Source organism: Danio aesculapii, chromosome 13 (assembly GCF_903798145.1).
Source record: "Danio aesculapii chromosome 13, fDanAes4.1, whole genome shotgun sequence".
Classification (NCBI taxonomy): Eukaryota; Metazoa; Chordata; class Actinopteri; order Cypriniformes; family Danionidae; genus Danio; species Danio aesculapii.
Genome location: NC_079447.1, coordinates 44,375,232 through 44,519,410, shown reverse-complemented (window position 1 = coordinate 44,519,410; position 144,179 = coordinate 44,375,232). Strand labels below are relative to the sequence as shown.

General features: G+C 37.8%; 2 protein-coding genes across 2 annotated transcripts in view; one reads left to right on the top strand and one right to left on the bottom strand.

Annotated features, from left to right (window-relative positions):
* The window catches only part of LOC130239796 (cGMP-dependent protein kinase 2), a 56,230-nt gene extending 2,011 nt beyond the window's left edge, over positions 1 to 54,219 (top strand). The window contains exons 2-19 of the mRNA XM_056471121.1: positions 6,052 to 6,581; positions 15,735 to 15,901; positions 16,016 to 16,129; positions 19,827 to 19,932; positions 24,080 to 24,143; positions 24,259 to 24,336; positions 26,439 to 26,533; positions 27,533 to 27,601; positions 29,736 to 29,834; positions 29,924 to 30,074; positions 33,681 to 33,820; positions 36,733 to 36,822; positions 36,994 to 37,135; positions 40,622 to 40,785; positions 41,569 to 41,691; positions 45,508 to 45,570; positions 53,757 to 53,823; positions 53,924 to 54,219. Coding sequence (XP_056327096.1) covers positions 6,094 to 6,581; positions 15,735 to 15,901; positions 16,016 to 16,129; positions 19,827 to 19,932; positions 24,080 to 24,143; positions 24,259 to 24,336; positions 26,439 to 26,533; positions 27,533 to 27,601; positions 29,736 to 29,834; positions 29,924 to 30,074; positions 33,681 to 33,820; positions 36,733 to 36,822; positions 36,994 to 37,135; positions 40,622 to 40,785; positions 41,569 to 41,691; positions 45,508 to 45,570; positions 53,757 to 53,823; positions 53,924 to 54,019 — 2,316 coding nt within the window. The 5' untranslated portion in view covers positions 6,052 to 6,093 and the 3' untranslated portion in view covers positions 54,020 to 54,219. The remainder of the gene's footprint in view (positions 1 to 6,051; positions 6,582 to 15,734; positions 15,902 to 16,015; positions 16,130 to 19,826; positions 19,933 to 24,079; positions 24,144 to 24,258; positions 24,337 to 26,438; positions 26,534 to 27,532; positions 27,602 to 29,735; positions 29,835 to 29,923; positions 30,075 to 33,680; positions 33,821 to 36,732; positions 36,823 to 36,993; positions 37,136 to 40,621; positions 40,786 to 41,568; positions 41,692 to 45,507; positions 45,571 to 53,756; positions 53,824 to 53,923) is intronic.
* Positions 54,220 to 68,570: 14,351 nt separating this feature from the next.
* si:ch211-250c4.3 (uncharacterized protein LOC100535981 homolog) lies at positions 68,571 to 124,043 on the bottom strand. Its single transcript, XM_056471300.1, has 8 exons — positions 123,702 to 124,043; positions 108,778 to 109,568; positions 96,419 to 96,583; positions 85,727 to 85,895; positions 82,581 to 82,705; positions 78,524 to 78,645; positions 74,555 to 74,658; positions 68,571 to 70,935 (listed from the first exon to the last, which is right to left on the bottom strand). The coding sequence occupies exons 1-7, from the start codon at positions 123,778 to 123,780 to the stop codon at positions 74,565 to 74,567; spliced, it is 1,545 nt and encodes a 514-aa protein (XP_056327275.1). The 5' UTR covers positions 123,781 to 124,043; the 3' UTR covers positions 68,571 to 70,935; positions 74,555 to 74,564.
* Between the last annotated feature and the right edge of the window lie 20,136 nt (positions 124,044 to 144,179).

Below are 144,179 nucleotides of genomic sequence, written 5' to 3'. Positions count from 1 at the left end.
GTTACATTTATTTTATAATCATATTACAAAACGCCGTTACATGTTACTCGTTACTCCACAACACTTATTTATATTATATTATATTATTATATTATATTATATTATATCATATTATATTATATTATATTATATTATATCATTCATTCGTTTTCTTTTCGGCTTAGTCCCTTTATTAATCTGGGGTCGCCACAGCGGAATGAACCACCAACTTATCCAGCACATGTTTTACGCAGCGGATGCCCTTCCAGCTGCAACCCATCTCTGGGAAACATCCATCCATACTCATACACCACGGACAATTTAGCTTACCTAATTCACCTGTACCGCACCTGAAACCTATGCGAACGCAGGGAGAACATGCAAACTCCACATAGAAACGGCAACTGACCCAGCCGAGACTCGAACCAGGGACCTTCTTGTTGTGTTTGCATGGGTTTCCTCCAGGTGCTCTGATTTCCCCCACAAGCCCAATATCATGTGGTATAGGTGAATTTGTTAAGCTAAATTGTCCGTAGTGTGTGTGTGAATGTTATGAAGCGGACAGGAGACAGAGGTAAGGAAACGTTAGGGTGTTTATTAAATGACAACAAGGAGCACATGAAGGATAGCCAGGAGGATCAGGAATGATGTTGGGGTCTTTTCCTCCGTGGCTGGGTAACAGGAATACACGAGGATGGACAGCACACACCAGATACAGCTGACAGAGGATGACACAGACTTGGAAGGACTGGAAGACAGGACGATTCGGGAGGACCAGGAAGACTAGGAGGAATACAAAGAGAACAGGTAAGTGAATCGTTTGTTTTAGCTGAGGATGACTACGCTGAGTGGTCGCTCAGTTGTCCGCTTTCGTCGAGACGAGCCCGGACAATGAGCGACTGGAGTGCTGTGCTTTTATCTGGTGCTCGTGAATGTGATGCAGCTGTGTGCTCATTAGAAGTCAGGTGATGGTGATCTTCGTGAGTGGGGGTCGTGAGAGCCTGACCAATCCATGACAGTACCCCCCTCCCCAGGGCCCGCTCCTGAGGGCCGACACCTCCGACGCCGTGGTGGTCTCCCTCTGCCTCTAGGCGCTGGGAACTCAGGGTGGCTCTCATGAAACTCCACCATGAGACTAGGATCGAGAATATCAGCTCTGGGAACCCATGTCCTTTCTTCGGGGCCGTACCCTTCCCAGTCCACCAGGTACTCCAACTGGCCACCACGACGTCGGGAACGCAAGATCTCCTTCACTGCGTAGACGGCTCCTTCTTCTAGGAGCAGTGGAGGAGGGGGTTCCTCTTCGTGGTCAGGCTCTGTGGAGGGAAGAACAGGATCGTGATAGGGTTTCAGGAGTGATACGTGGAATGTAGGGTGAATACGGTAGTGAGAGGGTAATTGTAGTTTGTAGGTGACGGGGTTAACCTGTTCCACGATGGTGAAGGGACCAACAAATCGGGGACTTAACTTGCGAGAGGGCAGTCGCATGCGTATGTCCCGGGTGGATAGCCACACCTTTTGTCCGGGTGTGTATCTGGGTTCTTCAGACCTTCTCCTATCGGCGGTTACCTTGCTTCGACGGACTGCCCTCTGCAGATGTTGATGAGCCTCGTCCCAGACTCTCTCGCTCTCCCGGAACCAGTGATCCACTGCGGGGACATCAGATGGTTCGCCATCCCAGGGAAAAGAGCGGTGGTTGGAAGCCCAGGACGCACTGGAATGGCGTGAGTCCGGTGGAGGGTTGCCGCAGTGAATTTTGGGCATATTCTGCCCAGCCCAAATACTGGCTCCAGGAGTTCTGGTGACCACTGCAGAAGGTCCTCAGGAACCGTCCCACCTCCTGAATCTTCCTCTCTGTCTGCCCGTTGGTTTGGGGATGATATCCAGAAGAGAGGCTGACGGCCACACCTAGGAGCTTGAAGAAGGCTTTCCATAGACGTGAGATGAACTGTGGACCTCTGTCCGACACAATATCTTCTGGAATACCAAATGACCTGAAGACTTGATTAAAGATATTGTCGGCAGTTTCAAAGGCTGTGGGAAGACCTTTCAGAGGGATTAGTTTGACAAACTTTGAGAATCTATCTACTATGACTAGAATACAGGTATTACCTTCTGACGAAGGGAGGTCAGTGATAAAGTCCACTCCTAGGTGTGACCAGGGACGGTTCGGAATCGGCAAGGGATGGAGCTTTCCAGCGGGTAGATGACGTGGGCTCTTGGATTGGGCACAGTCCTTACAGCCCTGAACATATTGCCTCACATCCCTTGCCATGTTTGGCCACCAGAATCGTTGGGATACTAGCGAGAGAGTATTGTTGATCCCTGGATGTCCAGTGCCTAGCGAGGTATGTAAGGAGTGGATCAGATCTACCCGGTGTTCAGGTGGTATGAACTGCCGATGAGGAGGGCATCCCGGCGGAGCAGGGGCTTCCGGAGTGGCAACGACTGGAGGAGCGTTCCAGGTGATCGGACAAATGGAGATGTGTTCGGGAAGAATCTTCGTTGGGAGTTCTTCATGATCGTGATGCTCGTGTAAACGAGAGAGAGCGTCTGCTCTTAGATTCTTGGGTCCTGGACGATAGGAAATGGAGAAATCAAAACGTGAGAAGAAAAGTGACCATCTGGCTTGACGTGGACATAGTCTCTTGGCCTCTTTGATGTATTGGAGGTTTTTGTGATCTGTGATCACCTGGAACGGATGTTTGGCTCCCTCCAACCAGTGACGCCACTCCTCCAAGGCTAGCTTGATTGCTAGAAGCTCCCTGTCTCCTATGCTGTAATTCTGCTCCGCCGGGCTCAACTTCCGAGAGAAATAGGCACAGGGATGCAGTCGGGGCGGTGTATCATGATGTTGAGATAATACTGCCCCGACGCCGGTGGTGGATGCGTCCACTTCCACCACGAAAGGAAGATTTGGGTCAGGATGAGTCAGGAGTGGGGCCCTTGTGAACTCCTTCTTAAGAAGGCGGAAGGCTGCGGCTGCTTCTTTGGTCCACTCCAGTCCTTTGGGTTTACCCTTGAGGAGATTAGTGAGAGGTGATGTAATCCTGCTGTAGTCCTTGATAAACCGTCTATAAAAGTTAGCAAACCCAAGAAACCTCTGGAGCTCCTTAATGGAAGTGGGTTCTGACCAGGATAGAACAGCCTCAATTTTCTTCCCATCCATACGTATACCGGTTTGGTCAATGATGTATCCCAAGAAATGAATCGACTTCTGGTGGAATGAGCATTTCTCCGCTTTGAGGTAGAGGTGATGTTCTCTCAATGTGTGTAGGACCTCCGCAACGTGTTGGCGATGTTCGGCCTCACTCCGGGAGTAAATGAGGATGTCATCTATGTACACTATTACACAGTGGTGAAGAAACTCCCGGAGGACTTCATGAATGAAGTTTTGGAATACGGAGGGGGCGTTGACCAGACCGTAAGGCATGACCTCATATTCATAGTGGCCAGTAGGGGTCACGAATGCTGTCTTCCATTGGTCCCCCTCACGTATTCTTATCAGATTATACGCGCTGCGGAGGTCCAATTTAGTGAAGACTTTAGCTTCTCGGAGCTGTTCCAAGGCGGCTGGTACCAGAGGAAGGGGATATCGGTATTTTACTGTACCGTTATTTAGGACCCTGTAGTCGATGCATGGACGCAGCCCTCCGTCCTTCTTGGCCACAAAGAAGAAGCTTGAGGCGGCTGGTGATTTTGAGTGACGTATGTACCCCTGACTCAGAGCCTCCCTTATGTAATCTTCCATTGCCTGATTCTCTGGAAGCGAGAGCGGGTAGATCCTACCTCTTGGCAACTGGGCATCTGGAACTAGGTCGATCGCGCAGTCCCATGGCCGATGCGGCGGTAGCTGGGAAGCTCTCTTGGGGCAGAAGACATCATGAAAGGAGCTGTACTCCTTAGGAATGTGGATAGACTGCTTCTCAGGAGGGCTCTCGACCGATGTTGCAAACAAAGAAATGGGGTTCCGACCTTGAAGAGGGAGATTTGGAAAACAGGCAGGTGTACATCCAGATCCCCATTTCTTTATCTCTCCTGTGCCCCAAGAGATGATGGGATCGTGCTTCACCAGCCACGGGCGCCCTAGAATGATGTCCATATTTGCACCCTCCAGAACCAGAAATTGAATCCTCTCTTGATGTAACAACCCCACTTGAAGAAGGATGTCTTCGCATTGTCGATGGATACGGGTCGAAGATCGAGTGCACTGGGTTATCGGTTGTATCTGGTATATATGCGAGGACGCCTCAGTACGGAGGTGGAGTTGACGACAGAGGGATTGGGAGATGAAGTTCCCTGCTGACCCGGAGTCGATGAGGGCTGTGACAAGGAGAGAAATAGAGGCAGTAGTTATTTGTACGGTGGTAGTAAGTGGTTTACATTGTTCAATATTCGTACTGAATACACTCACTGAAGTCCGAATGGGACGAAGGGGACACTCCATACGGGTGTGTCCACTGACACCGCAGTATAGACACAGACCCCGGGTCAGCCTCCTCTGTCGTTCCGCTGATGTCAGTCTTCCAGACTCTATTATCATGGGTTCTGGTTCTGGAGAGGCTGTTGACTCAGGCGATTGGAGGAGTGCAGACGAGGGGGTGATGGTGTCCTGTTGATAGGAACGGAGACGATCGGAACATCGGAGAGAATGTTGGATGAATCTCTCCAGACCCATTGTATCATCTAATGTGGCCAGTTGGATTCGGAGAGTGGGTTCCAAGCCGAGCCGGTACGTGGTCAACAACGATCTCTCATTCCATCCACTTGCAGCTGCTAGAGTGCGAAACCGGAGAGCATATTCCTGTGTAGATAGAGTACCTTGCTTTAGATGATACAGCTGCTCTCCAGCGGCTACTTCCCCATCAGAACGTCCAAACACCTCTTTGAAATACTCCGTGAAGGTAGTGATGGAATTCATGACCGGCCCGGCTTGGTTCCAGATCGTCTCAGCCCATTTAAGTGCAGGTCCAGAGAGTAGAGATACGATGTAGGCGATCTTCGACTTATCTGTGGGATATAGAGAAGGTTGCATTTCGAATATGAGGGAACATTGTAACAGAAAACCATTGCACTCCCCCGCTCCGCCTGAGTAGGGCGCTGGTCGGGCCATGGGACTGGAAGGAAGGGCCGAAGAAGAAACTGTGGAGGCGGAAGTGCTCGGTGCTGGTGGTGCGTTGGAAAGTGGAGCTGGTGGCTGTAGAATCCGCTTCAACTGGTCCACCAGCTCTTGAAGGTGATCGGGGGTGCTCATGTTGTCGTCGTTATGGGTCCGGGCTTCTGTTATGAAGCGGACAGGAGACAGAGGTAAGGAAACGTTAGGGTGTTTATTAAATGACAACAAGGAGCACATGAAGGATAGCCAGGAGGATCAGGAATGATGTTGGGGTCTTTTCCTCCGTGGCTGGGTAACAGGAATACACGAGGATGGACAGCACACACCAGATACAGCTGACAGAGGATGACACAGACTTGGAAGGACTGGAAGACAGGACGATTCGGGAGGACCAGGAAGACTAGGAGGAATACAAAGAGAACAGGTAAGTGAATCGTTTGTTTTAGCTGAGGATGACTACGCTGAGTGGTCGCTCAGTTGTCCGCTTTCGTCGAGACGAGCCCGGACAATGAGCGACTGGAGTGCTGTGCTTTTATCTGGTGCTCGTGAATGTGATGCAGCTGTGTGCTCATTAGAAGTCAGGTGATGGTGATCTTCGTGAGTGGGGGTCGTGAGAGCCTGACCAATCCATGACAGTGAATGAGTGTGTATGAATATTTCCCAGTGATGGGTTGCAGCTGGAAGGGCATCCGCTGAGTAAAACATATGCTGGATAAGTTGGCGATTCATTCTTCTGTGGCGATCCCAGATTAATAAAGGGACTAAGCTGAAAAGAAAATTAATGAATGATTAAATATTATTTTAAGCCCTTAAATTTCACTGCATTTTTTGAGTTCTCACATGTATATTTATATGAAACTAAAAATACTAAAAAACATCCCAAATATGGTGACAGTTAAAGTGTAACAGCATGGAACTTAAGAAAGTAAATTATTTGCTTCATCTTTTGACTACAGTGTCCAACAAGTGAACAACTTGAAAAGCCAAAAGGCCTCTCTATGGTTCCAAGTCACTCTCTTATCATGGGGAATGGTTCGATCAAAGGCCATCGGCTACAGGAGACATGTCTGGCCTCCAGCATTAAAGAGACCCCTGTATGGGAGTCTGTGGAACCCCTGAAGATGCGGATTGCCCATCTTGAGGAGGAGCTGGCACGGAGGGACCGGGAGCTCCGTGCACAGGAGAATCAATTACAGAGCCTTCAAAGGGAATTAGAGGCAAAGGTGTCCCAGATTGATAAGCTCCAAGATGCCATCGGGTATAACAGCCTCGGCCGCTCTCCACCAGCACCACTGAGACACAGCCGTAGACTACTGAGTGTGATCAACCAGGGATCCATGCGCTTCCACAGAGTTGCTGTGGAGGTGCATCGAAGGCTAAAAGCCAAAGAGGGCGTTTCAGCAGAACCCACAACAAGGCACTTCTGTCATGACCACAGGGCCCATCGCAGGTCGACTGAGAGACAACACATCCGCAAAGACTCAGGGTGAGTGTTAATGGTGGACAGGAATTGTTTTTTTTTTCAGCACTACTGTACTCAAGTACATTTTTATATATTTTACTTAAAGGTATTGCATGTAATATGTTTTTTTTTAATTATCCATAAACCACTAGAACCATGTTATATAAAATGCTGACTAAAAGAGAATAACTAAATAGAAAAATTAAAAAACAGTGCACGTGTGATAAATATGTATATACACGGGGTCTTTACCTAGTCATTTGTGGCCCACGCTCGCGACAGCATTTTATTTCTCATGTGCGTTCTGTGTTCACTCGTTCCGAGTTCGTTATTCAAAGATAACCTGCAGGGCAATGGGATGGAAAAAAATATTTTTTAAACTGTGTAAACGCAAGGCACATAAGCAGTGCACAAAACTCTCACTGGTATCCGTAGAGACAGAATCAGCATGAACTGGAACCGCGTCTTTTTTTAAAAGAAGATGAGTGGTAAATCCGGAATTCACCATTTCCAGATTCGAAAAGCTCTCAGGTAAAAAATGTTCCTTACATATCATATTTGTGGTGTGTTAGCAGATAATTGTAATCCACATATGTGGGTCCACACGTCAGCTGTGCTCTTATCGCGGGGAAATTGAAACAAAACCTTTGTTGCGGCACATTTTTAAACGCAAAACTAACAACCCATGTCTCCCAGCAATTCTTCTACTACTTGTTAGAACTATGTTTCAAGAGTTCACACTTAGCTGATGATTAATTATAAGCTTGTTTGGCATGCTGTCCCGGGAGAGAGCCCTGAGCTCTTAAGATCCTCGAGCCCGGGGCTCCCTCCCGTTGCAAGGCGAGAAGGGAGTTTGAGCTCAGGTAGATCTCGAGAACTCCCCCGCTGTAATAACCAATGAACAGCCAGTGATTGCTCTTGAGAGATAACCATTTACTAGGAGCATGTCTATAGTGCCGGTTTGGATTAGTCAATTAACTTATGTTGCATGTTTTTTGGACGGTGGGAGGAAACCGGGAAACCCGGGGGAAACCCGGGGGAAACCCACGTGAGCACGGGGAGAAAATGCAAACTCCGCACAGAAATGTCTGCTGGTTTGGTAAAGCCTAGAACCAGAGACATTCTTGCTGTGAGGCAACAGTGCTAAGCACTGGGCCACCGTGTCACACATCTAGGAAGAAGGAGGAGTAGGGGTGGATGGGGGGATTCGTCAAAACGAAGATAGCGGTGGTATGTAACCCAGGGTATTTGTAGTAGCTTAGGAGTCGTCTGATTGGTGCATTGAGAATTGGATAATGCGGATCCAGCCGCTAGCAATCATAAGCACGTGATCCTCTCAAAATTTGTTTATAACTAAACTTCACTAAGAAACACAACGTTTTGTATATCTGAACACTGTAACAGGTAAAAAGTCTCTTCAAAGCTAAAACATGTATATTAATGAAGTTGCATCTCAATCACAAAAGAACACTGATTGGTTCGAACCAAGCCTTTCTCATGAATTAATGCTAAAAACTCAATGACGTCACTTTGTACCAGCTGGTGCATACATGCAATCTCCACAATGGAATTTACACAATGATCTCACCACCGTGACCTAATTTATTTTTAAACCTGAAGAACGAATTTGCTCAAAACAATGCAAAACAACCAATTTTCACTTTTTAGTGAAATATATGTCTCCCAATAGTGTTTTTAGCAACGTGGGACATATATATGACATATATAAAAATGTGTTTGGGTGTTTTGTAATGCTTTAAGGTACTGTACCAATAGGCTTTTACTCAAGTGTTTGGTTTGTGTACCTAGTCCACCTCTTAAGACTGTGCTGAAACTAATTACACCACTGGATTGTTAGTTTTATTATGGAGTCACTGGAATACTGACTCTCCAGGAAGGTGGAGACAGTAATAAGGTTTAGCCAAGCTTTTGTAGCATCTCCATCCCCAGAGTGGACTTGAAAGCCTAAATTACCATACCACACTCTGAAGGGGATGGAGTGGCTCAAGAGAATACAAAGGCTGGGCCATTTGTATGCATGGACAGGAATCATTACTGTTTTAATTAAACACGCTCTTGATGGCAGTCTACAAATGTTCATCAGAAATTCATTCATAAGACCCATTTTAAGTCAGTAGACAGCCCTTCCTGTTTCAGATATGATAATGAGATGTGTACATATACATATAAACTGTGTAGCACTGTAGATGTGTTTTGACGTGCGATCTGTCATACAGTTCCATATTTACATTTTTTTTTGTTAATGTATGAAATAAGTGAAATAAGTGCACGTGCCCCAGTAAAAATCACCAGTGCCCCAGTAAATTCTTTGAGATAGGATTTACTATATATGCAAAGTGTGTTTATTAAGACTGGTAATCCCGGAATAAAGACGTAATTCTCTGCAACCAAACCAACGCTGGTGAAAGTAATGTGTTTAATCAAAAAGCAAACTCACGCATCTCTGCATGTGCGCAGAGAACCATACTCGCGCGCCTCACACAATGCTCTTGCTGGACCCTGACGCGATGGTCTTCTCCTGGTGCGAGTCCCGGTTGTTAACATGCACGCGGAAAAAAGTCCTTGCTGCTCACGCGCGGCCAAACCAGTGTAACAGCCTTTTATGCAGAAGCGATGGCATGCAGTGAGTTTTGCAAGTCGACAAAACTAAGGTTTTAATGATAGGGTGATCTTACTAAGCATCCTGATAGATTTTTGTATAAAGTAAAAAGGAGGGATGACGAGTCAGGGAGGTAAAGACTTAATAAACCTAATTCTCTGGCATGTGTCCAAGTCTAAAGCAGGGTGCACACCAGAAGTGCCCCTCAGCGGCGCGCCGCGTAGCGCCATGCAGCGCCACGCAGCGCCATACATTTCAGAATTCTAAACATAGGTTTCTATCAGGGTACACACACCGGCGCCACAAGTCGGCGGCTGTCCATGGCGCCCAGCCACGACTCAGGACACTGTTCATTTCTCTGCCGTGCCACAGAGCGCCATCTGATTAGTTTCATGTTAGATATCATGCGAATGTCCGCGTCTGGTGTGTGATACTTTTAACTGTCATGTGCGCGCCGTGTCGCAGCGCCGAGCGGCGCTTCCGGTGTGCGACCTGCTTAAGACAACAGATTATTCTATAAAACATCTTTTTTTGTATTCTTTTTTGTAGAACTGTCTATAGAATTTCATTCAAATTAAATTAATATTCATGCAAAAGATTTCTTAAATGATCTTAGCAGGGCCGCTGCTGGCCAAAATGGTGCCCTAAGCAGAATTTTGCAGTGGTGCCCCCACCAAAACCACAAAAACACATACACAAAAATATGCATTGAAACATGTATTTATTTATGTGTATTATATATATATATATATATATATATATATATATATATATATATATATATATATATATATATATATATATATATATATATATATATATGATAAAATGTTTGGAATGGAGTTTTCCTTATTTTCAACCATTTACAAAAGGTCATCAATAAAACAAAAATTATACTTAAACATTAAATAAAATCTTTACATTAGAAGATAATGCTTAACATAAATAAACAGACATGTCTTCTGAAACTAAGCTGTAGGTTGTGTGATTCCTTCAAAAGGCTAAAATTAATTCTATATTATTTATCCATTATTCATTCATTCTTTTTCTTTTCAGTTTAGTCCCTTTATTAATCTGGTGTCAAACCAACACTGGAAAATATTTATCCATTATGTGTAACAATATGATATACATTTTGTTGATGTGAATTTTCCTGAATTCAGCAGCTATATTCATTTCATGTTGTAAGGGTGCCCTCATGGGGTGTACAAGGGAACTGCAGACATATGTATTGTACATAGAAATATGTCTATGGTATCAAAGATGAGGCAACACAGTGGTTGCTATGATACATGATGCACACTGTGGATTATTAACAGGAAAAAACTCTCAGAATTCTGACTTTTTATATTAAACAATTGCAACATTATATATCAGAATTGCATGACAGAATCTAAATTCTGACTTTATGACTCGGAATTGTGAATTTATAACTCAGAATTTGAGTTTTAGAACTCTGAATTTTTAGTTTTTCTCACGCAATTCTATGAAAAAAGGTTGTAATGAATGAATGAATAATGGATAAATAGAATTAATTGTATCCTTTTGAAGGAATCACACAACCTACAGCTTAGTTTCAGATGGTCTGTTTAGTGCTTTATAATTCCCAATGCCTTAGTTAAAAAGAATTATAGTCTCCATAACCCACTCAAACATCTTTTTTTCTCTTTTTTTATTCAAAGTTGGGAACTGGCTTCTATAGAAAACGGATTGGTTTATTGTGGAAAAAAAGTATTTTAACAAAAATAAATTAATGCCTTACCATAGCTCAAAAACAATGAATGGCAGCAAAGCACGAAATTAATTCACATAAACTGAGTTTACACTGCGAATCAGGCAGATTGGTTGGAGTTGTGGCGATGTTTAGGGTTAATTAATTCGCCTCGCTAATTTAATGTTACTTCAAATAAAATATGATTTTCAGATTCACAGACAAATGAACATACCTGAAAGGGATGCACGGGATTCATCTTGTGGTTTTTTTTTCTTTTTCTCTTCTCAGCCCCAGACTGTTGTTGTCTTTTCCCGAGCATTGTATTGCATTTATCTATCTGCTAGCAGCCGCAAAGGCGCGAGCACAGGTGGACCGGGCCGCGTGAATGCGCGTACGCGCGCATGCACGCAAAAAATGTCTTGACACGTGTCACATGTTTTTTTGCGTTCATCATGAAATGCATTTAAAATATAAATATTTATTATTTTGTATGTATATTAATTCTTTTGTTAATATTAATATACAAGGAAGAGATTTTATTTGTTTTTTGAGCACCGGAGATGGTGCCCCCCTTCGGAGGTGAGGCCCTACGCAGCCTGCGTACTCTGCGTATAGGGAGCGGCGGTACTGGATCTTAGCATCACTCCAGTTGTTACTTTACGTTGTTTTCCAGTTACATTTAGGATTAAATTCTGTTATTTATTTAGAATAATAATTGTATAATAATACAATAATAATAAACAATAATACTTTTTATTTATAATATATATATATATATATATATATATATATATATATATATATATATATATATATATATATATATATATATATATATATATATATATATTTTTTTTTTTTTTTTTTTTTTTTTTTTTTTTTTTTGAGGGGGTGGGGGGCGTGCCCCATAGAGCTTTATGTCTAGCAACACCCCTGAGTGAAACATATTTCATATATATGATTTAATGAAAATGTTTTACTCATCTTCAAGTGGTTCCAGACCTTTAAGAGTTTCCTTATTCTGTTAAACACAAAAGAAGATATTTTGAAGAAAATAGAAAAACTATAACCATTGGCTTCCATGATATAGGAACAACAAAACTCTACAGAAGTCTGTGGTTACAGGTTTCAATATTTCTTCAAAATATAATATTAAACAGAAGAAAGTCAGTCAAACAGGTTCTGAACATGTAGGGGTGAGTAAATGATGACAGATTTTTTTGTTTTGTTTTAAGTGAACTCTTCCTTTAAATCACAATCTCTTTATTTGGTTAATAATTGGTAAATGAGCATCAGTTGTTGTTGTCAGGTCCTGTGTTCCATGTTTTCGTCATGTGATCCTCCCCCATGCTTTCATTCTCCATGTGCGTTTGTTTTCATCATGTGACCCTTTCTAGTTCTCGCAATTTGTTAATGTTCATCAGTTTCACCTGAGTCTCACCCCTGTTAGTTTCCATCATGTCATGTGTATTTATATCCCTGTGTTTAGTCAGTCCTTTGTCCAGTATTCTCAGCTGTGCGTTGTCGTCACTCCATGTCATTCCTTGAATGCTTACTTTCAAGGGTGTATTATAAAGACGATTTGAAATCTTTAATTCAACAGTGTATTAAATTAAAGGCAGTGTGAATGGTTCTGACAGGAGAAACATTCATTATTCATCTCCTCCACTTAAGTCAGCAATGATGTACCATGCCTTGAAGAAAGGTTCATCTAATTAAAGTGTGCCTTACAAAAGGAGATTTTCAGAGCCAGTTGTTTAAACTGAAAAAATAAACATTTACCACCTTATTTCAATAATTTATGTATAGTGGAGAATGTTAGAGCAGCTTACAATGTGTTATGATTATCAGGGATCTAGCGGTTGCAGATCGCTAACGGACTGCAAATCTGCCATTATGGATTACAAGATCCATTCATGCACCACACACACTCACAATCGGTTCCTGATCAAGACTGATTGCATACACACAGCCGGAGGATCATTACGAACTGATTACATGGACTTTAAATACAGCACACACACACACACACACACACACACACTTCATGGCCGAGTCTTGTTTATCTGTATCTGTGAATTAAAATTTTCCTTGCCTTGCCTTCCGTGTCTGACCTTTGCTTTGTTTTGTTTGTTTTACGTTGCCTACTGCCTACCTTCTGACCACTTGCCTGTTACTTTGACTACGATTCTGGATTGCCTGTATACATCTGTTTGCTCCTGTGTTGACTGTTGCTATCCTTCCCTGTTCAATAAACCTGTGTTTAGATCCGCACTCTCTTGTCCAGCGTCACTTCACGTCACACAATGATAAAGAGTGTATGTGGCTGAGCATTTCCCGAGAGCTGCGGGCAGGTAGATCAAAAATGGCAGGTAGATCAAAAATGACCAGGCAGACCACAATACAGGCAACATCGCTCTCTCATGCGGCTCTCTCTTTCAGTTGGAGAGAGGCGAGTTCTACCCCATGGGCTCTAAAACATCTTGGGGAGCTTGTAACATTTGAGGGGATGTTGGAGTGAGAAACGGTGTGGGGACTGAGGAACAGTTCAGCTTTCTTTTCCTCAGATGATTATCGAGGCAAATAGCTTGGTCCATCAAAGTCTCGAGGTCCAAAGCAAGCTCTCTGGTAGCTTGGTCATCTTTAATTACCTCCGACAGCCCATTTTGGAAGCAGACCATAAGTGCTTCATTATTCCAGCCACTTCCTGCTGAGACAGGTTGGAAATGGATGGTGTATACGGCCACACTACCACTACCTCGTTGAAGCGTGGGGAGTCTCTTAGAGGCTTGCCAGTCACTGTGAGAGTAATCGAAGACCCGCTTAAACTTCTCTTTAAAGGCCGTAAAACTGGAACAGAATAGAATCTTACCTTTCCACATTGCAGTGGCCCATGAAAGAGCATTACCAGACAGCAGGGTGATCACATATGCAATCTTGGCCAGATCTGAGGGGAAGGTAGATGGCTGTAATTCAAAAGTGAGAGCACGTTGTTTATTGAGATTATGTGGTCTGTTAAAGTGTTTTTAAACTTTTTTCCGTAAGGCATGGCTTTCGAAGATGATGGCATGAGACTCTGCCAGGTTGTTGCGCTGATGCTTGTAGATGGTCCCAGTTTACTAACACTTGTTTGGGTCTGTTATTTCTTAGCATCTTCATAAGGGTGGTATTGTTTTAAATGATGAAACAGGTTTGTGGTGTTGCCTGTTATGATGGCACGAGTCGTCTGCACAGTTTGCAGTGCACGTTGCTCTGTATTGTGTCGGATTGCAAAAAACTATGTAGCTCCAGACTATTGAAGTTTAGTGACATTCATTGTCAACAATGTCTGTGACTGTGACCTTAATTTTTTCTTACTCCTCCAAGTGCAACTAACACTGTATGACTGTAAACTTGTACTATGTGCCACATCCAAAAGTGCAGGCTGCAAAATGCTTGCGCAGCGTTACGCATAGTGCATAAACATTATCAAACACTTATTGAACTGTCATTATCGTGTTATCGTAAAAATATATATTGTGATAATTGATATCGATTATCGTTATCGAATTATCGCCCAGCCCTGAGTTAGGTAATGTACTTTCTGTTTTTTGTACTTTTTAAACAACTGTACACAATACAAGAAAATGTCATCAAGTTTGTAGGTTCCCCCACTTAAAAATATATATTTTACAATTACTATTATTATAAACCAACCTCAGTATTATGCAGTTAAGGTTTATGCATCAGTCTGCTAAACTCCTAAACTGACCAGTCACCACTTACAGTCAGAAACTACCTTCCCATCCATTGTTTGACTTTCCAGCTCCACGAATAAAAGCCTCCACTGTGACATCATAGTCATATGGCATTCTGACATATATAGCTGCTGGAGTGTACATACGAAGCAAACTCGCTCCCTCTGTCAGAATCGAGGGGTCAAGGGTATGTAAGCTTCCCCCGTTTACTTGATGAAGTGGAACACTCTTTAAAATCTTGCACTGAGGACAGGGGACTGAGTTTCCCCATGACAGGAAGTGTGTAGAGAAACTTGTTCATGGAAAAGTGGAGTGGAATGGAGAATGGAGAGTGATGTGCTGTGAGAGACTAGGGATGTCTGTGAGAGACTAATCTTGTGCTGTGAGAGACTAGTGGTGTCTGTAAGAGCCTGGTGATGTCCTGTAAGAGACTATTGATGTGTTTAAGACCAGTTATGTCCCAAAAGAGACTAGTGGTGGCTGTGAGAGACTAGTAATGTCCTCTGAGAGAATAGTTATGTCTGTGGGAGACTAAAGATGTACTGTGCAAAACTATTAGTAGCAACAGCAGTTATGTCTGTGAGACATAACCACAAAAGCCACTCTCCCAATCTCTCTCTTTTAGACACAATCTGCACTTTTTTTAATCCACTTTTCCTCCAGTTACATCCTCTCTTCAATCACAAACCCAGTTCTCACTTTTTACTCTTAATAGTTCACATATTTTGCAGTATGGAAAAGTGACCGAAATGGCAGAATCCTGAAAGATGTCTCTCTGAAAAATTATCTATGGCTGGTGTTGGTTCAAACGAATTTTATTATGTTAATCTTAAATAACTCTGTTATTTCTGTGTTTTAAAATGAAAAGACTTTTGATAACACAATGTAATCAAGCTGTTAGTTAGGTTGCTTTTAATTAGTGATAATTACTTCAGTGAGAACCATTTTAGGAATAAAAAGTGTTATTTTATTTTGATCTCCACTGTGCATAAATAAATTCACATAATAAATTATCAATTTTACTTACACATTTATACAATCAGAATCTCCACTGTATATAAAAATAGATTTTAAAAGTTGATTCTTTCTTTTTCCTCTTCTTGTAGCACTAAGAAACTGATCAATGAAGCCCTCATGAAGAATGACTTCCTGAAGAAGCTGGAACCTCAGCACACTAGAGAGATGGTGGACTGTATGTATGAGAAAATCTATGGGGCTGAGCAGCTGGTTATCCAGGAGGGAGAGCCAGGGAACTTTCTCTATGTGCTTGCTGGTACGGTACAGGCACTTTGTGCTTTCATATGTTTATATCAACATATTTTAGTAAGGAATGTGTTCTTTAAATGTCATTTTGCCCATTTTTGTATATTGAATTGTCTTTGTTCAGAGGGCTTATTAGAGGTCATTCAAAATGGAAAGTTCCTGGGTCAGATGCGTCCTGGAACAGCCTTTGGAGAGCTGGCCATTCTCTATAACTGTAAAAGAACAGCCACGGTCAAAGGTAGATTTTATTGTGCTGGAATATTCTTGTGTTTAACCAAAATGTCTAAAGGGATGGTTTACCCAAAATTTAAATTCTGCCAATATTTAAAAACACAGGAGGGAGAACATTTTGGGTGAACTATTTTCATTTTCAAAACTGTTCATGCAGATTCAATTAATAACACGACTCTTGACCAGCACAAACAGTTCAGCTCACCTCCAAAACTCACTCAGCACAACAGTTCATAAATGTCTCAAAATAAGTTTTTTATCAAACCACAGACAACAATTTTCATTCAGAAATCATGCTAAAACCACAAACAACAGAAAGTAATTAACAACATAATTAGTTAACTTTTATTTTTGATGTTTTTGAACATTTAATGTACATTTGTAAGTAATTATACATTTTCCACCTTTTCACAGTCTTAAATGTGCTAAAAAATGTGTGATAAGAAATAATAAAAATTTGTAGCAGAGACTTTAAAAGCTTCAGAAAATATTTCAAATTCGCTAAACTGCAAGTTAGAGAGGCCAGCTTTGGATCTATCAACAAATCAATTCCTATTATGTAATCCACTTTAAAATATTGATACATATGAAAATATTGACAACATGCTGTACTTACAATACATACTGTGCATCTGGAAAGTCTTCATAGCGCTTCACTTTTTCAAAATATTTTATGTTACAGCCTTATTCCAAAATGGATTAAATTCATTTATTTCCTCAGAATTCTACACACAATACCCCATAATGACAATGTGAAAAAAAATATTTTGAAATTGTTGCAAATTTAATCAAAATAAAAAACCTGAAAAATCACATGTACATAAGTATTTACAGCTTTTGCTGTGAAGCTCTCAGTTGAGTTCAGGTACATTCTGTTTACACTTATAATTCTTGAGATGTTTCAGCAACTTAATTAGAGTTCACCTGTGATAAATTCAGGTGATGAATGATTTGAAAAGGCATACACCTGTTTATATAACGTCCCAGGGTTGACATTGCATGTCAAAGCACAAACCAAGCATGAAGACAAAGAAATTGTCTGTAGACCTCCGAGACAGAATTGTCTCAAGACTCAAGGCTGGAGAAGGTTACAGAGAAATTTCTGCTGCTCTGAAAGTTCCAATGAGCACAGTGGCCTCCATCATCCGTCAATGGAATCACCAGGTCTCTTCCTAGAGCTGGCCAGCCATCTAAGCTGGGTGATCGGGGGAGAAGGGCTGTAATCAGGAAGGTGATCAATAACTCAATGGTCACTCTGTCTGAGCTCCGGAGTTCTTCTGTGGAGAGAGGAGAACCTTACAGAAGGACAACCATCTGTGCAGCAATCCACCAATCAGGCCTGTATGGTAGAGTGGCCAGATGGAAGCCATTCCCGCTTGGAATTTGCCAAAAGGCATCTGAAGGACTCTCAGACCTTAAGAAACCAAATTCTCTGGTCTGATAGCACTAAAATTTAACTCTTTGGAGTGAATGCCAGGCGCTACGTTTAGAGAAAACCAGGCACCGCTCAACCCTAGGCTAATATCATCCCTACAGTGAAGCATGGTGGTGGCAGCATCAAGCTGTGGGGATGTTTTTCAGCAGCAGGAACTGGAAGACTAGTCAGGATAGAAGGAAAGATTAATGCAGCAATGTACAGAGACATCTTGAATAAAAACCTGCTTCAGAGTGCTTTTGACCTCAGACTGGGATGACGGTTCATCTTCCAGCAGGACAATGACCCAAAGCACACCACCAAAATATTAATGGAGTGGCTTCACAATAACTCGGTGAATGTCCTTGAGTGGCCCAGCCAGAGCCCAGACCTAAATCCTATTGAACATCTCTGGAGAGATCTAAAAAATGGCTGTACACCATAGCATCCCATCCAACCTGATAGAGCTTGAGAGGTACTACAAAGAGGAATGGGCTAAAATTCCCAAAGACAGGTGTGCCAAGCTTGTGGCATCATATTCAAAAAGACTTGAGGCTGTAATTGCTGCCAAAGGTGCATCAACAAAGTATTGAGCAAAGGCTGTGAATACTTATGTACATGTGATTACTTATGTACATGTGAATTTTTTTCACATTGTCATTATGGGGTATTGTGTGTAGAATTTTGAGGAAATAAATTAATTGAATCTATTTTGGAATAAGGCTGTAACATGTGGAAAAAGTGAAGTGCTATGAACATGTTCCAGATGCACTGTAGTTCTGTTATCATCAAAATATGGTGATCTCATCTATTCATGGTTTACAACATGGTCAAAAAAAACAAATGGCTGAAAGTAAGAATATGTTTTTTGCCGGTTGTGTTTTTTGCCGGTTGTATGAATGAGAAAGTGTTTGGGAATTTTTTTTAAAAATAGTTAATTGCATGCATTTTGTGTGATATCAATGAAAAATTATTCACAGTTTGCTCTTCATAGACTTCTTTTTGGCTGCTCGAGTGAACAGTTTTAAAAATGTAGCTTCAGAACTGCACAATGCCTATTAGCAGTTGGAAAAAACTGTATGTATATATGCGTGGGTTGGACAATAAAACTCAAACACTTACCAATTTAGTGTTTCATGGCTAAATTTGGCCAGTTAACTCACCAACTCAAGAGCAGAGTGTGAAGGTTTAATTAGCAGAGTAATAGCACAGTTTTACTTAAAATATGCATTGCATTATAACATTATCTGTGACATATCAAAGTTCAAAAAGAGACAAATTGCTGGTACACGTCTCGCTGGCAGATCTGTGACCAAGACAGCAAGTCTTTGCGATGTATTAAGAGCGATGTATCACCTCAACTTCCCTGTTTCTACTGAAACTGATAATTGGGAACTCCACAGAGTCAATATACATGGCTGGGCTGCTATAGACAATCCTTTGGAGACTCGTGCCAATGCCTAATGTTCTCTGATGAGTCCAGCTTCACTGTCTTTTCCCACATCCGGGAGAGTTATGGTGTGGAGAAGCCCCAAAGAAATGTCCACCCAGACTGTTGCATACTCAGAATGAAGCATCGGAACGAATCACTAATGGTTTTTGCTGTGATATCATGGCATTCCCTATGCCTAATTCTTGTGCTAGATGGTCCATCACTGCCAAGAACAAGAAACATTCTGGAGGACCATGTGCAGCCAATGGTTCAAACATTGAAGGTGGTGCCGTGTATTAGGATGGTAATGCACCAATACACACAGCAAGACTGGTGACAGAGTGGTTTGATGAACATGAAAGTGAAGTTGAATATCTCCCATGGCCTGCACAGTCACCATAAATAAATATTATTGAGCCACTTTGGCGTGTTTTTTGAGGAGCGATTCAGGAAATGGTTTCCTCCACCAGCATCATGTTGTGATGTGGCCTCTATTCTGCAAGAAGAATGCCTCAAAATCCCTCTGGCCACTTTGCAGGACTTGTATCTGTGATTCCTAAGATGAACTGATGCTGTATTGGCTGCAAAGGGAGGCCCTACAGCATATTAGTGAATTATTGTGGTCTTAAACCAGGCGTTTTAGTTTCACTGTCCAACCCCTAAGGATGGGTGCTAAATCTGGGGGTGATGGGTGCAGAACAGATTGTTTAATTGTATTGGAGTCCACTAAATACTGTGTTGTAGATGATATATGGTCGTTTTTCTTTTATTGTGTGACCTACTTTTATCGCAGATATTGAATTAGTGTCATAGTGGTGGATTTGTGAGGTGGAAATGTTGGTGATTGTGTGTCATTAGCTGTGTCTCAGTCCCATATCTGGGCTCTGGACCGGCAGATGTTCCAGACTATCATGATGAGATCCACTCAGGCCAGACACGAGGAGTACTTCAGCTTCCTGCGCAGGTACATTTATGCCACTAACATTTGTGCATGTTACCAGCCACACACACAAACACACATCTTTGCATGGGTGCTTTAATGCACATTCAGGGTAGATAATAGTATTATGTTTTTCAAGTCCTATTATAATAACTTTACTGTAAGTAAACTGATGTTGTGATGTAACTTTTACAATAATACTGGAAGAATATAGGATCAAAGATTACATTTGCTGATGCAGATAGCATTTCTGTGTTTTTTTGTTATTTTTTAATTGGTTTTATTTATTTATTTATTTTTTTGTTATTTAAGGTAATTTTTAAAGGAGCTATTAGTAAGTATCTACATGTACTTTTTTTCAGCTGTTAACAAGCATTGTGAAGTACTGAAGCTTTGATGTTTTCAAAACTGTTCAGACAATCAGTATATGTCGAACAAACTATTAATATTTCTTCTAGTTATTGTTGTTTTCACACGAAGTGCAATGAATTTTGCAAAATTCCCAAACACTTTTGTTATTCATACTCTAGAAGCAGCAAAAAAAATTCATATTAAGCACATTTATAGCATGCTAACAAACACATTTCAAAACAGGTAACAACTGTTTCAAAACATGCATTTTTGCTGTATTTATTTTGAAATAAAGAAAGTATTAGCAGAAAATTACATTCAAAGTTGATTGCAATTTCAAGAGAAAGTCTATTCAGGATTCCTGCTTAAGTGTTAGTTTTGTTTTTTTTCAAAGGATAATCTGGAATTGATTTTGTTAGGAAATATTGATCAAAGAATGCAGGTTGGTGATGAAAGAAGAGTGATAAAGTGATAAAGATAGTGACAGTGGGAATCCATGGAGAAAAATGGAGAAGTGTGTTTTGAATGAAACAACCCAGGCTCATTCTGATTACGTACCCCTATATACATTTCTGGAGAGCGCCAAATACGTCCCAGGAGCTATGTTTTTTTTGCAGTTTTTGTTTTTGCGAATCCACAAGAGACCACTGTGTACGCTTCTTCAGATCTGCTTTTTCTAGCGAGTGCCATTCGTGCCTGCTCTTCTTACATAAATCCACCAGAGGCTGCTGTTGACTGACTGACCTATCGATTCCCTCACCCTTCTCCCTTCCTAAACTTCAAACAATCGTGTTTTAAAAAGCACCGATTGACCAGCACCCACCCAGTTCGCTAAACCCAACCGACAGTGGTTTCAAAAACAACCCATAAAAAGAAAAACCCTCACGGTAGCCTGATTTTTACCACATTTTCAGATTTTACCACATTCTCACCCTGCCACTGGACAAACTGTTAACTGTGGAAAAGCCGTGCACATGGAGGTAAGCTGTCATCTGTTGAGCACAAAAAAGAACAGCGTCATACCACCCTGTAGAGTTCGTTTTAAAGACAAAATACATCCATATGTTCCTCTGGCTACATAATTCGTGATCTCCAGTAAAGTATATACAGAAGGGGTACCTTTTCAGAATGAGCCTATGTTGCAACCAAATGTGTGTTTTCTGAATGAGAATTGTTGTGAGTGGTTTGTCAGTGTCAGTGGTTGAGGCCTATATGAACTGTTGTGGTGGTCTAAGTGAGTTTTGGAGGTGAGCTGAACTGTTTGTGCTGGTCAAGAGTTATACTGCTAATGCATTTTGAGAATGTGGCTTCAGTACTGCACAATGCTTGTTAGCGAAAACAGTAATTAAATTTAACAATAAACACTCCAACCTAATGTGTGACTATGGCAATTACAATGATTAGCAGACATCCAATGGGAAAAAAGATGACCATGTAATAAAATGTTAACTCAAACTTGTAAATATTAATGGATCCAATGCACAGCAGTTGGCACAGCATCCTAATTTAGATGTAATCTCTCTGAAAATCCAGTGTCAAATTTTGCCTTGTTTGTAAACATATCAATTGAGTATACAGTGCATCCTGAAAGTATTCATAACGCTTTACTTTTTCCACATTTTATATGTTAGAGCCTTATTCCAAAATTGATTAAATTCATTTATTTCCTCAAAATTCTGCACACTATACCTTATAATGACAATGTGAAAAAAAAGATATTTTGAAATTGTTGCAAATTTATTAAAAATAAAAACCTGAAAAATCACATGTACATAAGTATTTACAGTCTTTGTTGATGCACCTTTGGCAGCAATTACAGCCTCAAGTCTTTTTGAATATGATGCCACAAGCTTGGCACACCTGTCTTTGGGAATTTAGGCCCATTCCTCTTTGCAGTCTTCTCAAGCTCTATCAGGTTGGATGGGAAGCGACGGTGTTGGATGGGAAGTATTGGGAAGCGACGGTGTTTCAGATCTCTCCAGAGATTCTCAATAGGACTTAGGCCTGAGCTCTGGCTGAGCCACTCAAGGACAATCACCGAGCTGTTGTGAACCCACTTTATTGATATTTTGGCGTTGTGCTTTGGGTCAGTGTCCTGCTGGAAGATGAACCGTTGCCCCAGTCTGAGGTCAAGAGCACTCTGAAGCAGGTTTTCATTCAGGATGTCTCTGTACATTGCTGCATTCATCTTTTCCTCTATCCTGACTAGTCTTCCAGTTCCTGCTGCTGAAAAACATCCCAACAGCATGATGTTGCCACCACCATGCTTCATTGTAGGGATAGTATTAGCCTCGTGATGAGTGCTGCCTGGTTTTCTCCAAACATAATGCCTGGCATTCACTCCAAAGAGTTCAATTTTAGTCTCATCAGACCAGAGAATTTTGTTTCTTATGGTCTGAGAGTCCTTCAGATGCCTTTTGGCAGATTCCAGGCGGGAATGGGTTCCGTCTGGCCACTCTACCATACAGGCCTGATTGATGGATTTCAGCACAGATGGTTGTCCTTCTGTAAGGTTCTCCTCTCTCCACAGAAGAACGCTGGAGCTCAGACAGAGTGACCATCGCCTTACTGATCACCTTGCTGACTAAGGATCTTCTTTCCCGACTACTCAGCTTAGATGGCCGTCCAGCTTTAGGAAGAGTCCTGGTGGTTTCAAACATCTTCCACTTACGGTTGAAGGAGGCCACTGTGCTAATTGGAACTTACAGAGCAGCAGAAACCTTACTGTAACCTTCCCCAGCCTTGTGACAACTCTGTCTCGGAGGTCTACAGACAATTTCTTTGTCTTCATGCTTGGTTTGTGCTTTGACATGCACTGTCAACCCTGGGACCTTATATAGACAGGTGTATGCCTTTTCAAATCATTCATAAACTGAATTTATCACAGGAGAACTCCAATTAAGCTGCTGAAACATCTCAAGAATGATCTGTGGAAACAGAATGTACCTGAGCTCAATTTAAAGTTTCATGGCAAAGGCTGAATACTTAAGTACATGTGATATTTCAGGTTTTTTATTTTGAATAAATTTTCAACAATCCCAAAATATATTTTTTTTCACATTGTCATTATGGGGTATTGTGTGTGGAATTCTGAGGAAATAAATTGATTAAATCCATTTTGGAATAAGGCTGTAACATAAAAAATGTGAAAAAATTGAAGCGCTATGAATACTTTCCTGATGCCCTGTATATATTTATTTCATAATCTGTAACTTTATTAACAAAGTTAATCCACTCTTTCCAATGTTAGTAACAAAAAAAGGCACTGCACAGCAAAATGTTGTCTACAGGGCTATATTTTTGTTTAGTTCTCTGTATTGAAATCAAAGCTTTTACCAGCTGAAACATAATCATCCATGAAGTAATTATCCAGTGGGAGGCTCTTACCTATTCGTTTAGTTAAATCCAAGTGGTGACCTTTTTTGGATGGGCGCGTATAAAACATGCAGAAACTCCTACAAATTACAAACAAAACAGTCATTTTTGATCAATGGATGTGCTTCACTGCATTTGATCTCAAAGCAAAAGTGTCTTGTCAAGAAAGAAATACAAGCTGTCATGAATAATTAAGCCAAACATTTAAGCATGCATTAGAGCATGCAGATGTCAAAACCCATAACACTAAAATAGCACCAGACAGCAAAAAATAACTAACCAATTTTAACATTTTTACCAAAATTAATAAACCAATATTTTCTTTATTTTCTATTATGTGCAATACAAACAATTCTGTTAAAAATCTCAGAAAATAAATGTTTGTGTTCATTATACATGAAGGTGTTCATACTCTGCTGGTTAATTAGACATTATTTTTCTTTAGTGTTTCATTGTTGAAAGATCTGCCAGAAGAGAAACTTGCCAAAATCATTGACTGTCTTGAAATTGTAAGTTTTTAGTTTTTTTATTATTATCATAAACAGCATTTGTGATCTTTTAGTAATGATTTTTTTCTGACATAAAATATAACCAGATCATATTCATGTTTCAATGTCTTTATAGGATTATTTTGACAAAGGAGAGTACATTATTCGTGAAGGCGAGGAAGGAAACACTTTCTTTATCATAGCTAAAGGAGAGGTATGCATTACTGCATTTTGCATTTATATATAAATCCTTAAATATTTGTTCCCTTCAGTCAGTCACTATGCATTATTTCATAATGTCTGATGAAATTGAAGATTCAATCTAGGAGACCAATCTGACTCGCTTCAGAAGGGTGAAGGGTGGGCTAACAGGAGCAAGGATTACAGATAAATAAACATATATTATATATGTATAATCTATATTGTGCATGAATTCACAGAAAGTCATTATATATGTATAATATAGTTATTTTCTTATAATTGCAACTTCAATGCATGAATTCACAGAAACTCAGAGATGTAAAACATTGGCCCAATCCCAATTCTATTTTTATTTATATTTCTTCCCCTTCCTTTGGCCCTTAAAACCGAGTGTGAAGGGGAAGGGCTTCAAAATTTACCCCTAAGAATTGGGATAGCACTACAACACCTGTCATCATATATCATTGCGATCTCTTGCTTCATATGAGATCAGACGATCGCGACTGCTGTAATTATTCCAGTTGCGTTATTTTTGGTATTTATCTTCAAGAAATCGCTGAAGGCATATATTATGTTATCATAACGGTCCAATGTGGCAATAAAATCGTAACTGTATTGCGCATTTACACAGTGGCCAAATTCATCTATGTAAACACACCAAAAGAAACATTAACATTATAGCAGACACTGTAAAAAGCTCATTCCCAGCCACTAGACTTTTCTGACAGGGTATTCCAAGTGTCATCGAGTGTCAGAATGTTGTGGGACTGCTGTACAGGAGTTATTATGGATTATAGATCGCAAAATTTAGCGGTTTTTATTTTAGCGTTTTTTTAAAGCATGACGGTAAAACACGAACGCGGTTATGAATATATTAAAACATGCTAGTTTGTTGTAAAAGTTCGTAATAAAGACAAAAAGTACTAATTTGTGGATCTCCTTACTTCTGGGTGCAACTATTCTGCCGTTGTGGCTGGTGTATTCTGGGAAATTTTCTTACCCCTTGAAAAATCCTGAAAAATCTTCATTCGAAGAGCTATCTACCCCTTCCCCTTAGCCCTACACCTTCAAGCTAAAGAGAATTGGGACACCCCTACCCCTTGACATGAACGTGCAAAACGAGGGGTAGGGGGAAGAGGAAGGGCTAGGGGGTAGAATTGGGATTGGGCCTTGATGTCTAAGTTGCAAGAGAAAGTGACATGGAGTCTTAAGAACATCTCAGTGTTAAAAACAGATTTTGCTTGAAATATATGTGGAGACAGTGATTAATTTTTACCTTCCAGATTTCTTTAATAAGCTGAAAGTTAAAAATAACTTTTTTTTGTAATAGAAATTATTTGGTTTATACCATTATTACTACTGTTTTGATCCATTTAACGATCAGTGATAAATAAACAATTACATTTCATTTATTTTATTGTAAGAAAGAGCAAACAAATAGACAACAAAACAATTTTTCTTTAATTATTGATCTTATGGAATCATATTTATATTAGGAGGTATTTTAGGATTAGATTTTTAATGTGTATGTATGTTATACGTTGTCTTGTTGGTGTCTATGTACAGCGGAACCAAATTTCTTCTACGGAGACAATAAATTCTACTAAACCAAAATAAAACACACACACATTTTTTTGTCTTATTAAGCTATCAGTCAGTTGATTAGGATATGCAGTCAGTTTGATCTTTACAGTTACTTGCAATATATTTATAAAAATCTAAATAAACCACATGTGTTTAATGTTGGTTTTATGTTATTGCTAGTCATTTATTTTGCTCAGTCTAATGTTTTGAATGGTATTGCATTCTGAAAAAAGTGTGGAATAGGATTAGTGCTTTGGGCTAGATGTTTTTTGTTGGTTTAGGGTAATGTTGAATTACATATATTATATTTATAAATTAAACTCAAATACTTTAAAGGTAATTTCAATGGAACATGATTTATATTAACTATACTGCAATAAATAGTACAAAGTACATATAAGTTAAGGTCACCTGTTATAAAGTGTGAACTACAGTTGTGATTGTGGTCAATTTAATCAGTCAGATGCAGAGGAAGAGAGATATGGTGAGTTTCTGATGTTCCTTTTTATTATTTTTATTTTTTGTCCACAGGTGTCTGTAACACAGACTACACAGGGGTTTACAGAACCACAGGAGATTAAGACTCTTAGAGTGGGAGATTACTTTGGGGAAAAGGCTCTCATAAGGTTTGGAGATGATATTTTGAAGTGCTTTTTACAATCTTGAACATAACCAACAATGAATTTTGAAACTTGAAAATGAATTGATGAAAATGAAAAATGAAACTTTTATGATTGTGAACTTGTGGAAAAAGATTTGTTACATCTCCCTACAACATGCACACATTGTTCACTGAGAACTGTAAGAAACAGAAATGTGCTGTAGGACTGAATGTGGGAGGTGGAATGTTTGTCATCTGAAAGATATTCAGATGTTCAGATATTATTGTGCCATTGTGAAGATAAATCACAGAGGCTTTCACACATTTATACACATGAGCTACCTGTCATATTTACCAAGTTCTAACAATAATGGAAATTCTTTTAAAGCTTGGGTGGTCTCAAAGGAAAATAGCAAACAGTGATGTTTTCAGAATACATACAGTTGAAGTCAGAATTATTAGCCCCCCTTTGATTTTATTTTTTTATTTTTTTCAGTTTTAAATATTTCCCAAATTATGTTTAACAGAGCAAGGAATTTTTCACAGTATGTCTGATAATATGTTTTTCTTCTGGAAAGTCTTATTTGTTTTATTTCAGCTAGAATAAAAACAGTTTAAAATTTTTTAAACCATTTTAAGGTCAAAATTATTAGCCCATTTAAGCTATTTATTTTTTTGATAGTCTACAGAACAAACCATCATTATACAATAACTTGCCTAATTACCCTAACCTGCCTAGTTCACCTAATTAACCTAGTTAAGCCTTTAATGTCACTTTAAGCTGTATAGAAGTGTCTTGAAATATATGTAGTCAAATATTATTTACTATCATCATAGCAAAGAAAAAAATATATCAGTTATTAGAAATGTGTTATTAAACTATTATGTTAATACTATTATGAAAATCTTCTCTCAAACAGAAATTGGGGGAAAAAATAAACAGGGTGGCTAATAATTCTCACTTCAACTATGTGTCTGCAAAGTGACACAACATCATTACACATTTCTTATAATTTCATTTCAGTGAGGATGTCCGCTCGGCTAATATCATTGCAAAGGAAAATGACACACAGTGCTTGGTGGTGGATAGAGAGTAAGTAATGTTTCCTCACTAACAACTAGGGTTGTCAAAACAAGTTTAATACCACAGAATAAAAAAATCTATGTAAATATAAGACTGACATGTAAACAGGTATTTTCAGTTAAGTACAATTTGTTTCAGGTTTTCATTGTCAGTGTTAAAATACACATAGGTTCATTCTGAAAACATAGCCCTATATACATTTCTGGAGATTGCGAATTATGTAGCCAAAGCTACGTATGGCTGCATTTCATCTTTAAAAAGAACGCTACGGGGCAGTATGATGCCTTTGCTTTTCTTGTTTACCAGCTAACGATTTACCTTCGTTAACGTTGTTAACAGTTTGTTCGGTAGCTCGACATGTAGGTTGGCAGACTTGAGATGCAGAGCGGAGTTGACCGTGACAACAGTGTTCAAGTCCAGGTCAATCAGTGCTTTTTAAAACACTTGGTTGGGCTTTAAGGAAGGCAGAGAATGCGGGTATTGGTTGGTTGGTCAGTCAGTAAGTCATTCTACAGTGGCCTCTGATGGATTTACATGAGAACAGCAAGCAAGAATGGCAGTCTGGGGAGAAATTTGAGATCTCAAAAAGTGTACACAGCAGTCTCTGGTGGATTAGCGAAAACAAAAACTGCGAAAAACATAGCTCCTGGGACGTATTTGCTCTCTCCAGAAATGTATATAGGGGTACGTAATCAAAATGAGCCTGGGCTGACAATTTAGCAACACATGAGAGTGTCAAAACTTTGTATACATTTCACAATTCTAAATCAGAGTCAAAAACTAACAGAAATTTCTAGTAATTTTCCCAAATAAGGCAATTAATTCATTTAACTAAAACTTAGATTTGGAAGTAGGAAATGCTATTTTCTTGTAAAACATTCCAATTGCAACATAGGCTCATTCTGAAAACGTCCCTATATACATTTCTAGAGATCACTAATTATGTAGCCAGAAGTACGTCTTTAAAACGAATGTGGTATGACGCCATTCCTTTTCGCGCTTACCAGCTGACTGCTTATCTCCGTATGGATGGCTTTCCCGCTGTTACCAGTTTGTCCAGTAGCTCGCCATGTACCTGTATGTCGGCGGTTATCATGTTCATTTTCAATAGTTTCATTCTGTTTTTCTGTGCTCAAAACCGAAGCTTGAGTAGATTTACGGGACTCACCGACTGTATGCTGTGAGGGTCCAGGATGAAATGGTCTCATGTGATCCGGCAGTTCTGGTCGGATAACAAGTAACTTTATTTAAAAAACTGCAATATTTTGTAGAAGTCTGTGGCAGTTTGTGCAGCAGTGAGATTCTGAATTAATCTGATCCAGAGGCATTTTCACTGCCATGTTTTCCGTCTCTGGAATGTAAGCAGCTGGTAGCAGGAGAGTTGTTTAGTCGAGAATTCGAGAATTGTTAATAAAGTTGTATTCCAGAAAGTTTGTAGATTCGATGATGATCTTCAAGCTGTGTAGTTTAAGCACTGTGCTGATAGGCTCAAGTTAAAATTAGAGTATAAAATATAAAACGCAAGAGGGCAAAGTGCGGAGCAGTAGGCAGAGACGTCTGAACAGTTTCAAAGCAGGAACTTAGATCCAAAAAGCCGGTAAGACAAAAACAGAAGCTTAGTTCCAGAAACAGGTGAGACAAAAACAGAAGCTAAAAAACAAAATAAACAAGTAAATAACAGGGTAAGAATGTGGTAAAATCTAAAAATGTGGTAAAAATCAGGCGAGGGCTTTTCTTTTTCTCGATTGCTTTTTAAAACACTCGTTTTGGTCGTTTGGGTTTAGGAAAGTGGGTGAAGGTCAGTTGGTGCTTTTGAAAACACTATTGGGTTCAGGGTGGAAGGAGGGTGAGTCAGTTGATCGTTCATTCAGTCAGTCAGTCACTCATTCATTTAGTTACTCAGTCAGTTGACAGCAGCTTCTGGAGGATTTATGCAAGAACAGCAGGCGCAAATGGCATTCACGAGAGAAATTTGAGATCTCAAAAAGCATACACAGAGGCAAAAACTGCAAAAAAGTACCTCCAGGGATGAATTTGGCACTCTCCAGAAATGTATATATTGGTACGTTTTCAGAATGAGCCTAGGTTGTCCAATTATATTAGATGTATTTATTTATTGCCACTGTCTACGGATTTTCAACAGTAACTTCAATGAGATGGTTGGAACCTATGAGGAGCTGCAAGCGTATCTGAGGGAGTATGTGGAGCAGCTCTCACTGAGTGATGAGAGGAGGAATGCAGTGTAAGTACACTTCACAGATACACACAGCTAAACCAACACACATCTGTGCTACTTCTGTGTGTGACTGTCACATAATCATGTACCCCCAGGCCTCAGTCGCCCCTTTATGAACGCTCTCCAGAGGCAGCAGAGCTCAGAAGGCTGAAAGAGAAGGCAACTGCTTTGTCCAGTACCTCCTTTCTGAAGGAACTGCAAGTTGTGGCCACTTTAGGCATGGGAGGCTTTGGACGCGTAGAGCTGGTTAGATTTCTTATAAATATTTGTATATGTGATAATAAGGTTTTTGGGTTTTCTTTTTTGATAGTTTTGATAATTTGTATCCAACCAGTCCTCCAAACATGACCACACAGATCATCTGGCAGAAACATGACCCATGTGTAGCACAACCCATTTTTACTAAAATAGTGCCCATAGCACAAAAAAGACATAGAGTCCTATCATACACCCGGCGCAATAAGGCGCAAGGCATGTATGGCACGATTTGTTGCCATTTTCAGACCAGAGCAACTGTAATTTTCATGTTTTGTGCCATGTTGTTTAAATAGCAAATCCATTTGCACCAATTTGTGGACTCATGGGTGTACCTGTCTAAAAAGGAGGTGTGTTAAGGTGCATTGTTGGCGCGTTGGTGCTATTTTGAAGAACTGAAATAGACTGTGCTATTGACCAACTAAAACCTGCTCCAAAGTCCAGTGCAAAGCATGTTAGTTATTCTCCTATGCAGGTTCAAGATGCTTACACTTAGTACACACAGGATGTACGTTTAATGCCCCGTGACTAAATGAAGGGCGCCAATGTGATTGTGCACACCAATGCGCAAAACGGCAGGCGTAAAAGCGTCATTTTTTAAGGATCGTCTCAACTCACATCACATTGAAACATTCTCCACCAATCAGATTGCCACTTTTGTTCACATGCATGGAGCTGCTGAAGTTACAGTAAACAGCACTTGGAGGTGCTCAAGCGCAAAACTGTCAATGCAAGCGCACATTGAATAAGATGCCCAGAGGCGATATGAACGTGGAGCTGCTTTGAACTGGTGAACAATAATAATTTCTTCATCACAAGAGCTGGAGCTGCTACTTGAACCATCCATGCATGTTCCAATCGCCAGTAACTTTAATAACAAGCATGTTAACTTTCTGTATTCTTCTTCTGTGTTACAAGCGGGTGCCAGAAGCTTAAAGTTGTGTAGCGCCATCTAAATTCAAGGAGTGATTTTGCATATTCTTCTGCTAGACGCGAGTGAAAATTGCTTGGGTTTGAATCTGGAAAAACGTCTTGGAAAAACGCTGACAATAAATGCAAATGAAAAGCGTTCCGGTGTGTATGAGCCTTTAGTCCTTGTGATCAAAGCTTGCACAGATTGCAAGACACCTGTTCTAGCTTTACTCTTATTGGCATCCTTATATCTCTCTTGCCTTTCATACCCTTTCTTGAGAGTTTGTTGTTGTTACGTGTGTCATGTCTTGTCTGCAGTGCTCAGCTTACCTTATTTGTTCTGTCTAGTCTTGTCTCGTTCTACGTCTGCTTGTACGCTTCGATGAATGAACTGTGAGATTTTGTTTTACCTGTCACTCTGCCAATACTGCCAGCACGTTGATGTCAGGTGTACTCCATGTAGCTGTGGGCTAACCGAATCTTCCAGCCTTCATCTCTGTACAGACCAAGCTGGTGGCTTTTGTGTTTTTAGAAGATCCAGCTCTGCGTTCTACTTTTCAGTTCTGTTTGTGAATTGCAGACTGCTTATTTTTTACTTTGATACAGTAAACTCTGTTAACTCGCCTTTTGTCCAGCATTCTGTCCTTAACAATAACATTACAGTGACTCTGGCCACGCCCCTTCGCTGCACATGTTGTGTGCATGAGGTGAATGCACGAAACCTGAAGCCCTTGTGATCTCACTAGCCCGAATGTATTTTTTGTTGTCCCCAAATTCATTCGCTGTAGGCTTTGCTAAGCTAACTCTGTAAAAGCCAATGTCTCCCTTTGCATCAAACTTTGAGCGTGTTACATTCAGAGATGCTGTTTATGTTCACACAGCTACATTACACATCAACTAAAGTTTAAAATATGATATCGTAGTGGACCACCCCTTTAATAAATCCAACCGACCTTCCTGAGCATGAAAACTCAGAGTTTGCTCAAACTAACCACAAACTTACCTCTGTAAAAAACCCAAACTGGCTTTATGCAACAGGCCTTGGTTGTTTCTGAACAATCTAAAACAAATGTCTCTAAACAAAAATGTTTAGAGTGTCCAGAACTTTAAATTCGGGCTCTGTAAAAAAAGGATATGAAGAGTTCAGATGCAAAAGCCGCTAAACACCACTTCTGCCAAAAATTAGATAATGACATTGAATGAATGCTTTAGGCACGTAGTGCACCATCAACAAATAAATTTGCTTCAAATCATCTAAATCCCAGCAACAGCGCATTTAGAAATAACAGTTTGTTGGCAAAATCCGCTAAACCCCACTTCCCTTTGAAAGCAAAAGCCGCTATCTCCTGAGAACCAATCAGAAGGCGCGAATCGAATCATATGTTTTCAATGTAGCAGCATGCTGATACGCTGGCTTTTGTGAGGAGAGATTTTATGTTTTATTACGCTTTTGATTTTAAATGATGGAGTTTAATGAACTGGATGAAACTGTCCGACTGTCAGTGAATGGCAAATAAAAACGTCCCTTACCTCAAAAACTCTGGGCAGAAAAAAAAACACACAGAAGTTGGAAGTGTAGCATGCATACATAACAATTTTTTGCGCAGCGATGCTACTTTGAATGAGTCCAATTTACTATACATGAAACGGCAACTGCGTTTCACGAAAGACAGAGTTAGGATGCCATTGTTTTATCCCACGTGGATGCTATGAGGATAAACAAGAGACCAAGACCTTAAGTATGGTGAGGATGAATGAATGACAGCTTCTAAAATTGCATGAGAGGCATCCCCTTTTTGCCCAGTAGGCCTACCTTGTGTTTTTTTTCTTTGCTAATTTAAGCTATTTTTTAAAATATATAAATAAATGTATAGTTTTACACATTATATTTATCACTTCATATTACCTTTACATCTGATAAGCTTTTTATATCAATAGACAATGCACAGATATTGATGTTTCACAATGTTTTACACTACATTATTTGAATCTACCAAGCTTAGTTTACAATGATTGCATCGTTAAATTGCTCTACTTATATTAAATCTAAATCCCAAATATCAGAAATGACAACAGATTGTTAAGATTTTATTAATGTCAATTGTAATGTTATTAATTAATGCACTTACTTGACAGATTTCATTCATTCATTTTCCTTCTGCTTTTTCCCTGGTTTATCATAGCGGAAGGAATCACCACTTACTTGACAGCTTTTTCTATTTTTAGTTTTAGTTGTTTTGTGTAATGTTTCATATTTAGTACAATAATTTTAGCATCTTTCGTGACTTTTCAGCTAATTACATTGTCTTGTCCCAATAGGTGGATTTAGAGGTTTTTGCAAAAAAATCAGGAGTGGATTTAGCTGGTTTTGACACAAAAGAAAATTACCCAATAACCCTTTCATTACCTGTAAAATGAAACTTCTGAACCTAACCAGAGGAGCCTTATAGAAAATGTTCATTTACAAGAGGTCTGATGAATTTCGAGGGTTTTACATCTCAACTCTTCATATGCTGAAATGTATCTCAAAGTGTAAAGATGTTGAGTGTGAAAATGAAAGTGTTTTATGACCTTGAATGAATCTACAGCAGACCTCTAATAGAAATATTTACAGTGGCATAACATAGTACTGTAAATCACATAGATATGTTTCATATTGTTAAGTGCATGCCTTTTGTGTTTTAGGTCAAGCTTAAAGATTCAGAAGACACAGCATTTGCTTTAAAGTGCATTAAGAAAAAACACATTGTGGACACCAGGCAGCAGGAGCACATCTATTCAGAAAAGATCATTCTTCAGCAGACCAATTCAAACTTTATTGTAAGGTCAGTCATACTTTTCTGCCCCATATATTTAAATATAAGTGCAAATACACATAAAAAATGTATTTCTTGCTGCTTGACCACAGGGCTGCTGGGAAAAACTGTAGGTGACAGACTGGTACTAAACATTTCTGTTGGTTAATTAAGATCTGATGAATGAATCTCTTCCTTGATTAGACTGGTTTATTAGATAAAGTTGGGTCAATTATGATAAGACTTTCCGGTGTTTTGTAAGCTGGCAACTTTGATATTTACATTAGTCATTGCCACAATGGTTACAGTCTCAGACACTACTTACAGATATCCATATTAGCTGTACAAAAAGGCTGAGTTAAAACAAAAAAACAAACATAGAAAAACAGGTTTGACTTTAAAAAAATTGTAGATAACGTTACGCTTTTCTTTTGGATTTATGTATTCACTCAAAAAAATATAGTTGTGAAGTTCACACACAATTTCATAAATACACTAAGAGAAAGGAAGGGGATAGCTTCATAAAAACAAAGACATAACTAAACTAAAGAGATTACTTTGCAGGCAGATGAAAATGAAAGGATAAACAGTTGTGCACTCAGTAACTACTGGAACAACAAACTGAGAACAAGAATGGCACCCAGGAATTCAGGATGATACAAAGTAGAAGTCTGAAAACAGAACATAACTTTGACACTAATTGATTTTTATGAATTAAAATGTATTTTGATGTGTTTTATTTGAACTCTTTCCAAGGACTTTGATTGTCAGGCAATCATGACACTTTGATTGACTACCAGTTATTGCACAGATGGCATCTGCCATTTTGTTTGACAAAGAAAACAAATAGTCAAGTTAGAGGTTAACAGCTTGTAAAAGCTTAATTCATTAATTTTCAACCGCTTTTCTGGTGCCGAGTCATGGGGCAGCAGTCTTAGGAAAGAACTCCAGACTTCCTTCTCCCCAGATACTTCCTCCAACCCCTCCGGAGGAATCCCAAGGCATTCCCAGGCCAGCCGAGAGACATACTGTAGTCCCTCCAGCGTGTCCTGGGTCTTTCCCGAGGTCTCCTCCTGGTGGAACATGCCTGGAACACCTCCCTAGGTAGGCGTCCAGGAGGCATCCGAAACAGATGGCCAAGCCACATCAGCTGACTTCATTTGATGTGGAGGAGCAGCGGCTCTACTCCAAGCTCCTTCCATGTGACAGAGCTCCTCACCCTCTCTATAAGGGTGCGCCCTGCCACCCTGCAAGGGAAACTCATTTTGGCCACTTGTATCCGAGACCTTGTCCTTTCGGTCATGACCTAAAGCTCATGACCGTAGGTGAGCATAGGAACGAAGATTGACCGGTAAATCGAGAGCTTTGCCTTTCGGCTCAGCTCCTTCTTCACCACAATGGACCGGTACATTGACTGCATTACTGCACCAATCTGCCTGTCAATCTCACGTTCCATCCTTCCCTCACTCGTGAACAAAACCCCAAGATACTCCTCCACCTTGGGTAAGGACTTTCCTCCAACCTGGAGATGGCAAACGACCTTTTTCCGGGGGAGCACCCTGGCCTCGGATTTGGAGGTGCTGATTCTCATCCCAGCCGCATCACAAAATTTCATAGCAGTTTGTGACAGTTTGTATCATTAATTTCCAGATGATTAAACATTGTATTAAAAGGAAAATTTATGTGAAACTGTTAAACATGCCTCTGTGCCGACTTTTTTGGAGTGTGTCACAGCCATCAAAGCTTAAATTTTTTTTTATATTTCCAGAATACAATCAGTTTACTCACTGAAAACACTGGAATTTTTATTTTACTATATATATATATATATATATATATATATATATATATATATATATATATATATATATATATATATATATATATATATATATATATATATATATATATATAAAGAATGTAATTATTACACAAGTATGGTCACTGTAATTTGGCATTTCTTTATGTTTACAGTTTATTACTACTGCTCAAATATATACTGACACAGAAATATATTTTTTAAATATAACTGATGTAGATGACAGAAACAAAGACTGATGTCTCTACTTATTTTCACAGAAACAGTAGATGTTTATGTAGAATTTTTTTCATTTAGATTTAAATTGTACTTTGGATTTTAGTAGTCAAGACATCGCAAATTTCTAGGTAAATTAAAATAATAAGCAACAGCATGGAACAAACTGTGTACAGAATGTGAGTAAAGCAACATTATGCTATTAAAGGTCAGTTTATTCATGCAAAAAAATTTCAATTAATTGACTACACTGCACATACACTGCTTTCATTAGATGTTCAAATAGCTACAGTACTATGACTAAAGTGCATATGCCTGCTTAGACCTTAACGTAAGCACTTTTAAATAAATATTAATGCTGCTGTGGATTTAAGCTTAAACTCACTCGAATGATAGAATCTGAGTGTACACACATTTTATAAATAAGGACTTAGCATATACTACAACTCTACTGCTTGCCTGATATGCTGCAATACTACCACATCCTGTTCAGAATGTAAATTTAAAAAAATTAAGCTGCTTTGACCTTATCTACATCGTAAAAGCATTATAGAAATAAAAGATGGAACGAGTTTGATCAGGTTTGGAGCTAAATTGTAATGAGAGATGGATCTATATGGACAAAGTTGAGAACCCTTGCGCTAGTTTTCTGTCACAGTGGTCCAGTGCTGTTGTGCTTTTCATCTGTACCAGAAAAGGAGCTTCTGTTTTCCTGTTGTTGCTAGGAAACTCTTCAGGGAATTTCAAACCATGCTTATATTCCTGTCCGAGTGTGTGCTCTAGCTTATTTTATTGCCTCCCTGGCATTTGTGGATGAAGATCTTGCACAGTTTTACATGCAAGTCTAGTTCGCCAAATGCTAAAGTGGTAGAATGCAAGTGTGTCAGGATGCCCTTGTGTGTTCCAGGTTGTTCCGGACATTTCGAGATGATAAGTATGTTTACATGCTGCTTGAGGTTTGCCTGGGAGGAGAACTCTGGAGCTTATTAAGGGACATGTGAGTGTAGGTTGTTTTTATACATATCACAGCCCACACTATCTTAAATAAAGAAATATCCTAATTAAATGCACAGATGTTACTGTTTTTGCTGAATGCTTTAATTCATAATTGATGTAGAATACGTAAGTCTGCTAAATTAGGACGTCATGATGTTTTGATTTTATTTAGGAGTTGCTTTGATGAGCCAACTGCCCGCTTCTGTACTGGATGTGTGCTGGAGGCTTTTGATTATCTCCATGGCAAAGGCATCGTCTACCGAGACCTGAAGCCAGAGAATCTTCTTCTGGATGCTGAAGGCTATGTCAAAATGGTTATTTCACTTGAACCACTAAAAACATAGTCCATAAGTAAATGTTTAGTTTATAATCTAAATTTCTAAACTTATAAGTTTCTATTCCAATGTTAGTCAACCTTTTGAATGCTTTGCCCAATTGAGTATTCAAAGGACTTTCCTTTCTGAGCTGATATTGCCTAACAGACTAATAACATGCTTAAGTTTAGATATGGAATAGTATTAAGAGATGTCAGGTTTTGCTATGTAAAATAAGACATTAAAGTGTTGGTTAACCCAAAAATTGAAACTCTGTTATTAAATACCTTCATGTCCTTCAGTTCCCTTTCATTTTGCGAACACATATTACAATATTTAAGAATAAACCTAAGAGCTCTCTGTTACTCTCTGATACATAGACCAGTGGTTTCCAAAGTCGTGGGACAATGAGGGGGGTATTGGCGATCTCCAAAAATCAATTTCATCTTATTAAACTATTAGAACCATATTTATTTTATCCATAATCTACTGAAAAACAAAATAGTAGTTATTAGTAACATTGTTACATGTTTATAATAAACATTAAAAAACAACATACAAATAAAAAGCCATCAGCCTTTCGATTTTTTGCGACCCCTGGGGTGATTATGTTATATTAAATACACAGCAATAGTGTCAGATGCAGCACATTGATTTTATTGTAAGGTTAAACTTTCTGACACCTTTACTGCACTCATGTACAATTAAAATAAATACAGGCCACAAGTGAAAATGGAGGATGTGGTGGTGGTGTTCTCCAAAATTAAACGATGAATAGACACAATTCAACGCAATTCGTACATTTTTGGCTCTATACACCAACACAATGGATTTAAATTAAACAAACAAGATGTGGTTTAACTGCAGACTGTCAGCTTTAATTTGAGGGTATTTACATCCAAATCAATACCAATGCAAGTGACTCGCGATCCCCAATATTTTTTGAGGTGGTTATATTGGGACAATATAATATAAAAAAAATATTGGGACATCGAAACAGTTCTTACATTTTTCTTGCAACACAATGGATTTGAAATGGTGTGCTTTAGCTGCAGACTGTCAGCATTAATTTGAGGGTATTTGCATCCAAATCAGATGAACGGTGTAGGAATTACAACAGTTTGCATATGTGCCTCTCACTTGTTAAGGCACCAAACGTAATGGGACAATCTCAGCTGTTCCTTGGCCAGATGAGTGTTTTTCCCTCATTATCCCAATTACTATGAGCAGATAAAAGGTCCAGAGTTCATTTCAAGTGTGCTATTTGCATTTGGAAGCTGGTACTGTCAACTCTCAAGATGAGATCCAAAGAGCTGTCACTATCAGTCAAGCAAGCCCTCATTAGCCTGAAAAAACAAAACAAACCCATCAGAGAGATGGCAAAATGTGGTTAAATGTGGCCAAAACGACTGTTTGGAACATTCTTAAAAGAAAGAACCCACCAGTGAGCTTAGCAAGACCAAAAGACCCGGAAGACCTTGGAAACAACTGTTGTGTGCGACTGAAGAACTCTTTCCCTAGTGAAGAAAAAAGCATTTACAACAGATGGACAGATCAGGAACACTCTCCATGAGGTAGGTAAATGTGTGTCAAAGTCAACAGTCAAGAGAAGACTTCACCATAGTGAATACAGAGGGTTCACCACAAAATGTGAACCATTGGTGAGCCTCAAAAACAGGAAGCCCAGATTAGAGTTCTAAAAAAGCCTTCACAGTGCTGGAACAACATCCTATGGACGGATGAGATCAAGATCAACTATCAGAGTGATGGAAAGAGAAGGGTATGGAGAAGTAAAGGAACTGCTCATGATCCTAAGTAGTGAAGCATGGTGTTAGTAGTGACATGGTGTGGGCATGTATGGCTGTCAATGGAACTGGTTCTCTGGTATTTATTGATGATGTGACTACTGACAAAAGCAGCAGGATGAATTCTGTGTTTTGGGCAAGAATATGTGCTTATATATGTGCAGAACTCATTGGATGGTGCTTCACAGTGCATATGGAGAATGACCAAAGCAACCAGAGAGTTTTTGAAGAGAAAGAAGTGGAATGTTATGCAATGGCCAAGTCAGTCCCCTAAACTCAATCCGATTGAGCATAGATTTCACTTGTTGAAGACTAAACTGAAGGGAAAATGACCCAAGAACAAGCAGGAACTGAAGACAGTTGCTGTAATGGCCTGGCAGAGCATCACCAGGAATGAAACCCAGCATCTGGTGATGTCTATGCGTTTCATACTTCAGGCTGTAATTGAATGCAAAGTATTTGCAAAAAACGTGAAAATTTAATTTATGGTTATTATTATGTCCCATTACTTTTAATCCCTTAACAAGTGGGAGGCACATATGCAAACTGTTGTAATTCCTGATTTGGATGTAAATACCCTCAAATTAAAGCTGACAGTGTGCAGTTAAAGCACAACAAATCCATTGTGTTGGTGTATAAAACCAAAAATGTAAGAATTGTGTCGATGTCCTAATATTTATTTAATATTATATTGTCCCAATAACCACCTCAAATAACATCGGGGATCACAAGTCACTTGCATTGTTATTTTGGAGGTCACAACCTAAAAAGTTTGGGAATCCATGCCATAGACAACAAGGTTCTAGAGACATTTAAAGTTCAGAAAAGGAACGAAAAACACTATCAAAATATTTCATGCATTTTCAGTGGTTCAACTCTATGAAGCTCCAAGAACTATTTTGTACAGCAAATTATCTGTAAAACCAACTTTGTTTGCCTATGTCTTCTATTTTCATAATGCCAAAAGCATGAGCGTGAGTGCTCTGTGTTTTTCCCATGCTCCGGCCATTAGAGAAGCTCATACAGGTGAGAAAAGCTTTTAGAAAAGCTTTGGTGGACTGGCACCCTTATGGTCCATTTAAACAGAAGACATTTTTGCTTCTAAAAACACAAGATGCAGTGCTCATGAATGATTTTTCTTTTCCACCTCCATTTTTGGAATAGAAAAATGCATTCTGTGCAAATGGTCTATCAAGAGTCAGCATTACAACATACAAGCTTTGTATTGTCCTAAGTAAACACACACCTTAATCTGGCTTGAAGACATAGGTGAACAAAATTGTACTTAAAATGTCTTAGGATCTGTGTATGACTGCAGTTGAACCACTGAGGTCATATGGAATGAAAGGAACAATATTTTTAATTCCTTTTCTGGGCTTTTCTCTGGTTCATTGCTGTCTGTGCAGAGCCAGAGAGCTATCGAATTTCATCTCAGGGATTGGAACAACATGAGAATGAGTAATTATAATAGAATTTATATTTTTAGGTGCACTATTCAGTGTGCTTTTAATACATACTAATAAACAATATACTGTATATTTAAGCTAATAAACAACAAGTTAACATACTATAGTTATAAAAATCTGTCATTACAATCTCATTACAAGCATGACATCAGTGGTAGACAGTGACTTCTTTAGTCATACTTTCATCCTAGTTATTCTGTACTTCTTTTTTCTAGGCTGATTTTGGCTTTGCCAAAAAGATCGGACTAGGTAAGAAGACCTGGACATTCTGTGGCACTCCTGAGTATGTGGCTCCTGAGGTCATCATGAATAAGGGTCATGACTTTGGAGCAGATTGCTGGTCCTTGGGCATCCTCATCTTTGAACTCTTGATTGGAAGGTGTGTTTCATCTCATCTGATTCTTCTATGAAAGGTTTCCAACAAATCATGCTTAAAGTAAATTCTGATTCAGCCAGTACTGTGATTTATGAACTGGTCTACTATGTGCACAAGTAATTGCAAGAATTTGACAATAATAACCGGTTATGCAATTCCATTTGATGCTACGAGTGTTGCAGAAACTGCATTTTCACTTTAAAAGGGCAAAGATTTCATAGATTTCACCTTTCCTGTACCACTGCCAGAACGCTTTCAACCACAATCCACATCTGTTTTGCAAAGGATTCACTTGGCCAGAGCAGATGGTCCCCTAGTGTGAGATTAGCTGTCATGGCACTTGCAACATACTCCATTGCTTCAAGCTTCAGTCACGGTCACCATAGTAACAGAATACTGAGGATGGCTCTACGTAATTTATGCTGTTGCAGTGTGATTAACAATCTAGACCTAATCTTTATGATGTAATGTCATTAGGTTTACAGCTCTTCAAAGCTTACTAATGCACACTGCTGTGCGCATTTACTGTATAAATGTTTATTCGTATGCATGCCTGCTTCTTGCATTCTAGTGAAATTAAGTTTTAATTTCACTTCAAGGTCTTTCAGGTAATTTTTTGCCAAATTATTTACTTTTAGCATCTTTAATCACTTATATATATATATATATATATATATATATATATATATATATATATATATATATATATATATATATATATATATATATATATATATATAACTTTTTATGTTGTTTGAATTGTAACATCTCCCACACAACTGTTAGCCCTCCATTCACAGGCTCTGATCCAATCAGGATTTATACCATGGTTCTTCATGGGATAGAGAAAGTAGACATTCCCAAGAGGATCAGCAAGCGTCCAGAAGATCTCATACGAAGACTTTGCAAGTATGTTTTCTCATTCTGAGACATTTTTTTAAACTCATAGCAAATACACAAAATAAAAATCTCCAGTGCGCCTCAAAACTGCATAAAACACAATAAACAGGTAAAACAGCCTATTTTTAATTCAATCGAACTTTGTTGTGTTTTAAGTTACAGTATGATTTATAAATCAGAACAAACCAGTGCCAAATCAGAAAAGTTGGGATGGTATGAAAATGAAAAAAAAAAAAAATTTTCTAAAAAGTGATTTCCAATTTACTTTGACTTGTATTTCATTGCAGACAATACAACAAACATTATTTAATGCATTCCTCATGTTTTTTTTTTTATTATTATTATTATTTATTTTATTTTTTATTTTTTCAAAATAAACACATATTCCAATTTTGATTCTTGCAACATTTCAAAAACTGTTGGAACAATAAAGCATTTACCACTTTGTGATCTTGCCATTCTTTTTCACAACACTTAAAAGACGTTTAGGGACTGAAGACACCAAGTGATGAAGTGTTTCAGGTGTTTTTGTCCCATTTCTCCTGCAAACTAGTCTTAAGGTGGGCAACAGTACCAGGTCTTCGTTGTAGCATTTTGCACTTCAAAGTGCACCAAACATTCTCTATTGGATATTGGTCAGGGCTGCAGGCAGGCCAGTCAAGTACCTGTATCCTCTTTCTCTGCAGCCAGGACTTTGTAATGTGTGCAGAATGTGGGCTTGCATTGTCTGGTTGAATTATGCACTGGAAAAGAAGGCAACGTATTTTGCTCCAAAATAGCTATGTACTTTTCAGCATTAATGGTGCCATCACAGATGTGCAAATTACCTTTGCCAAAGCCACTGACACAATGCCATACCATGACAGACATTGGCTTTTGGACTTGTTGCTGGTAACAGTCTGGATGACCTATTTCTTCTTTGGTCCGGAGCACATGGCATCCATTTATCCCAAAAAATACCTGAAATACTGATTCATTTGACCACAGTACATAATTCCACTGTGTGACAGTTCATCCCAGAGGCCTCTGAGCCCGGAAAAAACAAAGGCACTTCTGGACACTGTTAACATAGGGCTTCCTTTTGGCATAGTACACTTTTAACTGGCATTTGTGAATGTAACTACATATTGTGGTACTTGACAAAGGTTTGCCAAAATAGTCCTTAGCCCATGTGGTGATATTGCTTATATATAACAGTTTCTTATTGCGGAGATCATGTTTGTTCAGCTTAGGCTTGCGCCCTTGTCCTTTATGCAGTGAAAATCCTAAAGTCCTTGAATCGTTTAACAATGTTGTGCACTGTTGAAAGTGAAATATTCAACTGTCTTCCTGTCTTTCATTGAGGAACATTGTTTTTAAACATTTCAATAATTTTCTCATGTATTTGGTCGTAAACTGGTGATTCAGGGCTCATATTTGCTCCTAAAGAACTAGACCTTTCTTAGATGCTGCTTTTGTACCAAATCATAATTACATTCACCTGTTGACATCACCTGTTTCAAACTACATCATTATTTAACCAATTTACCTGATTACTGGCCCTAAATTGCTCCTTTCCCAACTTTCTTTGGAATGGGTTGCAGGTCTGAATGACAGAGAAGGATTTATATTTAAATATGAAATGAAGTTGACCAGACAAAACATAAAAATATTTTGTGTTCACACTGTCTGCAATGAAGTACAAATCAAAGTAAATTTGGAAATCAATACTTTCTTTTTTATTTGCGTTTTCTAAACTGTCCCAGCTTTTTCTGAATTGGCATTGATATCGCTGCTGAAATAAAACAGCTTAAACCAACCTAGGCTGGTTGGCTGGTTTTAGCTGGTTCATCAGCCTGGCTTTAGGGGGGGTGTGGCCGTTTCAAGGTTGGTTGCTGACCAGCTAAGATCAGGCTGGAAATGGCCAAAACCCCTCTAAAACCTTTTTTTTTTTTTTTTTAGCAGGGATACCCTTATAAAAGAAGCGCACTTTTGCCTACTTTTAAATTAAAAGTACTTATTAAAAACCACTAAACCCCAAGAAACAGTGGTTAATATTGATTTTACAACAGCTAAGTGAAGTTGTTAGGTATGACACGGAGTAAAACCATTTACAAAATAATTATTCTATATTTTAGATTTTAGGTCATTGAGATGACTAGAAAAGTTGATTTGATTCAATAGAGAAAATTAAGACAGCAAGAATTTTTTTACAGTGTAAACAGAAATTACAAAATTTTTTGTCTTGATCGTTTAAAAAAGGCCATTAGAAAAGTAAATGGAAGGGGTAATCGTTTTATGGAATGAGTGCGTGTCCACCAAAGCATTTTTTTTGTGCTGCAGAAATATGAGCGATGTTCTAAAAATGATCAGCTGCAAGCGCTTCTCCAATTGTCAGAGATTTTAAAAAACATATGCCTTTCTGAAAATGTAGCCCTGTATACATTTCTAGAGATGGCGAATTATGTAGCCAGAGCTATGTATTGCTGCATTTTATAAAAAGAACACTACGGGGCAGTATGACGCTATTTTCGCTTACCAGCTGACCGCTTACTTCCATATAGACGGCTTTTCTGCTGTTACTATTTTGTCCGGTAGCTCGACATGTACGTTGGCGGACTTGAGACGCAGAGCGAACTTGAGTGAGACAACGGGGTTTGAGTCCGGTAAAGAATGGTGCCAGAAAGCAGGTAAGACAAAAACAAAAACTAAAAAATAAAATAAAATAAACAAGTAAACAACAGGGTGAGAATGTGGTATAATCTGAAAACGTGGTAAAAATCAGGGGGCTTTCTGGATTGCTTTATAAAACACTGCGGTTGGGTTTAGGGAAGGGGGTGGGCAGGTTAATCGGTGCTTTTTAAAACACTATTGTTTGGGTTTAGGAAAGGGGGAGGGTGGTGGGATCGGTCGGTGGTCAGTCAGTAAATCAGTCAGTCTGATTTAACAGCAGCCTCTGGGAGATTTAGCTGAGAACAGCAGGTGTAAATGGCTCTCATGAGAGAAAGTTGAGATATGAAAAAGCATACACAGCGTGGATTTGCAAACATCGACAACAACTGGGTTTCTTAAGTGCAAATGCTTTGGTGGACACAACCTATTTGTCTTACAAACTTTATGACTGACTGACTGACTGACTTACTGCCCATTTTTGCCAGTAAACTCTTGTTTTTATTATTATTATTTCAGATAGTATTTTCAGGTTAAATAAAATAATAATAAAAATGTTTTTAAATATAATATATCAAAATAAATATTTTTTATTTTCATAAAATATAAAAATAAATACATTATATCAAATATATACACACACAATACAGTTAAAATTATAATCAAGGACTCCACACATTCTTTAACATTGTTGTTCAACACCGCAAAATATGTGTAGCTCATTAAAAGGAACACTGGTTAATGTATTAAGATTTGTATAATAATATAAAGTGATCATTCATTACTGATACCTTTTATTTGTTGCATTGTATTAACTTTGAAGGATAGACTTAATGTTGCCTGCAAATCTGGTCAAAGGATGGCTTTGAATTGGGTTAATAGATTCTGGGAACAGTCTACTTGTTTTAAGTGTCCTATTGAGGCCTTGATATGCTGACTATTTGGAGAGCTCTGTATATTTTAACATCAAGTCTCTGTCATTTGGTGATCCAGATATACTTTTACAGCAGAGATGATCTTTACCTCTGACTGTAATCATTAAATTGTGTTTGCTCGTTTCTGCACATGGCAGTGTACATGTGTACCTGTCAGTGTATGTTTATTGTTGTATTCATTTTCTATTGTTCTGCCTTAATAAGAACAGTCAGAAACCCTTGTCTCATTTATTCTCTCCAGACTCAATCCAGCAGAACGGCTTGGGAATAAAAAGAATGGCATCATAGATATCAAGAAGCACAAGTAAGCCATTTCTTTCTTGTCACAGTAGTGGGAAACACCCATACATTCTCGCATTCACACGCACACACACTTAAACACTACGGCCAATTTAGTTCATCCACCTATAGAGCATGTCTTAGGACTGTGGGGGAAAGCGGAGCACCTAGAAGAAACCCACACGAACATGAGAACATGAAACTCCACACAGAAAGGCCAACTGGCCCAGCTGGGACTTGAACCAGCAACCTTCCTGCTGTAAGGGGACAGTGCTAACCACTGAGCCACCGTGCCGCCATGCTCTAAAATTGTGTTAAAATATTCTCTTTATTTGTCTCACTGTACACAGTGCCAGCCTCACACTGTCAAACACTGATGTAAGTGTTTCATTTGTCTGCATTAATAAACATTAAAACCACCCAGGAGTACACTGAACCACTGATCCATGTGTCTGATCATGGGTAGCATATTGTTTGTAGGCTCTTTTCCTGCAGGCCTGTCTGTCCCATCCATTGTACATCACAGTACAATGGGTAGCTGAGCTAGCCTGCCAAATTATCGCATTCACAGGGGGGGCTATTAGAGCCTGAAATGAGAGGCACAGCTGTTACTATCTTCTACAGAGCAGTGAAGCAACAGACAAGGTGAAGCACTGGGCCTGTCCTTTAAAATCCCCTGAAGTGCCTTAGAATGTGTAGATTTGTTTGTTTGTTGAGATGTAAATTCAACCAAAACATGAAGACGAGGAGAGACATAAAGTAGCTCTTTCACCTATATCACCATGCTACCATGAGTTGTTAAGCGAAAGAGCTTTGGAGACATGACAGCCACAGTCAATGCTGAGTCTATCTAACCGTTTCTCCACTTTAAAATTCAGCATTAAGTGTCATTTATATATGCCCACTACATTTACGCAGTCTGTGCTACAGTTAGGGTTCCTCTGCTCATTGTTACCATTAATAAACAGCAAGGATTTCAAATCAACACTGTATCAGCTACAATAGAATACAAAAAGGTTCCATTCTGCCTCTTTACTTTCATTTTCACTTTACTTTTACTCTTTACTTTACTCCTTTACTTTTGTGGATAAGGAAACGGTGTTGTACACACTCCACTGATGACATTTATTAGCCTACATGTTTAATATTTGTTTAAGCACAAAGTTTTATTTCAAAACGGTTTCTAAATTCAGTTCTAATTTCCAGCAAATGAATGAATGAACAATAATAATAAAGTGTGGTCAAACAGAGTTATATCCAAACACGCGTCCTATTATTATGCCCCATATGGTGATGCATACGTCTCCAAAATCCGACAGGTGGACAAATCTATATACTTGTTTTAAAACAAATATAAATATGCATATGTTAAAAAATACTGATAATAATTATAACAATATACAAATTGTCATGAATAAATTGAAAAGCTCCCAGAGATGACACGGAAGTAGTGTTTTTTATTGATGTAGAAAATTTTTGCAACATTTTAATCCTTTAATTTTTTTTTCCTATGTAAAGATATTTGGGTATTGATTTACATCCTGTGTGTATTAAGCAATGTGTAAGCATTTAAACCGACATAGGAGCATAACTAAAGCAGGTCGCACACCGGAAGCACCGCGACACAGCGCACATGACAGTTAAGCATCACACACTAGACGCGGACATTTGCATGATATTTAACATGAAACTAATCAGATGGTGCTCTGTGGAGCGGCAGAGAAATGAACAGTGTCCTGAGTCGTGGCTGGGCCCCACGGACAGCCGCCGACTTGCGGCACTGGTGTGTGTACCCTGATAGAAACCTATGTTTAGAATTCTGAAATGTATGGCGCTGCGTGGCGCTACGCAGCACGCGGCCGAGCAGCGCTTCTGGTGTGCGACCTGCTTAACGTACTCTGCGCTGAACTTTAGACCTGCTTTCAACTGATCAATGGCGTGGCCTATTTCAGCTCTTCAAAATAGCAACGTGCCAAAAATGCACCTTATAACACACCTCCTTTATGGACCAGCACACACATGATTCTACAAAGTGCCGCAACTGGATTTACTATTTTAAACAATGTGTGATGAGCCCAAGGCTCGAACCCGGGTGTCTCGTGTAGTAGACCAGTGTTTTATCGCTCAGCCACAGGGAGAGCTGGTAAACCCAATTGCCAAGGCAAATCCAAAATTATCAAAAAGCAGCCAGGCAAAAACATAGGAAGTAGTTAACCAACATAAAGTTCTCCGTAGAGCAAAAGGTACTTTAACCAAAAACACAATTGTGACCAGAGGACTTACGGCAACAGCGGTAGCACATCAAACTCAAAAACCAAGTAACAAATGAAGACAAGAGGGTAGAACAAATAGGCTAGACTAACAAGACACAGCTGAACAGAAAATAACACAAATGAACCCCGAACAGAAACACTGGGGAAAATGGCGACATCTTGTGGAGAAAACAAACAATAGCTCAGAATATGACACAATGTGGTGCAAAACGTGAAAATTGGGGTTGCGGTCTGAAAATAGCAACAAATCACACCAAACACATCTAGCGGGTGTACGATAGGGCCCTAATAAACTGTATTAATATTAACTTTTAAACTTTAATTATGGTTTAAGGGAGACTTTACAGTCATATGCGTAATAGCGCCTAAAATGCACATGGACTAATTATAGTCAACTGGGGCTTATCACATTTATTATCTTACTACCTTTCCGTGTGTTTGTTCTGAGAAGCTGTTGTTATTATATTCATTATATGCTTTAGTATTCTCATCACACAAGAATAAGTGATTCAGGTAACATACACACAAAGCACACAAGAGCTCGACATCATTTGCATTATGTCACTAAATTATGTTCAGAGCATGATGCAAATGAAGGCACATGCTCTTAATACAGGCATGAATATTCATGCTCAGGTAACAATGTGTTGCTGGATGAGCAAGATCTGAGATTTACACTAGCATTTAACAGTTTGGGGTCAGTAAGTATATTTTTGTATTTTGTTTATTATTATTAATTATCTTATTGTGATTACTTTTGTTCAGCAGCGACATATTAAATTGATTAGAATTGCAGTAAAAATGACAATGAAACATTTTACATTTATTAAAATTTTACAAAAACATTTTTATTTTTTAAAAGAATACTCGAATCAAAACACATTTTCTCCCAAAAAGCACCATAAGGTTTTATTTAATAATAATAACTGTTTCTCAAGTAATAAGTTAGCATATTAGTATAGAGTCCTGAAAGGGACGTGATGGTGGGGAAAAAATGGGTGGAAGAAAAAAAATGGGTGGTAAAAAAATATTTTTCACTTCCTGTTCACTTCATACATGTCAACCCTCCCATTTTTGCCAGAATTCTCCCGTATTTTACCATTCTATCTTGCTATCATCCAATCATTAAGTATTGTCCCATATTTTTAATCTTGAAAGCACATTGAAAATGTCAAACATGAGCACAAACAGTTACTAAAGTAAACGAATGTTTCATTATAGATCTGTACATTCTTACTGTGGCAATTCTTTTATCAAACAAAACAAAATGAGAGATTTGTTTGTTGCTTTTTACTTTAATAACAGAGGTGTCACTTTAATTGGAGTGTACAGAAGCTGATCTGGGATCAGTTTATCATATGGAGCGTGTTTGTCAGTCAGCGATTATACATCTATTTGCTGATTCAGAGATTAGATATGATCGGCACACAGCTGTAATTGAAAGAAAGTGAATCCAGACATTTTTATATTGATAAATATTGATAGTGCTTTTTAAGATTAAAAATGTGGGAGAAGTAATACTTAATGATAGGATGACAGCGGGATAGAATGGTAAAATACGGAAAAATCCCGGAAAAAATGGGATGGTTGACATGTGTATATATATATATTTATGTTATTATAAAATATAACAGAATTTTATTTTAAGTTGTGAAAATCATTTAAAATATGGGCGACACGGTGGCGCAGTAGGTAGTGCTGTCGCCTCACAGCAAGAAGGTTGCTGGTTCGAGCCTCGGCTGGGTCAGTTGGCATTTCTGTGTAAAGTTTGCATGTTCTCCCCGCATTCACGTGGGTTTCCTCCGGGTGCTCCGGTTCCCCCTCAAGTCCAAAGACATGTGGTATAGGCGAATTGGGTAGGCTAAAAAAATCCCTAGTTTATGTGTGTGAGTGAGAGTGAATGAGTGTTTCTCAGGGATGGGTTGCAGCTGGAAGGGCCTCCCCTGCGTAAAACATGTGCTGGATAGGTTGTCGGTTCATTCCGCTGTGGCGACCCCAGATTTATAAAGGGACTAAGCTGAAAAGAAAATGAATAAATAATTTAAAATATTACTACTATTATGTCAACTAAACGAAAACCCCAGACTGCTGATGGTGTATTTCCACAATTATATGATATTGAGACATCAGACCTTCTTTGATCTTTGTAGATCAAAATACTTTTCCATTAAAACATTTTAAAAATTTCAGTAACTTTCTAAGCTTAAATTACCTTTTGAAGGCACAATTGTGTCACTTTTTACATTTTAACAGAAATTGTCCAGAGCAGTGTTTCCCAACCCTGTTCCTGAAGGCACACCAACAGTACACATTTTCAACCTCTCCCTAATCAAACACACCTGAATCAACTTATCATAACATCAAAAGAGACTCCAACACCTGAAGTTAATGGGTCAGAAAAGGGAGATATCCAAAATATGTACTGTTGGTGTGCCTCCAGGTACAGGGTTGGGAAACACTGGTCGAGAGGATTTGTCAGTAGCCTGTTTTTTGTTGTATTATTATAATTACGTTTATTATTTATGCTTTCATAATAAAGTATGGGATCTTGGTCTCTGCTCAGACAACATGTGATGTTGAAATTTAACTCTGCAGTTTAACAAACTGACTTTTGATGACATTTTGATGACAGGACAATACAGGATGACCATTAAACTGCAAAAACATCTTGTTTTATACTGTAGTGGCTGCCAAAATAATGAAGTAGTTCATTTTGTGTGAAGAAAGTACCTTTTTTAAAGTAACATTTTTGGAATAATAACAAGCATTTTCCAACAATAAAGTAGACAACAGTAAAATTTTAATTAATGACATAATAATAAACTTTTTCTCACTGAAAGCATTACATCATTTAACACTGAAATTCATATTGATCTGAACTGAATCATTATTGCACTGATAAAACACAACCAACATTCTGTTAAAGTATTTTTTTTTCGTAATTATAAAACTGGCGACACAGTGGCGCAATGGGTGGCACGATTGCCTCACAGCAAGGTTACTGGTTTGAGCCCCGGCTTGGTCAGTTGCCATTTGTGGAGTTTGCATGTTCTCACCGTGTTCGTGTGGGTTTCCTCTGGGGGCTCCGATTGTGTGTGAAATCCAAAGACATGTGGTATGGGTAGTAACAAATTACAAATTGCAGTCACTACTTTATTTTTTCCTGTCTATGGGGATTAGAAAAATCAGACCTGCGATTCCTGTCTAATCAAATCGCACATAGAAGGTAAATCTTATCATAATGAACTACCTCAAGACATGGGCGATTTATAATTGCAGCAAACTGTTTGAAAGCACTAAAATTGTCCAAGAAGATGTTCAAAATCTTTACATGCATTGACCCAGAGACTGTTTAGATGCATGTCACTGATGAGAAGATTACATGTTTATTGTATGATGACCGAAATGGCCTTAAACATCCAGCAGGCACAAGACGTCAACATGGTGTCAAATTGATGTTGTACCCCAACGTCGTGGCGACCTTGCATTTTGTTTGGAAATGACAATTGGGTTGACGTCAAAACTCAACATCAACCCGACATCATTTTCCAACAATCAACCTAAAATCAACCTAATATCAACCAAAAGTCAACGTCTATAGATGTTACGGCTTGACGTTGTGTGGACCTTATTACTATGATTTCCATCAGACGTTGGATTTTGGTTATCATACCTGATGAATAAATGTAAGTATTTGACAATAATAGGATGTTGCTTTAAGGTGTTGGCTCGACATAAAATTTTTGGTCACTTTCTAAGACAACCTAAAATTAACCAAACATCAACCTCATTTGACGTCGTTATTGGAAATCAAAATAACGTTGTCCTTAGACGCTGGCTATAATATTGAATTTTGGTCACTTGACGTCATGACCTAACCTAATATTAACGTCTTATGACGTTGTGTGCTTGCTGGGCAATAACTAAATGCACTACAGAATGTTACGTTTACACACATCCACAAATTACATGTAAAAGCGTCAGCTTTTCACATATTCACTTCTCACTACTCTTGAGCACTATTAAAAGGGCTATTTTTTACTCATACTTTGAGTAATATTTAAAACAGATACTATTACTCACCCTACATTTTTAGCCAAGTAATGGTACTTTTACTTGAGTATGATTTTCAGTGCTCTTTCCACCATTGGTTAAAGATGAATCGAATAAGCTAAATTGGCCATTGTGTATGTGTGTGCATGTCAGAGTGTTTAGGTGTTTCTCAGTACTGGGTTGTGGCTGGAAGGGCATCCGCTGCCTAAAACTGGATAAGTTGGCGGTTAAATCCACAGTTGTGACCCCTGATTAATAAAGGGACTAAGCCAAAAAGAAAATGAATGAATGAATTATAAAATTTCTATCTGGTTTTATTATTGAATGCATGATCATCCATATAAAGCTCCTTTAACACAATTTGCATTGTATAAAGGACCACTGAAATGAAAAATGAATTGATTTAACTTGGCATGTGGCCGAAGATGTAAGCAGGGATGGGCAGTATTTATGATACATGTATTTTAAATACGTATTTCAAATACAAAATAGTATTTTGTAATTTGTATTTATTGGGTTTATGAAAATGGCTTAATATTTTGTATCAAAATACTTTAGTTTCCTGTATTTTTGCATTTTTAAAATACTGTAAAATACTTTGTAAGAAGTCTACATGATTACATAATAAAAATTCGGCCTCTGATTGGTACTTTTAGGCTTGAGATCAGAACAGAAAATTCATTAAGAAGGTGGTCAATGCTTGCAGAATGGATAGAAATTATGCAACACACATAAAGAAAATAACAGACAAATGGCATGGGTATTTTTGGGAGCAAGTCAACAATCACTGAAATTAGTATACTGCACAATGAGAAGACCAGTCATATTTTATGTAGTTACAGTATAGTGTACACTGCATCAGCATCTTTGCTTCAGAAATTAGATGGAATAAAATATCAGTATTGCAAAATAAATTTTGTGGAAAGGACTAAAACTGAAGATTTTAGTAGTTTTCAGAAATCGTGTTATTTTCATTTGGTATTGAAGATTTCAATTTAAAAAACTAAATTTATTGAACATTCATTTTCTTGTCGGCTTAGTCCCTTTATTAATCTGGGGTCGCCACAGCAGAATGAACCGCCAACTTATCCAGCATTTGTTTTACACCCTTCCATCTGCAACCAATCTCTTGGAAACATCTACACACACTCACTCACACACAAACACTACAATTTAGCCTACCCAAATCACCAGTACCGCATGACTTTGGACTGTGGGAGAAACCGGAGCACCAGGAGGAAACCCACGCGAACGCAGGGAGAACATGCAAACTCCACACAGAAACGCCAACTGACCCAGCTGAGGCTCGAACCAGCGACCTTCTTGCTGTGAGGCGACAGCTCTACCTACTGCGCCACTGCGTCGTCCATTAATTGGATTAATTCACCCTTTAAAATTCACCCTTTAAAATATAAGACTGTTAAGAGATTGTTGCAGTTTCACTGGCCAACCAACAGATGAAAACACAAACCCAATACATGAAAACACAATGAATATTCCAACTATTATCCAACTAATATTATTATAAAATATTCCAACTCATTATCTGAATTACATGGTTTTTACAACGGGGGACTTTCTGCTTGAAATGAATGAGAAAGTCTGTTTAATGGGGATTGATTAAATAGGCCTATTGATAGAAGGTTTGGAAAGAAATCTCATGCTCCCTTGTAAAAGTATTTTGTAGTATTTTCAAAATACAAAATACAGTATTTTATTTTGATACATTTGTTTCTGCTGTATTTTGTAGTTTATTTTGATACATGTAAAACTGAGGTATTTGGTAGTTTATTTTAAAACACATTTCAATGTATTTTTGTCCTTCCCTGGATGTAAGCAGATGCTGAATTATTGAGGCTCAGTTTGTTCTGTTGTTTTCTTACAGATGGTTTCAAGGTTTCAACTGGGAAGGATTGAGACGCCGGAAGCTGATGTCTCCTCTAAGGAGAGAGGTGAAGAATGGATTAAACATAGTTTTTACAGTGTTTTCACTTGTAAGCTTGTTCTCTTACTCTTGTATATTTTCTTCTGTTCCAACATTGATTTTCCCAGCTGACGGGACCTCTGGATCACAGTTATTTCGACATGTTTCCTCCTGAGCTTGAAGAACCTCCAGATGAATTCTCTGGCTGGGATAAAGACTTCTGAAAAACAAGCTGTTTCTATGAGTCTGTTCTATGAGCATAGCTTTCTCAACTAACTTTTTTCATTCCTGTTTGCTGAAGTAAGTGCTCAAAGAAGATCTCATGTAATGTGATGGTGGACAACCAAATGACTTGTTTATATGGACAGCAATCTGGTCAAAACCCAGTTAAATGTCTGATTAAAAGGGATTGTTGATTATTGCAGATTTTTGTGGTGATATCTCATTATAAATGTATAAATAATTCACTTTTGCCTTAATTCTATTTATGAGTGAGAAAGATGTTTAAACCTCATTTTTATAAAACTAACATGTCATTAAATCTCTGACAAATCAATCAGATGTGTTTGTACAGTTTATGATTTATTTGTTACAGCTCAACACGTCTGTTAAAATCTGTTAAAGGTGTAACTCTTGTTCCCTGAAGGTGGAGTTATGTCGGACCATCAGTATGGGGATTTGCTATAAATGATCCGTCATAATTCGTATAGTGACCAACTCAAAGGGAACTGACTTTGATGACTCTGATTTTATCCATGACATTGACTTGATAGCCCAATCATAATATGGCCAGTAGGGCCAGACAGAATCTGTGGACATTTTTTGTTATTTCTGTGGAGAATTTGGTTAAAAATTAGCGGATTTATGCAGAATGATTTTGGGAGTATCATAACTAAAACCTTAATATATGAAATAAAAAATAATACATTTTTAACTTTATTGAATGTTTACAATGCAAACCCAATTAGATCTACTTTATTTTTAAAAGACAGAAAATAGGACTTTAACAACTGTTTTGTAAATAAACCATATGAATATTTTCAATAATACAGAAAACTGAATAAATATAAATGACACACATTTAATCAAGTAAATAAACAATCAATGATGGGCTAAAAATCTGTGGAATTCTGCATGCACAGATTCCATGTGGGCCTAATAATCAGTCTGAATCGACTTTTGGTTCCTTTCATTAAAAAAAAAAGTTTTCAAGGGAGAAAGTGGGTGTAATAAATTAGCATAATCCTAGAGAGGGCATTCCTCTTGGAAACACGTTTTCCCAAGTAAAACATAGCAATGACTAAATGAACCTGATCATAATTAAAAATCTATCCTTAAACACTATCTTATCTTTTTTTCTTTTTTGTCTGTCAAAGCTAATATAGTGGGCTACATTTTACATTGCAACAATTTCATTAAATGTTCACTTTATATTAGTACATGTAGGACCTAAATCGTGTATTTTGCTCCAGATTTGGACTAGAACGGATTCTAGACTCTAATGAAAAAGTTCACTAATGAGTAAAACAACACGGTCCTCTACTGGTACGCATCTGCAATCACAAGCACAAGCCATAGAAAGGACAATGTGTTTCTGAGAACCATAAAACTGAGACCTTAAAATGTTTTTTGTTTTTTTTATTAAAACTGCTTTTATTCTAGCTGAAATAAAACATTTGGACTTTCTCCAAAAGAAAAAAATATTATCAGACATACTGTGAAAATGTCCTTGCTCTGTTACACATCATTTGGACAATATTTAAAAAAGAAAAAAAAATTAAAAGGGGGGCTAATAATTCTGACTTTAACTGTATAAATAATGTCTATGTACAAATAACTATTCAATTTATGTAAAAAAAATTTGTATGAACAATTTATGCTTTTTTCCAACCTGCAGCTACTTAAATGTGGGTTTTCTGGCACATGATCCAAATGAATTTCATCAGCTGACTGTAGCAGAGGTTAATTTAAGTGCATTTCCAGAGTACAGCGTCTATGCGGAGCTAGTGTTTCTTCCCATACTGATAAACTTCTGGTGAACGGTTAATGTTACTTTTTTCCATTTTATACGGTTCCTTTTGCAGCATTGATGTTGTAATGTAATTAAAATACAATCAGTTAAAAAGACTTTGGCATTCATTTAGTTGCTCAAGCGTAAAACTAGACAAATAGCTGTTTACTCGCACGCGCCCGTCAGAATCGGCAGGCTAGCGCAGAAGCTCCAATGAATATACTGGGGTAAAATAAATGTTCATATTTTAAAGACTTAGCGAGGTTTAATGTAATTTAATGCAGTGCTTCTTGTACAATCTGAGACCCACGTTATATTGGATATCACTCAGCCAGTGGAGATTACCTTAAATGCGCCGATTTTGTAATGGCATACAATTCACCGGAAGCACTTAACCCAGGTTACTGACAAATTAAAAGTCCTTTATCATACTTCCGCATATACCCTATAGAGGAATTTACAAACTACAGTGCATCACACATGATGTCACAAGGGTTCCCGGTTGCAATAGCAAACATGTCATGTTGTGTGGTAGGATGCCAAATTCGCAAAAATAGAAAACTTAAATTTTACCGTACACCACACTGGTTTTAATGCCAACCGCAGACGTGTTTGGCTAAAAGGGAGTTGAATGGAGTGAGGACCTAATTAAAAATGCTCAACTCTCCAGTTCTCATGTTATATCAGGTAAGTGCTGAATCATACACATTACTTGTTTTTGATTGCAGCAATGATTTCAGCAAAAACAGTTAAATATGGTGAATTAAACTGCGAACACTGAATGCTTAGAATGAAATGTAAAAATGTATGTTCACATACCGTACAGGTGCAGTTCGCTGTCAGAATGCAGTTGTTTTGCTTGTTGATGATTACCCAGGCCTTGTATAGCTCCGTCATTTTTCCTTGTCTTTGGCTCGGCAGAACCTCGGTTTTTAGCACTACAAAGTTTTGAATCTGGTAATCATGGAACATTATTTCTTGCACATGACCACACAGAACACAATTGTAGGCATCCAAAGACTTGTAGACCTTCTCTTTTGTAAAATCACTTGGAATTTCAGTGAGATAGTTGTATATTTTTGGCTGGATGCTTGGCCATTTCGTCTTATCCAATATCTATTGGGAGGGTGCTATCGCAAATGGACCTGTCAGATGAACGCCGCTCACATTAATGTTAATTTTGCCGAATAACTGTGCTTATCACTGGGTGACAAACTGTTATAATACGCTGAAAGCATTATATAAATAATATATATAATATGTAATCAATATAACTTATTTCTAAGACAGCAACAAACTGTACCACATCGGATGTCATTCCCTCGCTGTAAATGCTAGCGCTCCCGGTTTTTACTGCAACCACACTGCGCGCGCATCCTGAATGTTTACAAACCGGTGAATCGTCTGTAGAGATGTCATAAAGTTGAAAACATTAAGCTTTGTCTCAGCTTAAAATCTAGGCTATTTTTATTGTGTTCCATGGGTTTAATCTTATGAATGACCAAAACAATAAAGTAATTTTTTTATGCCACATATTCAAATGGCATTCATAAACGAATGAATAAATGAATGAATGAATGAATGAATGAATGAATGAATGAATGAATGAATGAATGAAATGTCCAGAAAAATACTTTAGAGCAATGGTGGAGAGTTTTAGAAGACTGCCACTGGAGGGAGACAAATATAACTGATGACTTAAACATTAAGGGGAAAAAATAACAGTAGCTTATTATTATATTACTTGTTTCTGCGGTGCAGCCTTATTTGATTTATTTAGATTTTCATTTCCTGGGAATCACCATTTCAAAAGTGTTTATTACAGATTTTACATAATCTATAGAGACATTATGTAGTGGATTAGGGATAAGAGTAGGCTATATATGTAATCCATCAGTTATGAATGGTATCAAAATGTTTGACTACTAGAGATTAGAGTGCAATTATGAGAGCAAATACATTCTGATTATTCGTATAGTAATCTTTTAAAACAAAATAAGCCATCCATAAATGTCATATTAGTTGAAAGATTTCTTCATGGCAAATGAAAGACGAAATGACTGAATGAAATAATTATTCTTGATAAATAAGGAAGAAAATAAATGAGGGTCACATAACTGACCCATTACATAATGAGTGTTTCACTGACCACAGCTCAACACATTCTCTGTGAATATGTCTGGAACTGGCTGCTACAGAGAAAAGCTTATTTACTCCCTCTATGAAATGCCAAAGCAGGCTGCAGCTGGATCTCTGCCCAAATGTGTGTATGTGTGTGTTTCAGGACAGTGATTGCCTGCAGTTAGAGATGCTTGTGACAGTTGTGGACAGCTCATCCTACTGGCCAGCCATCCTTGAGGAAATGCCAAGAGGCAGGGGTGAGCTGTTGTCATAACGATGCATCAAGTATGTACACTTAGTACCACTCTGCCAATCAGCAGTGTATTAATCACAGTTTGACTTGGTTCTGCTCAATGAGTGAATCACAGTCTCCTGCACAGGAGGAAATGATTCTCAGAACAGATATAAAAAAACAGACCTGCTGAACTGTGCCATGTGCCTTGGATGGGCAAGCATCCACCTTCTTTAATACACTGAACAGTTCTGACTGAACTAGGTGGTTTTATTTAACAAATGTTACATTTTTATTATATTTGTCATGAGTATTTGTTGGAATGTCAGTCAGGCATTGCAGTTCATCACTGGGAAACACCCATACACATACACTACGGACAATTTAGCCTACCCAATTCACTTATACCACATTTCTTTGGACTTGTGGGGGAAACCGGAGGAAACCCATGCGAACTCAGGGAGAGCATGCAAACTCCACACAGGAACGTCAACTGACCCAGCCAAGGCTCAAACCATCGACCTTCTTGCTGTGAGCCGAACGTGCTACCCACTGCGCCACTGTGCAGCCCTAAAATGTTTCAAATAATAGAAATATTATACATAATGTATAACAGAGCTTTAACATTACTGACTTAGATAATGAACATACAGTGCTCACTGCTCAGCTCAATTGAGTACACCCCATTTTGAAAATGAATATGTGTATCCATTTCTCAGTGAATATAAGCAATTTATTTTGGTGCATTTAAACAGAAAAGATTTATTAAACAGATATATTTATTCAAAGAATGTTTTAGTCACCAAACATATTTAGAAATTGAAAGATAATACAATTAAATTCAAGCAAAATATAGCAAAAAATATTACAACATACAAAAATTTCAACTAAATTTTTCAATTTTTTTGCTCTTTTTATATTTGCATTATATATTTTTCTATAAAATATACATTTGGGTGTACTAGTTTCTGGACCGCTATTATAAGATATTTTGTTAGATAAGCTCCAGATTTGGCTTCAGTACTGACTATCTAATGTATATGCACAAATATAATATTGTATAGCTTCCAGTGATGGAAAGAGTACTGAAAAATCATAGTTAAGTAAAAGTACCATTACTTGCCTAAAAATGTAGTGCAGTAGAATAAAAGTATGTTTTAAATATTACTCAAAGTAAGAGTAAAAAGTAGACTTTTCAAAAGTACTCATAAGTAGTGAATAGTGTGTATTACGTTGTAAAAAGCAGATGCATTTACATGTAATTTGTGGATGTGTGTGTAAACGTAACATTCTGTAGTACATTTCGTTATTGCCCAGCAGACACACAACATCATAAGACATTAATATTAGGATACATTTAGGTTGTGATGTCAGGTGACCAAAATCCAATGTCTAGCCAGCATCTAAGGACAACGATATTTTGATGCCCAATAATGACGTCAAATGACGTTGATATTTGGTTGATTTTAGGTTGTGTTAGAAAGTGACCAAAATGCAACATCGAGCTAACATCTTAAAGCAGCATCATATTGATGTCAGATATTGACATTTATTCGCCAGATGTCAACCAAAATCCAACATCTGATAGACGTCATACTAGTAACCTCCACACAATGTCAAGCTGTGACATCATTAGACGTTAATATTTGGTTGCTTTTAGGTTATACATTGACATCGTCGGCCTGGCGTTGGGTTCTGATGTCAACCTCATTTTCATTATCAAACAAAATGCTAATATCCCCACGACGTTGGGGTACAACGTCAATCTGACGTCATGTTGACCTCTTGTGCCTGCCTGGGTGTTTAAGGCTATTTCGGTCATTAAACATCTGTCATCTTCTCATCAGTGACATGCATCTAAACAGTCTCTGGGTCAATGCATGTAAACATTTTGGACATCTTTATGGACACGATTAATGCTTCCAAAAAGTTTGCTGCTGATTATAAATCGCCCATGTCTTGAGGTAGTTGATTAGGATGCGATTTACCTTCCATGTGCGATTTGATTGGACTCACATGACTGATTTTTCTAATTCCCATAGACAAGAAAAAATAAAGTAGTGACTGCAGGTTGAACGTAGCAGAGTACAAGTACCAATACTGCACTAAAAATGACTGAAGGGAAAGTAAAATTACGCATTTTTAAAACTTCTTAGTAAATTACAATTTCTGAGAAAAACTACTCAATTACAGTCGTTTGAGTATTTGTAATTAGTTACTTTACATCACTGATAGCTTCCTAATTAAAATATGAATTTAAAAGATAGATTTGTGAGGGGTGTACTTATATATGCTGAGGACTGTAGATAAGTAAGCTTCATATTTCATTTTTCACCTGCTGACCTACTTCTGCATATGCACTGTATTAAAGAAACACAAAATCGAAAAGAATAATACTACCCCGGTGTTGCCTCACTGCAACTCAAGTATGTGATCCTGTAAATCATCAATCACTGGCATATATCCCACTATACATTTCAGAGTTATTCATCTGTTTCTGGCCTGTGGTATCAGTAGAAGCAGGGGGAGGAGAGAGCGGGGAGAGGGGGGATCTGTATGACATATTTTATGACTCCATTGTGTTGGAGTTGCTGGAATGTGTGTATCTACGCCAAATCTGAACCTGAACCTCAGACAGTACATAAAGTCACTCAGCTCTCATAAAATGACATCAGTTGACTAATTTAGTTATATTTCTGGAGGTAATTCAATGACGTGTTATAATTGTGTTTTCATCCATTTGTAACACTTAATTTTGATGGTTCATTTGAGTATTAGTAGACTGTCTGCTTAATATCTGTTGATACTGCTCGTTCAACAAACATTTAACTGACTATAAGAAACTTTTCAAGTACATGTCAACTTACACTAACCCTAACCCCAACCCAAACCCAGCCTAACAGTCTACTTATAATCTAATGAGATTTTGTTAGCATGTAGATGCAATGTCAATTAAATGCAACAAACGGACCATCAAAATAAAGTGTGACCAATTAATATGCTTATTGTATTTCTGTGTGAAAATCAAGAACTAAAATCGTGGTTGGGTTATTTCATTGCTGCTGAAATTAACTTATTTCATTACCGATATCTACCAGAGGGAGTCGCTAATGTCAATTGTTCCCAGTTTTGCGATGTTAGTAAACAGCAAGACTCTCAAGTGTTTGGATTTTATAGCACATTTTACGAGCTTGGTGCACACTTATAGAGTCTGACTACATACATTTCACATTTGCTATAAATGTACATTGTTTATGGTACATGTGGGGGGGAGACAAACACATTTAAGACATTTTTATTTAGCTGCTCTGTTTGCACAGCAACGTTTTGAACTCACAGTATTAAGTGAGAGAGACCGAAGGTAGGCTACTTGATACTAAGAGAAATGCTTATATTTCCTGTCATTCTGTCAATTAACTCATGATGACCTACATTTAGATGTTTTCTCACCTGATCCTTAAGCAGCTACAGTTGAAGTCAGAGTTATTAGCCCCCCTTTGAATTTTTTTTTGTTTATTTCCCACATGATGTTAAACAGAGCGAGAAAATTTTCACAGTATGTCTGATATATTTTTTTTTCTGGAGAAAGTCTTATTTGTTTTATTTCTGCTAAAATAAAAGCAATTTTAATTTTTTTAAAATCCATTTTAAGGTCAACATTTTTAGCCCCTTTAAGCAATTTTTTTTTTGATTGTCTACGAAACAAACCATCATTATACAATAACTTACCTAAGTACCCTAACCTGCCTAGTTAGCCTAATTAACCCATTTAAGACTTTAAATGTCACTTTAAGCTTTATAGAAGTGTCTATAAAATATCTAGTAAAATATTATTACTGTCAGGATGGCAGAGATAAAATAAACCGGTTATTAGAAATGAGTTATTAAAACTATGTTTAGAAATGAGTTGAAAAAAAATCTCTCCGTTACACAAAAATTGGGGAAAAAAAATAAACAGGGGGGGCTAATAAATCAGGAGGGCTAATTGTCAGGTGTGTGGACAGAACCCAGATGCAGATCAGAAATAAAAAGCTTTATTAATTATGAACAAAAACTGGACACAGAGCCCAGATCACAGCCAACAGGGCTGGGGAAAAAAAAAAAAAAAACATGGTAGGGTAATCAGTCATTTTAAGTAAAACAAAATAAAACTGGGCAGAAAAAAAGACAGGCATCAAACACGTAACATGAGAAACAAATCAGCCCAGACAACAGCAAACTGGGAAAATAAATAGAGGAGCAAACAAAACCCAAAACGAGGAGCTCAGGTGAAACAAATTAACAAAATGAACAGGTAACAAGACGGGGGGAGTCTAACTAATAGACAAATGAGCACATGGGAAAAGACACAACACAAGCCATGTGCCAAACACAAAAAGCAGACAATTAACAGGAACCAATCCAAAAGACAAACTAAACAAGACATGAACAGGAATCTCTGACAAAAGCAAAATGGCAAACAAACAGCAAACAAACAGCAGACAAACAGACCAGTGCCAGAATCCGAATGCCATGCACGCACACAACAAATTAAAGACATAAAGTACACAGCTCAAGATACTTGACGCTGTGCACTCACAACACAGAAAAGAGTACATGGTTCAAGAAAACAAGAGTGTCAGAGTTCTGTCACAAGCTAAGAATTAAATAAACATAAGACAGAACCCTGACACTAATAAGTCTGACTATAACTGTATATTAAAGTTGTATGGATTTTATGGTATGAATCAATTTTTATTACCTCAACTTTTAACCAATACCAGATTATATGTTTTGTTTATGACAGCATGAAGACTGAGGAAATTTTGCAGAGAAAATTTGAATGATGTAAAAAAAAAAAAAATAGGTCCTTTCACATATATAGGGCCCTATCATACACCCGGTGCAAGGCGCAAGATGTGTTGCCAAGACGTGTTGCTATTTTCAGACCAACACAACCTTGATTTTCCCATTTTGCACCATGTTGTTTAAATAGCAAATCCATTTGCGCCACTTTGTGAAGTCATGGGTGTTCTGGTTTAAAATAGAGGTGTGTTACCTTGTTGGTGTGTTGCTATTTTGAGGCACTAAAATAGACCGTTTAATAGACCTGAGAGCAGGTCTAAAGTCAGCGCTTAAACATTGCTTAAAACACGCAGGATGTACAACAATACGAAAATATCTTTACAAATGAAAAATAATTAAAGAATTAAAATATTACAAAAATTATTATTTTCTACATAAATATAAATACCACTGCCTCCATGTCTTCATCATCTCGGGGGGCTTTTTCAGTTTATTCACAACAACTTGCATTTGTATAATGTTATTATTATTTATTATATGCATATTTATATTTGTTTTATTAAAAATACAAGCTTAAATTTGTCCACCTGTCAGGTTTTGGACCATATGGGGCATAGGATGTGTCTTTGTATATATAACTCAGTTTTTTGACTCAGTTTTTTGCTGTTTATTGAAATAAAAGTCTTTGAATCCAGATGTATTTAATTGAGCTTGGTAATCAGGCAATGATTCCATGTTCACCTGTGGAAAGAAATATCAATAAAATGCTCATGGTGTGAGTTTATCTGCAAACGCTGCATTCAACTGTGAAACCATTGCACAGACCTGTGTTCTAGTATGTTCTTTCCCACATAGCCAAGGGACTTGGCCCAAATGTGGCCTCAGTATGGCACTGCTGGTGTGTTGCCAACACTGGCATGCATAATGTCAGCCGAATGTGGGCCATGCATGGCAATGATGGCACTGCATGCATGATGGCAAACTACATTTGGGCCAGTTGTGGATGGTAGGTTTGTGGCCCAGATCAGTGTAGCAATTGTTCACATTGTTAACATTAGGCTGGATTATGGCTCAGTGTTCGGGTTTCTGGTTAAGGTATAAACTTAAAGCTGAGAATCTTTACCAGTAATAAACCTGCTTTGGCCTAGTTCAGGGCCAGTTAAGGGTGATAAATTGGCTGAGTTTCAGGCCAGTTATGGCCCATGTGTGGCCCTTGACTTTAATCCAGTTATGGGCCACTTCAGGACTGTCATTTTTTGTGGTACTTGGGCAGAGGGAAAAGTTATTGTGTGGCCCGGAGCTGGGCCAGAAAACATTTGCTATGTGGGTTTCTCTTTTTTTTCAACACTTCTGCCTTAGGATTAGAAACAACATTTTGTTCCTTTGTTACTTTGTTCATCACTTGAATTAAAATTCTATTCATTTAATTTTAAAGTACAGCCACCACAAAATCAGACCTTATAACAAAAAAATTGTTTACTGTTGTTACAAACTCTAAATCTTTTTAGTAAGTTGTGCAGGGTGATTTTTGTGGTATTTCCAATAAAAAAACACATCTCATTTTCATTTTTAAATTGAAGTAACTTAAATCCAAGTCAATCATATCTTAGTGATCAATAAAACTGTCAATGAAGTGGCATAGCTGTTCAGTTAAATTATTTACTGTAAATAATATGCTGTATCAAACAGAAACAAATTATAGTATATGACAGCAAACTAAAAATCCAATAAAACCAGGTGTTACACATTTAAAATACCATAGTAATTTGTATTAAAGGGAAATATTTAGGAATAAGCATTATATTGTATATATATATATATATTATACAATTCTTCATTAATGAATTACACAACATAATGTAGGATCATTAGTAACTATCATGAACTAATAGTAATTACCATAGTATACTTTAGCTTTTACTACAGTAAACTATATAGATAGACCTCCTCTCCCTCAGTCATCTTTCCATCAAGGAAATTTCTCGTGTTAGCCTAATTTGTTGGCGACGTCACTGGCCAGAGTGAGAGGTGGCAGTAACGAACCAAAAAGATTGTTGTCGACCACCGTAAAACAGGAAGAAATCATCATTCTCGCAGTCATAAGGATTTACTTTCATCGGTTAGACACCAGCCTCACACCTCAGTGAATGTCGGTGCCATCACTTATTGATCCGCGACTGGCAAATGTAGCTTGTGTTGACGCTACTGCACTACTTCACTAATAAAATAGCTTCGCTACTGAAGCGATGCTACAGCCAGGCTACTGAGAAATGTAATAAGGATAGTAGCGTCACTACTTGTAGCGACACTACTGCCCAACACTGCTAATGAGATAAAATCGCTTTGGCCAGAGGAGTCTGTTGGTGCCCTGAATTTCACGAATCGATAACTTTGTGAGTCATAATATATCATTCGAAAAGAAAGGGTCTGTTTTATTTCTGTACACTCACGATAACGACAAAACCATTTGCTTTTATAAAATAAAGAAAGGCGAGGTTACATACCTGCAGATGCTTTCACAGGTTCGACACTGAAGCCTTTGATGTCAAATGTATTTTAACAGCTGGCAAACAAATGTTGCACAGAACTGTTATATGTGTGCGCTTCTCGGATTTCAGGGTGAAATTATTTTTACATTTCCAGCAATGAAATGCATTTTTATCACTCGGCATGGTGGCAACACTGGTTGTAGTAGCCTAAAGGTTCATACGCTTTTCGTTTGCGTTTATCGTCAGCGTTTTTCAAGGATTCAAACCCAAGCGATTTTCACAGGCGTCGAGCAAAAGAGTATGCAAAATCACTCCTTGACGTTAGAAAGCACTACACAAATTTAAGCTTCAGATAACTGCTTGTAACACAGAGGAAGAAGACAAAATTCACACGCTTGTTGTTGGATGGTCAAAGAGCTTATAATGACCAAGAGGCGACACTCAATAGAACGTTCCATTGTGACAGCAGCGCCCAGCAACAGCCCCGGATTCCGCCATTTTGGAGTGAAAGCTGTCGGCTGTCCATTGGATCTTATTGCTGTCGTGATGGCAAGCAGCTCTTTTGTTTTTTATTTATTTATTTAAAAAGCAGAATTTTCATTCCAAAATGGCCACCGCACCATCTAAATCGCACTTGAGTGTCACCTCTTGGGGATTCTATGCTCTTTGGGATGGTTCAAGTAGCAGCTCCAGCTCTAGCGATGAAGAAATGATTATTGTTCACCAGAGCAATAAGCAGCTCCACGTTCATATCGCCTCTGGGCATATTCTTCAATGTGCACTCGCATTGACAGTTTTGCCCTTGAGCGCCTCCAAGTGCTTTTTACTGGAACTTCAGCAGCTCTGTGCACGTAAACAAAAGTGCCAATCTGAGCATGAGGCGTCTTTTTAAAAATGGCACTTTTGCACCTGGCATTTTGTGCGTTGGTGTGCACGATCACATAGACGCCCTATATTTAGTCACGAGGCGTTAAACGTCGACGGAAAATGCAAGCAAAAATGTCTTGGTGTGCACCGGCTTTAATGCTTTCAACTGGTAGACGTGGTGCGCCACAATCAAACCGGAAAACCAATCAAAAGCATCAGAATAGCACCGCTTTAATAAATGATATTAGCAGAAGGCATCGTGCATATCAAAAACAGGCAAAGCAACAGATTAATAATATTAAACATATTTAGATGTAACTCCATTTGTAATCTTTAACATTTTCATCAGTAACTGTAATTTAATTACACATTTTTTTCTCAGTAAAAAATTACTGTTACTTTTTTTTTTATTGTAATTTTAGAACACAGAACATAAGAGCAACAACAACATTATATTGACATCAAAACAAAGACAATATAAAAAGAAATAAAATTACAATTATTCAAAAACAAAATGTAAGGCTTTAAAATAATTAACAGTTCTTTTAGCTTTGGCATTTTTTGTTACTTTTATCGTACATAGGTAATGACACTGTTACTTTTATTTTGTAATTAAATTACGTAACATCGTTACATGTAACTAGTTACTCCCCAACACTGAGCGCTTGTTAGTATAGCATAGTCTCAAACAGGGGTGTCGTAAGTGGGGGGAAATGTGTAATAGAATGCATAAAACCCTGGCATTTTAGTGGCCCTGAGCCAAGGGGTTGGGTGGGCTGATTTGATTCAACTTATATTAAATAAGTAGACTGAGCAAGCAGTAAAGTATTTTTTTTATGTGTGTGTTGAAGCTCTGACTAAACAGCAAGGTAAACAGTAGCCAATGAAGACAGTTTCTTAGTAAGATTGATAATTTAGTCATTTTAACAGCAATATGCAGGTTTCATGTCTTGACCAACATTGCATTTCAAATGACCATAAAATAAGCCTAAAATAAACCTGCAAACTAAATTGAAACTGGCTAGACAGTACCAGCTGCTTCATGGTACTGGCCCCGCATGCCTGTCTGATTGTTTTCTTGCAGAGCCAGGAGCCCTAACAAAAAGTAACTAAACTGGAAGTAACCTATCACATGAAACAAATAATATATATATATTACAAATGAGGTATATAAAAAGGAAAAGGATTTATATACTTCATGTTTGGAGGAAAAATATGTTACAAAAAATATTAAAAGCATAACTGTAATAATATATATATATTGCCTTTTCCTTAAGCCACTCAACCATGCCTTTTGCGCTCTTACCTTGCTTTTTTCCATGATTTTTTGTCATGATTTTTTTTTTCAGCCATGTTTTATTGAGGTTTGCTCTTTTAATTCAATTCAAGTTCAATACAAAAAATATTGTCGCCAATATTAGCTGCTGGCAGGGCATCACGGTGGTGCAGTGGGTAGCACGATCGCCTCACAGCAAGAAGGTCGTTGGTTCAAACTCCGCTTTCCCCCACAAGTCCAAAGACATGTGGTATAGATGAATTGGGTAGGTTAAATTGTCCGTAGTGTATGAGTGTGAATGAGTGTATATGAATGTTTCCCAGTGATGGGTTGCAGCTGGAAGGGCATCCGCTGCATAAAACATATGTTGGATAAGCTGGCAATTTATTTCGCTGTGGCAACCCCAGATTAATATAGGGACTAAGAAAAAATAATAATAATCTGCTGACATTTGCACAGATTTCTACTGGAATAGTAGATCATTCTGGTAAATTTGGAAAGCATTTTATTTAAATTTGGGGGACACGCACACACTTTTTTTCCTAATACTATTCAGGACACACAGCACACAGTATGCACACTGGGAAACTGGTTGGAGTTTACTTAAATTTGCAATAGCAAGGATTTCTTAGTTCTACATAACAGTCCCTTTAAACTAAATGTGCATCAGACATTGAATTGTTTACTCATTACATTATGCTGTAAAAAGATCATTATTAGTCAATTTTCTTATTTATTTATAAATTTATTTTCCGAATCTTATCAAGATGTACATTATTTGCGTACCTCTGATAAATACCTCTGATTGTTCCCTCAATCTTATTAATTTCCGTTTCGAGTGTTTTAAAGTACTTCTCAGAGGAACTTTGAGTTTGCTTTTTGTCATTACCATTTACCTTTTGCGGTTCTGTAATAATTACCGTAAGTATATGACTGAATATATAAACAACATTCAAATGAAAGCACAGAACGAAAGACAATTACACAACTGATATAGAAATATCATATTTTATTAATTAAAATACATTTGAATAACAATGCAATATGCATAATGAATTATTCCATCAATTTTGGTACACTACAATACACAAGATAAGTACAAATCTCTTGTCTTGTCTTGACAAAAAAAAAAACAAAAAAAAAAAAAAACATTTTTTTGCCATACATCAGCTCTCATTCATTTTTACACCCTGATCAACATCATTACTCGGAACAGTGACCATGAAATGATAGGTCAGGCAAACATCAAAAGACCATTTGTGTTTTAAAAAAAAAAATTCTTGGACAGAACAATCTTGTGTTACAAAGTTTATTTAAAAATTTGATATTTCAAATTTGATATGTTTATCTTTCACACAGAAGGCTGGAAGAGGTCTGTGAAAAGTCCTTAAAGACAGCAGTATTTTAGTACCTCACTCACTCAGCTGTCAACAAAGACAGTTACATCCCAGTGGTCATTTCTGAGCTTAACTTAATGTTGTCCTGTATACTGTTTTTACTGTGAATCAGCAACAACACCAAGTATAATAAATCTCCTGCATTTAAACACTGTATCGATTTAAAGCAGTGGTCATCAACCACCGGTCTGTGGATGAACTGGTACCGGGCCGCAGAAGAAATCATTAATTATTTCTGTTTTATTTATTGTCTGAACGATTTTTATATTGAAAAGTCTTATTCTCTCGGAACATCTCGGTAACTTGAGCGCTCAAATTTAACCCACAAGAAGTAAAATGATTAAGAAACAGACTTCTTTCGAAAGTTTCTTTGCTAAGGGGAAAAGGCAGGACCCACGAACTGCCAAGGAATAGATCCGCAACCCATTTGTCAACAAATCAGGTGAATCCACCATGGCTGTGCAAGAAGATCAACTACTAGAGATTGCAAATGACAGCAGCCTTTAGGGGCTGTCTTTTCTAGAGTTTGCGCAAGTTCGTTGTTTCCAATGGAGGTGTGCGGCCTGCACGCATAAGCGATGTGACGCACTCGCACCTTCCAGATGCTCCCTGTAAATGAATTCTATGAGCGCACCGCAAGTCACATGACAAGAATTGAGCAATCAGCTTCAGCTTGTATGGAATTTACACATTTCGGTAGACTAATTATCTTAGACAAATACAGAACACCCAAACACTGCAGTACTTTGTAATTTTTTCCATAAATAAAACTTGTATCAGAGCTGCAGCAATGAGAAAAAAATGGTTGATGAAGGCTTAGAAGCCTACGAACCCCCACCTCGCGATCCGCGGTAAAATTGTCAAGCGTTGACTGGTTCCCAGTGATAAAAAGGTTAAGGACCACTGATTTAAAGGGTTAATTTAGCAACTTTTATTTTATTCATTTATTTATTTTATTTTATCCCTGAGGTCCACATAAAACTTTAGTTTTATACCTTTCGAACCATTTAATTTTTATTAATTTGTTAGACCATTTTTAAACCTTTATGTATTTTATTTTACTATATGAGTTCTTCTAGTATGTTGGATTTGCAGCAAATATTTAAACCTTGGCATTGTTAACAAATAAATAATCAAGCTCAGATAAAACAGATCACTGTATAATGCATGTAATTTCAATTGAAATCATTAGACTGATTTTTGTTTTGGCAGACACACAGGATAGTATTGTTAATACATAGTTAATTATACTTTTAAATATATAAAAATGTTTCAGGTTCATACTCCGGCCATTGCTTAACTTTTTAGGAGGCGAAAGGTCACACGTGTTATATAACGTCAGACAGGCAAGCAGCGTACAGAACTGCTGTACATGTTATAATTTACGTATTATCCTAAGCCCCACCATAACAGCAATATATGTTTGCAGGAATTCAAGCGTGGGGGTGCCCTTCTTCCACTCTCATCTGCACATAATCCATGCTTCATGGAAATATATATATACATTTGTTACAGTCTGTATTTACACACACGGAATTCTTATAATAGTGGTACAAAATGATCTATATAAAGTTATAGCATGCATCTTCAACATTTGTTATTATTTGGCTGTAATTCAAGTATTTTACAATTCTGAAGCATCTGGTAAATTGTCCCAGGAAAATATTTACATTACATAAGAATTCATTTTGTCTGAAATCACAATTTGTAATTTTTGTTTATACAGTACCTCATTAGCTGACAAATCTAATGAGTTGTTAATCTCCATCAATGTATCCCTTTTATCAACTTATACACAATACCAACATTATTTCTATCATTACTTAAATCCTGTTCATCTTTTCCTTGAACATTTCTCTCCCATTTTGTTCTTCAGTCTGGAAAAACCATCTACTAGCTACAAAAAAACCTTCCATTGCTTTCGTGGAAAAACTGCTCCATCGCAGGCCATCTGCTCAATGTCTGATGAGAAAACAAAAGCTGAGAGTTAACATGCTGCTCATTCACTGTGTGTATGATATCAGTTGAACTGTAATAACACTGTGGAGAGATAGAGCCGGACTTTCCAAACAGTGCTAAAACAACAACTGACCTGAAACACAAACCCTCCTCTGCACTGGACATGGCTAGAGACCATGCTCTGAACACTTTTGTTGTTTCTGTTTTATATTGTTTCTCTTTTCCTTCTTTGTCTGCACTCTTAACCCAAATCGATGACTTTACTAGAAAATTGCATCATTGAAATCACTCAAAGTTTCTACACTAGGTGAAACTAAACAGCCCTATACATGCCCGTAGCCTGCGAGGGTTCGGGTGGTTTGAAAGACCCACCCCCCACTGATAAAGTCCAGAATTTGGACTTTACATGTGCTTGTTTTTCCCATTTTTAACTGCTATGCCATCATAAATTGTAAAAATTAAAGATAGAAGACGGCTTTAAGACAAATTAAACTTTAAATTATTCAAGTGGCCAAATTCTGACAGAAAAGTTGACTGAGAGATTAAATATCACTTAAATATTTGGTAACACTTTATTTTGATGGTCTGTTTGAATATTAGTAGACTGTCTGCTTAATATCTGTTGATACTGCTCCAACAGACATAAGAAACTTTGCAAGTACATGTCAACTTACTCTAACCCCAATCTAACAGTCTACTTACTGTATAATCTAATGAGAATTAGTTGGCATGTAGATTCAACGTAACTTAAATTCAACAAACAGACCATCAAAATAAAGTGTGACCAAATATTTTATTTTGAATGATGGATGATAATAAATTTGTATTTAAAAATACGTCTTTTTTCATATTTCTTTATTGTTATTTTTTATTTAGAATGCTAATCTCATAACATATCTAAAACTGCAATAATTTACAGTTTGAATGCTAATTAGTAAATTGTAAATAAATCCTATAAAATAATAAAATAAACATGGTAAGCACTTTGACAAATTCATAGGAAATATTTTTAGTACATCAAAAAGTGAGATTATGATCACCATCCAACAAGTTGATCCAGCCAAAATCAGTGCTTAAAATGTCACTTAAATGCAGAATTTTAACCTTGCATGAGGCAAATAACTGCAAAAAGGTCCACTTTTTCAGAAAAAAGAACCACCCCTTTAGGCTGGCTACAGGCCTGCTATAGTTGATTCAACACTACATAGAGCCTTCTGTAAAAACTAGAGGTTTAAAAGGCAGTGGGTTTGCAAACAGTTTTCTAAATAAGTTGTGTCATTGGGTTTAGAGTGTGCTTTTGGATTCTTTGACAGTCTTCATACAGTACAACTGTTATGGGAAATGTTGCTCAGATTTGACTAAAGATGTCTGAATAAGAACAAATTAGAAGGTTTGAACTTAAATATTTAGATTCCTTTTTTGATTCCAGAGTAAGTTTTTACAGTTTTGTACAATTATTATCAAAATAAACTGTTCTAAAATGTTTTTTTTATTGCAAGAATTAATACAAAAACAAAATGAAAACTAAAAATGCAAGTTTTGTTATTTAAACACAAGTATACTTTTTCATTGCAACACAAATGAAGATACACTTGTGCGGTTTGTTTTTGCACAGCTAACACATTGAGGTTTATTTTTTGCTTCTTTTTGGCACAACTGATATGCTTTCACATGTGTGTTGATCAATATTAATAAACAAAGTCTAAAATAAACAGTTTTTTCAGTTACACTAAGAAAAATGTTTCTTTTAAGAGATGTTCAATGAAATCTCTTTTGAAAACCAAAAATGGTACTTATATATTATTACTGTAAAAATATTCACCCTAAAATGGACATTTACTTTTCATTTACTCACATGCAATTGGTTTCAGTTAGGTTTTAGTTTTTCTGTTACACAAAAATTATTTTGAAGAATGTTGGTAATGTCAGTAGAGTTCCATAGTATGAAAAAAATATAAAAGTCAATGGCTACTGGTGTCATACTTCACGTTTTCTTTTCTTTTTTTTTGTGCCCAACAGAGTAAGAAATTCAAATATGTTTGAAACCATCAGTGATTATATACACTACCTGACAAAAGTCTTGTTACCTATCCAAGTTTTAGATACTACAAATAACAACTTGACTTCCAGTTGATCAGTTGGTATCAAAAGTGGCATATTTGAATAGCAAAGACTTCTAGATTGTGTTTATTTTACAAAAATAAAATACGATTATGCCTTAATTTTTAATTATTTAATTAGGACAGTAAGGCCTGACTTTGCTTAAACAAAAGTCTTGTAACTCAACAGAAATAATGTACAGTATAGAATATAAAGTCATGGTGCAGTGGAAAAAGAATTAATATTGTGTATGACTCCCATGAGCTTGGATGCTTCCATCATATCTGCAATGACTCAAATAACTTATTAATAAAGTCATCTGGAATGGCAAAGAAAGCGTTCTTGCAGGACTTCCAGAGTTCATCAAGATTCTTTGGATTCATCTTCAATGCCCCCTCCTTCATCTTACCCATGACATGCTCAATAACACCCTGCAGCCCAAGATTGGTTACTCACTGAAGTTAAGCAGGGCTGAGCCTGGTCAGTACCTGGATGGGAGACCACATGGGAAGACTAGGTTGCTGTTGGTAGTGGTCTGTGTGAGTACTAATGCCCCAGTAAAAGTGAAGGGGACACCATACTATCAGTATCAGGCGCCGTCTTTCAGATGAGATGTTAAACCAAATTCCTGACTCTCTTTGGTCATTAAAAATCCCATGGCACTTCTCGTAAAGTGTAACCCCGGTGTCCTGGCCAAATCCCCTTAATTGGCACTTATGATCATGGCCTGAATTCAGGGTCATCAACTGAATTGGCTCTATCACTGTCTCTTGACTCCACCTAGCTGGTGTGTGGTGAGCGCACTGGCGCCGTTGTCCTGTGGCTGCCGTCGCATCATCCAAGTGGATGCTGCACACTGGTGGTGGTGTGTAGACACCCTCATGATTGTGAAGCGCTTTGGGTGTATGGCCATACATAATAAATGCGCTATATAAATACACGTTACATGACAATAATGTTCATGTCTGGTGACTGGGCTGGTCAATACTGGAGCACCTTGACCTTCTTTGCTTTCAGGAACTTTGTTGTGGAGCTGAAGTGTGAAAAGGAGCGCTATCCTGCTGAAAAAAAAATTAACCCTCTTTGTGGTTTGTAATGTAATGGGCAGCATAAAAGGTCCTGCTGTTGATGTTGCCATCCACTCTGCAGATCTCTCGCACGCCCCCATACTGAATGTAACCCCAAACCATGATTTTTTCTTCACCAAACTTGACTGATTTCTGTGAGAATCTTGGGTCCATAAGGGTTCCAATAGGTTTTCTGCAGTATTTGTGAAGATTGGGATGTAGTTCAACAGATGATTCATTGGAAAAATGTACCTTCTGCCACTTTTCCAAATGATCAACTAGAAGTCAAGTTATTATTTGTTGCCCTAACAACTGGGACAAGACAAGACTTTTGTCTGGTAGTCTATGTAAAAATCTCTATGAGAGTCTACTAGTTAGGTATATAATTAATAATACATAAATTATTTTACATTATTTGACCAATTATAATCTAGCAGAAGATATGTATCACCTACCTGATTAATACTACGGTGTCCACAGATAGTCCAGTTTCTGATGGCCCAGAGTGATCATGGAGTTTCTGTTAGTCCTGAGTCGCTCTGTTGACATCACTTCTGGGCTGTGAGGAAGACAGAAAACGTATAAGCAGTCTTAATATTAGTAAGGGGGCAACGCGGTGGCGCAGTAGGTAGTGCTGTCGCCTCACAGCAAGAAGGTCGCTGGTTCGAGCCTCGGCTGGCGTTTCTTGGTGTTTCTTGTGGAGTTTGCATGTTCTCCCTGTGTTTGCGTGGGTTTCCTCCGGGTGCTCCGGTTGCCCCACAGTCCAAAGACATGCGGTACAGATGAATTGGGTAGGCTAAATTGTCCGTAGTGTATGTGTGTGAATGAGTGTATATGGATGTTTCCCAGAGATGGGTTGCGGCTGGAAGGGCTACGCTGCATAAAACATATCCTGGATAAGTTGGTGGTTCATTCCGCTGTGGCGACCCCAAATCAATAAAGAGACTAAGATAAATAGAAAATGAATGAATGAATATTAGTGAGCAAATTCTGACAGATTTGTAATGTTACTTGGGTGTGGATTTCAGTACTGCTGTCCGTGTCATGCTTAATACTGGATACTGCTTAAAAACATTTTAAACATGTATTGCGTAACCTTTTTCCAGAATGTTAATGTTAACTAATGGAAAACCTAATTTGTCAAATGTCATTGCACTTACACAACAAAATGATTATTACAATATGACAAAACAAAGGCTCAGAGCAAATCTAAGCACTATGTCTCTCACAGGCAGCATATTGCATGAATCATTAGTCCATATGGATATATTCCTCAACAAATATCTACTCTCGGGAGGAGAACGCATTCAGCATAGCTCCCATATCTCATCTAATGAGTGAAATACATGGGGAATTCACCTACTCCCACCGACATACCTCCAACCTGACACTGCAGCCCTGGAACTATTCATCTGAGTCTGTGCCAACCTACGTGTGGGATCACAGCTCCTTCGTGGAAATGGGTTGTTATTTATTAATGAAAATATATTCTGCTTTTTCTCGCCGTTGTTAACACACCCTTTCTTATGTCACAGATGAAGTTGTGGTTCAGAAAGAATGTGGAGGTGATGTACAGTTGTAATTTGGTCAGCAAACTTGTGAAACTGATTTCTGAAGTTGCAAATGTTCTAACAAAACATACTGGGAGGTCTTCTAATAAATAATGATACTAAATTATAATTATTATGGTGGCTTGAAAAGCCAACGTACTGTTATACTACATAAACTTACTATTCTTCAGTCTTCTTCTACTTCTAAAACTAATTTCTATATGCATCTCCTCCTAGACCGGTCATACTACAACCACCAACTTACTCCAGATTTCCGAACTCCAAATCTTTTCCAATGGATCCGACTTACGGTTTTCCCAAAACTGACCCGAAAATTCGGAAAAGTCCCATTGACTTAATATTGGACCAAACTTTGTGACCTCATAACTTTACACCAGACTTTCATAGACTTAAGGTTGGGCTCATTTAACTCAGAGTACCAATCTGCTAACCATTGATGACCTTTAAACTTACTAGCCACACCCTAGCAACCACTTACGGCACCCTAGCAACTGTCCCATAGACTTCCATTGTGAAAAACTGCCATTGACTTTACATTGGACATACTAACAACATACCAATCCATACTAGCAACATGCTAATTCATACTAAATTCATGCTAACAACAAGCTAGTTTATACTAGAAACATGCTAGCAACATGCTAATTCATACTAAATTCATGCTAACAACATGCTAATTGTTGCTAGAAACATGCTAGCATAATGCTACTTCATACTAGAAACTTGCTTATTTATGTTAGCAACTGCCTAGAAACCTCCTAGTTGACCTTAGCAACTGCATAGCAACACCTTAGCAACCCCCTAGCAACTACACAGAACACCCTAACAACCACCTAGCAACACCTTAGCAACCACTTAGCAACGCCTTAGCAACCACCTAGCAACCAGTCAGAACACCCTAGCAACACCTTAGCAGCTGCCTAGCAACACCTTAGCAACCGCCTAGCAACGCCTTAGCAACCACTAAGAAAACCCTAGCAACCACCTAGCAACACCTTAGCATCCACCTAGCAACACCTTAGCAACTGCATAGCAACAACCTAGTAACACCTTAGCAAACACCTAGAAACCCCTCAGAACACCCTTGCAACCGTCTAGCAACTGCCTAGCAACCACCTAGCAATCACTCAAAACACCCTAGCAACCACCTAGCACACCTTCACACCCACCTAGCAACACCTTATCAACCGCCTAGCAACCACTCAGAACACCCTAGCAACCACTTAGCAACACCTTAGCAACTGCCTAGCTACACCTTAACAACCACCTAGCAATGCCTTAGCAACCACTCAGAACACCCTAGCAACCAACTATCAACACCTTATCAACTGCCTAGCAATGCCTTAGTAACCACCTAGCAACACCTAGGCAACCGCCCAGCAACGCCTTAACAACCACTTAGTAATACCTTAGCAACCACCTAGTAACACCTTAGCAAAACACCTAGCAACCACTCAGAAAACCCTAGCAACACCTTAGCAACTGCCTAGCTACCGCCTAGCAACCACTAAAAACACCCTAGAAACCACCTAGCAACACCTTAGCAACAGCCTAGTGTAACGGAGGCCAGCTAGTAAGTGCTGTGCAGGTAAACCTCACTCCTCGGACCTCTAAAGGTGCTCTAGCGACAGATGCTAGAGGCCATGGTCTTCAGCCTCCTTGGTAGAGCACCCGACTCCCATGCGGAAGGTTACCAGTTCGATACCAGCTCGGAGCGGGTTGGGTGGCGTAGGATCGGCGGGGTTACATTGGTGCCGTGACCCAGATGGGAGTGAGGTTTAGGGGGGTGAGTGTAAAGGAGGCCAGCTAGTAGAAGGACCGGCAGAGTTACACTAGCAACATCTTAGCAAGCACCTAGCAATACCTTAGAAACCACCTAGAACACATAGACAAGCACCTAGCAATGCCTTAGCAACCACCTAGCAACACTATAGCAACGACCTAGAACACCTTAGCAACCACTCAGAACACCGTAGCAACACCTTAGCAAGAAACATACCAATCCATACTAGAAACATACTAACATATATGTAGTCATCTCTCTATGCCAGCTGTTTCAAACTTCCTAAAAGCTACTTCAATTATTTAAACTTTCAGAGGAGGCTTTCTCAAGACACCATAAAGTTTGTCTACGAACTTTACTTTTCTAGTTAATATTGAATTGGGTAAGGGGTCATTATAGAGTACATTATATGGAACAAAGCTAAACTATTTTTTTAATGATTAATTGAATGAACTAATGAATGACTAAATAAATAAATAAATAAATAAATAATTGTTTTTACCCTACATTGGATCACATATAGACAAATTGTTGTTGTTGTTTTTTTATTTAAGTTTAAATATTTTTTAACCCATCAGTTGGGTTTTGACCGTGTGGTGCTAGTCACCGACTACCACATGAATCCAGCGCTGAGGTATTTAAGAGGAGGCAGTGCACTGACGAGATTACAACATCCTGCAGTTTAGCCTTTCAGCGTGTAGCTTTGGATGAGAGTCTTATCTTGCATCACGTAGACACATAGTGAGTCATAACATCAAAAGAGCAGAGCCATTAGTACTACTTGTGTTTGTGATATGATTTCCCAGAAGTCACTCTAGCGCTCTCATGGGAACAACACAACTCTAGGACAATGAGCTGAAGCTGAATGCATGCCCATTCTGATGCATTTTTAACATCACAACCAATCGTCTGTCAAAAATTATGTCCGTTTGACTTTTAGAAATAATAAATATTCTTTTATTTATAAAATAACATTCAGTTCGCCTTTAGAGGGAGATCAAATCTGAGCATTGTTTTCAGTGCTAATGATCTGAATCTACTGAATTATTATGAAAACATAGATGGAGTACCGGTAAAGTTGAGGACATGATCTCTTCAGGGAGCCCGAAGACAGTCCCAGTCGGCTTTGGTTCCTCAGTTTGGTCTTCTTTACCAGATCCTTTACTCTTCCCCAAGTATAGTTCTCACTCAGCTGCAGACACACAATTGTACAATGTAAAAACTGACTGAATGAAAAAAAATGATTATCAACTTACAGTTTTTCCCAGTGGCTCTGGTGCATTTCTCACAACACTATTTACATTTGCACAACAGTTAATGCATTTCTCAAAACAATAAGTACAAACTGCAAAACCTAGTTGATAACCTGCAAAAGCGTGTCGCTTGCTCAAAATGGAGAGCTCATTCCTCAAAAGCAAGTATTCATGTCAATGAAAGTGTCATCAAGATGAAAAGTCCTGACACCATTGTTTATGAACAAGGTAGTCAAATGGCTTTGTCATGTTTTCATTATGACAGTTTACTCTGTATATTTTTTCCAATGAAAAAAGGAGTCAGATTTTGGTGACACTTCCTGAAAATGCTCAAGACAGCACTATATACTATTCGCACAGCCATTTGAAAACTACAGTAAAGTTAGACGTCACTGCATTTAGTGAGGTATCTGAGTACAAGACACTGAATATGTATGTTTCACTGCATATGCTCTTTGCAATTCTAATTAATTCACAGCATTGTGCAAAAGAAGAAATACACCCTTATTTACAACAAACACAATTTTCCTTTGGGTAGAGCTGTGCACAACTGTAAACAATATTGCAGTACATATTGGAACTAAACCTACAACATACAGAGGTCTGTAAATCATTCATGAAATTGTTCACTTTAGAAGGCATTTTCAGGAAAAAAAAAATAATAAATTTTTTTATCAAATTAGCTTGACAGATTTTGACTAGTTAAAAAATTTTATATGTAATGACTCAAGTAATGAAATGAGGACTATTAGTTTCATATGGAATGACTATTCAGCATTCACAAGTTTAGTTAATTTTGACTGACATGACATAAGCAAATGATAATGTTATAAAACAGCAGAGTGTTGTATGAAAGCAATTGATGCATGTCCAAAAGCATTCACAATTTGTTGGAAGGAATGAGAAACTGCTACTATGATGTGCACAAATGACTAATTGTTTTGAGAAATGTTGGACTGTTGTGCAAATGTAAATAGTGTTGTGAGAAATGCATCAAAGTGCCTGAGAAAAACTGTAACATTAAAAGACAATGCTACTGTATTAATCTGTTAAATGGTAAAGCAGTAGATTCCATATGTAAAAAAATACAGTAAATCTAAATCAACTTTTGGATGTGAAAAAGAACAAGTCATGTTGTAATTTGAAAGTTTTGAAAGTCAAATACCATAAACTGACATTAACCAGAATATATTCCTCCATTGAACACAAAGAAATATATATTTTAAAATGATGTAAACCGGTGTCCATTGACTTAAATAGCATTTGCTTTTCTTACTGTGGAAATCAAAGTTTATCGGTTTCTAATATTCTTCAAAATATTGTCTTTTGTGTTCAACAGGAGAAAAAAGAAATTCATAAAGTTAAGGAAACACTTAAGGGTGAGGATGGATGGATGGATGGATGGATGGATGGTTGGACGGACGGACGGACGGACGGACGGACGGACGGACGGACAGACGGACAGACAGACAGACAGACAGACAGACAGACAGACAGACAGACAGACAGACAGATAGATAGATAGATAGATAGATAGATAGATAGATAGATAGATAGATAGATAGATAGATAGATAGATAGACAGATTGTGTTGATTATAAGTTACATTGCAACTACATGGCAACTAATTCTCATTAGAGTATTAGTAGACTGTAATGTTAGGGTTGGGGTTAGGTTTAGTGTAAGCTGACGTAATATTATAATTGATTATGAATTTATTGTATCATATGAATATTTGATTGATATTTATATAAACTCATGAACAACTCAGTAAAATCATGTAATAAATAAATGACAAATCAAATGCTCAAACTATGATTCAAATGGAGGAACCAGTTTATGGTCTCACACACACACAGCTGGAAGCTCATTGATTACTAGGACTATAAAGACACCTCATTGACACAGGCTCCTTGCTGAGTCTTGTTTTTTCCCTGCGAAGCATTACAAAGCATTTGCTTTGATCCTTGTCTTGTTTACAATTATTGTTGTTTTGCCTCCTGTTCTGTTTCTAATTCTGTGTCTGATAAATGTTTTGTTACATTTGTCTCTATTTTTTTTTTCAATTGAACTATGTTTGTTTGTTTGTTTGTTTGTTTGTTCGTTCATTCGTTCTGATAATGTATTATGTTCTAGTACCAATTTCCAAAAGAGTTTTTAGTTCACTCAACTTCAGAAACAAGTTTTGTTTGTTTGTTTGTTTGATTGTTTGTTTGTTTTGTTTTTGTTTACTCAACTTCAAACATTTTTGGTCAGTGCAAGGGATGTTTTCAAAAGTTGAGTACACAAGAAAAGACGAAAGGAAATAAGGATTGTGGGGTTTTTTTTTTTTGTTCACTCAACTTCAGGCATTCCAGTTCTGCAGACAAAAAAATGTTCAGTAGGCACAACTTAAAACGTTTTAATATAGAGTAGTTCACATCTCTAGAAAACTAATAATCTTATTGTTAACCCATTCATTCATTCACAGGGGTCACCACACTCATTCACACGCATACACTATGCACAATTTAGCCTACCCAATTCACCTGTACTGCATGTCTTTGGACTGTGGGGGAAACCGGAGCACCTGGAGGAAACCCACGCGAACGCAGGGCTGTGCACTACCAACTGCGCCACCGCGTCGCCCATTGTTACCCCAACTAAATGGTTTTTGTGTTACTGACTAATAATTTTAGGTCAGTGCAGTTGATGTTTTTTCAAAAATTAAGTGAACAAGAAAAAACGAAAGGAAATAAGGATTATGTTTTTTTTTGTTGTTGTACTGGTTTACATTTTTTTTACAGTCTATAGTATAATCTGTATGTCAGCTTACACTAAACCTGACACTAAACCACTAAATTAGAGTCATGTTAATGTTATAGTGATCAATGTTATGTTTAAAAATGTAGCCTACATTATTTTTGCCTTATTACGATAAGATAGTTGACATTGATAGTTGACAGGATATGAAGTTGAAGAGAAAGGGGGGTGGGAGCGGAATAGGTCTGCAATTCAGGATTTGGACTCTGGAAGCCCGCAATATAGTTGCACTACATATCGATGCACTGACTACTAGGCTATCAGGACCAATTTGTCCAGACATATTTAACTTTTTTTTTTATGCAAAGTCTACCAAAATGTACAACCCTAATACTCTGAAAAAATGGTCCCGCTTTATATTAAGTGGCCTTTTCTACTAGGTCCTTGACATAAAAAATAAGTACAATGAACTTATTGTGCTCATATTGTTTTGCAGAACACTTATTATGCCATTGAGGTGAAATATGGGACAGGTTCTGTAGTGTGGGTATGTTTATGGGTGGGTAAAGGTGTAAGAGATGGGTCAACACTAATTATAAAAGTAATAAAATACAATGTAAATGTACCAAACAATACATTTAAATGTAAGTACATGGTTATTAAGGCCACTTAATTTAGAGCTTTTTCTTGGCCGCTGCATGGAAGGCACCATCGCGACCAGAGTCTTCTAGTAGAATGTTTAGAACTTCAGTTTACAGTGTTTACAACCGGTAATTTGCGATCCTAAAATTAGTTTCAATAGCGTTTTGAGTGGATTACGGAGTGTTTTTGTGACACACAACTTTGAAAGGTGTGTGTTAAAGCCGTTATAATCTGTCAGATGTGGTTCAAACTTCACAGGTATGTAAGTCATGCAATTTACAAAAATGACCCATAAAAGTCCGTTACTGAAACTCTGCTGGCTGCATTTTGTTTTACATTGAATACAGCAATTTACGATCATTTAAAAAGTAAACGAATGCATGAGACAGAGAGGCCTGACCAAACATTTGCTATAATTCCACTTCCCCTGAGTGTTGATAGATGAGTGTTTGTCAGATTGAGTCATTGTGTTGACATTGGACGGACTCACCCGTCTGTGAGGAGCAGAGAGCACCTCAGCGCTGTCGCTCAGGTATTTGGCCTCTCCCTCTGTGTAACTCCTGCGATTCAGGCCCCTCCTCCAAATGGGCAGAGGTTGGCAGTCCATCTCCCCATCTGTACAGAAAAAAGAGCCAATGCTTAATTATCATTAAAGCACACTCAGACTATATATAATTATCTCTACAAAAGGAAAAAACCATCATGACGAATCTGTGATCTATGACTAATCTCTAGACCCTCTGAAGGGTGTGGTGCATACAGTATATACATATTGAAGCATACATTATGTCTTCCCCCACCAAAATTCCCAGAATCCCTGAGATACTTCTTCCCTCTATATGGAATACCAGAAATTCCACATATCACTGAAGTATTTATTTCTCCAGAGACCAATGTTTGGTCGCCCGCCCACCTGACCGAACATGAGATGTAAAGAAAGCAACCAGGAAAAACATGACTGTACTGTTATGTGGACAAAAAAGGTTTGTGCTTTGTCCTGTCTGTCTGTCTGTCTGTCTGTCTGTCTCTCTGTCTGTCTGTCTGTCTGTCTGTCTGTCTGTCTGTCTGTCTGTCTGTCTGTCTGTCTGTCCGTCCGTCTATCTAAAACCCAAAAATTTAAGAGAACTCAAAATATTTGAGTAAACTACTGGAACTTACACCATTTGAGGCTACAAAATGTAGCCAAATGTAACTTCATTAAATATGTAATATATAAATATGGAGATATGGAATCTCTGTGTCAGTTGATCAGACTCAGTTAAATAGCAATAAATCAACCAAATTGTATCTTCAATATAACTCACATCTTTTATTGTTAAAGGGTCACGAAACACCCCTACCTGCCAACCTTTCCCGGGAGTCTCCCGTATTTCAGACACAACTCCCACCCAACTCCCGGAATTCCCCCCCCCCCCCCCCCATCCCCCCACACACACACACACCCAACTCCCTAGCCACCAGCCCCCAACCCTAAGCTTTTCTTCAGCTTTTTGGTTCTGTTATCATTGTCACCGATTCCAACGCGCAACCATCTTCATACCCGCTCCCCACTCCTCAGTTCGCGCGCACCCCCAGATAAAATCTCCCGGATTTTATGATCTGAATGTTGGCAGGTATGGAAACACCAAAACACATTTTTTGAGATGTTGACAGTCATCTCTGTCCCACGCTGCTATAAACTTTATTAGGACACATTTCACAAAAAAAAGTGAAAATTGGTTGTTTTTGCGTTATTTTGAGCAAATTTGTTTTTCCGGTTTGAAACTAATTTGATTTTGAAGCTACGTCACTGCAATTAGATCCTTGCGTGTATTTCAGCGTGGAGAGTGGCTGTCTGTACCCGCGAGCACATTGTGACGTCTCTGAGTGTGCAGCATTAATTCATGAGAAAGACTTGGTTCGAACCAATCAGCGTGCTCTATTGTGAATGAGGTGCAACTTTATTAATATGCATGATAGTTCGAAGACTGTTTTTACCTGTTACAGTGTTCAGATGGCAGAGGGATGCCACGTTGTGTTGAAAAAACAAGTAGAAGAAGAAGAAGAATTGTTTGGAGACACGGGTCGTCAGTGTTGCGTTTATAAATGTTTTGTTTCAGGTTTTGTAAAGGTTTTGTTTTCATTTCCACGCTATGAGAGCGCAGCTGGACTCACGTGTGGACTACAGTGCATGCCAAAGAAATATTTTTTTTACTTAAGAGCTTTTCACATCTGGAAATGGTGAAATCCGGATTTGCCGCTCGTCTCCTTTTAAAAAAGAGACGGTTCCAGTTGGTGTTGACTGTCCTGTCTCTACAGATTTGGTAAGTGAGCGATCAGTGGTCTTTGTTTGTTTATTCAGATGGCAAAATTAGTTAGTATCATCAGCAGTACTCTTTCAGTGTTTAAAGACATACTTTAGTCAAAATGATTTAGTTACTAAGATTACAGTACGTTAATATCATTACAATATTATGGACGATCTGCTGTAAATGCTGCTCTCCAAGTGTAAACATGTAAACACCTTAATCAAAATACTACCATCGTGTAGAATTTTCGCCACGTTTTGTGACAGGACAGTCTACACACACACGGCTTTCTGACGCTACCTACCGAGTGCATCAAAGTTACAGAGAAATGCGGAGGTTTTTTTCTCTCATTCGCCATGCGGTATCAAACATTCCATTAAAACTACACTCTTCCAGCAGTTCCTCGCATCCACTATCTCCTTTGTCACAGGGGTCATGCATGAATTGTTCCTGAATGAAAGTGAAAGTGCCAAACTGCAGTTAAAGTTGACAAATTAATAGTATGGCAAATAATTCGATTACTGTCCATGTAAACACAGTCACTGTCTATCTCCCCTGCGTCTGTTTTTGTCTTGCCTCTGTGAAAATCAGCATGTGCCCAAACGGAAACTCCCATTTTTATGCAAAACCTTCCCTCTTTCCCTCCCCCGACACTCCCAACTAAATAGAGCTGGACACACCCACTTTTCTGACTTTTTCCAAACTAGAGGTGTGAAAACACCCTGCTGAGTCAGGGAGGTTTCGCCCTTTAAATGCTTAGAGTTAGCAGGTACATCTGCTTGTACTGATGTATCAAACATAACTCATTCTAGTATCTGATAACTATTACACATACAGTAGATAAGCTCTAAAAATTATTTATTTTCCAATTGGATCTCCAGCTGTAGTAAACAAAAGGACTATTATAACCATTGCTCTTTAAATAAAGCAATACATGTCTTAAAAGTTTTTGGCCAATTGTCATCCATTGAGTTCCGCTTAATTTAATTACTTAATGAGTTGATGCAACTTTTTTATTAAATAAATATAAAAATATTATATTATATTATCAAATAAAATATCGGAATAAAATACACATGATTAATTTGGAAAGTTGACTGTTGGATTTTAAACTCTATAAAATCTGTTTATGAACTTTTAACCATTAACTTTTCAAGTCAGCATTTACACATTTTTCTTTTCAGTTTAATTAAGAGATTATATAACTCATTCCATTATCTGATTACTTACAGTATACACACAGATAAGCTCTTAAAATGAGTTGTTTTCCAATTAGATCTCCAGCCAGCGTAAACACAGATTAATCTTAGCTTTGTATGTATGACTCCAGGTGTGTTTGCCCACTGACCTCTCATGGCTGCCCTGAGGGGGATGCGCGTGACCTCCGGGATAGTGGTGAGGTCAGACAGCGTGCCGTTTGATGCCGTCGGGCTGTAGTGATCACTGCGAAAGTGTCTTTTCAGCTCTTGAAAGGCCAGACCAGCTGCTCCACAGCTACAGTGCTGCATGAAAAAGTCCTGCAAAAAAAAAAAAAAAAGTTTAAATTAAGAATTTCTTATCTCACAAAACTGGTCATCAGATTTATTCACTTTGCAAGTCCTCTGTTTGATGACTTTATGTGTAAAATGACACATAGATTTGTAATGCTTTATGAATCGAATTGATGAAATGCTCCAAATCAAAGTGTCGTCATTTGGGACAGAGGAGTACTTAAAATAGTTCACTTTATGAAATCTAAATTAAATTTGTTGATGTTCACGCCCATGGGTCAAGGATGATAGCACATACTTGGCCCGTAGAATAGACATCTGGTTCCGATTTTTATGTGGAAGATTAGTGTAGCCCTCAAACATGTGCATTCACTAGCAAAAACTATTTAAGTTTTTTAACTATTGGTTGTGAATGTACTAAAATATGGTTAATTTGTCATAATCCCTCATTATCTGGTCTTTATCCCGCATTTCGTTGCCTTGTACTTGTACATGTGTGATGACAATAAATTGAATCTAATCTAATCTAATCTAATCTAATCTAATCTAATCTAATCTTTAGTGTATATCTTACAATATATTATTAAGCTGTGAGAGAATTTGGGGTGTCAGAGTAGTTTATTCCTTTCATGGACATCAGCTTTTTTTATTTAGCAGCTCAGACAAATGAAAACAGAATATTGTGTAGGAAGAACCATTTAAATATTAAAGCCATATTATTGGTGATCTGTCAATCCAGCAGAGAACATTTCACTCTTAAGTGTCATTTGCACCAATTATCCATACTGTTGCTACACATTTACCTCACAACCAAATGTGTAGTGTAAAAAATACTTTAATTTAAACTTTAATTTGGAAATTGTTAAAAAAGCAAAAGAACCAAAGACTATAAAATACACAAGATATGTCACTCATATCTTTTTGAACGGGGAAAAGTGTAAGAGTCAATGCTGCAGTCACAGTAGAATTTGAGCATGCAAAATTTTGTCATATGGCGCTGCGAGAAGGGGTGGGATTAAACAAGATGATTAGACATTAAAAAAGCAAACGATTGGTCCATATTTTATATTTCTGTACAGAGATGTTTTGATCTTCGATTGGTCTCACACAGTCACGTGATGCGATTTCGCAGGTCAGAGTTCACCAAGCTTGAACTTTGCAACACATCGAACTGCTAAACTTGTCGCACGAGTTTACGTTTCCGGTCTGACGCATTCGCGTGCTTATGAAGGAAAGTCAATTGAGAGAAAAGTCCAATGTGACCTCAGCTTCAACATGGTGAATAAAGCCAGTCATCAATGGCTATATGGCGAATTAAGCCCACCTTATAGTATAGGAGCCATTTACCAATCGCTATAGACTGACGATACTCCAGTGGAGGGGTTTTGACCAGACGTGAGTTCCTGCAGATTTTGTGTAATTTGGATGTTTAGAAATGAAACTAAAGACACAGTTGTTGTTTAATTTTATTGATGATTCCTGACATGAAATTGCGTGGTAAGCTTGGCAAGCAGTTTTGGAGAATTTGATGTTTCCCCATTCAGACAGAATGCCCGAGAGGTGTTTCAAAGATGGCCGCCGATTGAAATGACTTGCCTTAAAGAGACTTTGCCTACACTACTGGTCAAAAGTTTGGCGTCAGTTTTATTTTTTTTTTCATGTTTTTTATTTTCATTTTTAAAGAAAATTATTCTGTTCATCAAGGCGGCATTTATTAAATGTAAAAAAAGTTAAATTGTTAAATATTTATTAAAATTTATATAACTGGTTTCTTATTGTATGTAGTTTCAATTAAAATTATTGCTCCAGTCATTATTACTTTTATTACTATTACCATTAATAATAATAATATTTATAATAATAATAAAAATGATAATAACAATAACAATAATAATAATAGGGTGACGCGGTGGCGCAGTAGGTAGTGCTGTCACCTCACAGCAAGAAGGTCGCTGGTTCGAGCCTTGGCTGGGTCAGTTGACATTTCTGTGTGGAGTTTCCATGTTCCTCTGCGTTCGCGTGGGTTTCCTCCTCCGGGTGCTCCAGTTTTCCCCACAGTCCAAAGACATGCAGTACAGGTGAATTGGGTAGGCTAAATTGTTTGTAGTGTATGTGTGAATAAGTGTGTATGGATGTTTCCCAGAGATGCGTTGCAGCTGGAAGGGCATCCGCTGCGTAAAACATATGCTGGATAAGTTGGTGGTTCATTCTGCTGTGGCGACCCCAGACTAATAAAGGGACTAAGAGAAAAAGAAATTGAATGAATGAATAATAATAATAATAGGTAATGGGGCGACGCAGTGATGCAGTAGGTAGTGCTGTCGCCTCACAGCAAGAAGGTCACTGGTTCGAGCCTCGGCTGGGTCAGTTGGCATTTCTATGTGGAGTTTGCATGTTCTCCCTGCGTGGGTTTCCTCCGGGTGCTCCGGTTTCCCCCACAGTCCAAAGACATGCGGTACAGGTGAATTGGGTAGGCTAAATTGTCCATAGAGTATGTGTGTGAATAAGTGTGTATGTGTTTCCCAGTGATGGGTTGCAGCTGGAAGGGCATCCGCTGCATAAAACAAATGCTGGATAAGTTGGTGGTTCATTCCGCTGTGGCGACCCCAGATTAATAAAGGGACTAAGCCGAAAAGAAAATGAATGAATAATAGTTAATATTAGAGAGATTTCTTAAAGATCATGTAACTCTGAAGACTAAAGTAATGAAGCTGAAAATTAATCTACAAAATCACTGGAATAAATTATTAAATTAAATTATAAACTACTTTTTAACAGTTATTTTATAGTGCAATAACATTTCACAATTGTACAATTTTTACTGTATTTTGATTAAATAAATGCAGTCTTGGTGAGCAGGGGAAGCTTATTTTAAAAATGTAAAAATCCTACTGATCCCAAACTTTTGACAGGTAGTGTATATTTTGTATTTCTTTGGATACAAACTTCAGTAATGTGTATGGATTAGGGATGCAGAATAATATCATGCTTTACAAATACTACGGAACAGTTACTACCTTAATAATAGGCAGGAAATAAGCCAGTAGTCAAAAGTATGAATTGTGAGACACTATAGCCTCTAAAATCTACATAACGGTGTTTCTTGCCAGTTAGAGTTATAAGATGCTTCCCAAATCTCTATTTATCCAAGATTATCCTCTTGGTCCTGTATTTGCATGGGAAGTGCTGTTTGATTGATTAGGTAATGATGCCATGGCTGATAGTTTGCTGAGGATGTTATGTTGTCGTTGACACTGAGAACAAAGACATGCAGGCCTTTGCTGACTTCAAAATGTACTGTGATTTTTGTGAAAGCATCCATGCATAGTGAAGATTCTTGAAAGGAAAGAAACAAAAGCTGTTGAACTTGGACTGGAGATAAAGGAATTTGTCTTAAATGTTGCATAAACCAAAACACCAGATGCAGTGCTGTGATGAAGAATATCTGTTCATCGGATTGGTCATGGAGGATAGCTGAAAAGATCAAGGTGTAGAACTAACAAGACAGGCGGAGGACATTACAATGGTGGCAATTGCATATTGTCTGAGGCCTGAATGCTTTTTATGAGTACAGATGAAAGCTTGCTGTGAGGGTTTAGGGGTGGTTGAGTAAGGGAGGAGGCTGGCGAGACAGCGTGGTCCATTACAGTGGAGACTGGGGCATGTTTCAGGAGTTCCCCTGCCTTTTGATGTGTGTAACAGCATGTTCCTGCCTGTTGCTTTTTCTCCACAGACAAAAACATGCACAGGGGATCTAACATTCAAGCAGTGTGGTCCACTTACTATTCCTGTGTGACATATTAAAGGAGCAAATTAACTCCGTATCCAGTGAATGTTTTTGGCATCCAAATGATTCCATTAACAAAACTTATAAGCACTGAGCATTTTATTTAGTGGGAAATTTGTTTGATGTTAGTTTTTTAATTCAAAAATAAAAAAATGGGTCTCACTTTATATTAGGTGACCTTAACTATAATGTACTTGCATCAAAACCTAAATACAATGTACTTACTGTGTTTATAAAGTATTGCAAAACACTTTTAGTGCTCTTGAGGTGGGAGACAGGTAAAGTTAGGAATGGGTTTGGTGGTATGAGTAGGTTTAAGGGTGGGTTTAGGTGTAACCGTACGTTCACACCGAAAGCGGCGAGAGCGTCAAAGTAGCCGGAAGTCATTCATTTTCAGTGAGAGCTGGCGGCGATAAGCGTCGAGGAGCAGCGCGGTGCAGTTGAAATCAACTTAACTTTATGGTAATGAGCTATGACGCGGTTCGGAGGCAAGCAATCAGAATGTAGAAGTCCACCGCTTTAGAGGAGTACAGAGAACACAGTCACTGTGAACTTTGGTTCTGACCACAGTTGTTGCCAAGGGTTTGATTATTGCGGTTGCCGGATTTCCAATTATTTACAATGTTTTCTTACAGGAACATACATTGGATAATTAAGTGGAGCAAACCCACACAGCATGCAACAACCATGCTTCCATAGTAAATGAATTTGTTAAGTGAATTAAAGTTAATTCTTAGTTAAATGAATTAAAAAGTGCGCAACATTTTTACGCGGGAATGTAACATATGCTGCAATGGCTGCTTTAAATACGGGATCAATGTAGCAAATTTTGACGCTCTCGCCGCTGGAGCTAAAGAGAGACAGCATTGTCGCCAGAGCGGCCAGAGCGACCTTTGACGCTCTCGCCACTTTCGGTGTAAACGTACGGTAAGGGATGGTTAACTACGGTGGCCGGGAAGTGTAAAACAACATTACAAAGTGTGAAACACTTTTACAAAGCTCGAGACAAATTTACATTTTGAAAAACATTTTTACCTATCATAAGACACAATTACATAGGAAAAACTATTTTACCAAGGACGAAACTAATTTACATTTTAGAAAAAATTTAACAAGACGCAAAACACTTTTACAAGTCCCGAAACAAATTTACAATTACAGATTCCTTACGGAAAGGGAATGTACCACACACTGGAAGTTCTGCAGCTAGAAACTTCCTGTCAGCACAGAATTTGTAGTTGAGCTTCTTAATGTTGTGCAGAGAATTTGTAGAAACGTACTGTATGTCGGGTACGTTGGAGGAGTGGAGAATGATTGACAAGTGACGAATTTCACTAAACTTCACCTGTTAATATCAGTTGCCTATATAAGTTGAAGTCAGGAAATGAAAGTTGTTGCGCACCTCCTTTTGAGTTGCATTGAGGATTACAGAATTCTGTAATTCTATTTATCCATTTGTATCCAATAAATGATGATTTTTGACATTGAAGAAAATCCTCTCCTCACATTTTTTTTATTGAACACGCATGGAATTGATTGAATATTCTAACAGATCAAACATACCGTCAATGCATATTGTCCGAACTTTTTATTCAAATTAAGACCTGACAGTAGGTATGCAAAATTATTGCTTGTTGCTTATCGAAATAATAAAGCTTACTGCTACAAAATATGATGGAATGTATTTTGTCACTAAAAAACAAGTGTGATTTATTATTTTATTTTAAATGGGCAATCTTAAGACAAGTTATTAAAAATACAAGGCTGGTCTTAAATCATGTCTCTGATAGTAATTAAGCTAAATGTGCATGTAAAATGGCTAACTTTAAGCTTTACTTAGTAAGAAAAAAAAGATAAATGATCTTAAGACAGTCATAATTATCTTTCACAATTTGATATCGTACAGTATTCGACAAAAAAAAAAGATTGTAACTCTTAAAGATAAGGATTTTTTTTGCTGTATGTTTTCTATATCCAATCCAATATGATATTGTCTTGCATATTTACTGTGAGTGTTGAGTTTAAGATTAATTGTAAGTGGCTTTGGACAAAAGCTTTTGCTAAATGACTGAATGTAAGATAATATAAATGTATACTTCTGTCAGGCATTAGTGTTCTACAAAACTGGAGGTTGTGAGAATCATTTGTTAAATGATTTGTTCTGATTACCAAGATTTAAATTAAGGCAAAATATATCATATGAGCTTATATTTGATTTCCAGACAGAAGAACTCTTTTACAAAGTCCTCCTTTCTTATGCCTTTCTTTCTCCTGTGCTTTCTTTGATGACCTTTGAAGTGCAGGCCCCTACTGAGCTCACTCAATGTGACCGTGGAAGTCTTTTCCGGCCCTAGGGCCCAACCTGCCAGAGCTTGTTTAGAGTTGACTTTATGAAAAACCATGAACAAATCTACTCTCATTGAACAGCACTTCATCCACAATTCAGGAAGATATCTACACACTAAAATCTCACAGGTCTTTAATCAGTAAAGGCATTCATTTGCTGCGTTGTATCAAAATTGGAACACAATCAAAGTTGTTGCTACCATTTATATCCTGAAGTCATGGGTTCATTCAACTGCACCTGTGTGTCTCACAGAGGGCTCTTGCGAAATTAATGTAGCGGCTGATGAAGTAAAAGAGAAGAAAACTTGTTCATGGACACAGAACATATAATAGAAGGCATGAAACACTGACTATCATCACAACCTGCCACCAATTTGAAAGTATTCTCTCAACCTACTGCATAAATTTACCAGTTGCTATACTAAAATGTTCTCCCTGTGTTCGCGTGGGTTTATTCCGGGTGATCCAGTTTCCCCCATAAGTCTAACAACATGTGGTATAAGTGAATTGGGTAGGCTAAATTGTCCGTAGTGTATGAGTGTGAGTAAGTGTGTATGGGTGTTTCCCAGTGATGGGTTGCAGCTGGAAGGACATCCGCTGCATAAAACATATGCTGGATAAGTTGGCAGTTCATTCCGCTGTGGCGACAGCATATTAATGAAGGGACTAAGGCGAAAAGAAAATGAATGAATGAATGCTATACTAAAAAAAAGAGTTGTAGTGCCCAGAGATTTAGCTATTAAATTTGATGAATCATTTTAGCTATTTACCGTTTTAACCCTTTTACAATATCTGCTTTTTAGATTGCATCCACATTCAACAAAGAAGAACATTTTGGATTTATATTACTAATTTAGTTACAAAATGCAAAGGGAAAAACATCGACAGACATGTCAGAAAAACATGCATCACTCCACAAACATGGTAAAGCATGTTGATATTTTTCCTGTGGTTTTGGGTTGATCACATTCAAGCCAGATGCACCGTTTCTGAGATGGAAAACAAACATGTGGTTCAGATTTTTATATGCTACAGATTGTTAACTTAACAGCTGTTTGATTTACCAGAATTCTTTTGCATTTTGATACTTATAGCAATAAATAACAGCTAAATTACCTAAACATTTGTAAATTTACTTGAGAATATTTATTTTTGTAGGGTTTACAATGGTGTTCATCTGCTTTGCAATCAATCAAAACAAAAATGTCATGTCTGAGATAGCTTCTCTCAAATATACCAAACAAAAACACTGGAAAAGACTTGTGTCCTGAACAATGTCAACATGGTACATATAAAAACAAATGAAATCCATGTGAGAGGACATCAGGTCTTTTGAAACGAATACCCCATCTGTGTATGGGTCGAAAAAGGGCTGAATCCAGCAGCTCTGTTAGTTAAATACACTTTGATCCATCATGGCTAAAAAACCCTAAACCCTGCACTCAAAACAGCTGGATTTACACTAAGACAGTATGAACCGATAATCATTTGCCCCAGGCATCAATATGCGGCTTTACCCACAACAAATTACTGCTCATATTTTGAATTTAGACCTACAGTGATGCTTTTAAACCATTTCAGATTGATAAGTATGTTGTGTTTTCAAATCTGGAACTACAAAAGAGTTTGAAATGAACTTTTCACAGTTACCAGTCATTTAGAATTTTTAAATGCCAATAAAACATCAGTAACAACAATTAGTAATGATTAAATGATTTTATTTTAAATCTGATTCTCAAAAGTTGTTCGCAAGTACAAAATTTGGCACCTATTTATCTTCAGTGTCCTTGTTAAATGTATTTAATATAGTAATAACAGGTGGTACATTAATAAATATTGTTCAATTGTTTTAAGTATAATTAGACTGTAACAAGAACACTAAATATGTGTAACCCAAAATTCTTTGTAATTTATCTTAAAAACTCTAACAGCAAATATTTAGTCATAAATTCCAAATTTAGCTCACTTCAAATTGAATGTTCAATGGTAAACACTGAAGATAAGTGAACAGGCTATAAATTCATAAAGGGGTTAGCCATTATTTCACAGATGGGTTGCGCCATACTGTATGTGCTTTTCTAATGTTCAAGGTGGTACTTCAAAACAGTTAATCTAATCAGCATACAGGCAGGCAAAAGTTTACTTTTTTCAAAGTGGCTTTGAGTTGAAATGAGTTTAAAGAGAAAAAAGTCAACTGAAATTGAAAGGGACGTCAATAGATTTTATACTTACTTTAAAGTTGTGGCTTCTCTCTCAGTTTGTAAACCTCTTTATGCTTTATTTTTCTAATGTTTGATCTTTTAGGGGGAGGGCTCTGATAATGATTACATACAAAGTGAAAGAATCATAACCTGAAAAATTGGCTATAGCAGTGATATGCATTGCCCTCTACTGTAGATTTCCCCCACATTTAGTAGGTTTGTGGGTGTTCATTCCAATAACTGACCCTTCACAGTTCTGTTTTGGGCAAAATGTATGAATTAAGTAAGCTAATTATGTGGGAGGTTCAGGGTCATTTGATTGACCTTATTACTTGAGTTTGAAACAGCATGTCGTTGACTTAAAATTAGAGATGCACCGATACCTTTTTTTGGAACCGATCCGATCTCGATACCAAAATTTCGGACTATCGACCAATACAGATCCGATACCGATACTGTGCCGTATTTTTTTTTTTAACATAATACAGTTTCTTGTGATAAACTCAAATAATATATCTTCTTTAGGAAAAATAACAGACCTATAGACCTACTGTATATGGCAGAAGGCTTAATCTATGTAAAATCATGCTTGTTGTAAACTAAGCTACATTAATTGAGCATTCGTTATGACATTGTCTGTTGTGGTCCAGCTAATGTTTAGATTTTTCTTTGAAATCTGTAGGCTACCACTATTGACTATAATCAAAACACAAACTGTCTTTTAAATAAAATATTAATATAAATAAAACTAGAGTAAAATATTCAGTTTCAGAGTATCCAAATATTTCAGACAATCCATATGAGCCCGCCGGTTTCACTTTTATTATTTTGATCAACTAATTTGACCACAATGAGCCAGGCTTTACAAACTATTCACAGCACTGAAAGTATTCCCCTCGGAAGTATAAACTCATTTGAAAGAGATGAGAGAACAGAAACTTTTAATATTACAGAATAATTTTACGGAGCAGCACACAATGCGTCTGCGCAGCCGGTGCGTGAATGAACAATTGATGCATCACAGAGACACATCGCGCAGCTCTCCGGTCTCTGCGGACATTTTCAAAACTGAGCAGCACAAAGGGATAAAATCAGTGCATTGATGATCTGTCCAATGTAATATTGAGCCTTTTCTAATTTAAAATTTCAGGTAGGCTTACTTTATGTGTGAAGAGCAGGTAATAATCCGCTCTACTCCAGTGTTGCAAATGCAATCTGCTGATCTAACAGACACAGCAACATGATTTCGAAACAGCAATGAACTCCTTGATGCAGGGCCAAATCAACCCATTTAATGCAAAACTAAATGCAATTCTCCACTAATCATTTATATTAACAGGAACAAATAGTCTTGGAGAAAGTTTTTCGTGTTGTCATGAACGTGACGCAGTTTACATTGTGAATGAATGAAAAATTATTAACAAGCGCATAGGCGGGAAGCGCTGAATTGTACATTAATTTAAGGACTTGAATATTCATCTGTGCTTCAGATTAAACTATAAAATGGCTTCAGTCTTTTACAGATATAGTAGCCCTACATGACAACTTTCTAAGCCCTTATAATAGGCTGCCTTCGTTGCTCGGATTTGGATCGGTACCAGCTGGCTGAGACCCGATCCAGCAAAAATATGCGGTATTGAACCGATATCTGATCCAAGTATCGGGATCGGTGCATCCCTACTTAAAATGAATTTGATAGGTTATTTAGAGAGGTATACTGTTGCTAAAGCATGTCAAATGTCTTTGTACATCTTAGCAAAAATCAAAAAAAAAAACATTTTCTATTCAAACTTAATTACCTGTAAATATTAAACACTGTACCTTCAAGATTAAGACTGGAAAATACAAAGCTTTTACTGGTTGAGACACACTATTAACTACCAAATCAAACCATAGGTAAAGAAGGAAGGAAAACTATGTTTCTGAGGAATGCTAACTTTGGTGTTGTATTGCATTGAATTGGGACTAAACTAAATAAAAAATGACTAGTACACATGAGACAGACTGGTCAACAGCAACCAGCATGTAGGCATGTTTTCTTTCTCAATGAGCTCAACCAGCTATTTGATACACAGAATTAGTCAAAGCAGCTGACAATGTCTGACTAAATCCCAAATAAAACTAAAGCTGACTAGCACTCAAACAACACCCGTCATTGCCACCTATCAGCTGGTGTGTCCCCAGACTTAAAGATGAATCTGTTAGGCAGTTTATACCTCTTTAGTCTTGATCACCCTTCCTTCCTTCTGCAGGCCACAGATCTGTTTCTGCAGTCGGAGGTTGTGTTCCTGTAGCTGTCCAATCTTCTCTATGAGTTGGCAGATATGCTCTAGGTACCCCAGTCCAGAGCCCAGTGGGTTGGATTGACTGGCCTGGTTCACCTGGTTGTCAAGAAGAAAACAGAGACAAACTCATTTCATTAAGCAATATTATTATTTTTTGTTTATTTTTGTGACGCTGGACACTGGGACTGCACCCTTGGAGAAAGACCCCCCACTTCTTTCTGGACAATAGGTAGACTCTAAATAAAGAGATTACGGAGATGTTTATGTACACCATAGGGGGTTGAGCAACTTTTGTAAAGTAAGTCAACAAGAACAGTGTGAACAGCATCCTATTGTTTGAAAGCTAATGGCTCATTTGACGTGCTAATGAACACAAAACAAAGCAAAGGTTCTTACAGTAAAGATCATTCCAGGAGCATGTCTGCATGTCTTCGGGTAAACCAGTTGATTTTTATAGCAAGGATGTAAGGCATAGGGCGACATGGAGGCGCAGTAGGTAGTGCTGTCGCCTCACAGCAAGAAAGTCATTGGTTCGAGCCTCGGCTGGGTCAGTTGGCATTCTGTGTGGAGTTTACATGTTCTCCTTGTGTTTGCGTGGGTTTCCTCCGGGTGCTCCGGTTCCCCCACAAGTCCAAAGACATGTGGTACAGGTGAATTAGGTAAGCTAAAATTGTCTGTAGTGGATGTGTGTGAATGAAAGTGTATGTGTGTTTCTCAGTGATGGGTTGCAGCTGGAAGGGCATCCGCTGCGTAAAACATATCCTGGATAAGTTGGCGGTTCATTCTGCTGTGGCGACCCCAGATTAATAAAGGGACTAAGCCGAAAAGAAAATGAATGAATGAATGAATGTAAGGCATAATAATCCTCACCCACTGTTTAATGTAAAAAAAAAAAATTACAATTACTGTGAAATTCTTAATATGATTTGTAACAGGTATGAATACAGGTTCAGGCAAACAATGACACGCTTTTCCAATAGTTTGCACTTAATTTAGTCATTTAAAAGAAAACAGATTTTAATAGCTAATGGTACAACATTGATATTTAAAACCAATACTGAGAATGTTGTGTATTTACATGGATTTAAAATTAATCAACATAGGCTCATTCTGAAAACGTAGATACATTATGTATCCAGAGGTACGTATGGCTGCATTTCATTTTTTAAACGAACGCTAGGGGGCGGTATGCGCCATTCCTTTTCTCGCTTACCACCTGAACACTTACCTCCGTGTGGACAGCTTTTTAACCAGTTTGTCCCGTTAGCTCGCCATGTACGTCGGTGGACGTGAGATGCAAAGAGGAGATGACCACAATGACGGAGTTCGAGTCCGGTGAAAAACGGTTCCAGAAAGTAGGTAAGACAAAAACAGAATTCAAAAAATAAAATAAACAATTAAATAACGGGTCAATTATTAAAATTGGTTGGGTTTAGGGAACAGGGAGGGTGGGTCAGTCGATCAGTCAGTCATTCAGTCAGTCAAAACAGTCAGTCAACAGCGGCCTCTGGTGGATTTACGCGAGAACAGCAGGCACTCAAATTTGAGATCTCAAAAAGCGTACACAGCGGCCTCACGTGGATTCGCGAAACAAAAACTGCACACAAAAAAAACGTAACCCCGGGATGTATTTCGCGGTCTCCAGAAATGTATATAGAGGTACATTTTCAGAATGAGCCTGGGTTGAAATTAATATTCACAGTACATATTCCACAATCTCAGTGTAGACTTTTGGCCATAACTGACAAGATGATTTTTTTCAGTTGCAAGTCGTGAAGAAAATTTAACCTGATATTGTTACTTTGCTTCTGAATTTAAAGGTAACAACTGTAGTTTAAAGGTTTGATTTATCTGTAGCAAGTGTTTTATCTCCTGGTGTTTATTTGTTGACTCATCCTTCAATGATTGGTTGCAAAGGTGTAGACGTGCATGTTTTAAAAAAAAATCTAAAGAAATTTTGAACAAATATTTATACAATCATCAGCATTCCAAAAAGTGTCCCAACAAAAGCAGGATGTGAGTTCAGTTCTCAGGCCTTTTCCCTCCGAAAGCTTTTCCGTGCCACTTACGTCCAATCCAGTCCCAAAGCCCAGCATTAATGGAAACACAGGGGCTAAACAATAGAAGACATGACGGAGAGATGAAATACTAGAAGCTGACATCACTTGTTTCCTCAGACAGAGTTTGAGATCCTTGGCAGGTCACGTTTCTCCTATGACCATGAACTTTTCTCATACCTTTTTTTTGGTAGTAGTATTTTACTTCAATCATAAATCCATCATTGCTTTAAATGTATTTGTAGCTTTATGAGTCAAAATTATACATAGATCTTGTTAAAGATAGACTCGTGCCACTTATCAATGGCACTAGTAAGCCACTGAAGTCTAATAATGGTGATCTTCCAGCCTGATCTCACGAGAAAACGTAAGTATTTTACGTTTTGACAGTTTAGTGGCTAATTCAGTCATACGAAATTGTACGATTTTAAAAAGGAGGCGTGGCACCGAACCCCACCCCTAAACCCAACCGCCATTGGCGGATGAGCAAATCGTACTAAATTGTATGAATTAGATCGTACGAATTCGTACGAATTAGCCACTAAATCAAAAAGTTACGAGTTGCCGTGAGTCTCTGGTGAGGAAAGAGTACAGTGAGAAAAATAATGTTACTATAGGTAAAATAGGTATAGATGCCCTATTTACAGCTGGTATTCATATGCATTTTTGTTGATCTTATCACAAGTAGATCAGTGAGACAAATTTCTTTTTATACCTGGTGTTTTAATTAATTAATTTTCCCATTTTTATCCACATTCCTGACTTATTTCAGAATATGGCCTAGGGGTGGGTGTATTGGTAGGTTTAGATCTAATTATGTCAAATAAGCTCACAAAATATGAATGAAAAAGGAAACAAGATCAAATGAAATTCTGTTGATGAACTACACTGAAGACTGTGGGGTCCTCGATGAGTCAAGAGCACAAGACTGATCACTTCAATTATCCCAGTGACAGACAAATCTCTGCATAGATCTTAGGATACAACCACCAGGCAACTGAGCCTGGTTTCTCCCAAGGTTTGTTCACTACTTCCATCAATTGGTGGAGTTTTGGTTAACTGCCACTTTCACTTCTGACTTGCTTGATCGGGAGCAGTGGAGCTGTTCTTCAGTTTATCATCCGTCAAAAGAGACATTTGTATAAAACTGAAATCAATGCGTTTTAATTTAGATATAACTACACCAGCATTCTTCCACTACTCCACTACAAATTTCATTTCAAATTTCAACATATACTCATATAATAATCCTCTACTTCTGTCAATTAAATATAACAAGCTACAACTGAAACAGTGTAATCTTTCAAGCTTTATGTGAATGAACAACAGTCATTCTCTTATTCACATTTAAAGTGGCAGCCAAACAGGTGGCACATAACAAGGTGCTCGCTCATGAAATAACGTCCAGCACTGGAATTCCACGTAATACGTGGGGAAGCCAAAAACTGTAGCAGGCCTTCGTGAATGCAGAAAAAATGACGAGATCTTATCTACTTCCTTTGCCCAGGATCCCAAGTGGCCCAGGAGAAGGGAAGACACAAAGGTTTGGGAAAGCCCCACTCCCTTTCTCAACCTCCTTCCCTTCTAAATGTGGAAGATTTGTGTTTCTCACATGCTTTTACGCACAGACTCAGAAACAAAAGTGGGGAATGTTTTGATTAACAAAAAAAACATGAAGATAATTTTCTATAAAGCTGTTAACACTTAAGCTTGATGATATGGTTATTGATTGTGTATGGTGTGAATGGAGTGTAGCTCTCTCTCTCTCTCTCTCTCTCTCTCTCTCTCTCTCTCTCTCTCTGCTGTGAGGATGTGGTTTTTCTAACCACATTCTGAAGATCAAAACAAACTGAGGAAAACAATTGTGCATATGCCTCTGGGCTGGATTGCAAAAACAATATTTTTCTAATTGCATAACCTCTGTATTACCAAATATGAGGAAACATATCATAACTCCATTCAGGCGTGTCCGAGAAAATAGTCCTTTATTATTTGAATTTTTTTTCACTGGGTTAAGTTGAAAGCAATAGTTAATGTGACACCAGTGGAGAGGGATCAGGGTCCAGATGTGGGGTTTATTCAGAGATAGAGGAAAAGGTGTTTTTGTTTTTAAGGTCATAACACAGAAACAATTAAGAAGTATCATGTTTTCAACTTGATGCATTAGATATGGGAACTGATGAGATAACAGAATAGCAACAAATCTTTTCTTCCATATTATTATATGGGACATGTACCTGTACACATACATACATGTTTCTCGGTTTTCCAAAAATGAAGTCATTGGATTGTGACCACTGGTCTGAAGGAGTTATGGTCTCTATACACTCTGTAATGACAGGCCACAATGTACTGATATGAATTAATTTTCTGCATTGATTTTTTCAAACCTAAATTGAACAATGCGTCGCATTGTGGTGTGTTAAATGGTTAAATGCCTCAATTTAATGAATGATGTCTTGATTGAAGATTACAAGACAATTTTTTGTAATACATTAAATGCATTTAAAATTTATTGAAATGCTTTTTGTGTTTCTGCAATATTCATGTGTATATTTTAAGACATTTCTGAAATGTTCTTAAGACATAACAATGTATTTCCTCTTACTGTCTTACTGTGTTTTAACATTTATTAATATTTCTTTTGTGATTTATACAATGCAGATTTTATCAAAGCAACGTAAGTTAGAAAATCTCAGAAATTGACTTACGTCAGATTGGTTTTTAAAGCAGCTAGCTCTAAAAGACAATAGTGTTATCAAAGCCACAATTGCAGCCACAATTTGACAAATACGATAAGATTCCAGTTGGTTTAACATATTCATGGACATCCACTTAAAATGGCCTTTGCAATTGTTGTTCTGGCTGTGTTCTGGCTGTGTCTGAATATTGCACCCAATTCAGCTGTGACAAGTGTCAAACCAAGAACCAATCGGAGCTAAATGATAAATCAATCAGCATAATGTCAAAACGACCATTACCATTTGTTTATGCAGTTTGTTTGCTGTGATGTATCATGTCAGAATGCAGGACAGTGAAGGTGTCAACGATGGATGACGTCAATCTTTGTGTGAGTTTTCTTCCATGTCCGTGACATTTTATAGTCTGACTTGGAGATCATGTTTGTGCAGTCTGACATGCTACAATTGTTTGGGATTATTACAAATCTCACACTGTGAGACAGGCTTTAGATCAGGGGTCACCAAACTTGTTCCTGGACGGCCGGTGTCCTGCAGATTTTAGCTCCAACCCTAATCAAACACACCTGAACAAGCTAATCAAGGTCTTACCAGGTATACTTGAAACATCCAGGCAGGTGTGTTGAGGCAAGTTGGAGATAAATGGAGATTGGTGACCCCTGCTTTAGATAATGTCAGAATTTAAATTATGGTTCAGTTTAGATCAATAACAAGTGTGAAGATCATCATTTTGAGCATTTCAGTTTTAAAGGGGAATAGTGCCATCATTCAGCTCGACTCAGTATAATGTTGATTCAGTTCAGTTCAATTATAGGGTTGATGATTGGGTTTATCAGTGATGAAGTAGCCTCACAGAAGACAAAAGAGATATCGTCCAGATTTATTCAGTTCAGTTAATTTGATTTTTGTCATTTAGTGTGTTTATAATGATAAATATCTGAAAGTTATGTGACATTAAACATACCACATGGTTTAATTTATTGTACCACACTGTGACTCATGTTATTCTGTTAAACTCCTGTGGGAAATGCATGAAGCTTTGGTTCATCATTAAGTAAGCACAACTGGTGTTCTGGTGATTATGAGGCTAAAACAAAGATGATATTGCTGGCTGAAATTAAACGAGCCTTGTGTATTTATCCAAAGATGTCCTGCTAGACCAAGAAGATGTGTTGATATCCTGGATTTTTCTGCGTATCTAAAAGCCATTGAAAACCTTTCAAGTGTCATGACCTGTTACGTCACATTTTGAGGTGTCAGCCAAAAGTTTAAAGCTGGATGTGGCGCACACAGTGCCGGTCTCCATGCCTCATCTATCATTAGATTAAAGTCGCTCACACTCTAGAAATGTTTGCTTTATGACTATGTTTATATGCTACAGCTGAGGAATTCAGCTCCTCAACTGTAGCCTTCCAGGGGGTGGCTGAGGGGGGCAATAAGGCCAAGAGCAATTATGCTGTCTTCATTCCTCCCTGACACCATAGTTTGCTCTGCTCCATGCATCCGTCAACTCAGATTTAAAAATTCTTTTAATGTCCCATAGACCCAGAGAGACTCACATATGTGTGCTATCTGGTAACCAGCCAGACACATGCATGTGGTTAACAATCAAAGTCTATAATCTCTTTTTTATTTCCCAATTCCATTTTAAAAACTATGAATAAGCCTGTCTACAAGTTGGCCCTTCACTAGTCCATATTGCTCAGGCCACACATAATTTGAGCTTACATGACTCAGCTGAACTGGAAATTGTGCATCATCTGCCCCTTGTGTGTTCATTTCTGAAATATTTGAGCTAATTTGATAATGCTTTCATCCTTTGATAATAAGTAAAAACAGTTTTCTGCTATTGCTGTGGGACAAAGGGCTTATGAAGTGATACCGTGACATGTCTCGGCATCTGGTTGTAATGTGGAGTGTTCAAAGTGAGTAAGTGCTACCTCTGTACTGAGCTTTCTAGCACTTGTGGCAGTGGAGATGTTAACTCCTCTACTCTGAGCTCATAAAATTGTTCTTCTTTAAACTAATAAAACACCAAATTAATTGTTTCACCTTAAAATTTAAGTATTTTTAGTTTGACTTTCTTGTGCAAAAGTTTGAAGTTTCCTGGTTTCTTGGGACAGCATTGGGTGAGCTTAAGTGTTCTACTAGACAATTTGATGGATAGCTCTCTGTCATGGAAGAAGAAACTTCAGTGTCTGTTAACACGCACATTCAAAAAACGCTTAGTTGTTTATTAAATTATGCTAAGTAAGCTGACAATGTGACTGTGTATGCTCATTTAAATGGATCAAACATAAATATTATTAAAACCGCTAGAAGCAGTGAAAGGGACCTCGCACCCGGGCCTACCACTGCGCGGTGGCCTTAGGATGACAGTGAACAGTGGACAATAATACTTTAAGATAATAAATATGAAAAAATCTGATAAAATCACAGATTTATGCCAAACTTCCTTTTGTCAGCATGTGGCGCTATGACTGTGACTCAATATTGGCATGTAGATGTCTTCAAGAGAGGAATCTCATCAAACCTGTGAATTTTCAGGCTGATCAGACAATGTGTGGCTGAGTTATAAGTACTTCCTTCTCCATGGCAATACACTGAACTTTGTCAGTCAACTACAGACACGCCCTTCGAAAAGAATCTAGATCTTTTCAATTTAACATCACAAAGGTTTTTGGATTATACTTGGATATGATACGATAAAATTTCTAGGAGGAATTTGTTAGAATTTTGTCTGTAAAGCATGACATTTCCTGTTGCCAGCAGGTGGCGCTATAACTGTAACTCAATATTGGTATGTAAACGTGTTCAGGTCAGGACAAACGTGTGAATTTTGAGGCAGATCAGACAATGCACGCCTGAGTTATAATAACTTCCTTTCGTGGCGAAACATCAACGTTTGTGAGGCTGTTTCTCAATATGCATTCTTCAGCGGTCTTGCGACCTCGTGTTCTCGTTTAACGTCATCATCAGTTGCCAAAGTTCAGTTCCAATACTCAAGACCGCAAGAACGGAGGACGCGTGAAACTTCCCGGAAGTGTTCTTGATATCGAGGACGCACCGATGCAGACTTGAGCACCGATCTTGCCCTAGAAGTCCCAGAAGTTGTTCTCGCGCTCTCCCGAGTTCATTCTTCCAAGGACACCTGGCAAGACCAGTCTCCACAAGAACACAAGTCTGTTCTCTGCATTCTTGGAATTGAGAAACAGCCTAGATCTTCGCAATTTAACATAGCCAAGGCCTTTAGATGACAATATCTGATAAAATCCCTAGGAGAAGTTTGTTAAATACAACGCCTGGAAATGCAATTCCGGCAGAGGAAGTTTAACATATAAGACTACATATAAGACTTCCTGTTGGGTTTGAGATTTTGCTTCAAGAGACTTTTTATATGTAGTGGCATGTTTGATGCGTGTGCCAATTTTCGTATGTGTGCGTGAAACTTAGCCTGGGGGTCACTCTGTCAAAAGTGCATAGGTGGTGCTGTTGAGCTATTTTCCCACACCTACTTCCAAAACCTATAACAAACATAAATTTTCACCACTTCTGGCACGTGTGCAAAGTTTTGTGAGTTTTCAACCATGTTTAGACCCTCAAAATCACTATTTATTCTAGAGAAGAGGAAGAAGAAACTGAGCAATTCCAATAGGGCCTACGGTGCCTCAGTCCCTAAATACAAAATTGTCTGCCATTTAATCACTTAAACCTGCTTTTTTCAGTTTTCTGTAAAAGTTACGTTCATTTGTACATGATTGCTTTAAGTGGGAGAATTTGACATCAATTTAATTCAGGTTAAGTTAAGAGTTTCATTTTTTAATTGTTCAACATCTACATCATTTCTACGTCTGGGAATGAAATTAATAGCAAGTTTTCATCTTTGAACGAAGTATGCCTTTAACAATAAATGCATTTTGTATAATTCCGCATTATATCTGTGTTGAAAGTTATTCAGTCTATTGTGATAGGCATACACCTGCTGTACATTTAAATCTTTACTGTAGCTCTGTGTCCTTCCTACCCTCATATGTTGGGAACAAATCAGATTAGAAGTGAGAGCGAGAGAGAGAGGCCCTTTGAAGTTGTCATGTTTGAAGCGGATGGGAAAAAAAGCTCATAGTCCCTTTTCAATATCCTCTTCCTCAGGCCACAGAGCTCCATTAAACAGGCAAGGGAATTAGCTTATTAGCTTTGGTGACAGGTGATGATGAGGGCCAAGTTTACCGCTCTGGCTACCTGTCATCATAGCTCCCATAAAGTCGACCAAAAGTTCAGTCGCTGGCCACCAAAAGACCTAGAAGCTATCAAAGAGGCATTATTTGGGTAAATATGTGAGTAATTTGAGCTATTTGACACCTGTTTGATACATCCAGGGAGGCTTGGATGAGTATGGTGGACTGAGGGAAACAGTCCAGATGAGAGGCAATGGCTGTTCCAGCTGTAATCTGCACAGCAATCTGCATGCTCTCTCAACACAGATGAACAGGTGCTGTGTGATGTGGCGGCCACGTTAAAGGGAAGAGATCTGAAGCTTTCCCTGCGGTGCATCCTCTAGGCTCTCAGTACTGTACTTTAGCACATCCACACATCTCCCTCAGTTATCTGTTGTGGCCGCTGTGGTGGTATCATCAATTACATCATTATACACATCACATGGCAGCCACAGTAGAAGCTGAACTTTAAATGGTAAACTGTATTTGTATATTTAAAAATTAAGATAAAAGTTCAATTACACAAATTTCACCACAAATGTTGGCCACAGCCATATCACCCTGCAGCCCAAGACTTGGGTTACTCACTAAGCTAAGCAGGGCAGAGCCTGGTCAGTCCCTGGATGGGAGACCACATGGCAAAACTCGGTTGTTGTTGGAAGTGGTGTTAGTGAGGCCAGCAGGGGGCACTCAGGTTGTGGTCTGTGTGAGTCCTAATACCCTAGTAAAGTGAAGGGGACACTATACTGTCAGTAAGGACCGTCTTTCAGATAAGATGTTAAACCAAGGTCATTAAATACCCCATGGGACTTCTCATATCCCCAGTGTCCTGGCCAAATTATCTCCATTGGCCTCCCAATCATACCCATCCACTGAACTGGGAGTATGACTGTCTCTCCATTCTACTAATAGCTGGTGTGTGGTGAGCGCACTGGCGCCGTTGTCCTATGGCTGCCGTCACATCATCCAAGTGGATGCTGCACACTGGTGGTGTGGAGAGACCCCCTCATGATTGTGAAGTGCTTTGGGTGTATAGCCATACACAGTAAATGCGCTATATAAATACACATTACATTACATTACACGTACGGTTTTAATTTGGTCCGTTGTAAAATCTAAGTTGTGTTAAAAATGAAAACAAAATAAAATAATCTGAGAAGGACTTATTAAAAATATACTGTGTATATATATATATTTACACAACATAGATTTTTATTGATAAATCAAAATATATAAAATTTTATTTATATTGTGCCACTTTTATTGAAACTGAGTTTGAATCTTTCGTCTTTTTAATTCTTTTTAAGCTTTCATCAGCCAAACATTCACCAGACAAAAAATACTCCAGATCAGGGCTATTCAATTCGTTTGTCATAGAGGCCAGTTCGCAAAGAGCATCCCAAACGAAGGGCCGATAAAAGAGCCCATATGTTGTATTTTTGCTCCTTAAGACACCCACGTTGTATTTTTCTACATTGAAATGTTAATATTGTATGGTGAAACTACATAACATCACTGCATTGTACAAAGTGGCTTTTTTTACAAACATTTAAATGTTGTGTTTCGAAGCACAACAAAAGCAGTGCATTGCTTAAGTAGGCTTCTTCTGCATTCAGACACATTCATATGTTTTGAACTGCATAACAATTATGGATGCAACAATTTTAGATTTTGGTTGTACGATCTGAAGAATTATCATGGTTTCACAGTTATCACATCTAATGTAAATTTCAGCTTTACATTAGGTAAGTATTTTGATTAATTGTTTGCGTTCATACATACATAATCATTTTAATAACAATTCGTCTAACATATCTTTTGTTTACATTGCCCTGAAAGCCATGCACAACTCCCACCGCTACAGCTTGAGATGTTTTCTACTGTGTGCGCCTGGAAAGGTGATCGCTTTGCTCTGATTGCGCGCCCATACTGGCATATATTCTTACATTAAAAATAACGAACTTGCGTGCAGAAAAGACGCAATATGTGAATGGCCCACTGCTATAGCTAATCCAATGTGCGTATGTATTAGCCTAGGTATAAGCTCGGAACTTTAAACTAGCGCACAGGTGGCATAAATTTGTTTAATTGCAGCAGTTTCGTTCCATGCAACAGGAACGCGGCGTAGAGAAGCCATTACAATTTAGTAACTGTGACAAACTATAGTGCAGTTAATAGTGTAATTAGCTAATCGTTGCATCCCTAATAACGATATCAGTGCATTGATCAAAAGACCTTTTCTACAAACATATCCAAATGTTACTCGCTTAATGTCAGATGAATCACTTGCTGCGCAGCCTTCAACTGCAGCTTGTGCTGTATTGAACAGACGCACGTCACTTTATAACTATAGCGGCCGATTTTCGACTGAACTAAATTTATTTCTGATGTCTCGCTCACACTAATTGGCGGGCCGGAACAAATTGCCTCGGCGCCCGGGATCAGCCCCCGGGCCGCCAATTGAATAGCCCTGCTCTAGATTTCATCAAAATATTTCACTGTGCATATCTTAGAAAGCACTTTATAGTATATGGAAAGAGATATGTAAGTAATATTCATTAGAATAATAAAATGGTAAGCCTTCTGGTAGCTAGATGAGGTGTGCCATATGAACGCTATATTTGGGAAATTAGCAGAAATGCTGAAAGAAGCATTTCGTTTAGAAAAAAAAAACTTTCTGTGGAAGCACAACCCACAGGAAGGCATTTATCCTGTTTTTCTTCTTGGTCATTGAATGCACATTCAGTGATGAGCTGATGACGTCAAGATGCGGGAAGACCGACGTTAGGGCTAATGCGAAAGGATGTGTGTGTGTGCTTCTAAACTGTAAACACAGGCTGTGCATTTTACCATGCTGACATTTCATTTCATTGACAAACGGGTTGCTTTCACTGTCTGAGACTGCACATTCCAATAAAAATAATCTATACAATGTCAGTAAGATACTTAAATCTTCTAGATGCAAATAGGATAAATGGAAAACAATGGCCTGTACACTGTTGTCATGTCATGTTTGGCAGTGGAAAACAAACATTAGTTGACAGAAAGAGCATTACACACTCATCTTAATGCAAGAATCTCTGAAACAGCTTAGCATTTATACTGAATGAGTTATGTAATTTGTATTTCGCTTTGTGAAAACAGTCCCAGAAAATACTGTGTAATGCATAGCAATCTGGGATAAAGGGGAATAATGTTAATACGTGTGCCACTTACTTGCAAGCTTGCTATAACTAATCATTATTTCTTATGTAAAAGCAAATGTAACATAAGGATGTTTAGTAAATAACATTAAAATGCATGTAAATAGTTTTTACTACCTCACTTAACCTGCAGCACTCTTCCATATATTCATCCAGACTGTCGCTGGTTGTACTTTTCCTCAAAGGCGATTGCTGAAAGTCAGGTCCTGTTGTGCCATCATAATGATGTGCAGAACTCCTTGACATGGTGTCATCAGTCATTGCAGTGTTTGTTATTTCCTCTTGTACTGTTGCGATTTCAGTGGTAGTTTTACAGTTCTCTGTGCTATTCCTCAGGGCTCTATCCTCAGACCTTTCAGAATCTATTATGATGTCCAGTAAGTTGTCCTCAGCTTTCTCATCCTCAGTTCTGTCTCCCAGAATGGTATTAGAATCTGGTTTAGTGCACTTACAAGATGTTTGTTCAGTTTCCAAAAAGACCGAACTATCTTTGAGAGGATTGCCAGCAGATAAAGGAGAGTTCAGGTTGCCAGAGTCACACGAAGACTCTCTGCTGTGGACCACAAAGCTTTGCTCTGAACCAGTTGGGGTGGATGGGGAAGTTGCTCCACTAGTCATCTCTACCCCAGAGTCCTCAGATTCAAATTTGTACAATCTTGGAAGCCCAGAATCAGCAAAAATCGAACATAGATAGTCTGTTTTGGTTTTAGGCACAGTTGTTTCAGGAGCAACACTGTGGACGGATATCACGTCGTCAACCTGGAGAGGCTCTGTGTTATCCTGCTCTGACATTGAAATGGAGATGGATGAAATGGAATCATCACCATTTATAAGTCTCTCAGGAAAGTTGTTGAGGAGTTTCATTTTTGTCAGCACAACCTCATTCTCTAAAACAATATCCCCTTTGCCTGCAAAACAAATGGAAAGAGAGGTTTTCACTATATTAAAATGTTTTATACAGTCAACAAGTATCACATTTCGTGAACACTCCATCGATAGTTCAAAACTAAAAACCCCATCCCAGTTCACTCTTTGATGTGATCCTCAAGCAAACAACGATATCACTACAAAAAGCAATGAACCAGGATGGGGATTGTCTGTGTTATCATTGTTATGATACATTTTATTGGAAATTGGTACTAAGAATTAATACATTATCAGAACAAACAAACATAGTTCAATTTAAAAAACTAAAACGAAGACCAGAGTTTTTGCACTGCGAAAAGAGACGTGATTAAACAAGATGATTAGACATTTAAAAAAGTGAGTGATTGGTCCATGTTTTAAATTTCTGCCCAGAGAGGTCATGTTTTGATCTTCGATTGGTCTCAAGCAAACATGTGATGCCATTTCGCAGGTCAGAGTTCACTAAGCTTGAGCTTTTTAATGCAGCCAACTGTTGCACGAGATTGCGTTTCCGGTCTGACACATTTGCGCGTGTATGAATGGAAGTCTATGGGGAGAAAAGTGCAGTGTGACCACAGCTTTAGAAACAAGACAGGAGGCAAAACAACAAAAACGGTAAACAAGACAGGGATCAAAACAGGGAAAATGCTTTGTAATGCTTCACAGGGAAAAACAAGACTCAGCATAGAGTCTGTGTGAATGAGGTGTCTTTGTAGTCCTAGTAATCAGTCCATCATGTGCTTCCAACTGTGTGTGTGTAATCAGGAAACTTGAATTATAGTTTGAGCATTTGATTTGTCATTTAATTATTACAGGATTTTACAAGAGTTGTTCATGAAATTAAATGTCAAATACATTTGATTTCTCATTAGAGAATGCATTTTGTTTTATTATTTGATTATTTGAGCGTTTGATTTATGATTTGTGTTGTTGTTTTGAAAGTTCAATTTATTATTTTATCTTTTTAGGCATTTGAATTTTCATTTTTATTTTGTTAGGAAAATACTTTCATATATATATATATATATATATATATATATATATATATATATATATATATATATATATATATATATATACACACACACACATGACAGTTAAATACAAATTGAAAGTCCACATCTGCTAAGCGTTGTTAGCATTAACATTGTTAACAATAGCATTATTGCAATAGTATTTACTAGTATTTACAATAATGACATTAATTTTATTATTGATGTTACTATTACTTTTGTTATTGTTGTTAGGGTTAGAAATACTGCAACCTTTATTTTGTCAAGTGAGAAGGTCTGAGATTAACTCAGCTTAAAGTAACAAGTTGGCTTTTTTAGTAACTTTTTTGGGTGAACTTGCAAAGTTTTGCTCACAAAACCAATCTTTTTACCTTAATGAAGAACATTTTGATTTAGGTTAAGTAAACATGTTAAATGTACAGATATTTTTACTCATTTTTACCAAAGCAACAACAACAAAAAAAAAGTAATTTCAACGTTCTTCAAGTTGGATTTTTTACAACGTGTAACAGATACAGTGAAGCTGAATTTTTGTTCAGCTCTATTTATTCATATTATATTAAAAGCATTTAAATACAGACATGCTTTCCTGTGCTGAAAGAGGTGAGCTTATCTCATCATAAAGCATTCTTTATCATCAGTGGTCCACAAAAAAGTCATATATACCTGTCTTACTCTGAACTTTGATCTGTGCATTAGCTTCATGCTATTTTCAGCTCCCTCATAGTATTGGAAATCTGATACATTTCAGGTGTTTTTACCAAATCTTTATCTCACTGTTCCCATGTAGGAGTCTGAGCATTTGAAAGAATGAAGGATTTTTGAATGCACATGTCTGGTGAGTACTTTGGAAGAGAAATGAGAAAATAAATGAACAAACAAATAAATAAATAGATTTTTTTTTCAGGTATACAGAATAGAGCTACTGATCCGTTAAATGCTCAGGTGGGTATAAGCTATACCATATATTGGGGATTCTGAATTGCAGGATTTGCAGTCCTTATATTCTTAATATTTTGGAATATCTGTAGATAGGTTGATAATGGAGTATATGTGCTAAAATATTATGTTAGTTATGCCCCCCTTTTTTTATAAAAAGACAAAAAAAGATACATGACTGACAAGATCTCTTCATTGAGTGGAAATGAATGGCTAATTAGATGATTCACCGGATGTTCTTTCTGAATATATTCAAGAGGAAATGCTTCACTTGGTTACAAACTGAGGAAACTGAGACAATCCGTCTTGAGACATCAAGATTCAGATTATTCACACCAATATAATGTGACTCTAGTAACCGTACACTAAGTTAACATTTCATGACCATTTAGACCTTGAAAAAGATAACAATAACAACCACTTCAGCCATTCCCAGCTTTTTCTTTCATTGACAGATTATCGTTTTATGATACTTTTGATAATAAGCACACATCAAAAGCACACCCATGTGTTTTGTTATTTTTTATATTTTTTTCCCCAGATTAGATTGTGCCTGTTAAAACATTGATCGTATTACACCCCGGCCCCATTAAAAACAGTGCTTCTGTTTTTGTAGTTCTTTCTCGTAAACTCATGTGTGTATACCTAGACTCTAGTATAAACTTGTGCAAGATCTACTACAAATACACTTCATTATTTAGTTTTATCAAACTAAATAAGACCATATTCATCAACAAATGGTAAAAAGTCTATAATAATCCTGTTCTTTTGTCAAGTCAAACATTTTCCAAAAAAATAATGTGTCTGCCCATGATAAAAGCAAATACAATATATAGAAAACATAAAAGACTGATAAAATATGTTTTGAAAACATCACTGATAGTGATCTGTGTTGGTGATAGATTCTGCAAAATCATATATATTTTAGCAGTATAAACACATCATCTTAGATATTTCCCAAAAATTACACACAAGAGGTCTCAATATGAAATCCAAGCATACAGTAATTGCAGTCCTCCAGGCCTTGAATATAAATTTTGCTAATTTACTTCTGCGGGTCAATTGGGCTGACCTATTGGGTCAGTCTTTCCTACACCCATGCTCTCCAGCTGGGACTACAGAACTGCTGATTGTGGGACATTTTTGATGCCACTCAGTAGGAGCAAGTAGTCAGCATCAAAATCCCCCTCGGTTTTCAATTAACATCGCTCAGACGTGGCCGCTTGTAAAGAGAGATCAAAAAGACCGTACTAGCCCCTGGCAGCCAGGAATGTAAGTAATGCTAATGTCCTTCATACTGCAGAGTATAATGAATTCAAAATAAAAACAGGACAATGACAGTGTTCACGGGAATCAAACCACACTTTTTTTTCTGGTCCTTACCACTTTGTAAGCTGCAGATATCTGCAGAGGGATTGCATCATAAAAAAAGACAGATACAATACTAATCTCCACCAAAAAGAAATATCCATATTTGGAAAATAAAAAATGATGTCATTTTTAAGTAATAATTCATGACATAAAATAAAATGAAAAGTCATAGTTATAGCATTAAACATTTGTCAGAGTTATTACTTTTTGGAACAATTATATCATAACTGCAATTGTAAAATTTAATATGGCATTATATATATGAGCAATATCACATGAGTAGAAGTGCCATATGGGTGTATTTCGGCACTGGTGGGAGGCGTGCGTTGGTCTTAGTGCATCACCAGTGACGATATACAATATCGCACTGTAGTTTGATGGAACAATCGTGTATATAAAAAGAAAATCACACACGGAGAGTTTCTAAAAATCCTTTTGTATGAGGAACTACTTTCTTCCCTTTTTCATTTACATCTGCAGCTGGCATCAGAACAGCAGAAGTCGTTACTATTTTACCAACGTCATTTTAGAGCTAGTATTTGAATGATTCTCTAGTGTAATGTCTAAAGTGATGACAAAACAGGTGATTTTGCCTGTTTTGCATGAAATGCTATCAGTCTAGAGACATTTCTCAGTATTTCTCTGTTGCAATCGGGATATAACAATAATAAACCCTGAAAAAGCCAAAATGGATACATTCCTGATATCGCATGTCCCATCTCACACTCAATACACTACAGTTACTATGGTATAAATACAGCACTGCAACATAAAAAAGAGAGAGATCGACTTAGACTGTCACTCACCAATTTTATAATGTTTTGATCAGCTGCAGTTTGAAAATACGCAGATCTTTTCTCCTCTAAGGGCTTATTATGCGCTCTCTGTCATCATCTTGTGGATGGACAACGTCAGCCATCTTTGTTCTGCTCACTGACAGGTATATCCAAAATGATAAATATTTGAAAATAACCACTTTCCTTATAAGTAAACTGCATAGTCGCTATCTAAACAACTACATTCTCACCTAAAAAAAAAACCCTCAAAAGTGCATTATGTTGTCCAACAGCGGCAATATTTGTCAAACTGTATTGAGTTTATTGTCCTACTTGCCACTCGTGTGGGTGAAGTAATACACGAGAGTAAAGAGGCTGTACGTGTTCTGATATCGCAGAATATCGCACGGCTATCAGCCAATCGGATTCGAGAACCAGACAGAACTGTTGTATATACTATATCATAATATTCTAGCCGAAATAAAACAAATAAGACTTTCACCAGAAGAAAAAATATTATCAGACATAATAATTCTGACTTTAACTATATTAAAGTCAGAATTATTAGCCCCCCTTTGAATTTTTTTTCTTTTTTAAATATTTCCTAAATGGTGTTTAACAGAGCAAGGAAATTTTCACAGTATGTCTGATAATATTTTTTCTTCAGGTGAAAGTCTTATTTGTTTTATTTCAGCTAGAATAAAAGAAGTTTTTAATTTTTTTTTTTTTACTATTTTAAGGTCAAAATTATTAGTTAAAGTTAAATTATCTTTAAGCTATATTTTGTTTTCGATAGTCTACAGAACAAACCATTATTATACAATAACTTGCCTAATTACCCTAACCTGCCTAGTTAACCTAATTAACCTAGTTAAGCCTTTAAATGTCACTTTAAGCTGTATAGAAGTGTCTTGAAAAATATCTAGTAAAATATTATTTACTCTCAGTATGGCAAAGATAAAACAAATAAATTATTAGAAATGAATTATTAAAACTATTATGTTTAGAAATGTGTTGGAAAAAATATTCTCTCCGTTAAAAAGAAATTGGGGAAAAAATAAACATGGGTGAAATAATTCAGGGGAGCTAATAATTATGACTTCAACTGTATATAAGAAATCTCAGAATGTCATAATTTCTGATGATAATTTTATCTTTTTATCTCATAATTCTTTATCTCAATGCATTTTTTATCTAACTCTTTTAACTTTTATGTCTTTATTTTTATGCCATAGCGTCGTCTCTGTGTTACAAGCATAAATTATTTGACTTGTGTGCTGGAAATTAATCTTCCATAATCTTTAAATGTATCTGTGTGCATATTTTTCTTATTGACTGAATTTCTTCTGCAGTAGTGTTTTTGTTCTAGACCAGCGGAGAATGTTTTTCACTGTGTACAACTGGCAAGTGCTTCACATTTTTGAGCTGATAAAATACTCCGTTCACATTCAAGAATCCTGGAATCATCTGCTCCAGTGTTTTTTTACAGCTGTGCGTAGATTAATAAAATCACTGATATATCCCAGATGGACTGGATATAATAGCATAGCGATGTTTTAAAGGGAAGACTAATAAATATTTAATTTGAAGAATTTCTGCGAGACAAAACCACTCAACACACATTTTGTCAATTATATGTCCTGAAAGGGAGAGGAAAAGGCTGCTTCAGTATAACCAAATGCTGCTGCTAATCATTTGAGATGAAGAATGTGAGAATCATTAAGAGCCATCGATAGAAACATCCACAGGGATGAAATGTGAAGAATTCACAAGCTCAACTGAGAGCATGTTTACCCCATCTGGCCTCACCCACTCATGTTTACCACATTTCTGCACTGCTGTGATCGTGAGTTCTGCTGTACAGACACTAAACTGAGGGTAAAAATCTCAGATTATCAGTATCATCAAATGAAAAAACCACACATGCAACCAGAGATGATTCATTTCTGCTAATTGGCTGAACTGACTCAGGTGATTTAAATAAAGGTGTTCATTATACAGGTGAATTGGGTAAGCTAAATTGTCTGTAGTGTATGTGTGTGAATGCGAGTGTATGGGTGTTTCTCAGTGATGGGTTGCAGTTGGAAGGGCATCCGCTGCGTAAAACATACAGGTATGCTGGATAAGCTGGCGGTTCATTCCACTGTGGCGACCCCTGATTAATAAAGGGACTAAGCCGAAAAGAAAATGAATAAATGCATGAATAATTTTAAACACCTATTGGCCAGATTTACTTACAATTTGTGTCAGTGCAAAACAGTCAGTGAAAGAGTGTTGTCAGTATATTTACTAAACACTTGTAGAGAAGAATAGCACAAAAAGGCGCTAACACAGCTGTTTTTTCTTCAGAATATGCATTTGGAGTTTTTAGGGAAGGGAAGTAATTGAATAATTTAATAATTTAGTTATTTAAATTAATCACACACCTGTATTTAACATCTAAAAAAGCATGTCTTAAAGTTGCCACGAAATCGAAATTTACTCTTCATATTTTTATATGTATAAAGTAGTCCTTGTTACAAACTATGAATCTATGCACTTCACCATTTTGTAAGTAAATCATTTACATTCATAAACGTTAATCAAATACCATAACCTTCCCTCCGACTTTTTTTCACTTCCTAGTCACAGTCCTTTACGGCAGGCATATCAGTCGATGTCTCGTTTCTACTCTGAATTTGTCCATTCCTCGATCTTCCTTCATTTTGTTAGCTACGCCCATCTTTCAACGATCCAGTCGGTTCCCAAAAAACGAAATCATGTTTCAAATGAAACAGTCCTGATAAAAACTTTTAACTTTCTTTTCATGGTGACGTAAATATTGCACGATGTCTGCCAAAATATTGCACCTTATGAGCATCGACTATTTCGATTATTTGTCATCATGTTAACTTGTTTTGCACTTGTTATGCTTGATATGTAATTGAGATCATCCACAGAAATGTCCACTCCCGTCTGCGCTGTTGTGAAATCGTGCAAATTTTCCCTGTATAGTAAATCTCTGCCTATAAAAGCAAACTAATTTAGGTTTACAAGTTAAAATAAAAGGGACACTTTTACTTTTAAGGGACATTTGGACCAGATACTTACAAGAACTCCATCTTTAGTTATAGGAACTAGTCACAAAAGCCACAGGAGCGATTATAGGACCTATTTAATGGGGTGGCATGGGAGTCAACATGGTGAAAGTCAACTTTTTAAATGTAATACCTATAGTCTCATTTGATTAAAGACTAAATAGTTCAACCCAGGCTCATTCTGAAAACGTAGTCCCGAGGACGTTTCTAGAGACCGTGAAATACGTCCCGGGAGGTAAGTATTTTTGCAGTTTTTGGTTTTCGCGAATCCGCGAGAAGCCGCTGTGTGCGCATTTTTGGCTTCTCGGACATCTCCCGCGAGTGCCGTTCACGCCCGCGCTGTTCTCGCGTGAACCCACCAGAGGCTGCCGTCGAACAAACGTCTGTCTGTCGGACTGGCTGAATGATTGACTGGGCGACCGGGCCGACCCACCCACCCTCCTCATTCCCTGAACCCAACTGATTTTACCGATCGACCCGCCTGCCCTAAACCCAACCAACAATTTACAAAAGCCATCCGGAAAAAGAAAAGCCCTTGTCCGATTCTTTTTTTTTACCACGTTTTCAGATTTTACCACATTCTCACGCTGTTATGAACCTCTTCGCTTTATTTCTTGGATTCTGTTTTAGTCTTACCTGATTTCTTGAACCGCTCTTCCCCAGACTCGAACCCAGTCGTCTTCGTCGTGGTCAGCTCCTCTCTGCGTCTCAAGTCCGCCGACGTACAGGACGAGCTAACCAGACAAACTGGTTGCGGCGGGAAAGCCCTCCACACGAAGGTAAGCGGTCAGCCGGCAAGCGATAAAAGGAATGGCATACCGCCCCGCAGCGTTCGCTTAAAAAATGAAATGCAGCCATACGTACCTCCGGCTACATAATTCGCGGTCTCCAGAAACGTCCTCGGGACTACGTTTTCAGAATGAGCCTGGGTTGAAATAATTTAAATATGAAACTGTTCTAGGGCAACACGGTGGCTCAGTGGTTAGCACTGTTGCCTCACAACAGGAAGGTCGCTGGTCAGATGGCATTTCTGTGTGGAGTTTGCATGTTCTCCTCATGTTCACGTGGGTTTCCTCTGTGTGGTCCGGTTTCCCCCACGGTCCAAAGATATGCACTATAGATGTATCAAATAAACTAAACAGACCATAGTGCATGTGTATGAATGAGTGTGTATGGATGTTTCCCAGTACTTGGTTGCAACTGGAAGGGCATCCGCTGAGTAAAACATATGCTGGATAAGTTGGCAGTTCATTCCGCTGTGGTGACCCCTGATCAATAAAGAGGCTAAGCCAAAGGAAAATTAATGAAACTGTTCTTGGACATCACAAAGGAAAACAAAATATGTGAGCCACGTCTACATGTATGCATTTATTTAGATGATCAATCATCTTGTGCTTGCTGTGAAAACACACTTGAGCGATTCCCCTTGCTTTAATATATTGTACTCTCTGTGTCTATAAATTCAAGCCTAATTAGTTGACTTAAAATAGTAGGTAGTTATGATTTTTAGAAAACTGTCCAGATGAGAACAAACGAAGCTACTTTTAGCAAATACTAATTGACTTTCTCTTGAATGGAAGTTGGAGAATGAAGTTTCAGCTGAACTTAAGCTATTGACAGTATTGTTTGTGGATGCAATGGGATAAGTATAGGTGTTTAGGGACAGTCTTGTCTGCAGACATGGCCATTGTGATTCTGGGTGGAGAGGTCAGAAGCAGGCCAGGGCAGGTCTTCTATTTTTACAGCCAGGGGAATGTCAAAACCCTGTTAGCACTTGGGTGGCAGACTAAATGACCCTAAAAGCGTAATAACCAAAAATCTGGCACTTTTAACATGACATTGGTTTTGTTTTTGTTTTTTTGGATTACAAATTATATGCTTTTATTTGTGCATGTTCTTTATATATGCACTTTATATATAATGAAAACAATATGGTATTTTATTTTATAATGATATACTTTGATGCATGAAAAATGTATTGTTTTTCCGTTTTAGCAAACTTAAGAGACTTAACATCTTTATATGTAACATTATAATAACCTGCATTTTCTTTGAATGCTGTCAAAATAATGTCAAAAGCATTCATGTAAAAGTAAATTATAATTAATGTAGTTTCTACTGAAAATGTATATATACATTAAAAATTCTGTTATTACACATTTATTATGATGATATTGCAGTGTACTACATTAAAAAAAAGTATTGTAACTTTAAATGAGGCTTAAAAATAATACAGTTAAAATTATGATCAGGTTCATACAGCATATGCAACGTATCAAACTAAATGTACACCTCAATACATCAACATAGAAGTTAAAGCAATATTCATAAAATTATTCCTATTTTTTAAGAATCATAGAATATTTTTGAGAATCATAAACCACTTTTCTTTATTTCATTAATATTATATGATCTACAATACCCTTTTTAAATATACACTTTGTGACAGAAAACTGAAAATGTACTCATTCTCAAGTCAAGTTTCAATCTTTTACGAGTTTCTCATCATGAGAACACAAACAAAGATATTTTGAAGAATTTTAGAGAGCCATTGACATCTATAGTAGGAAAGAAGTATGGAAGTCAATGGCTACTGGAGTCCAGCATTCTACATAATATCTTCTTTTGTGTTTGACAGAAGAGGGAAACTCAAATTGGTTTGAAACAAGTGGAAGGTGAGTAAAAGATGCTAGAAATTAAATCTGAGGGTTGAGGTTTGAAATGCACTACAAGTGCAAATGAATAAAACAGATTAGCACACTTTTCTTTTTTTTCAAGAGGCAACTCATAAAATATTTAACAACAATAGCAACACCCTAACCACCCAAATGCAGCATTAATGAATCAACCCTTTACGGGCAAACCCCTATTTAAACCAACAGTTTCTCAGTGGGTTTATAAATGAAGGTTACATCAATTGACTTTTTGTCTTTCTTCTGTTTGAATTGCCCGTTACTGAATGAGGTGACAAAGGCCAGATGTCAGGTTTGATGAGGTGTGAAATGTACCATATTCCTTTTTCTCCTTCTTCCTAATCTAAAGCCTGCAGACCTTTTAGTGCCTCGCACCACTCTGTCTCTCTCATCACAATGCCAGAACGTTTACACTGCACTCTTTCTGAGCTCCACCAAGCCAATGGTTTTGACCCTAAGGAGTCTTTCCAGAAGCACATTATCAATGTGAACTGAACGGCCAGCCTTTCATTATCTAGCACCATTAGGATAAGGCAAGAATGTGCGGGAGCAGTAATATCAGTCAAGCCCTCAGGCAAACTCACCCCGCTCTTGTATCTTCTTCAGTTTCTTTGAAAATACCCATGAAACTGCAGACTACTGAGGAAATTGTTGGTTTTTAGAAAGTTAGGTTTGAATTCTTGAAGTTTTACACTTTTGACCTTAATCAATGCAGAATTGCTCAAACAATACAACAAGATCTGCATTTCTGTGAGGCCATCACTTAATGGCATTGTCTAAATGCCATCTGTCTTGTCTAGATTTACATGACATGGAAATGATTTAACGTCATTTTAAAAGGCCTGTTTTTGGGCGTTTAGCATCTTAATAATAATACTTAAAATTGCATTTTAGAAAACTAAAGAAAGTTAACATATTTCTATTTAAATTTACTTGCATTTCATTTGAATAGTTTTAAAATAATACCAAACACATTGATGTAAATGTAAAATAGAATTAATGTAGTTTACACTGAAAATATGTAGTTTAAATATATTTATTATATATTTATATATTGTTATATATTTAATATATTTGTTACATTAGGTAAAAATAAAGGTAACAGGTAAAAAAAAAGGTAATGCACAGTTGCTGAAACAATAATAAAGAACATTTGTATTTCTGTGTGGCCATCTCAGTCATAAAGGGGATAGTTTACACAAAAATAAAATGTCTCTCGTTATTTACTCAATCTGTACTTGTTCATTCTTTGTTTCATTCTTCTGTTAAAAAAAAAGATATTTTGAAGAATGCTGAAAACCGTTGACTTCCATATTATTTTCTTTTCCTACTATGGAAGTCATTGGTTACAATGGTTTCAACTTCCTTCAAACTATCTTTAGTGTTCACCAGAAGACAGAAAATGGTAACACTTTATTTTGATGGTCCATTTGAGTATTAGTTGACTGTCTGCTTAATATCTGTTGATACCGCTCCTTCAACAGACTTTTAACTGACTATAAGAAACTTTCCAAGTACAAGTCAACTTACACTAATTCGGACCTGGGGGTTGGGGGTGGTGGGTCAAGTCAGAGCACTCACTCTGATCCCCCGGGCTCTGTGCTGGTTGGGAAAATTCCAAATTGAACCAAAACAATCGGTTACAATTCGCTTAAAATAGGCAAGCAAAATTCGGGACATTGCAACCTGCAGAACCTGAGAACTTAAAAAAAAAAAAAAAGAAAAACTTACACTAACTCTAACCCTAACCTCAACCTAACAGTCTACTTATAATCTAAAAGGAATTAGTTGGCATGTAGTTGCAATGTAAATTAAATTCAATAAATGGACCATTAAAATAAAGTTTGACTCAGAAAATCAATGTTTTGGGGTATTTAGCATCTTAATAATAATATTTAAAATGTACATTTTTAAAAAAACTAAAGAAAGTTAAAATATTTATATTTAAATTGACCTGCATTTCCTTTAAATAGTTTCAAATAATGCCAAACGCATTGATGTAAAAGTAAAATAGAATTAGTTTCTACTGAAAATATGTTATGTGATTATATATATGTGTTATTACTATTTCTGTGTGGCCATCTCTGCCATAAAGGGGATAGTTTACACAAAAATAAAATGTCTCTCGTTATTTACTCAATCTATACTTGTTCAAATTCTATTTGAGTTTCATTCTTCTGTTAAACACAAAATATGTTTTGAAGAATGCTGAAAACCATTGACTTCCATAATATTTGCTTCTCCTACTATGAAAGTCATTGGTTACAAATTGGTTTTAACTTTCTTCAAACTATCTTTAGTGTTCAGCAGAAGACAGAAAATAGTAACACTTTAATTTGATGGTTCATTTGAGTATTAGTAGACTATCTGCTTAATATCTGTTAATACTGCTTCTTCAACAGATATTTAACTGACTAGAAGAAACTTTGCCAATGGTTACAGGTTTGCTGTTGCCAACAACGTCAATGGTTACAGGTTTTCAAATTTCTTCAAAAGATCTTTAGTGTTCAACAGAAGAGAGAAATTCATAAAGGTTTGAAAACACTTGAGGGAGCCTAAACAGTGAGTAAAACTATCCCTTTAATGTCCGTGTCCAAATTCTAATGTAATTTCTCTTCTTGTCTCCTTAGGAAAGCTTTGAGTCTGTATTACCTGTGTGAGTCATGTGCGTCAGTGATTTCACACATTGGCTGATCTTACACATGAAGAATTCAGCACGGTGCAGCTGTGCCTGGTTGCAGTTATGAGTCACGTATATTATAACTCAAGCAGAGAAGAAGAGCCCCACTCATGAAGCTGTCACCACTAAAACATTCACATCTGATATCGCTCAGTATGTTTCTCATACTGGTTTTGCTTGAGGTTGAAACACCTGTGTGAAGCTCTCAGCCCATCACTAAAAGCACATACTCAATGTATACACATTAATAGAGTCATTAATTGAGAACCACACCCTTGCTTTTTGAAATAATTCAGCTTGTAGTAAAGATTAGCAACCAAATTGTGTACAATTTAGTTCCATTATTGAATGAAAATATAGTGAACATAATCTATTGATGTTAATAGTCTATTAATGACTATTAAAGTTCAATTTAAAACAATAACTCATTGAACAATCCCTCAGGTCACATATTACTATTAAAACTGCATAACCACACCTGCTTGTTGAAATAATTCAGCTTGTAGTAAAGATTAGCAACCAAATTTTGTACAATTTAGTCCATTATTGAATGAAAATAAAGTGAACATAAACAATCTATTGATTTTAATGGTCTATTAATGACTATTAACCTTCAATTTAAAACAATAACTCATTGAACAAACCCTCAGGTCACATATTGCTATTAAAACTGCATAACCACACCTGCTTGTTGAAATAATTCAGCTTGTAGTAAAGTTTAGCAACCAAATTTTGTACAATTTAGTCCATTATTGAATGAAAATATAGTGAACATAAACAATCTATTGACGTTAATAGTCTATTGTTGACTATTAAAGTTCAATTTAAAACAATAACTCATTGAACAATCCCTCAGGTCACATATTACTATTAAAACTGCATAACCACACTTGCTTGTTGAAATAATTCAGCTTGTGGTAAAGATTAGCAACCAAATGTTGGACAATTTAGTTCTATTATTGAATGAAAATAGAGTGAACATAAACAATCTATTGATTTTAATAGTCTATAAATGACTATTAAACTTCAATTTAAAACAAGAAGTCATTGAACAATCCCTCAGGTCACATATTACTATTAGAACTGCATAAGAGAAAGCACAAACAAAATGCTAAATGGCTATTATGTACAAACAAAGCAAAACGAATACAAATATCTCATTAAAGCTGACGTTTGCTTCGAATTTCTTACTGATTAAACACAAATCTACTCCTCTGCCACATGTTTTTTTAGTTAGCACCAAAGCAACACTAACAACTGTAGTTAAAAACAAAACATAATAAAGTCTGCGGTTGTGGGTTTTCTATATGAGCTCAGCTTGGAGAGTTCAGTTTATTGAAATGACATCAGCCCGAGTACCTGTGGAACTCATCTAATGAGTGTTTTTGAAGACAACCCTAACCATGTTCGACCATCAGATAACACATCACAGTGCAAATTACAGGTTCCAAAACATCCTCCAACACCTCAGCCAGACAAATTACTACCTGTGCTGCCCATCCAGCTGTTGCAACAGCCAACAGGTTAAAGCAATATGACTTCATGTATCTAAAACAGAAGATCACGTTTTGAGTCACACCACTTACCTTTTCTCCACGGGGCAAGGATGGCGAAAGACTTGTGCCAGCTAAACACCATGCTTGGTTTCCTCTTCTTAAGACTCATTGTGGATGTCCAAATCTTCAGCAGCGTTCAGTGTCAAAAAGAAAAAATGCTCCTCAATGGGTCATTCAAGCACACCTCATAGCTTTAGTGTTGATTGACTGTCCTGAACTGAGAGCTTAAATTGTGTAAGTGCTCCAGAAAGGTGTGCTGTTTGTGATATATCCAGTTTTAAACATATTGTCAGAACAGTTTCACGCACAAGTGTATGTGAGAGAAGGAGGCTGGCTGTGAAGGAGTGTGTGAGCTGAGGAGAATGAACTGCCTACAGCAGGACCATCAGCAGCTGGAGGAGGGGTGACGGATCGCCAGATGGAGGGAGGGGAAACACTCCTGAGAAAGCTTTGTATGTGTGTGTAGAGAGAGGGAGAGATAGTGGGAGAAGCAAGAAAATATAGATTTTTTTAGAAAGCGTTTCTTGCACTTCTTTGAAGTCAACATAATGTAGTGCTATAAAACTTTGGTTTGACGTCCATCTACTTTAAATCTTAAATGGGTTTAGGTTTATATATATATATATATATATATATATATATATATATATATATATATATATATATATATATATATATATATATATACATATTTATATATATACACACACACACACACACACACACACACAAACACACACACACACACACATATATATATATATATATATATATATATATATATATATATATATATAGTTGGTCAGAATTATTAGCCCCCTGAATTATTAGCCCCACTGTTTATTTTTTCCCCCAATTTCTGTTTAGCTGAGAGATTTTTTCAACACATTTCTAAACATAATAGTTTTAAAAACTCATTTCTAAAAACTGATTTATTTTATCTTTGCCATGATGACAGTAAATAATATTTTACTAGATATTTTTCAAGACACTTCTATATAGCTTAAAGTGACATTTTAAGACAAGGTTTAACTAGGTTAATTAGGTTAACTAAGCCGGTTAGGATTATTATGCAAGTTATTGTATAACGATGGTTTGTTCTGTAGACTATCGAAAAAATAGCTTAAAGGGGCTAATAATAATGACCTTAAAAATTTTTTTTTTATATATAAAAACTGCTTTTTTTGGGGGCCAAAATAAAACAAATAAGACTTTCTCCAGAAGAAAAAAATATGATCAGACCTTGCTCTGTTAAACATCATTTGGGAAATATTAACAAAAGAAAAAAAAATTCAAAGGGGGGCTTATAATTCTGACTTCAACTGTATATACATATTTATTTATATGAATATATCTTTCATTCAAAGTACTTTTTATATTAGCTTAAGTTAAAAATTATGGTTTCCTCATTATAACTGATTCTGGTTGTGTTTTATTCAATTTGCCTTCAAGCTAAAATAATAAATTCCAAGGTCAACTTAAAAACACTTGTTTTATTTTATTTTATTTTATTTTATTTTATTTTATTTTATTTTATTTTATTTTATTTTATTTTATTTTAAGTAATTTTCTTGGCCACAGTAAATATTTTTGATTTAGATTAAATTACATGTTATAGCTTAAACCAAAGTTAAATTATACTTTGAGACAAAAAGTAGATGTAACAAATTACAATTGTTTTTTTTTTTTTTTAAGTTTTAAGTGTAGTTTAACTGGTACACTCTAAAAAAAGCGATTAGTTGACATTACTTTAAAAAGTGAGTAATCCTGTTGGATTTAAAGCATTTAGTTTACATTACTTTAAGTTAAGTTTAATAGTTCAGAGTTCAAATGGGTTTACTCATTTTTTTAAGTAAGGCAACTTGTCGCTAAGGCAACAGATTTACTCACTTTTTATATTATATTACTAGTTATAGTGTAGAATAATATACATTATACATAATAATATACATAATATACAATATATATAATATACAAATAATATACATTCAGAAATGTAATAATTTTTACAAATTTTAATGGAGTCAACATGAAAAAATTTGGTTGTTTGAAACAACACCCACTCAGTTTTTAAGTTGTTTTTTAATTCATTTTAAACAAGCACAAAAAGTCATTTTAACCCGGTTTTTGAACTGTATTTATGACCAGAACAGACAAAATCAAATTTCAAACTAAAAAATGTATTATTAGTTGCTGCATTAAACATTTCAACATTCAATGCTTTCATATGAAAATACATAATACATACATGTTTTGTTTGTTTGTTTGTTTGTTTGTTTGTTTTGTTTTATTACAAATTGAGAGTTTACTTTAAAATAAATGGTAAATGTTTTATCATGAACATTTCACACTGGCAAGTCCTTAACTTAAGTGGGTAGAAAATAAGGTTCAGTGAATTTAATTTAATATATCTTTAAATTAATAATAAATAATAATTAATTAATTTTAATTATATACATTTTGAAATTTTCAATCAACCTGCAGTCAGGTCACAATTAATATTAAATAATATTTAATATTAGGTTGGAACTTAAACAAGTTGATTATATAAGTACCCCTTTAAACGTATAATAAAAATAAAAATTAAATCTGCTGACCAATTTAGTCAAGACATTGTCTTTCAAACATTTAAAATTATTTAGAAAACACCCAAGAAATTTTCACATGGTAATGTGTTTTCCCTAATAGAAATTAAATCATTAATAATTGAATTCTCTCAAGATGTCATGGTCACTAAAACCTTACATTTTATTATTTAGTTTTAAAGTGTACAAATATTTCATTTCACAGAAAAAGATGGAATTCATATGCACCCACACACTGCAGCTTTATGGTCACAATGAATGGCTCTCTCAGACGCTTCTTAGTTCAGACGTGGGAGGGCGAGCAAGTTAGAAAAGTAACGCAGCATTAAATGAAGCATCCCATTGTTCTTGGAATAAAACGGTGCGTTAATTTGTCACATTAACCTCTTAACCTTTATTACATACTAATTATAAATGTGATGACAGATAAGGTTTGTTTTTTGCCACTGATGACATCTAAAACCATTGTTGTTTTCTGTTGTTTTATAAAGAACAGGTGAGGACATTAGTGACAGACACCGTCGAGTGGTTAGGGATCGCCCTAGGCTAAAAGATGAAGCTAAGAATGGGTAATTACCTCAAACAGGCCTGAACAATACTGAGGTCCCCAAAAGCAGTCTTATTGTAAACCAAATGAAGAGCATGAAAGCCTCAGGTTCCCTGGATTTGTAATGCCTGTTGAATATGATTACATAGTTGCCATTTAGCTTGTATGAATCCTTTGTTATTCAGTCAACCAACACACAAAATCTGACTGCTCTAAAGGTGTTGTTTTTCTTTTACTTCCTGACCCCACACAAAGTTTCAAAACAGCTGTAGCTACGAAACTCAGATAACAGCTTGCATGTCTTCTTCCATCATCTAAATTTTAAGTAATCCAACATTTCTGAAGTTTATGACTTACAGTAGCCTCCTTAATAAATAGAAACGAAATTTCTGGGTCACTGTGTTTTGATTATTGTGCCTGTGATTCTTATGTTTAATATCTGGTTACATTTACACCAATTGTATTCAGCTAAAACTTGACAACTTTGAATGTGCTTTGGTCGTTTGGAGTTTTGGGTTCCCTAAAAATACAAATGTTTGAAAATGACACTGTCCTTATATGTGTTATAGCCCCAGTAAATTCCCCAACATAGGCTCATGAAAACGTAGTCCTATATACGTTTCTGGAGACCGCAAATTATGTAGCCAGATTTTTTAAATGAATGCTACAGGGTGATGTGACGCCATTCCTTTTTGTGCTTACTGGCTGACCGCTTACCTCCGTGTGGACGGCTTTCCTGCTGTACTCAGTTTGTCCTGTTAGCTTGATTGAGTCCGGTGAAGAATGGTTCCAGAAAGCAGGTAAGACAAATGCAGAATCCAAATAATAAACAAGTAAATAACAGGGTGAAAATGTGGTAAAATCTGAAAATGTGGTAAAAATCAAACCAGGGCTATTCCTTTTCTGGATTGCTTTTTTGTTGGTTGGGTTCAGGGAAGTGGGTGGGCAGGTCTATCGATAAAATTGGTTAGGTTTAGGGAAGGAGGAGGGTGGTTCAGTTGATTGGTCGGTCAGTCATTCAGTCAGTCAGTCAACAGCGGCCTCTGATGGGTTTATGTAAGAACAGCAGGCACGAGTGGCACTCGCGAGAGAAATTTGTGATATGAAAAAGCGTACACAGCGGCCTCTCGTGGATTCGCGAAGACAAAAACTGCAAAAATGCGTTCCTCCTGGGACGTATTTTGTGGCCTCCAGAAATGTATATAGAGCAAAGTTCATTTTAATTGTCTTTCTTCAGGAGTAATAGGAATTTGACATACTGTATCTAAGCAGTGGTATACTATTAGTGAACATAAAGCTATTAGTCTAGATTTGAACTGACTAAGACCCAATCCCAATTATATTTTTGTACCCCTACCTAAACTGTGGAGGGGTAGGGCTTCAAAATTTACCCCTAAAAATAGGACAGCACTACAACACCTGCACACATCACCATATGTCATCGTGATTTCTTGCTTCATATGACATCAACAATCACGACTGCTGTATTTATTTCAGTTGCGTTATTTTTTGGTATTTATCTTCAATAAAACATTGAAGGCAGCGATATCATGTTATTATCACAACAATATAATGTGGCAATAAGATCGTAACTGTACTGCGCATTTACACAGTGGCCATATTCATCTATGTAAACACAAAAAACAGCATTAACATTATAGCAGACACTGTAAAAAGCTCATTCACAGCCACTAGACTTTTCTAACAGGGTATTCAATTGTGATCGAGTGACATAATGTTGTGGGACTGCTATACAGGAGTTATTATTATGGATTATAGATCGCAAAATTTTGTGGGATTTTTTAGAGGTTTTTTTTTTTAAACATGACGGTAAAACACGAACGCGGCTATGAGTGTATTAAAACTTATGCTTGTTAGTTGTGAAAATTCGTAATAATGACACAAAAATACTAATTTGTGGATCTCCTTACTTCCGTGTGAAGTTATCCTGCCATTGTGGCTGGTGTATTCTGGGAAATTTTTTTACCCCTTGGTTTCGAGTGTGGTCCTGAAAAATCTCAGTTTGAAGGGGTATCTAGCCCTTCCCTTTAGCCCTACGCCTTCAAGCTAAAGAGAATTGGGACACCATTTGATAAACTAAATATTTAGGTAAGGGGAAGGGCTAAGGGGTAGAACTGGGATTGGGCCAAAGTGCGTCTGCCTCATCTGGAGTGATTTTTTTTTCCTAAAATTGTTCTAACTGGTGAAACTAATGCCTTAGAACTTAGATTAGAACTGCATGATTTTAACCCTGATTTTGACTCGCCGACAGGTTTTGAAAAATCGCAGACAAATGCCTGAAATCACAGCCAAATCGGTGGACGTGAGTGACAATCACACAGTGTGAACTATCAAAGATGAGATCTGAGAGAATCGCCGATGAGTCGCCGATGCCTGTGAGATATTTGGCGTGCTGTCTGCGATTCAAATCATGTCATGCGAAATGAGTTTTAACTGAAAATAACATTGGAGATTGCCTACAGCCAATGAGAGAGCAGCATTCACTTGAGTGTGTATACCTGCAGGCCAGCTGGAGGTTGAGGGAGAAGTTAAAAGCGCTCATTTTTGGTTTATTTGGACCCAAGAAATATGAAGTTGTTGGTGATTCTTCCTATTGTAAAGTCATGCAATGTGAAAGCCCCTGTTGCCAAACCATCTTGTAGTGTAAACAAAGCAGCGACAAAGCACTAGCCCAGAAAGTCATGCAGTGTGAAAACATCTGTGACACTTTGAAAATCATGTAGTCTGAACTCGGCATAACTCACCAATTTGCCTGATTCCCTTCGAATTTTTGTTGTATCTATCAGATATCTTTGATGTCATTTTAAGTATACCAAGCCCTTTGTGATTTCCATCGATAGTACTTGACATCTAAAACATAGGTGATAAACTCAACACAGGCTCATTGTAAATACGTAGCCCTGTATACATTTCTGAAGAGAGAGAATTATGTAGCCAGAGGTACATGTGGTTGCATTTCATCTTTAAAATGAACTCTACAGGATGTCACCAACAGCTTCAGTTTATTTTAGGTTTTGGACGGTTTTTCTGCTTTTACCAGTTTCCCCAGTGGATCGCTGCACAGGTGGGAGGACTTGAGACACAGAGTGAAGTCGACAACGGGGAACGGGTCTGGAAAGAACAATTCCAAAAAAGCAGGCAAAAAAAAATTATCAAGTAAATAACAGGGTAAGAATTTAGTAAGATCTGAAAATGTGGTAAAATTCAAGTGGCTGCAAGAGCATTTGATTTTTTTTCTGGTTTGCTTTTGAAAACACTGTCGGTTGGGTTTAGAGAAGGGGGTGGGTGGGGGGATCAGTCAATCAGTCAGTCAGTCAACAGCGGCCTCTAGTGGATTTATGCAAGAAAAGCAGGCACAAATGGCACTCACTAGAGAAATTTGAGATCTGAAAAAGCGTACTCAGCAGCCTCTAGTGGATTCGCAAAAAGAAAAACTGCCAAAAATAAATCCTCCTGGGATGTTTACCGGGGTACATATCTATAATAAGCCTATAAATAAAACTATAGGATAGGCTAACCAGATTCTTTTTTTATAGGACAGTCCTATAATTCAGCTTTTTTTTGTGTCCTGATTCACCATGAATAATGTTTTATCCTATATTTCAGATTTCCTAAAATTGCTTTATTACTGAATAAGGCTTACGTCATGCGAAACATAGTCAAACCAGTGATAACTATGATGTCATAGTATATTCTGAGGGGGGAAATTTACCATCCAATGATTAACAACAAACAATATTAATTTGTAACTTTTTGACTTTGTGGCTTATTCGTATATGAATTTTTATGATTTTATTATTACATTTTAGTCATATGTATCCATATAAATTAAATTGTATCAATTTGTACAAATATGCCACTTTTTAAAAAATACATAAAATAATTATGTTTCCTTGTAAGAATAGGTTGGAAATATCGCCCTTCGATGGGCTTTTCAGAATCATGGTCACCATATTGAATTGTCATTCCACATTGAACTGAGGTGCTTAAAATGGAATGATGGAGAATGTACAAATTAAGCGTACAACTTATTAGACATTTCAAGCCCTCATGATTCTTTGCATATATAGGGAAGTTGTTTGGTGTCAGGCTAATCATTTCATCTGAAAGGGTTCATCCCTATGCTTTACAGGGTGCAGTAGGTGATTGTCTTCAGAAAAATTTTTTGTTGTGCTGATTGAAAGTCTCTTCCCATTCCAATAGTAATGATTAAAGTAAACAATCTAAATGTATTTATATGTATTTAAGACTAAAAAATGTTCATCCAATTAAACATTGTCATGCTGACAATTCCCATAATTCTGATAAGTATCCCAAACTGTCTATCATCAAATGTAAATTTGAACATTTGCGCATCTGTTCAGGCAGATCCGCCATTTACACGTGCACGCACGCCACACGTGCACACGAGACAGTCACAGCCGTAAAAAGAAATGCTTAATCAAAACTTTATAAAATATTGAAGTGACCTTTTTCATGCTGGAGAAAGGACGACACCATGGCTGAAGTATTACTTTTAGACAGGTAATGTTATGTTTAAAAGTATTTTAGTCACGCAAAACATATGTAGATTTTGATGTATTACGAATGGGTTATGTGTACGGAAATGTTGCACTGAAATCTTCTGGCAAAAGATTAATGTGACTATTTTCAGTTTTATAAGGGACCTCTTACAGCATTGATAATGTAGATTTTTATTTGGTTTAACAACAAAAGATCAGTAAATTGCGCTATTCTACCTAGCCTGCTTTACTGAGGTGTGTTGGTTTTATAGTCACATTGGTTCATTTTTAAACAATGACAACCAGTGCCGCGCTCCCTATATTGTTTACCATGCTACTTTGAATATTTGGTCTGAAATAGCATGTAAGAATGGCTTAGTAATATGTGTAATTCCTGCACCCCGCCAGTCAATCACTAAGCATACAGTAGTCGCTTTAGGACAACACACGAGAGATTAAGACCAGCGATCCTTGCATGCATAAAATATTGCACATTATGACAAGTTCTGCTTGCTACACAACTGAAAGCGTGCTAGGTATAATACAGTTTTTCGTTCAGAATTGTAGTATTATAAAGTACTGTGAAGTTTTCTAACTGGCGAATGAGATGATCTAGTGGGTTGTCTACTGTCATCTTTAATGTGCGTGTTCGTGTTTCAGGAGGCGTGGCTTTGGATAGCAGGGGAGGGACTGTGTTTCAAGGATTTTATGCTAACCGGTTAGTATTTTGGCAGATCACTTACCGCACCTTTAATCACTTCAAAGATGTCTCTTCGGAGGGTAAACTTTGGCATAGTGTTAAGCCCGTCCGAATAGAAGCCCCTGCAAGTCAGACATGAAAGTGATTTCCTTGTTATTGCGAGGTAAAAAAAAAAAAAAGAAACAACATAACTTATCAAACTGTAAGAAACAACATAACTTATCAAACTGTATTACACTGAATCAGTGGTGTAGTCCTAAAAAAAAAGGTGGTGTACTATTACCCACCCAACCCCCCATGCTGTTTTATAATTTTATCTGAACGTTTTAGCGAGACAACATTCTGTTGACTTCGAAAAACTTGCAAAATTTTCTCACAGCTGCTGTGGTCGTCAGGGGGCAGGGAATGGCGCAAAATATAAACAAAAATGCACCAATTGCAACAAATTAAGATGAGAGTTAAAAAAACATTTGGTATAAGTTAAAGGGGATGCGAATACACGTAAATTAGACAAGTCTAATCAGCAAAACAAGTGAGTATACTGAGGGTATACGCAATTATTGATCCTCAGAAGTCGTAATACCCAAACAGCTAATGTAAAAAAGTAGGCATACTGAGTATACAAGCGTATAGCCCTGACTACACCACTGCACTGAATCAATGTTCCAAACAATAAAGCAGCATGTAGACACTTTCTCCAGGAAAGTCATTCAGTATAAAGCATCTAGGCCAGGGGTGTCCAAACTCGGTCCTGGAGGGCCGGGGTCCTGGAGAGTTTAGCTCCAACCCTAATCAAACACACCTGAACCAGCTAATCAAGCTCTTACTTGAAACTTGTGTTGAAGCAAGTTCGTGCTAAACTCTGCAGGACACCGGCCCTCCAGGACCAAGTTTGAACACCCCCGATCTAGGCCTTCATTACAGCACCAAAAAATAATAATAATTTCTTAAGGAGGCTAATAAAGTTGACCTTAAAATATTTCTTTAAATGTAAAAGCTGCTTATATTCCAGCCAAAATAAAATAAATAAGAATCTCTCCAGAAGGAAAAATGTAATGGGAAATACTTTGAAAATGTTCGTGCTCTGTTATGGCTCGTTTCCACTGACTGGTACGGTACAGTACGGTTCGGTTTGGTACGGGTCACCTTTATCAGGCTTGCGTTTCCACTAACAAGGGTACCCTTTTGGTGGGCATGGTGTATGACAGAAAGTTTCAGTCGACGTCATTCTCACTCGAGGAAATGTCTACAATAAAGCTGTACAAGTCACTTACATATCATATGAAAAGCACTTCTCACAATACAGATGCTTTACACACATAAATACTTGTGTAGAAATGTTTATTACTAACTTTTTAATGAACATGAGTTGATTATAACTGCAGATCAAAGACAGTGCGAAACAGCCTACTGTAATGTCTGTAATTATTTTAAATAATTAAATAAATGAACATATATAAACACATACAGCCCCTTACAGTCTCCAAAATGTTACCAACTAAAGAAGAACTACACACAGCAGACATTTTCGTCCATATTTAGGTTCAAAACAACACAATATATAGCCTACAGTCCTCTTGAAAACCTCTTATCTGTGTATGTAATCTTCAGCAGCACATGTAGCCTCTGTTAGAGAGTAATTCCGTCATTCCCAGTTCATATTAGTCCAAAATGTGAAGATAATAAGTTAGTTATACATGACATTTGTTCATGTTTGATGAAAAATAATGTGCTCCATTTTTTTCCGGCTTCTCCTTTGTTTCTTCACGCTTCACTCTCGCGTTTGTCAGTGTCTGACAGGATCGGATTTCAAAAGCATGTCACTAATCAAGCACAGGTTATTATCATGAGCTCAAGAAGTTTGTTATTTCAGATTAAATGTTAGACGCGCGCGAGTGCTAGCAAGAAAGCAAAACCGCTCGCGCCTCAGACTGGCTCGTAAAAAACTACAGGGTAAATCTGCTCTTCTTCTTGGTTTTGTGGCTGTTTATCAAGACAACGACAAGGTTTGTTTGAGCCCAGATCGACCATGGCTCATTATTATATGTATTTATAATTCCGCTATAATCTCTCGCTGTGTATTTCAAATATGGCGGGTTTTTTGTTTTCATTCTGGCTTGTTGCATAAGCAAATGACGTATCTCTGTAAACCAATAGCGTTCAGCTGCGCGTGTGGCTCCGCCTTTTGGTACCCTTTCTCGTGTTTGGTACCCTTTCGAAAGGGTGCCGAAAAAGTGGTACGGTACGGTTCGGTTCGGTACGCTTTTTGACAGTGGAAACGGCAATAAAAGCGTACCAAACCGAACCGTACCGTACCACTCAGTGGAAACGGGCCATTAATCATCACTTGGAGAATATACATATTTCTAAAAATTCACATCAAGTGTTGTTGGATGGCACTTACAGATGGCACATAACTAATTACTAAATAGATTTTAAATAATTGTAATAATAATTTTATATCTACATTTTACAGGATTTGAAGTATTACATTTTAGTTAAATTGTAATTGTACATGTCAAAACAAAACTATAAGTCAAATTAATAACATATCACCAATAGTAATCAATTCTTCACACAGGTTTATGATGGGAACGCACCTCTGCAGAGTCACAAGTGAGATGTTCCCTGTGGACTCTGCACAAACACATCTGGTTGTTTTTTGGAATTACACATAGATAGGATGTACAATAATGAGGAAAAGTTGGCCATATGTATGTTTTCTTGGGAACCTCGAATGTGATTTTTCCACTGTCTTGTTGGTCTTGGATTCTGTAGATATCAGTCTCTCCAGATTTGCAGCTCTGCATTTTGAATTGTTATATAACTTTGCCTTTGAAAACCATTGTAGTGAAACATTTCGTGCTGCTTTGGAGCTTTCGCATAGTTTCGCAAAGGCTCACAAGGAGGTAAAAGAGGGGGTCTTTTAAATGAGAACTGGAAAAACAAATGAGTGGAATGTTTTGACAGTGATATTATTACATCATCTGTTTAAAGACTAAATATGCAGAAGAGTAAGCTTTCCCTAATGAAAATTAAAGTGTGAAAATGAGGGCCCTATAGATGATCTACTGTCTGAATAACTGGAATAATGGAAGGTTAATAATAATAATATTTTCACATAAAAAAAACTGTTGTCCTTTATTTCAAGTATATATTTCATTCCTTCATTTGCTAAAGAGGTGGACATGAATGTTCTAAAATGACAAATGAGAGGTTAATCATTTGTTGCAGAGATTTATTGGATATTTTCTTCAGTTGTTGCTTTCATGTCACATAAATGAATAAAATAAAACTCAAATGATGATAAAAGATACAGGTGTAATTTCATAAAAGAGAATCATGATTATTGTTGAAATAATCACAGAGGGACAAGGAAAATAGGATCAGTCAATTAGAGGAGTGAGCTGCAAATTACAAGGCACGATTCAGCGCCAATTCTTGTTTTAGCCTGTACAGGCCATTTAGAGCCCCTAAAGGAACACTCAACTTAATTTTTTTATAAAGTAATTAAAAGGCTAATTTTACATCTTCCCTAGAGTTAAACAGTTGAGTGTTACTGTTTTTGAATCTATTCATTTGATCTCTGGGTCTGGCAGTTGCATTTTTATCTTAGCTTAGCATAGATCATTAAATCGGATTAGAACATTAGCATCTCATTCGAAAATGGGCAAAGAGCGTCAATATTTTTTCTATTTAATGCTTGACTCTGCAATTCCAGTATGAAAGGTGGGTACTCTAACGAGGAGGCTATAAAGACTGCGGTCTCCATTGAATGCGGCCTCGCTTCATCTCTTGAGATCAAGAAAGTAAAGTTTACCTGCACACCACACACAAGATGGCCTCCATTCAGGGGTGTGGCAACCGAGGGGGACGGTTGTCCCCCACTTTTAGAGACTTAAATGAACGTAAACTTTTGGATCTCATAGCTACACCGACCCCCTAAAAAGACACTTTTAAAATGTCTGCTATGCCCCTGCCTCTATTCAAACAAGAAAATGAAAAATTGGTATTTTCTAGGTCAATGTGGATTTGTACGGATCACAACCCACGGTTCAGGATAGATTTTTAGTTTTTTACAGGTAGATTAATTGTAAATTTGTATCGATCACAGAGAGATTGCCTCTCGTGTCATTCAAATCACATGTATGAAAGCATTTAGGCTTTCCTGTAAAATATAATGACGATGAAAGAAGTTTTGGTATGTTATGTTGGATGTGGTGGGTTTCATTAAAGATGTTTTCTGTCAGTACTTGTTTAGCCTGCATTAATGCATTTAGTGTTAGCTGCACAATTAATCAATAAAAGATCGGGATCTCAACACCCACGCAAAATATAAATGATGCTGATTTGCATATGTTTATTAATCCTTCTGTTAATAAACATTCAAATCTGTTTGAGAAATGCTAAAATCAAGAAAGAGATTGAGTGCTTAGTCTTTTAAATTATGAAGTTGCCTACTACGTCAACGGTGACAACGAGGCACGCAGCGGTTTGGACAGACATCTGTCTACATCCTGGTGGCAACAAGCATCTGCAAAGACAAAAGGGGACAACGTCATGGCAGAGCGTACGAGGAACGAATGGTGTGGGACATCCGCAAAGATCTAATCACTTTGTCTGCTGATGAGCTGTTTCGCATCGCCAAGACTCTCGAGCCTGTACGAGGTAAAGGTGAATCTGAGCTGGACATAGAGGACAGTGAAGGGTGTTATGAGTATATAGATACCTTCATGTCAAGTGAATCCTTGCTTGAAACTGAAGATCAAGGTCTTGGTGAGCTATTGTCATTGCATGAGGTTGTAAAATCAGCAAAACAGACAAGCACTACATACAGTATACCTAATGTTGATATAAACACTCACCTTACACATATCCCACACCCACCTAACACTGATAGACAGACACTGACAGACCACACATACTTACCATCATCACTCCATCAAAACATAAATTCAGGGGGTGTTAGTGTGCCTGAATCCGAAACAAATATGGCCATGAAGAGAATACTAGCAGAATATGAAGAATTGGGTAGGAGAATTCATCAAAATGTGACACTTACCACGCCCACAGACCCAATCAATAATACAACCCAAGGAAAGAACATTACACTCCCATATCACAGTGAACAACCTCAGCGGGAAGCTCATAACAGTGCATTTCCTATGGTGGGTCTTCCATGTATCCAGCCCCGAGAGTTCAAAATACATGGAGGCCAAATTGGAGACCACTCATCAGACATCACATACAACAATGTGTGCAGACAGATGGATGCTGGTTTGAGGGAGAACTTAAGTGATACTGAAATTATCAGAGGGGTGCTAAGGATCATCAAGCCTGGCATTTTCAAAGATATGCTAATAAATAAGGATGACATGACGGTGAATGAGTTGAAAGGGTTCTTACAGTCACATCTGGGAGATCGAAACAGCACAGAACTATTCCAGGAATTAATGTGCACTAAACAAAGTGACCACGAGACACCTCAACAGTTCTTATACCGTGTGATGGGACTCAAACAAAAAATACTGTTTGCAGCAAAACAAGCCGATTCCGACCGCAAGTACAGTGCAGCCACAGTGCAAGATGTATTTCTACACACAGTGTATCAAGGACTGAGTCACAAATGCAAAGACATCCGCAGTGAACTGAAACCACTGCTTGCTGACAGTAATGTGACTGATGATACTATCCTCAGACATGTCATGAAAATCACAAGTGATGAAAATGAAAGACTGCGACGGTTGGGCCCATCAAGTAGGGTGAAACAGTCGATGGCAAATAGTGCACAAGTCCACACTGACCCCGCTTGTGACGAGGGCGGCAGGACAGAGGGTGCTGTAAGAAAAACCCAGAATGACGCAATTAAACTACTTACTGCAAGAATTGATGCTCTCACCACTGTAGTTGATGCACTGCAACAGTCAATGACAGCACGTGTGGAGAGGGGTTGCCAATGTCCAGCCAGTCATCCAGCTTCACGCAGGGTGGGCCGCTCACGATGTTGTGCACAGTGTACAGGAGAGGGGAGGCAAGATTGTCCACATTGTTTCATCTGTGGTGAGGAGGGGCATCGAGCAGCCGGGTGCTTGAGACGATCTCAATGGCAGGGAAACGGAAACCGGCCACTGCAGGGGGGCAACCAGTGACCGCAGACCGAATGTCCCAAACTGACACAACTTCTATAACCCTGAATGTACCTGAGGAGAGAAAAGCCATTGATCACAGATATAACAACCAGAAACAAAAGGGCAAAGCAACAGACTTGGCAGTGGATTACATGACTGTAGAGGCCCCTTGCAAAACAAAAACTGACACAATAATTCAACTGATAGGGAGCAAAGCATTAACACAGTGTAATTTGAATGGACTTACTGTGAAGGCACTGCTCGACACAGGGGCACAGGTGAGCATGGTGGATCGTGTGTGGAAAGAGAAATACCTACCTGATATCCAGGTGAGGCCGCTGCAAGACCTGATGGGATGTGGAAATGATCTGGAGATATGTGCAGTTAATGGAGAGCCTATTCCTTTTGACGGATGGACAGTCATTACAGTCAACTTGCTAGGAAATGAGGACCCCAACCTTTCCATCAATGTTCCTTTTCTTGTGAGTAAAATGCAGATTGAGAGACCACTCCTGGGATTCAATGTAATTGAAGAACTGATCCAAGGTAAACCTGAAAAGCTCATGCAAACACTCACCACACTAGTAGCAGGAGCCATTGATGTCCCAACAGAGAAAGCACAAACCCTAATTGAAGTTATCCAGAATACAGAAGAAGAGGAATATGGTCATCTGAAAGTCAGCCAGAGGGCAGTTGTTGTACCGACAGGGCAGGTCGCTTGGGTACGATGCCGCTTTAAACCAAAAGTAGTGCAGCCGGACTCTGTAGTCTTGTTTGAGCCACACATGGAGAGTACTTACCTGAAGTGTTTGGATGTTGGAGAGGGGCTACTGACGGTACCCAACAACGATAATTCACATATATCAGTACCTATTGGAAATTACACAGGATGTGACATAATGCTACCACAGGGCACACTCCTTGGAACATGGCAGAGGATAAAAAGGATTGTGGATCCTGAAACATCAAGTGGAGTGAGGCAGACTGTGAGAGTCCAGACTACAACGACACGAGAGGCAGAGAAAAGCACAGGCTTGTGGCATCCTCCTGTAGATTTGGGACACCTGAGTGACAACCAACGTGAAGTAGTACAGAAGATGTTATATGAGGAGTCTAGTGTCTTCAGTAAAGGTGACGACGACATAGGGTGCATCCCATCCCTACAGATGTCGATAACACTTCAGGACAATATACCAGTTCAGAGGGCATACTCTGCTGTCCCAAAACCCCTGTTCAGCGAGGTAAAAGGCTATATACAAGAGCTCTTGGCCAAAGGATGGATTATAAAGTCCAAGTCACCATATGCTGCCCCGGTGGTTTGCGTGAGAAAAAAAGATGGCAAACTCCGGCTGTGTGTAGACTATCGCCTCCTAAATAAAAAGACCATTCCTGATCGTCACCCACTACCCAGAATACAGGAGTTAATCGACACACTTGGGGGATACTCATGGTTTAGTATTTTAGACCAGGGTAAGGCCTACCACCAGGGCTTTATCGATGAGGGTTCCAGACACATGACAGCATTTATTACACCTTGGGGCCTGTATGAGTGGGTTCGGATCCCTTTTGGCCTGTCAAATGCGCCAGCTGCCTTCCAACGCAGCATGGAAGAGATGCTTGACTCCTTAAGGGATGAGTACTGTATACCCTATCTGGATGATGTCTTGTGCTATGCCAAGTCATTTGAAGAACATGTAGAGAGCCTCAGGAGAGTGTTAAGAGCCCTTCGTTGTCATGGTGTAAAGCTAAAGCCAGAGAAGTGTGAGATGTTTCGGAAGGAAGTCAGATATGTTGGGCGGCTGGTATCATCTGAAGGAGTGAGGATAGATCCCAAGGACTTAGAGGCTGTTCGTTCACTCACAACCAGGACTCCACAGACAGTGGGAGATGTCCGTAGAATACTAGGATTCCTAAGCTACTACCGGACGTTCATCCAGGACTTTTCCAGAATTGCAAGACCCCTGTATGAGTTATTACAGACAAAGGCTGGGACAGAGTCAGAATTGCACAGTCGAAAGAAACCCAAGGGACCGCAACTTCCTTCAAAAACTCCAGTCAAATGGATGGCTGGGCATCAGGAGGTTCTGGAGAGATTAGCTGGTATGTTAGAAAAGCCACCAGTACTGGCATACCCAGACTTTAACTTGCCCTTTACCCTTCACACTGATGCGTCTGAGGAAGGCCTGGGGGCAATACTCTACCAGCGGCAGGGAGGAAAACCAAGAGTAATTGGATATGGGTCCCGTACATTGACAAAGGCAGAGAGAAACTATCGACTGCACAGCGGCAAGCTGGAATTCCTGGCCTTGAAATGGGCAGTTTGCGAAAAATTCAGAGACTACCTGTTTTATGCCCAGAAATTCACAGTATATACTGACAACAACCCGCTAACATACGTGATGAGTACAGCTAAGCTGAATGCAGTGGGCCATCGTTGGGTTGGAGAGCTCTCTGACTTCCGATTTGACATTAAGTATAGACCAGGACGAGCTAACATCGACGCTGACACCTTGTCCCGCCTCCCCCTGGATATTGAAGCTTTTGAGTCAGAATGCACAGAAGAGTTACCTACCAGCATTGTGCGAGCAGCCTGGGAAGGTAGTCAGGTATCCGGGAAAAGGGATGTGGCCTGGATTGCTGCTTTGTATCTGTCCACTGTGGAGGAGAAAGTGGAACCATCTAACACTTGGCTGCCAACAATTAGCATGGAGGAGCTGATCACAGCCCAGAAAGAGGACGTAATAATCTCACAAGTGAGGCAGTGGAAGGTTGATGGGGTCAGTCCAACAGAGGAAATGAGAGGAAATCTGACAGGAACCAGCAGAAGGCTCATGTATGAGTGGAGCAAACTTCATGTCGAAAGGGGACTCCTGTACCGGAAAACAATGGAGAGGAAACAACTAGTCCTTCCATCCAAATACAAGAAGCTGGCCCTTGAACATCTCCATGACAAGATGGGACATGTGGGGACAGAGAGAGTCCTTAGCTTGGCCCGGGACAGGTTTTACTGGCCATATATGAAGGTGGACATAGAAAATTATGTGACCAGGCAGTGCCTCTGTATAAAACAGAAGAAACCCACCGTACATGTCCGAGCCCCGATGAGTTGTATCACAACACAGTCACCGATGGAGCTGGTTTGTATCGATTACCTCCACCTAGAGCCAAGTCGTGGGGGGTATGAGTATATTCTGGTGGTGATGGATCATTTTACCAGGTTTGCTCAGGCCTACCCAACTAAAAACAAGTCAGGGCATACTGCAGCAGAGCGATTGTTTCAGGACTATATCCCTCGTTTTGGCTACCCGGCTAAGCTGCACCACGATCAAGGACGTGAATTTGAGAACGAGCTGTTCAGAACCCTCAGACAACTGGCTGGCATTGGGCACTCCCGCACATCACCGTACCATCCTCAAGGAAACCCGGTAGAGAGATTTAACCGGACCCTCTTGCAGATGCTGAGGACATTGACAGACAGGGAAAAGGAGAGATGGAAAAACTACTTACCCCAGATTGTACACGCGTATAATTGTACCCGACATGAATCAACAGGGTACTCTCCCTTTTACCTGCTGTATGGGCGGCATCCCCATCTCCCAGTGGATCTGATCTTCAGTTTGGTAGAACCAGAAGGTGAAACATCACCTAAGGGTTATGCTAAGCAGTGGGCACACAGGATGAGTGAGGCGTATAAGATTGCAGAGACCCACAGTCGTCAGTCAAGCAAAAGGGGGAAAAGTCAGTATGATCGGAAGATGAGAGGAGTCGTACTGAAGGAAGGAGACCGGGTACTGGTCCAAAATCTTGGTGAGCGAGGAGGCGCAGGGAAGTTACGATCCTACTGGGAAAAAGCTGTGTATGTCGTGAAAAAGCAAGTATCAAATAACCCTGTGTACATCATCTACCCTGAGAACAGTGATGGAAAAAAGACCAGGACATTACACCGAAACCTGTTGCTACTGGTGAACGACTTACCTGTTGAACCCCCAGCAACAACACCTGGATCCCTGAGACCTGATAGGAAGAAAAGGACAGTGAGACATACAATCATCAACGATATGGAAGACAAAGACAGTGACTTGGTAGATTCTGATGAGGAGGAAAATGCAGGAGGATATTGGTTAAGGGCTCCAGTCCATCAGCTGGCATCAGAAAGTCCCCAAACCCCAGAGCAAGCTCCTGTAAGGGAAAACATTTGTGTTATGCCAAGGAGAGAAAATTCAGGACAGATTCAGGACAGCGAAATGCAAAGGGCATGCGACAGTCCAACTACTTACCTTGAGGCAGCACATCCAGTCGATACTGAGGAAAAAGAGAGAGCAAATACAGACAGTGAGGCCGAGAGTACAAACAGAGCTGAGTGGATAAGGCCAGAAGAAGAGAATAGTGTGAGGAGATCATCTAGGGAGCGGAGACCAAAGCAGATATACACATATGAGACATTGGGACAGCCTCTAATTCATCCCTACACCCCCACACTGAACTCAGTAACTGCTTACACTACTCCACACCTACCCACTTGGGGTTTACACAATTACACCACACCAATTCCTTACCATCACTTATACTTACCTACAATACATACACCTTATGGGGTCACAACATCTGTTTATTAGGAGTGGTACAATGTTGAGCCATGGGTAATTAGGATTTGATCACTGGAGCTTTTCTTATTTTGTCAGGGAGAGTGTGATACACACAAAGTGTATATACAATTGTGTTGTTTCGTTTACATTGGATAGGGTAAATAGTTGTAAAATACGTTCCTGCAGTATTTGTTTGCAAAGTAGCAGAGATTTGCACTTTCAAGGAGAGGACTTTTATTTTGACATTCGATACGGAGGATCTGCCACGGTGAACTGCGCGCTCCCTCAGATCGCCAGAGGAGCTGCAAAGGAGCAGACGTGACTCCGTGGTTTTCACTTTATTATCCTGTTTTACAGGTAAATGTGGACAAACTAAAGATACTATTACAGTGAAAGTATATTATTTTGATGTGTAGTATATGTACAGGTGTATGAAGGGATTTAAGAGTATGTTTGAGTGCTGATTGTATGTTATGTTTGCACTAATGTCAAAAAAATAAGTGTTAAGTATGCTCCAGTGATCGCAATAGCAGTCTATAGTATTGTGTTATTTGTTTTAAGGGAGAAACCATATGTTTAGACATGTAAAGAGTTAATTTATTACGGTTAAAAGGCTCCGTGAGGCTCACTCAGCACTCGCGTTTGGCGCGCTAAATGGTCACGTGACCACCCACTGAAGAGAAGCACAGAGAGCTGCTGCAGCTAGGGCTCTCTTTAAAATGCCTCCATATGAGAGAAACAGTGTGGTTTAGTTTACATTGGCTAAGAATAAAAGTATTGCTGAGTTTATACCAATTTTACAGCTATATATGTACATCTATAAATAAAATATTTGTAATTAATTATTGTTAATACTGAATAAGATGTTTGAGTATTTTAAGGACAACTAAAAGGGGGAAAATGAGAAGATAAGACAGAGTGTGATTGATTGTTGATGTTGTGGACACTAGAGTGATTATATAATTGATTTTATCTGTTCTAAAGTGGCAAAATGTGAGAGACAGACAGTTTATTGTGAACAATTTAAAAGCAATTTTATTGTAATTTTCTGATGCTGTACAATAAATGAGCAGATCGCCAGAGGAGCTGCAAAGGAGCAGACGTGACTCCGTGGTTTTCACTTTATTATCCTGTTTTACAGTTTTACAGTAATCTGTCTGCTGGGTCTCCGGAGGCGGGGCCTGCAACACAAGCAGTCAAATAAAACAGATGTAGTGGGATAACAGTTTATAGTTTTGATATAACCACTGATGTTAATAGTAAAGATTAAAATCATTGTCATGTGCATTTAACGACGCTCAAGAATGAAAGTTATAGGCAGCAATGGCATTATATAACCAATAAGTGGAGACAACCAGCCATCAAAAATATGTCACTGAATAATTCTTCAAAAATGATTCATCTAGCAATGAAACATGAAGGTTTATGAGTGAATGACT

Bases quoted from the DNA above. Each gene is read 5' to 3' on its own strand.
- si:ch211-250c4.3 (XM_056471300.1), bottom strand. From the start codon at position 123,780: ATGAGTCTTAAGAAGAGGAAACCAAGCATGGTGTTTAGCTGGCACAAG. The intron at 96,584-108,777 runs GTAGTAAAAACT...CTTGACAACCAG, and splicing joins AGTGCTGCAGGTTAAGTGAG to GTGAACCAGGCCAGTCAATC. The intron at 82,706-85,726 runs GTCAGTGGGCAA...TTTTCTGTACAG, and splicing joins CCTCAGGGCAGCCATGAGAG to ATGGGGAGATGGACTGCCAA.